The following is a 137,457-nucleotide window of genomic DNA, read 5'->3' on the forward strand; positions in this document are numbered from 1 at the left end:
TCATTCTTCCTTAGAAGGATCTGACATAACTGCTTAAAGAACAAACATAACTACTCCCATTTCCCACTAAGTCACTGCACAGGAGTTGTGGACGGTTGTCTTGACCTCCTATTTTCCATCTAATTTTAAGAAAGGATGAGGGTTGCCTCCACCCCTTGGTATGCATTTAAAAACATCTGGAATGAGTGGTACAGACTAATTCCCCTGTGCCAGGGGAAGCAGTTTAGAGCTCAGGCTTTGAGTGTGAGTCTAGGCTCCACAAGTTACCATTTTGTGTTATGGGGCAACTCATCTAACCCTTGGTGCCTCAGTTTCCTCCTCAGGAATGAAAAACTAGCAATACCACTTACTTCACAGGATTGTTATAAAGATCAAATAAGAGTAACACACAAAACTTGCTTATAGTCTCCACTAGATAATGAACTACTACCTCGAGAATAGAGAAAGGGCTGATTTCATCTTTTTGTACTATTTATCACACAGTGATAAATGAAGATTGGGTATGCAATCAATGCCTGACAAATCACTGAAATAATTCATCTCTGGTAGAAATTGGTAACAGCTCAAATTTCTTTCTCACTATTAAATATTAATGTTGTAAACAGAGTTCACCTAGTTTAAAATAATCTAGTCTCCAGGATCTTTAAGTTCATCTGAATATGTTGGTTCTTACCAATATAGTTAAGTTTCAAGACCTGGCTCAACAAGTGTGGGCCATTTCAGAACCTTCGCAAGTAAGGCTATAGATATTTTTCCTGAGGGCTGTCAAGTGCCTGGCACTATCCAAAATGCTTTGGGCAATTCAAAAGAATCACAGAGCACACAGCTGGAGGAAATATTATAGAAATTTGAGGCTTGGAGAAGTTGACTGATTTGCATATCTAACAGCATAAAAGTAACAGATGTACAGGTAAAGTCAAACTCTGACTCCCGGTCCACAGTGTCCTTTCGACTGTGGAAATTTAGTATTAAAGCATATGAGAATTGAAGAGAAATGTAAGCCCATAGTGGAGAAGGATATGGCAACCCACTCCAGTATTCTTGTGTGGAGAATCCCAGGGATGGCGGAGCCTGGTGGGCTGCCGTCTATGGGGTCGCACAGAGTCGGACACGACTGAAGCGACTTAGCAGCAGCAGTAAGCCCATAGTACCTGACTTGACAGATTTATTTGGTGTACAATACTGTCTTGTTGCTCAGTTGCTCAATCATGTTCAACTCTTTGCGGTCCCATGAACTACAGGGTGCCAGGCTTCCCTGTCTCCCAGAATTTGCTCAAATTCATATCCACTGAGTCGATGATGCCATCCAACCATCTCATTCTCTGTTTTCCCCTTCTCCTCTTGCCCTCAATCTTTCCCTGCATCAGGGACTTTTCCAGTGAGTTGGCTGCTCTCATCATGTGGCCAAAGTATTGGAGCTCCAGCTTCAGTATCAGTGCTTCCAATGAAAATTCAGGGTTGATTTCCTTTAGGATAGACTGATTTGATCTCCTTGCAGTCCAAGGGACTCTCAAGAGTCTTCTCCAGCACCACAGTTCTTAGTAGTGTGGCTTGTTGAAAGATGAAAAGTAAACTCAACCTCACTGTTTGAGGTCTTTTCTGGGAGATTGCAATCTTGATCCAGGTGAGTGGAAATGCAGGGATTTTTTGTCCAGCAGGCTCAACAGGCAGTTGAGAAGTACTCTGCCGAATATGCTGTGAGGAATTCTACCAACGTGCGCTGCTGTTGCTGGCTGTGGGCAGGCTCCTGCAGGATCACAGCTCTGCCCTGCTTCTGAGCAAGTCATCTTCTCTCCTCCTTTCTGAGTGATTCATCCAGGAGCCAGGGTCCAAAGCCTCAAAGTCTGACAATGAATTGTCAGTCGGAGATTATACTTGTAATCTAAATTTAAATTTTAAGGAGAAAAAGAAAAACTATCCTTTGAAAAGTGAAAAGATGTTGTCAAATGTCAAAAGCGAATACAAAAAAAGATGAGCTCAAACTAAATTGATACCCAGGAAGTAGTTATGGCACAGTATCAATTCCAAACACTGAGCAGGTGACTTGATCACCTGGGAGGTGAATTTCCAGTCATTTGGGGGGGAGTACTTTTATCTTTTTAAAATACATTTTTCTGCATCCAATATGTTACATAATAAAAAATTAACACACCTCCCCCCCAAAAAAGAAAGAAAAGGTACAAAAGAGCAAAGAAAGGATATGATCCATGTTCTCAAACTATGTTTTCTAAGAAACAAGAAGTACATTTAACTGCATGAGAAAGAAAATGCAAGTAATAAAATTCTACTTTTTAAAGTTTTAAATTTGCCAATATATGAAATGTAAAACCCTGTGCAGAAGAAGCTGCACTGATATAATTACCAAAGAGGATGCTGTTAGGGGCTCTGATTCAAAACAGAATACACACTCAGTTTCTACCGACATCAAAGACAAACAAAATCCTTACAAACAGACTTTTATATAGGAAAGTTCTTTAATGTCCCTTAGATTGATTTCACCTCCTCTGTGAAGACTCTACCCTTGCTTACATGAGGGTATCCCACAGTCCTTTGAACTATCATAAATTACTGCATTAGATTCTTAGGCAGAACTTCCCAGGTGTCTCTTTTTCCTAACACTGAAGTTACTTGAAATTTGGGACTTTTTTTTCCTTCATCATTCATTGTCACTCGCTGGTACCTGATATCAGGCTTCAGACACCCTGGATTTCCATAAACTTGAATGGTAATTATATATTTTATATTTATAAGGTATAAATATCCTGTATTCAATTCCTGATTTCATTCGTTATCATCTGAGTGATGAGGGGCTAACCCTAATCTCTCCACTCCCTCAGCTGAAACATTGGGACAAGAATCCTGGCCTTGGAGGTTCTTTTACAGGTACTCAGGGAAGTAAGTAGTGGCATATATCTCAGCAGATGGTCTGATTTTATGAATTTTCATGATACTTTCAAAACCCTTCAATATACATTATCTCCTAAAGAGAAATACCCATTGCCACTGGAACAATTCCCTTCTCTGGGTCTCAATATCTCCTCCTGTAAATGAAGGATGTTAGGCTAGATTTCATCCATCCCTTAGTGAGCCTTCTTTTCTGAGAAATTTGTTCTCAGGTGGCACTGAGGAATAGTCCAAAGTGGCATTAATCTTTTCTCTGACCAGCTTGTAGCTAGAGGGCTAGCATAGTCACCTAGCTGCTGCTGCTGCTAAGTTGCTTCAGTCGTGTCCAACTCTATGCGACTCCATAGACAGCAGCCCACCAGGCTCCCCCATCCCTAGGATTCTCCAGGCAAGAACACTGGAGTGGGTTGCCATTTCCTTCTCCAATGCATGAAAGTGAAAAGTGAAAAGTGAAAGTGAAGTTGCTCAGTCGTATTCTACTCTTAGCGACCCCATGGACTGCAGCCTACCAGGCTCCTCCGTCCATGGGATTCTCCAGGCAAGAGTACTGGAGTGGGGTGCCATCGCCTTCCCCGATAGTCACCTAGCATAGGGATCCAAAACTGCAGGTGAGGTACAAAGCCTACCCTCAGGCTCACCCCACAGAATTCCCACACCCTTTTCCTCATGTGGCTCTGTCCCTCTCCTGCCTATTCAAATCCACCTTCAGAAGAACGTTGCTTTGACGATCCAACGGTCAGAGCGTGAGGTTTTGCTTTGAGTGACGGGTCAGGGCGTGCTGGGAGCAGGTTGGGGGCGCAAGGGTTCCTTCCATCCTCGCTGTGAGACAAGCCTTTGTCCACTACGCTGGCTCTGGTTCAGCCTCAGTTTTGTTCCCATTTGTGCTCCGACCCATGTGACACTGGTAGGTCTCTCCTGGCGCTTCTGATTGGCTGCCCGCCTCACTCAGTTCCCCGACCCTCTCACATCCATCCTTGGACCAAGCATCCTTCCTTGTCTTGCTACCCACGCTCTACTTGGTAATACCCTGCTGGTGGAGCCTGGTAGTGACCTCCCCTTCTTTCACCTGCTCACACATCAACTTCTTATTAATAAATATATGTTAACTTGTCTGTGCTCTTTAAGTTTAATTCCTCTATTGGTTTAATTACTACAGATTTATAAGAAACCTTACTATCAAATCAGTCAAGATCAACTTTTTCTTTCTTGTCAAAATTATATGGCTCTTTTCTTGGCTCTTGGCATTTCCCTAGGAAGGGGTTCAGAGAATGCTTTCCCCAAAATACGCCATGCGGGCATAAGGATTATTTTGAGCTGAGGTAATCGAGAAGAAGCAGACAGAAAAATTCTCTCCTCTCCCTCACAAGCAGGAAGGGCAGGAGGATTCTTACTTGCCAGAGACAAACCTAGATTCCTCAGCCCAGAGAAGGCTTAGAGTTCGAACCCACCACCATATAAAGGTTTTGTCACCCTAAAAATTTCTCCATGTCATCCCTTGCAATAACCCTTGAGCCTCTTACAAGATTAAGAAAGAATGTTATCTTTTAAAGAGTCTGTGGTGACCCAAGGATGAAAGGGCAGATAAAACCAAAGAGGGTCTCGGAAGGCAGGAACGGAAAAAACAGACCTTTATCATCCTTCCCTTCCCCATGTTGTAACTATTAACAGATTTCAAGTCCTCCTGAGCAAGTACAACCTGTCTCCCCTCCTACCCTATAGGGAGAAGGTTTTTACCTTACTCCACCTCCACCCAGTATACGTGCCTCATCCAATCAGCAAGTGACCCACAAGACCCATATCCTAGTCCTCGTACCCTGGGTATAAAAGTGGACAAAGACCCCCTGTTCAACGTCAGTTCTCCCTTGAGTTTCCCCAGTGTTCTGACAGCGTCTCCCAGTCTAATAAACTTTATTCTCCTCTCATTCTGCCTCATGTCTGGAAATTCTTTTCCAACCCACGCACAGACCAGCACTGAGTTGTCTTGGTGCTGGGAAAATGTTGCTTTTTATGGTTGAGCAGGCTTGGTGGTGTGTAACACAGGTACACAATGCACAATGGAGGGGAGAGAGGAGGCCAAAAGGTGGAGAAAAATTTTTATGATTAAATTTTTCTTCTCTTGCCATAAAATGTGAATTTTATTTCACATTACTAAGTTTAGATTTTTTTTTTTTTTTTGGATGGCCTAACCCTTCAGACATTTGCAGAGCTTATGGTCAGAGTGCTGTCCCTCCTTTTGTCCTTGTACTATTGTCTCTACAGGCTCAAAATAGTGTCACTCATGCTAAAGTCCATGATACTAAACCTAGACTGTAATTTCTGAATTAACTGCTGCTTCAACCTTCCCTAGGAATCTTATTCAACCAGCTTGGAATTTTCTGGTCAGCACTAATGAGATAATTTAGTCTCTTGGGTCCTCTCTATTCCTCCCCCTCTCTAGAGAAAATCTGCATGATAAAGACCCCTGCTATTCTCTTCCCCTCCCTCCCCCCAAATTGGGTGTGTCCTGGCCCAGGATAACACTTTCTTTTCTTTTGCTAATGACTGTGCCTCTCCTCAATTCTAAAGGAAATCAGTCCTGAATATTCTTTGGAAAGACTAATGATGAAGCTGAAGCTTCAATACTTTGGCCACCTGATGTGAAGAACTGACTCATAGGAAAAGACCCTGATGCTGGGAAAGACTGAAGGCAGAAGGAGAAGGGGACGACAGAGGATGAGATGGTTGGATGGCCTCACCGACTCGATGGACATGAGTTTGAGCAAGCTCCAGGAGATGGTGATGGACAGAGAAGCCTGGTGTGCTGCAGTCCATGGGGTCGCAAAGAGTCAGACATGACTGAGCCACTGAACTGAACTGTGTTTGCTGGAAAACCTCCTATAACTAGCCTCCCTCCCATAACACCTTTCTTTCGTCTTCAGCTGGTGAAGATATTTGAAGTGGGAGCTTTGAGTCATTTCAGAGTTACTCAGTTTTCCTGAGTATTTCCCATATACACAGGAGGTATACATGTTGTCAAAGTACTCTTTGTTTTTCTCCTGTTAATCTGTTCTTTTTATTACAGGGGTGTCTAAGCCAAGAATTTTAAAATGTTGAGGAAATATTACATATCTGAAGTAGGGTCCTGGAGCAACACTCCAGGGTGTGTGGCAGACAGAGGGCAGGACCTGAAAGTATTCTTCATTCTCAGGGGACGAGGGAGATTACCGGTTTACCCAGATTACCATAGGGGGAAATGACGTCAGGTTGGCTCATCTGTTGCCAGAGAAAACAGCTGAGGAGCATCGCCCCCCACCACCCCTTTGAACAACAGGGTAGATGGAGCTAGGACAAGTACACAGGCACTTACTGATTAGGATCTATGATTAAGAGGGAAAGTCAGTTCTGTGGGTAGGGTGTAGGTGAATCAGGCACTCGTGGAGCAGGGGATGTATGTAAAGAGAGGAAAGGAACAGCCATCTTGGGTGGCCTAATCATACAATATGTGGGTACGAATGTAAGGCAGGCATGTATGGCCTTTGGCATGATTTTAAGGAATGTAGGTTGATCTACACCTAGTTATACATTAGCTCCCAGCCACCCTCACCCCTAATCTAAGCTGAACCCCCAGAGTGAGGCCTTTATAAAGGAGAGGCTGCAGCTTCTGAAGAAGGTAGGGGCAGGAATGAATAAATGAGAAGTATGGAGAGGATGGCACTTAATGAAGACCACCTTCCAGGTTAAAAGACACTTGGGAACTATGAGAGAATACACTCACTGAAACCGACCACCCTGCAGGCACCATAGCAATCGTTTGCAGGTGTTATTTTACAACAGGAGGTCAGGACCACCTTACACAGAATTAACAAGCCACCACCAACCAGAGGAATTCAGAAAGGTCAAAGGAGATGCCATGTGTCCTACCACCTCCCAGAATCTTTCTTGCTGGCATCCACCTTGGCTGAGCAATGTGTGAGCCACAAGGAAGTACCCTGAGTCAGAATGATTGTGTTGGGGCCAGTGTGAGGAAAGCAGGAGAGACTCCATCTTGAAGCCTGTCATCCATCTTAAAAATAGGATGTGAACTGGGCCTGAACCCTGCCCAAGAGTGAGGGAACTGTTGCTAGTGAAAACCAGGTCTCCTGGAGACTTCCTTCCCTACAGATGACAACGAAGATTGTAGTTGAGGTCAGGCCGCCCCTGTTAGATTAACCATGGAGACATCCTCCCCTGATGTATAATCATTGTCCCCCCCCTTTAACCTTAATTGTTTGTTCTCCTAGCACCAAAATCATATACAACAAAGAGGTTGCTAACATGTAACCAGTCACGCACGTAATGCGGGGGCATAAAACTAGGCCTCTCAGAAACAGAGTCCTTGTTGGGAACTGATTCCCCTTGGACCCACTGGCATAATAAACTGTACTCCACTGTCTTGAGTGTCCTTCGAGGTGTGTTTTGTGACTCCGGATTCCACAACAATTGGACAGAGACAACCCAGAAACTAATCCCATCACCATAAACCAGAGATTGGCAGAGCAGCTCTTCGGGATTCCCCTACCCTCCTGCTCTCCACCGCAGGACCCCTTCCCAATAGTCTCTCGCTTTGTCAGCACCTGTGCCTCCTCCAATAATTCATTTCAGAGCGTCAGACAAAAGTTCCCTTTCAGACCCTGGAAGGGGTTCTTCCAGGAACAGAACGACAAATCAGGGACTGTCATCCTAAGCCCCAAACTGAAACTGAATGTCAGTGTGTGTATGTGCACAGGCTTTTAAGGAGTTTATACAGATCTTTCATCAGTTCTTACAGGAATGTGTGCACCCACATGGTAAGAATCTCCCACCTTAGACTTTAAGGGGAGATAGTCAGAAACAGCAGACCAGCATCCATGGCTTTGAGCAATGGAGAGCTTCTTAAAGAGTTTAGCTTATGAGTTTAGTCCTTCTGTTTGTGCTGAGTCCACAGAATTTTCCTAAAACAGGAAGGGACTGTCAGGGAAATGTATGCCTCAAAGGGAAATTATAGCACACCCTTTAGTGTCACCTGATTCTGATTCTACGAGAGCTATTTTACAATTCTGTAAATTGTAGATAATTGACAGCAATAAAAAATAATTCCTGTCTTGTTCAGTTGCTTAGTTGTGTCTGACTATGCTGCCCCATGGACTGCTGCACACCAGGCTCTTCTGTCTTCCACTATTTCCTGGAGTTTGCTCAATTTCATGTCCATTGAACCTGTGATGCTATCTATCTCTTCCTCTGCCGCCCCCTTCTCTTTTTGCCTTTACTCTTTGCCAGCGTCAGGGTCTTCTCCAATGAGTTGGTTCTTTGCATCAGGTGCCCAAAGTATTGGAGCATCATCTTTAGCATCGGTCCTTCCAATGAGTATTCAGGGTTGATTTCCTTTAGGATTGACTGGTTTTATCTCCTTGCAGTCCAATGGACTCTCAAGAGTCTTCTCCAGCATCACAATTTGAAAGCATCAATTCTTCCTGGCTCAGCCTTTTTTTTTTTTAGTCCAGTTGCTGTCTATAGACATGCAGATTAATTCTATCTCTTGAGGGGACATTTTCTCCCTCCCCAGTCCACCTTCCTCATCAATCCTCAGCAGTATAAAAGCCAGTTTGGAGTTTATTTAGACTTTACTTTCAATATTAAATATTCTTGATCTATAAATGGCGTCTACTCTTTGAATTCTCCTTTGAACTGGTCGTAACACCTCACCAGTTATCTCATTAAAGAGTTAAAATCTTTTCAGAGGGGTTCATTTTTATACTTGTATGAGAATCACGATTGTATATTTTTGGGGAAAACACACACACACACACAAACACACAGTTTGCCCCACCTCTCAAGGTGGGACGGGGGCCACCCTCCGCTGGGGCACGCCCAGGACTGGGTCACTCACTCCCAGACCAGCCTCCGGTGTCGCAGAGGGACGCTCTTAACTTGCAGTGGAAAGGAGCGTTTCCTAAAAAGAAGGGAAGAGGGAACATCACAAGGTTCTATTCAGTAAGAACAAAAAACTAAACCTAATATATAGTCTCGATGTAGCGAGATAAAAAAATAAAAAAAAAAGTCATTTAGAAAATGAGCCGGAGAAGGCAATGGCACCCCACTCCAGTACTCTTGCCTGGAAAATCCCATGGACGGAGGAGCCTGGTAGGCTGCAGTCCATGGGGTCGCGAAGGGTCAGACACGACTGAGTGACTTCACTTTCACTTTTCCCTTTCATGCACTGGAGGAGGAAATGGCAACCCACTCCAGTGTTCTTGCCTGGAGAATCCCAGGGACTGGGGAGCCTAGTGGGCTGCCGTCTATGGTGTCGCACAGAGTGGGACACGACTGAAGCGACTTAGCAGTAGCAGCAGTAGCAGAAAATAAGCACAGATCGCTAGACAGGCATTGGTGGTTCAGTGGTAGAATTCTCGCCTGCCACGCGGGAGGCCCGGGTTCGATTCCCGGCCAATGCAAAGGTGTTTCTAGTTTTGAAAATGCTGAGCTCGGATATTTTCTATTTTCGAATTTTGACCTACTCATATATTTTGCGGCCGTAAGACCCGCAATCACTTCTGCTAGGTGAAAGGGGCAGACTGGTTGGCGACCGGCTGTTTTCCTAACAGAAACATCCAATTTTCTGCCTTCAAAATATATAAAATCAATCTGTTTTGGATTCATTCTTTTGTTTGTATCATAAGTAAAATCAACGAATGGGCTTCAAAAGTTTTCCCAGTTTCTAAAAACAGAGCCCTTTATGTAAAGTGTAATAAAGGAATTACTTTGAACGGCTGATGTCACGACGAGCAGAGTGGCGCAGCGGAAGCGTGCTGGGCCTATAACCCAGAGGTCGATGGATCGAAACCATCCTCTGCTAGACGTTTTCTTTTTGTATTTTTCGGGGTGGGGGTGTGGGTGTGGGGGTGTGGGGGTGTGGGGGTGTGGGGGTGTGGGGGTGTGGGGGTGTGGGGGTGTGGGGGTGTGGGGGTGGGGGGTGGGGGGGTGGGGGGGTGGGGGGGTGGGGGGGTGGGGGGGTGGGGGGGTGGGGGGTGGGGGTGGGGTGGGGTGGGGTGGGCTGGGCTGGGCTGGGCTGGGGCGGCGCGGGTGGGAGGAAATGAAGGATTGTAGTCTTAACAACCCTGTTGCCCGCCTTTCTATACGTAATGAAAACGTGGGTAATTCAGGAGTAAATTTTTATTCCAAGAAAATTTTGAGACGAAAATAATTCACAAATCAGAAAAGGCTTTAATGTCAGATGCCGTATCTCAGCAGAGAATTAGTGTTAACCCACCTTTACTTACTATCATATTGTAAACAAGAACTTAAATTTAGAGTTAAATAAAACCATATATAGCTAATTTCAGTTTCAGAAATTTGGTTCAAGGGAGTTGGAGTTTATTTAAAATAGCAATTCTCAAAAATCTCTCCCCGCTGCTCTGTTTTCCGTCTTAACACATCACTATGTAGTATAAAAGAATATTTTACTTTATTCATTCAGTATTTTGTCCCCCTGTGATTGCTGTAGTATCTAGACCATGGCCTGTCACATCTTAGGCACTGCTTGTTTGTTAAGTACATGAAAAGCTACAATTTCTAATACACCAAACATCACTATTCATTGTTATTTTTCACCTTTTAAAAAATTACAAGGATACAAAAATGACCACACAAAATCCATCTACTGTTTAACATTATGATATATTCACTACAAATTTCTTTTATATTTAAGGAAAACAACAACACATAAAATTGAAGCACCCTTCAGCTTCATCCCCAACCCTAACATCCTTTTCTTAGGGTAACTCTATCATGAATTTGATATGCATATCTCCCGTTCCCCTAAGCTCCCTTTTTTTCTTTGGATGTATAATTTTTATTTACCGAGAGCCTGAGAACAAGTCATATTTTGAAGTTTTTATTTAAATAACACAATGCTTATTTTCAAAAGCGTTGACAAAGATCTACATGAAAGGCTTTTCTTTATAATACCATTAATTAAGTCTATTTCTATGCAACAATCTATAACCAAACATGAGAATACCTAATATCTACATAAATGTCTGGAATGGAAGGCCAAAGGGTCATATTGGATTTTCACTTGGTTCTAAAGTGAATTCCTTGGTGGTCCAGTGGCTAAGACAACACGCTCACAACACAGAGCGCCAGGCTTCCATCCCTGATCAGGGGGCTAGATCCCACATGCTGCAACAAAGATGGAAGATCCTAGGGGCCTCAGCTAAGATCTGGTACAGCCAAATAAATTAATTAACTAATAATAAAATATAAAGGCAACTTCTTTGTCAACCTGGCAACGGAGGCTTTAGAAATCCTGTCATTAAAGCCCGTTTATCAACTGTATTTTTTTTCCACATTAAAGTCCTATAACTGTACAGAATCACTATATTCAGTTCAGGTGCCAGGTGAAATCTCATTTCATTTTCAATCTGCTTACACTGATGCCCATGGCAAATACAATTTCCATCTGAGGTGGTTCTTAAAATACTACCCTCAATAGCAAGTTTTCTAATCTCACAGATCACCAGAGGCACATGTGATCAATCCAAAGGAAAACATTTGTCAAGGAAGATGAAACAACTCACTGTTTTCTTCTGGGTTCTATTTAAGAATAAATTTTAAGACTGTTCTTGGATATTGTAACCATAAATTGAGCATCTTCTCAAAGTGGAAAATTCATGCTCCCTCCCAGCAAAAATCAGGATATTGTCAGGTGTTTAGATTTACAGAAAATATTCAAATATTTATCGTTTGAGGACCAGAGCTAGTGTGTCCAGGACCCTCTTGTTTTATTTATTTTAGGGTGCAGCATGTTTGATTTTTGACTTATTTTTATTTGGACAGCTCTGACCAGACCACAAAACAATACCTCTCTCCCTCTCTCTCATACCCACAAGTGACTTCTGGGGAAGCTAACTTAAATTCAGTGATTAAATGGAGACAGAAATGATCACTTTACTTATTCCAACTTACTGTCAATAAAAAGTTGAAGCATTTCAATTGGATCTGGAAAACCCAAGGCCTTTGATCTGTCCTTCTGTTTTCTTGCCGCAAGATGGCAGAAGAGGGCAATACTTATATCACCCACAGAAGGTGATTATCCCTCAGATCTCTTAACAGTGGAAGGAAAAAAATCTCAGAACAAATAATAGAAGCGATGAATAGGATGTCGATGGGTTCAGGATGAAATTAGGGGACTGCTCTTGCCAGCTTCCAAGACCTAATGACAGGGGCGCAGGTACTGGAAAAAGAGGAGTGAATGACAAACCCGTATATCTTGCAGGACTCATTGACATGTTGGCATGACTTCCAGGAGGCTTGTTGCCTGTGACAGGGACAAAACTGTTAACCCGAGATAGGTCCATATCCCCAACTTTAAGGGAAGTAACAAAGGGAGACAAGAAATGTTGCAGTCTTAAGTGGGGATATGGGTGTAGGGGCTTATTTTGTTAATGGGGAGGAAAAAAAGAATTACAAAAGCAACCATTTTTTGGTGAAAGGAGATGCCAAGGTAGCTGAAGATGTTAATGATTCCAACTGTAAAGAATTTAGGCCCTACTGAGAGATGCAGAGGAATGGGGAATTGAAGGACTTTCGATCATGCCTTGAAAGATTCCATTCCCTAATAATCCTAACTAGCCCACGCGTTAAATAATACTGAGTTCTCTGACATCTTTCGCGGGATTTTTAATTGTGGACTCAAGATACTACCAGAAAACTGCTACCCCGGCCAAATGAGTCCTGGATGTCTCCCTTCCGTTGCATCCTGATTAAACATTGGAAGAACGCGGCTTTCCCAAGCTGCTGGATTTCTTGTTCAACATTTTCTAAGTACCGTCCCGGACCTTTAATATTCCCATAGCACTATGACATAAATCATTTCAACTCACCCTAAGATCTTCGTAGACAGGGCTAATGTTGCAGTACCTATTCTGTAGAGGATGGGAAATAGAAACAGAGGCAATTTCGCCCAGGATCCGACTGCAGAACATAGAACCGTTAATTTTCAGTTTTATGGCTCTAGGCTCCCGAGCCTTGTGCATGCCCCAAGACAAAGCTGCTGCTGCTGCTGCTAAGTCGCTTCAGTCGTGTCCGACTCTGTGCGACCCCATAGACGGCAGCCCACCAGGCTCCGCCGTCCCTGGGATTCTCCAGGCAAGAACACTGGAGTGGGTTGCCGTTTCCTTCTCCAGTGCATGAAAGGGAAAAGTGAAAGTGAAGTCGCTCAGTCATCCGACTCGTAGCGACCCCATGGATTGCAGCCTACCAGGCTCCTCCGTCCATGGGATTTTCCAGGCAAGAGTACTGGAGTGGGGTGCCATTGCCTTCTCCAAGACAAAGCTAGTCATTTACTTTAGAGAAAATCTCTACAAAACGCGCAAAACTGTTGGCAGAGTATCAGGCCAATTGCAACCCACGGCGGGCTTTTCAAATAGTACTGCTGCCCAATCAGAGACGGGGAGCGTAACTCGCTTTGAAAAAAAAAATTTGGTTGCTGTAGCTGAAGGCAAAACTGAAAATTCTTTTCAATGGGCGCCAAATAACCCATACTAAATTTGCAAGGCAAGTTTTGCGCTCAGTTGCAGAGCTATGATCCGACTGAGGCCCAGTAGCCTGCCAGGCTCCTCTGCCCACGGAATTTTCCAGGCGAAAATACACTGCCTAAATGCTTATCCAAGACTGCTTGCGGAGAGCTTTAAAAAATTTTACTGTTTTCCGCCGTAAAACCAGCCGCGTAATCTGAGTGAAACTAGACTACAAGCAAGTGCAACAGCTATTTCTCTGAAAGTGTGGGTGGCTCTGAAAAGAGCCTTTGGGTTTTGTAGGGCTGCGAGCCGGCTCACTTGGAGCTGGTGTACTTGGTGACGGCCTTGGTGCCCTCAGACACAGCGTGCTTGGCCAGCTCCCCGGGGAGCAGCAGGCGCACCGCCGTCTGGATCTCCCTGGATGTGATGGTCGAGCGCTTGTTGTAATGCGCCAAGCGCGACGCCTCGCCCGCGATGCGCTCGAAGATGTCGTTGACGAAGGAGTTCATGATGCCCATGGCTTTGGACGAGATGCCGGTGTCCGGGTGGACCTGCTTCAGCACTTTGTACACGTAAACGGAGTAGCTCTCCTTGCGGCTGCGCTTGCGCTTCTTGCCGTCCTTCTTCTGCGCCTTGGTCACCGCCTTCTTGGAGCCCTTCTTCGGGGCCGGAGCGGACTTGGCTGGCTCAGGCATACTGACAGGAATTATAAAATCCGAGAAACAAACGGAGGAGAGAGTCCCTTCTATATTCACAACTCCATATGCAAATGAGTCTTAGTAAACTTCTCTGTCTGATTGGTGAATACTAGTGAGGACGTCAATGCCAGCATTGTCCAATAAGAGCACGCATTGTATGAAATTGAGTTTGTCTTGTTTAAAATGGGAAGGCAACTTTGGCCAATGGAACGGCTACTTTTTCGCGCGCACTGTGGCTATAAATTGTGAGTTCCTTTGCTTAAGTCATTTCTGGTGTAGCTTCTGAGTACTGCACTATGTCTGGACGTGGCAAGCAAGGCGGCAAAGCTCGCGCCAAGGCCAAGACCCGCTCCTCGCGGGCCGGGCTCCAGTTTCCTGTAGGCCGAGTGCACCGTCTTCTCCGCAAGGGTAACTACGCGGAGCGGGTCGGTGCCGGGGCCCCGGTGTACCTGGCGGCGGTGCTGGAGTACCTGACGGCCGAGATCCTGGAGCTGGCGGGCAACGCGGCCCGGGACAACAAGAAGACGCGCATCATCCCGCGTCACCTGCAGCTGGCCATCCGCAACGACGAGGAGCTGAACAAGCTGCTAGGCAAAGTCACTATCGCTCAGGGTGGTGTCCTGCCCAACATCCAGGCGGTGCTGCTGCCCAAGAAGACTGAGAGCCATCACAAAGCGAAGGGCAAATAAGGCCTGAATTCATATTCCAACCTGTAAGAACAAAGGCTCTTTTCAGAGCCACCCATAACTTCTGTGGAAGAACTGAGCACTCTCTTGAAACCTGTCATGCCTGGCTAAGATTACAGTACTGTACATGGAATATGTAGCCCCCCCTATTGACTGAACATGCATTAACATCTGTTAAAGACCAACTATTAATTTACTCCATTGTAAAAACCATGACACTGCCAGCCTTTATCCTCTCCTCAGGAACACATTTTTGACGATTATTTGTTCCAGCATTAAACCAATTTTGTTTCTGGGTCTTCATCATTAGAACCCAATGGTCCAATAGTTAAAACCAATAAGTCAAGTTAGATAACCGCTTTCTAGTATTCAAGCACACAGTAACAACCCCCCCTCCCCCTACACCACGCTGGGCAAGTCTTCACAGGACCAGTGAGCCAGTCTATTTTGAAACTTGAGTTTAGGTCTTGATAGAAACATTGAATGCAGATCTTGACTCAGTTATGAAGTGGAACTAATTTTTTTAGAGACTAGGAAATACATTACTTTGCTGTAGTTTCCCCCCATATTATCTGAAAAGGGAAAAAGACCTCAATGAAAATGCATTTCTTTTAGAATAACTTAGTCCCTGACTTCCAAAAATTCTGGACCAAATTCCTTTTTTACTGGTGAAATCAATATTTCAGTCGAAAACCAAAAACTCAGACAAATGATAGTTCAACCATAATTCTCCCCTGTGAAAATACAAAACAAGTTTAAGAGGACAGAAAACAAAACCTTTTCAGGGTTGGTAAGATCCAAATGAAGATCGGTTTTTAACCAATCAGGTTACTCCAGCAAAGTCTGGCCAATCAGGATCGGATCATCTGTATAAAGTCTCGTCCTGGCACCAGACGTTCAGTTGCTTCTTCCGCGACCCAACTCTTGAAGTTATGGCTCGTACAAAGCAGACGGCTCGCAAGTCCACTGGCGGCAAGGCCCCGCGGAAACAGCTCGCCACCAAGGCGGCCCGCAAGAGCGCGCCGGCCACCGGCGGCGTGAAGAAGCCGCACCGCTACCGGCCCGGCACGGTAGCCCTGCGCGAGATCCGCCGTTATCAGAAGTCTACGGAGCTGCTGATCCGCAAGCTGCCGTTCCAGCGGCTGGTGCGCGAGATTGCGCAGGACTTCAAGACCGATCTGCGCTTCCAGAGCTCGGCCGTGATGGCGCTGCAGGAGGCGTGCGAAGCCTACCTGGTGGGGCTCTTCGAGGACACCAACCTGTGTGCTATCCACGCCAAGCGCGTCACCATCATGCCGAAGGACATCCAGCTTGCTCGCCGCATCCGCGGGGAGAGGGCATAAACTGTCCTTAACTGGCTTGGAGGCATTAGCTTTCTCTCAAAGGCTCTTTTAAGAGCCACTTTCGTCTTCACTGAAAACGGCTGTTACACAAGGATAGGTTTTCCTAAAGCAGAGAAAAATTTTATCCTAGGACTTACATAATCTTAGTCACATAACACAGGTATGAAGGGTACTTGCTAAGACCGAACACGCCGTGATAATTTTGTAAGCTATTTTTAAGAATGTTTCCAGCCATAAGACTACTTGGGCCTTGTCTGAATTCTCCAATGTAAAGATCTCGTAAGGAGGAGTTGGTCAACAAAGAATTCTGCCAACCCGAGTTTCAGGTCAAATAGCAAGTCCCTCCCCCAGTTAGAGTAGCCTCAGGATGCAGAGTTCTGGCTGACTGTCCCGTTGTGTATATGCAGTGCTTGGAAAGGCAAGTAGCTTTTAAGTTCTAATCAATTACTGGTTAAAATGTCTAGGGTCCAAGGAGGGGCAGAGCAAATCTAGGTTAAGTCAAGCAATGTGGCCCAGGATCTAGCAATAGTGGGCAGACCTGTAACGTACTGATAATCAATTTGTTTTATACAACTCCAAAAAATAATGAATCCAGTTGAAGCTGGCTACAGGGTGTTCAACAAACCAAGCCCTTTTGAGAACTGCATTTCTCACTGTTTAGAGGTAGCACCTGGTAACCCTGCAGGATCAAGTTCTGAGCTGTTTATTCTTCACCCCCATTCCAAGATTTGATATTGGGAAATTAACAAATTAGTCCTCTGGCTTTTATTTGCCAGCTTTCAGTAACCTCCTAACAGACAAGCACGAGGAGCAATCCACAGGCGTCAGTGTTCAGTCGCTCAGTCTTGTCCAACTCTACGACCCCATGGACTGCAGCACACCAGGCTTCCCTGTCCTTCATCTCCCCGAGCTTGCTCAAACTTAAGTCCATTGAGGCAGGGATGCCATCCAACCATTTCGTCCTCTGTCGTCCCCTTCCCCTCCTGCCGTCAATCTTCCCCAGCATCGGGGTCTTTTCTAATGAGTTGGCAAGAGCATCAGGTGGCCAAAGTTTTGGAGCTTCAGCTTCAACATCAGTGCTTTCAATGAATACTCATGACAGGCGTTATGCATGCCATCAACATCTGGTGGCTTTCTAGAGGTAGAAGCCACAGTGAGCCTGTTTGAGGCAGTAAAGCCCACCACTTGTGGGCTTACCCCATACCTGACATCACACTCACACCTATGAAATTCTAGGACCAGGAGAGTATTCTCCTAACTGTGTGAACCTGTTTTATTTTTATAACTCTTTATTTTATATTGAAGTATAGCTAATTATATAGCCAAATGTTGTGATAGTTTCAGGTAGATAGCAAAGGGACTCAATCATTCATATGCACATATCCATTCTCCCTCAAATTCTCCTCTCATCCAAATTGCCACAAAATATCGAGCAGAATTTCCTGTACTATAAAGTAGGTAGGTAGGTCCTGGTTGGTTATCTATTAATATCTTAAATATAGGTGTATGTACATGTCGATTCCAAACTCCCTTTCTATCCTTTCCCCCTGGTTCGTTCCCTAAGTCTGTGAGTCTGTTTGTTTCGTAAATCAGTTCACTTTTATCATTTCTTTTTTAGATTCTGCATATAAAGGATGTCATACAATATTTCTCCTACTCTATGTGAAACTGTTTTAAATGTAAAATTTTGCCCCTTTGCTCTCACCATATACATATCATAAGGCCAAAAAAACTTTCACGCTATTCACTGCTGGTTCTCCGGAATAGAAAAAGCCTGACACAGGCAGGTGCTCATCAAATTCTATTTGAATGAATATAGTGCTGATTTGCAACACTGTAGACACAAGATAGCCTCAGGTAATTACTGAGTGCTTCCCACCTCCTGGGTTGCGCATTTCATCCAAGGTACTTCTTGTATTCTATGGGGAGTAGATATAATAGTGATGACAAGAATTATATAAAACTTTATAGTTTCCAAAGCATTTTCACATGTGTTTTCATTTGTGAACTTGGTAACAGTTCCCCGGATTTAGAGAATATACATATTAATCCTTCACTAGCTCTGGAAAAGTCTGTCTTTTCTGAAGGTAGCCAAGTGCTGGGAAGACAAAGCCAATAGATCTCAGTCTGGGATTCTTTGAACAAACTCTCAAAGGAAATGAGGAGATCTGTATAAGCCTCCATGTCCGTAGGAAAATAAAGTAAGAGTAATTGTTTAAGGAAAAAAAAAATAGAACTAGGTAGAAAAGCCTGTTTTCCTTTAAATGGAAAGGCAGAAGTTAGGCTGTTTTAACATTTTGAAATTCCTCAGTAAGGACATCTGGGATTTGGATGCCGATTGAGATCTGAAGTTAAGAAGTGTACTCTGGCTCAGTGAGGACAGGATCTATTAGAAGCCTAAGGTTGGTTGTAGAAAAGGTGGTTTTAGGAAATGTCCAAAAATTCTTAAAAAGAAAGAAATTAGAATAACCACTAAAATCAAAGGCACAAACTCTGAGTACTTTTTAAAAACATGACTTGCAGAAAATGAGTGTCTGGACCCGCTCAGGCTGCTGTATCAGAATACTACAGACTAGGTGGCTTATAAATAATAGAAATGTATTTCTCACAGCTCTGGAGGCTGGGAAGTCCAAGATCAAGGCGCTGTCAGATTTAGTGGCTGGTAAGAGACATCTTCCTAACTCATAGATGGCTATTTTCTCCATGAAATGGGGTCCCTTTTATAGAGGCATGAATACCACTGATGAGGGCCCTGTACTTAAAACCTAAGCCCATTTCAAAGACCCAACTGCCAAATACCCTCACATTAGAGATTAGATTTCAGCATATGAATTTTGGGGAAATAGAAGCACTCAATCTATAGAAACCAGTCTGATTTTAAAGATTAAAAGCTTAGGAACTGTGTTCATAGCCTCTGACCCTATTGTAAACCCAAGGGGATGAGAGAGCAGGGACCTGTCCTGCTCCAAGGACCCCAATCTTTATCTTGATTTTTATTTTCTTAATATCCATCCAACCCTGGAGATGCTAGTAAGGTGAAGTGAATGAAAGGGAATCAGAGTTTCTGGAAGTTATGATCTGATATATTTAGGCATGATAAGTGACTAAATTAGGAGATGGAAGGGACTATGAAGACCATCATTAGTCACATTGTATTACAGAATTTTGGAAACAAGGTAAGGCAAAACAAGGAGAGAGTGTTAGACATGAACAGCTGTGTATATTAGAGAATATATTTAGGTCTTGAGAGAGCCTCGAGAGAAAGTATGGGATTTCTTATAGGGTTTTGCAATTCTGGGTTCAAGTCATGAGCAGACAAGAGCAGGGCAGAGTGGGGACTTCAATGGTAGCCCTGTGGTTAGGATTCAGTGCTTTCACTGCTGTGGTTCAGGTTTGATCCCCGCTGAGGCAAATAAGATCCCAAAAGATGCAGGGCAAAAAGTAAATAATAGATGGTGTAATAAGATGAAGGGGCCAGTAGATTCTACCTCCTCACATTTCTTTAACTGAAATAGTACACAGAGGCATAGATGCTTGAGGAACCTTTGAGAATGAAAGCAAGGATGGTAATTGCTCTGGGGTAGGACCAAGGAAGAAGGAAAAATTTTGTGCTTGCCTGTCTCATATTTAAGATTCTGACTTGGTAAAAGGCCAATCTGTGTTGAGAAGTAAGACTCTATGGAATGTAAGAAAAGATTTGAGAAGTTAAGCTCCTAAAGTGGAAAACACTCCAAAGGGCTAGTTGTGTTTGGATTAGTGTATGTCTGCGTGTGTCTTTGTGTGTTTATGTGTATATATATGTGTGTTTGGAGGACAGGAGAAATGAGAATTAGGAAAGGCACTAATTACTAGTAAATAAACTAACTTTGAATGAAGAACAATGCAAGAACAATAATGATAGCTTATGGTGAACAATCTTGGATTTGTGATCTCTGAAAAATTAGCTTCAGGACCAGAGACCAGGCTTGATCACTCAGAGCTTTTGTGTGGCAGAAGTTTTATTATGGTGAAAATGGACAGAGAAAGCTTCTGACACAGACATTAGAAGGCGGACAGAGAGTGCCCCACTTGCTGGTCTTATCAAGGCCTTATATACTTTTACCAGACCCATTCCCACAACATACATCTTAAATCAACAAGATTAGTCAGAAGGTTCTTGTTAAGAAGGAGAAACATGTCCTCGAGCAACATACATTGTTGTTATATAAGCATATGGCATAAGTCCTCTTGGAGGAGGTCACCATTCACCCCACTATAGAGCCAGAGCTTACACAGGACTGGGGAAACAGACTCTTGGAGGGCACAAACAAAATCTTGTGTGCACCAGGACTCAGGAGAAAGGAGCAGTGACCCCACGAGAGATTGACCCAAACTTGCCTGTGAGTGTCCAGGAGTCTGGTGGAGGCATGAGTTGGTGGTGGCCTGCTGCAGGGTCGAGGACACTGAGTGCAGCATTGCATCCATGGGACCTTTTGAAGGAGGTCGCCATTATCTTCATTACCTCCACCATAGTTTGGCCTCAGGTCAAAAAACAGGGAGGGAACACAGCCTTGCCATCAACAGAAAATTGGATTAAAGATTTACTGAGCATGGCCCCGCCCATCAGAACAAAATCCAGTTTCCCCCTCAGTCAGTCTCTTCCATCAGGAAGCTTCCATAAGTCTCTTATCCTTATCTATCAGAGGGCAGACAGAATGAAAAAACCACAATCACAGAAAACTAACCAATCTGATCACATGGACCACAGCCTTGTCTAACTCAGCGAAACTGTGAGCCATGCCATGTAGGGCCACCCAAAATGGACGAATCATGGTGGAGAGTTCTGACAAAATGTGGTCCGCTGGAGAAGGGAATGGCAAACTGCTTCAGTATTCTTGCCTTGAGAACCCCATGAACAGTATGAAAAGTCAAAAAGACAGGACACTGAAAGATGAACTCCCCAGGTCAGTACGTGCCCAATATGCTACTGGAGATCAGTGGAGAAATAATTCCAGAAAGAATGAAGAGACGGAGCCAATGCAAAAACAACACCCGGTTGCGGATGTGACTGGTGATGGAAGTAAAGCCCGATGCTGTAAAGAGCAATATTGCATAGGAATCTGGAATGTTAAGTCCATGAATCAAGGCAAATTGGAAGTGGTCAAACAGGAGATGGCAAGAATGAACGTAGATATTTTAGGAATCAGTGAACTAAAATCGACTGGAATGGGTGAATTTAACTCAGATGACAATTATGTCTACTACTGTGGGCAAGAATCCCTTCGAAGAAATGGAGTAGCCATCATAATCAACAAAAGAATCCAAAATGCAGTATTTGGATGCAGTCTGAAAAATGACAGAATGATCTCTGTTCATTTCCAAGGAAAACCATTCAATATCACAGTAATCCAAGTCTATGCCCCAACCGGCAATGCTGAAGAAGCTGAAGTTGAATGGTTCTATGAAGACCTACAAGACCTTCTAGAACTAACACCCAAAAAAGATGTCTTTTTCATTATAGGGGACTAGAATGTGAAAGTAGGAAGTCAAGAGATACCTGGAGTAATAGGGAAATTTGGCCTTGGAGTACAAAACAAAGCAGGTCAGAGGCTAACAGAATTTTGCCAAGAAAACGCACTGGTCATAGCAAACACCCTCTTCAACAACTGCTAGGTAGTGAGGCAGAAAGCTGCCTGGTTTTTCTATAGTTGCAAGGGAAGAGGATTGTTGAGACTACCCACCCAATAACATCTTCAAGGTTAAGCATTCAGATTTCATTACTAAACAGGAGCAGGAAGAAGAAAGCCAGACAAGTAGCTCAGTAAGAAATGGATTAATTAATAGAAGATGGGCATGCAGCCTTTTGCACATATAGTATTTACAGAGTTTATAAAGTACTTGGAGAATAATATTAGGTATTTATTCAACCACACACATTTGAAATAATCAACCACACACATTTGAAATAAAAAGGGTAAACATTACTGAAGCTCGGAAAAAGAGAAAAAGTAAATGTGTTATTCATCAGAGAAGGCATTTTCCCGGAAAAATGAAATCTGCTACCTGGCAGACAAGCCAGGACCCGAAAGGTCATTTCAAATAGCCAGGAGTTAAGAAACCACTTATCATTCAGCCTTTGAAAGTTTTTTATTTTTTAAATTCCTGGAATAAAATCGCTCCTGGCCTTTACATTCAGCACTTTATTAAAGACACTATTAAAAGCAAAGAACTTTGGGGTGCACTTGATTTCTCAATTCAACAAAGGAGAGAAAGAGGAAGGTGGTGATGGCAGGGTGGGAGGGGCGGGATGAGGGGGTGGGGGAGGGAGGGTGGAGGGGAGTAGGGGCAGGAAAGGAGTCCCTGAGAGGGATTTTTCACTTGCTCAAGGACTCGCCAGAGGAAACGGCGGGTAAAAGCTGAGCTTCCTCAATTTCCTGAAATGTTTCTAAGTGAAACGAAGAAAATTTGAAAAAGCCATTTCTACCAGCAAAAATGTGGCAGCTAGTGAGGGAAGGGAAAGGAAGATAATAGGATGAGTAAAAGATAAGGAAAAGGGGAGACCACCGTTGAGAACGATAAGGAAGCCCACCCTGAAGCTATCTATAATCAGACTCTCAGCCACGAGGTTTCACAAAAACCCCCAAGACTACAATCACGGCTCTTGAGATGGGTCATTCATTCCGGAAGCCACAACTCGCTAGTACGATCAATGCCTAAGAGAGAGCAAAAAAAGAGAAAAGGACAGCAAGGCCTAACCGAAACAAAGGAATGGTTTTCCAATTGTGGGCAAGGGCAACACAATGCATTGTAGAAGCTGAACGGAGGGATTTTTACTAGGCCCTTTTTTTGACTCTGTATTTTAAGCACCCTTCTTTCCGTTTTGCTGAAAACGTGGGCGGGGCTTCGCGTCTGGTAACTCCCAGAGGCGTCACGGCTGGTCTGAGCGGTTCCCAATCAGGTCCGAAACATCGCTATATAAAACACCGCCTAGGCGAGATAGTAGGCTGTAGCGAGGCTGGTTGCAGGTATGTCTGGTCGTGGCAAAGGTGGTAAGGGTCTCGGGAAAGGGGGTGCTAAGCGCCACCGCAAGGTTCTGCGTGACAACATCCAGGGAATCACCAAGCCTGCCATACGTCGTCTGGCTCGTCGTGGTGGCGTAAAGCGTATCTCCGGCCTCATCTATGAGGAGACCCGCGGTGTGCTGAAGGTGTTCCTGGAAAATGTGATCCGGGACGCGGTCACCTACACCGAGCACGCCAAGCGCAAAACGGTCACCGCCATGGATGTGGTCTACGCCCTCAAGCGTCAGGGACGTACCCTTTACGGCTTCGGCGGTTAAAGTTGCATTTAAGTGTCATTTTCTTAAAGGCCCTTCTTAGGGCCACCCACTACGTCCACTAAAAAGCTGTAGGCGCTAAACTCGTTGGCTTGGTTGGGAAGATTAAGTTTTCAAGTATAATTTGTATGGTCACAACCTCCAGTCTTCCGTCAGTATTTGCGTCACCAGCAGTGGCAGATTTTCGTTTGACGTAATGTTTCCTGTTTTCCTGTAAGCCAGGCACAATAACCTTGTGTTGACTGCTCCCACTTCAAGGGTAAAGTAGCTCACGAAGCAGTATGGATAGCAATAAATAAAACAAGTCATTTTAAGGAAAAGGTAACCAACTCTACTTTTACTAAGCTGTGACATTCTTAACCTTTCAGTTAAGGAACAGAATGTAGTGGCTGGATTGATTTCAACTAATTTCACTGCTTCCACTTAAACACTCCTTTCATGTTATTCAAACTTGTCAATCATGACACCTTATATCTAAAATAATGCAAGACACTGACATTCTCTAGACCAGCTGTCCCCAACCTTTTTGGCGGCAGCGACCTATTTTGTGGAAAAGTTTTCCCCGCGCCGGGGTAGGGGGATGGTTTCGGGATGATTTAAGCACGTTGGAAGCTCCAATAGTTTGGCCGCGTGATGCGAAGAGCCCACTCATCGGAAAAGATCCTGATGCTGAGAAAGATTGAGAGCAGGAGAAGGGGGCGACAGAGATGAGATGGTTGGATGGTATCACTGACAACGGACATGAGTTTGAGCAAACTCCAAGGGATAGTGAAGAACAGTGAAGCCTGGCATGCTGTAGTCCATGGGGTCGCAAAGAGTAGGACACGGCTGAGCAACCGGAGAGCGACGAATATTTATTGTGCACTTTATTTCTCTGGAGTAGGAAACGGCAAACCACTTGAGTATTCTTGCCTGGAAAATCCCCTGGACAGAGGAGGCTGGTAGCCTACAGTCCATGGGATCACAGATTCGGACACTCCTGAGAGACTAGCACACTTTATTCTTACTTTTATTTCATCAGTTTCACCTCAGACCACCAGACAATTAGATCCCGGGGGTTGGGGACCCCTGCTCTAGACGACAAGTTTAAGAATTTGGATACATCCTACAGGCTCTTTTTGAAAGCCAACAAGATATTTCCTCCCTCACCACGTAATCCTGAAGTCCGAAGTAGAGGCGGGAAAATGCTTCCTAAACCCAGAAAGAATGGGCGTGGAAGGGCGGGGTAGGCGAGGGAGGCAGCAGTCTGTTGTCCAATCAAGACGCGAGGTTTGCTATATATTTTGGGACGACCGAGTGTTCACATCACTCTTGTTCACATTGGTAGTTGGCACAACTTACCAATGGCTCGTACAAAGCAGACGGCTCGCAAGTCCACCGGCGGCAAGGCCCCGCGCAAACAGCTCGCCACCAAGGCGGCCCGCAAGAGCGCGCCGGCCACCGGCGGCGTGAAGAAGCCACACCGCTACCGGCCCGGCACGGTAGCTCTGCGCGAGATCCGCCGTTATCAGAAGTCCACGGAGCTGCTGATCCGCAAGCTGCCGTTCCAGCGGCTGGTGCGCGAGATCGCGCAGGACTTCAAGACTGACCTGCGTTTCCAGAGCTCAGCCGTGATGGCGCTGCAGGAGGCGTGCGAGGCCTACCTGGTGGGGCTCTTCGAGGACACCAACCTGTGTGCCATCCACGCCAAGCGGGTCACCATCATGCCCAAGGACATCCAGCTTGCTCGCCGCATCCGCGGGGAGAGAGCATAAATTTTATGACTCCTCTAACTAACACATACCTACCCCCAAAGGCTCTTTTAAGAGCCCCTCAACTATCACCAAGGAGGAGCTGTTCATTGTCGAGTATACATATTACTAACAAATGAAAAACGCCGGGAATTTTAAATGAAACGTATTGTGGGTCCAGACATTACTGTGCCACGTCAATACTATGCAGAAGTGGCTGTGTCCTGGGCTCCTAATCAGTCTATTAAACTGTTTATAGAGGAAGCATTTTTTAAAGTGATAGTATTTAATCCTTGGCTAAAGGAAGTGACTGAAGAACTGGACCATTCCTTGTTAACTAGTGCTTTCTGCGGACGGTTCAGTAATGACAAATGAAGCGCCTTCCCCCCACCTTTTGCCAAGTAGTGCCATACAACTTGACTCCAGATAATGTATCTCCTGTCTCCCTGTTGCAGGAAGAAATAGTGGTCGAGGTTCGAGCTTCACAGCAGCCAATTGCCCAATTACTCAGCTTCCCTCTGGGATTCACCTAGAACAGTTGTAAAATGTGGCAAATGAATTAGTTTGCAGATCATACTAAGATTAGTTCCTGGCACTAAATGCTCAATGAATGTTAGCTCTATCATGCCCCTCTCTTGTAAAGCAGACACCCCCCACTCCCAACCTTCCCAATGTTTCTTAAAGTTTTGTGATTGAAACAGTGGGAAATGCTTGGTTGGGGCATTTTCTTAAGATCTCCTTTTCTTTAGATCTGGGTTTGCATAATTCTGAAAAAAGCAGAACTGTAAGAATACCATGAACTATCTGAGGAGGAATTCAAGACTGTGAAAGCCATAAAGTAAATATTTTAGGTTTTGCAGGTAACATATAGTCTCTGTCACATCTTAAAAATATTCTTAAAAATAGAAAAAGTCAGCTTGGCCATACAAAAATAAGCCACTGTCTAGATTTGGCCATAGTAGGCTATAGTTTCAACTCCAGTAACCCCTGAAGACATGAAGCGTGTCAGCCTACAGGTTTTCACAAGAAAGAATTCACTGTTGAATGCATGAGAGACCCTAATCATCATTGCATCCAGGGACAAAATCTTCTCCAAGCTTCCCCTTCCCAATAAACATCACCCTCCATTCCACCTCACAGTCACTGCCTCAGGTCCCTTGGATGTTAATGTTTTCCTGAATTCTCTTAAACATCTATAACCTCCACTCACTCCCTTACTATCCAATCCACACTTATAGTCAGAGGCCAATTATTTCACTGAAAGATACAGGTCTATCTTCATTAAGTATGCAGAAATAGCCACACTGAGGTCCTACAAAAGGTGTTCCTGACCATTCTATTTGGTAAATGTTGGTGGAGATGGAGTTTGAGGGAGAGCAGTGGAAAGTGCTGAAGCTCCAAAGGAGGAAAACAGCTTCTGAAAGACGGAGAGAGACCCATGCCATTTAAACAGCCTTTCCAGTGTTGCTGGAAGCCTTTGAATAATTTTTAGCAGATTTCAGAGTTTTTTCTAAAATACATCTCTGGGTTAAGAATTTTTCTTTCTTCCTATTTTAATGGATTTGCTTACAAATTAAAGGGAGAAAGCATCTCATCAAAAACATGCTAAATTTGTTTGAATTTGAAGACAGGTCATTTGATTCTGAAGCCAAAGCAATTTCTATTCCTCATGGAAGAAATCACTTTGACCACAGAACTAGTCCAAGCCGCGAAATCCCATTCTCTAAAGATATTGGCACCTGGAAACTCCTTGGAAGGCAAAACCGGTTTTTAAAGTAAAATCTATGTGCTTAATTTGTGGCTGTAGGCAACTGGCCGTCCTGCACCTGTGTTACTTGCTGCAGTTCGAAGCAAAGTTTAAGCAAAACCAAGGAACCTAGTGTCTTTCCTCTTGCAAAAATAGAAGGGCGAACTTGCCGACAAAGCCTTTTAAAAAACATTCACTTGATACTTACTAAAACTTTATTGCAATAAGCAACTATGTAGCTCGATGCCTTAGGTCCGGTGGATCTATAGGAAAAGCTGAAGGGATTTTTAAAAATATCTTTCATTAACTGCGCGTGGTTCATAAAAACACAAACAAGTATGTGAACTTGGAGGCTGTTTTCCTCCTTTGAAGCTTCAAAGAGTCAAATTCTGTACCACTGTTTTTAACATTTAATCAAATTTCGGGGACTAACAAACACAGTTTGGGAGTCCAACCATGACAGGCGCTTGCCTCAGGGCGGTGGATCGGGGACGCTCCACCAATCACAGGGCAGCACCGACTTATATAAGCCCGGGCCGGCGCAAGAAGCCATTGCAAAACTTGCCCTTTGGAATTTGAGTTTCTCTGCTTCTAGCAGGTTCTCCCTTCGCCATGTCGGAAACCGCTCCTGCTGAGACGGCCGCCCCGGCGCCCGTGGAGAAGTCTCCTGCCAAGAAGAAGGCAACCAAGAAGGCCGCGAGCGGTGGGGCGGCGAAGCGCAAGGCTACCGGGCCCCCGGTTTCCGAGCTGATTACGAAGGCTGTCGCCGCATCCAAAGAGCGCAATGGCCTTTCTTTGGCCGCGCTCAAGAAGGCGCTGGCAGCCGGTGGCTACGATGTGGAGAAGAACAATAGCCGTATCAAGCTGGGTCTCAAGAGCCTGGTGAGCAAGGGCACCCTGGTGCAGACCAAGGGCACCGGGGCTTCCGGTTCCTTCAAGCTCAACAAGAAGGCGGCCACCGGGGAAGCCAAGCCCAAAGCCAAGAAGCCGGGGGCTGCTAAAGCGAAGAAACCCGCAGGGGCCACCCCTAAGAAGCCCAAGAAGGCTGCGGGTGCGAAGAAAGCCGTTAAGAAGACGCCTAAGAAGGCGAAGAAGCCTGCGGCCTCTGGCGTCAAAAAAGTGGCCAAGAGCCCCAAGAAGGCCAAAACCGCGGCGAAGCCAAAGAAGTCTGCTAAGAGCCCCGCGAAGCCCAAGGCAGTAAAGCCAAAGGCGGCGAAACCCAAAACCTCCAAGCCTAAGGCAGCGAAACCCAAAGCTGCAAAGGCGAAGAAGGCGGCTCCTAAGAAGAAGTAGGAAGTTGGTGCTTGAGAAGCAAACCCCAAAGGCTCTTTTCAGAGCCACCCAGAGATCTCTGGAAACAGCTGTGCACTGTGATCTCTTTGCCGCCCTCCAAGGAAACAAGTGAAATATATGTCACACACCAAGACGTTTAGGTGGCATAGATTCACGCAGTAGACATGCTTATCACACCAAGACGTTTAGGTGGCATAGATTCTCACGCAGTAAACATGTAACTTGGGTGAAAACGACTGTCCCAGCTCCTCAACAGAAAAAGTAGGTGGCTCTGAAAAGAGCCTTTGGTTTGGAAGATGTGGGTTTTGAGGCCTTACTTGCCTTTGGCCTTGTGGTGGCTCTCGGTCTTCTTGGGCAGCAACACCGCCTGGATGTTGGGCAGGACACCACCCTGAGCGATGGTGACTTTGCCCAGCAGCTTGTTGAGCTCCTCGTCGTTGCGGATAGCCAGCTGCAGGTGACGCGGGATGATGCGCGTCTTCTTGTTGTCCCGGGCCGCGTTGCCCGCCAGCTCCAGGATCTCGGCCGTCAGGTACTCCAGCACCGCCGCCAGGTACACCGGGGCCCCGGCACCGACCCGCTCCGCGTAGTTGCCTTTGCGGAGCAGCCGGTGCACTCGGCCCACGGGGAACTGGAGCCCGGCCCGCGAGGAGCGGGTCTTGGCCTTGGCGCGAGCTTTGCCGCCCTGCTTACCACGTCCAGACATAACTATAACCCTTCAAGACTACAGCAGAAGAGGCTAAAGTGAAAGAAGTAAACTGCGCGTTTTATAGCTGCAGTTGGGCGCGAAAAAGAAGCTATTCCATTGGGTAAAGTTGCAGTTCAAGTTGCAGAGTAAAGAGGAGGTCCTTTAAGTGAGCGTTTTCATTGGACAAAATTGAAAGTGATGTCACTACGAGTATTCGCCAATCAGACATAGAACGTTACAAAATCTAATTTGCACCTTGAATTATAAAATGGACGCGCTGGGAGATCCCTCTATTTTTCTCTGCGATCTTGTAATTATTGTCAGTCATGCCTGAGCCAGCCAAGTCCGCTCCGGCCCCGAAGAAGGGCTCCAAGAAGGCGGTGACCAAGGCCCAGAAGAAGGACGGCAAGAAGCGCAAGCGCAGCCGCAAGGAGAGCTACTCCGTGTACGTGTACAAGGTGCTGAAGCAGGTCCACCCGGACACCGGCATCTCGTCCAAGGCCATGGGCATCATGAACTCCTTCGTCAACGACATCTTCGAGCGCATCGCGGGCGAGGCGTCGCGCCTGGCGCATTACAACAAGCGTTCGACCATCACATCCAGAGAGATCCAGACGGCGGTGCGCCTGCTGCTGCCCGGGGAGCTGGCCAAACATGCCGTGTCTGAGGGCACCAAGGCTGTCACCAAGTACACCAGCTCCAAGTGAGCCACTGGCTGCTTGATCAGACTCCAACACTTCCAAAGGCTCTTTTCAGAGCCATCCACGGTTTCCAAAGAGAACTGGCACTTAGTGTATCCTACTTTAGAAGTAGATAAAAGCAGTATTGGGCTTCTCTGGTAGCTCAGCGGCGAAGACTCTACCTGCAATGCAGGAACCGCAGGGAGATGCAGGTTAGATCCCTTGGTCGGAAGGATCCGCTGAAGAAGGGCATGGGACCCCATTCCAGTATTGTTGCCTGGAGAATCCTATGGATAGAGGAGCCTGGCTGCCTACAGTCCATGGGGGTTGCAAAGAGTTGGACATGACTTATTGACTGAGCATGCATACAAGCAGGTTGTCCTACCTTTAGATTTTTCATGTAGTTTGATGCTGCTGCATATTCTTAAGTTTAAATGTCTCACCCCTTTTGGTAATGGCAGTTCTGTTCACTTTTTTACATAGTCAGATTCTATAACGGAAAAATCTACAACATGTCAGTTTCTTTTCTGAGTCAGCTCCACAGTTCATTTCAATCATTTCTTCTTTACCTGTTTTCCCCCTTGTAATAAGGGGGAAATTCTAAATGAAAAGGCAGTTTTTGAGACCTGTAGGAGAGTAGCAGGATGGCATTTTTTCTCCCAGTTCAGTTCAGTCGCTCAGTCGTGTCCGACTCTTTGCGACCCCATGAACCGCAGTACACCAGGCCTCCCTGTCCATCACCAACTCCCAGAGCCTACCCAAATCCATGTTCATTGAGTTGGTGATGCCATCCAACCACATCATCCTCTGTCATCCCCTTCTCCTGCCCTCAATCTTTCCCACCATCAGGAAGGATCTTTTCAAATGAGTCAGCTCTTCACATCAGGTGGCCAAAGTATTGGAGTTTCAGCTTCAACATCAGTCCTTCTAATGACCACCCAGGACTGATCTGCTTTAGGATGGACTGATTGGATATCCTTGAGTCCAAGGGACTCTCAAGAGTCTTCTCCAACACCACAGTTCAAAAGCATCAATTCTTCTGCGCTCAGCTTTCTTTGTAGCCTAACTCTCACATCCATACATGACCACTGGAAAAACCATAGCCTTGACTAGACGGACCTTTGTGGACAATGTCTCTGCTTTTTAATATGCTGTCTAGGTTGGTCATAACTTTCCTTCGAAGGAGTAAGTGTCTTTTGATTTCATGGTTGCGATCACCATCTGCAGTGATTTTGGAGCCCCCCAAAATAAAGTCAGCCACTGTTTCCACTGTTTCTCCCAGAGGGAGATTCAATCTCCCAGTGGTGGTCCTTCAGTTGCCAAGTTGTTTCTCACTCTTTTGTGACCAAACAGACTGTAGGTTGCCAGCATTCTCTGTCCATAGGATTTTCCATGCAAGAACATGAGTGGGTTGCCATTTCCTTCTTAGGGGAATCTTCCTGACCCAGGGATTGGACCAGCATTTCCTGCAATGCAGGCCAATTCCACTTAGTCACCAGGGAAGCCATATATGTTATTCAACTTCAGTTATATGCTATTTACTGCCTACTAGTTTGGCTTCCCAGGTAGTGCACTGGTAAGAATTTAGATTTGAGGTTGGATCCCTGGGTCGGGAAGATCTCCCGGAGGAGGAAATGGCAACTCACTCCATTATTCTTGCCTGGAAAATTTCATGGACAGAGGAGCCTGGCAGCCTACAGTTCATGGGGTTGCAAAGACTCAGCTGTGATTGAACAAGAGCATGCACTTTGAGCCTGAAAATTGTTCTTTGTTATGACATTGAAAGATCAGGGAAGGCAGCAAGCATTAGTATGTGTTAGGCCTTGAAGACCTACCAGCACCAAATTAGCTCTTTCCCAGTTACTTAACCAGAAAGATTTAAAGAGAGTAGAAAACAGAATGGTATTTTTACTCTCTGTTTCAACATTTTAAATACCAAAGTCCACATACTACTTACAATAAATTTCCATGCTCCCAATGGTACTTACTACAGCTGTGAAAAAAATACTGGTTAACTAATGTACTATTTAATTAAGACACTATATGTCTAACTCAGAAAATATAAAACTGTATGACCCAGAGAAGATCGCTCTGTGGTGGAACATTTATTATACTTTTTATTTCTCAAATTAAATAATTACTTATTTTGTTGAAAGAAAAAAAACTCTATGTAATGTCTCTTTCATAGTAACTTTTGTGGACCTCATCCAGCTCCCAAGAACACACTTGGAAGCAGTGTATGTCATCTCACAAGGTCCCAAGAAAACTGGGGCTGCATTATTATCTCCATTTTACAGGAGAATCATGGTGTTAGGCTGTACTCTGTAGCCCTGCAGATCCTGTAACCCCTTAACCTTGAGACCAAAGAAACTGTCTGGAGACAGCAACAGAGACATCAATAGTTTATTGGCCAGGGTATCTTACAGGTCTGAAGCAGAGTTCTAGAGTGACTCCCCACTGTGTACCAACAGCAGACAGGACAAGGCAGCAGTCTTCATGGGGGTAGGGTGGCGAGGTGTACCAATTACAGTGGGAATGGACGTCATGTGGGCTCATCAACTACCAGGGAAACCAACAGATGACCTCCTTCACAGTTCCTCTGGTTAACAACCATCAAGGGTTCTCTTTATTAACCCAGTATGCTAGAGCTATTCTGTTCTAAGAATACAACAATTACTGGTTGCAACAGGGGGCAAGCACTTAAGTTTAATCTCTATGATTAAGAAAAGTCAGTCCTATGAGTGGGATGATGTAAAGCAGGGGCTGTTCAAGCAGGGAAGGTACAGAGAGCAAGAGAACAGCCATCTTGTGTGGCCTGATCATACACATGGGTTCACTAAGTAGAATCCAACATACCCAGCTAGCAAGTATTGGCATAACTTCAGTCTCAAATGGTTTTCCGGGGCCTATGCTACTTCTACCTGTTCAGGATGCTTTCAGGTATACTCTTATTAGTTCAGAATATCAGAATGACCTGCTCTGGTACTCTATTCAGTTTTTCCTTCTTTGGCATTTTTTTCTCATATATTTCACTTGCTCTATCTCCTTATACATCTGGAAGTTTTTATTTCATTTGCTCTAATATTTTGTCATTTAGGGGATTGCTGAATGTCAGAGTTTGTTATGGCTCTTTACTCAAATATCTGCCCTCAAGGAGTAAATTATATGGCATTTACATCTTGCTTTTGGCATATAAGGGGAAAAAGTCACATTAGTTATTGGCTGCCATGTGTTAAGTGTATATTATCTTTAGATACTGTGCATTATTTAATTTTTCTTCTTTATTTTTCTTTTTTAATTTATTTTTTCAATCTAAGGAGGTAAGTGCTAATAGTATCTTTGGTCTACAGGTAAAGAGACAGAGGAATGGGATTGTAGCATTATGTTACTGGCTGCTGTGTTACTGTTACTGGCAGATTTCCTGGTGGCTTAGCTGTTAAAGCCTCTGCCTACAATGTGGGAGACCTGGGTTCAATCCCTGGGTAGGAAGATCTCCTGGAGAAGGAAATGGCAACCCACTCCAGTATTCTTGCCTGGAGAATCCCATGCAAAGAGGAGCCTGGCGGGCTATAGTCCGTATTGGAGTCGGTCGTATTGATCAGGACCCAATCACTCTCCAGTGACCTCATTTTAATTTAAATACCTATTTAAAGACTCTATCCCTAAATATGGTTACATTTTGATGTGGGGAGAGACAAGATTTCTCCCCATTAAAGCTGCCTTCCTTTAAGTAGAACAGCCCATAGAAATCAGGACCTTATGACTCCCTTCCCTGGACTAGGCCTAGTTTTGGTCCTTTGAAATGAGGACAAAAGAAACTAAGAATAAGGATAGGTTAATGTTTAAATAATTACATAGATACACAACATCCATTGCAAATAATTAAACAACATTCAGTTCTCATCCACAGTGAAAGTTTAAGCCTTTCACTTGGGGAAATCTGAATGCCTGACCCTTTAGGAAAATGAATATAAATATAAAGGGTCTTCCCAGCTGGGCTGCTGCTTGAGGGAGGGACCTCTTGTCAATTTCATTACTGCTTTCAAGGCAGAAATGATGGTCAGATAAGAGATATAATTCCATGTCTCACACAGCAGTTTCAGTGGGCAGGTTTCTCTCTGCTCCTTGGTAGCATGATTTAACAGCAAATTGGCACACATTTCCAACAGATGAAATACATACAGTCTGTGTGCAAGCACTATGTGAATTTAAGTTGCAATTTTCAAACACTGTCTTTTGGAAAAGTTACAAACAGGTTTCAGTTTTGTTTTTTTTTTAATTTCAGTATTATAATCAACAGGCAGACTTTGCTATACATACTTGTTTCCCACAGGAAAGACATAAGTTATTAATTGTATGATGATAGGAGTAGGGCTACAGGACCCTCTAAAGAGAGCTGGACCAGTGTTTGCCAAGAAAAAAAATAATAAACTGCCCCTTTTTTTCTTTTCTGTTCTTGGGAACAAGAAGGACAAACTTTTTTTTTTTCCCCAAATAAAGAATGGCAACTTTTTCACTATTAAAATAAATACAAATGGCCCATCTTCATTTGTTTATTCGTTTTGAAAGAATTTAGTTTAAGGATAACAAAAGACCACAAAATACATCATTTTTACAGTGATGGCCACTACCATGAGGCTTAAAAACTGACTCTGTCATTGATCCTCTAGCTACTTAGACAAAATATTCCCCTTCTCTGTGCATTAGTTTGTTCATCTAGAAAATAGATATGGAATGAGAGTGGCCTTAAAGGACTATTACAAGCTTTCACCTTCTTACATAGGATGGACTGAAGTCTGGGACATTAGAGCAGCAGCACATGATACAGATAAATGGCACATATTCTTCTATATTTCTTAACTCCATCAAATTACAACTGAAAAACTTCAAAGTCATGGTTTGTGGCTTGTAGAAGTCTATGTTCCACAGTGTGGCCACTGCCAAAATTTAACACTAGGTTTGAAGGAAGCAACAGCTATAGTCTCATGTAGCCTAAGGAGAAAAGCATTCCACCTTAAGAAGTGAGGATGGTGCTCAGGGATTTTCCTCCACCAAGATTTTGGATCCAATGAAAATGTATCGGAGGACTGTCAGGATGACAGAAGTGAAGAATCCATACTGGACGTTGTTCTGAGTACTCTGATGAGTTTAATTACACTGATGGCTTCAGCAGGATCGCGAAGTGATGGATGTAGTTCTGGAAAACAAGGCATAAGTCAAAGTTTCAGGGAAAAAAATATGATTACAGAGGTGATAGCTTTGATAAAAATGTCCTTGATAGTGAGGTGAAGGTGTTTGAATGTTAAGCTCTTTGGTATGAACTCTGCAAAAATATAGAGCCAGATGAAATGCCTAATGTTTTATTAGAGATTTGACTCAAATACACCATGCACTTTTTTGAGATGTATCCAATTTCCATGACTGAAGTGACTGAGCACGCATGCACAGTGTTGGGGATGGCTATGGTAGAAGCTGATACACGGGATAATTTAAGACTGCCTTGGGAATTAGAGCTTGGATGGATTTCCAAGAATGGAAATCATTAAAATGCAATTTACTCTCCTGAAATGAAATTTTAGTGAACAAAGCATCAGTGAGATTCTCAGGAAGATCTTTTTGAGACTTGATCCTATAGCATCACAGGAGGTTAAGTTTCCCCTAATATAAGTACAACAAAACCTTAAGAATGCAAGGCCAGGCACCTTCTGGGGAAGAAGACACTCATCTCCATGACATAGGGCACAAAGACTTGGGAAAACATAAAGAGTGCGACACCCCATGTAAACTTCTTATTCAGCTCATTATATAGTATTTGTTCCAATTGCTTATTATCATGAATTCATGGCTTTTTATATGCCAAACTATTCCAGTGGGTGACTATAATTGTTCTGTTTAAAATTTCAAGTTAGCACTACTTTCAGGCTTTCTTGCATCTCCCGTCTTAACTCTATTGTTACTCCAGACATGGGAGACCATCCTTGTGCTGAGTCAGCATACATGTTTCACACCCATCAGGATTTCCTTTGTCTCAGAACTTGTAATTAGTTCCTCTTCAAGGACTTTAGATTCTTGAGTAGAGGTGGAAATCTCCAGACCAAGATTTGTTAGACTGCTTTGTGTGATGCCCGGCTGCCTTCGAGAACTTAGAACACTGCAATAACAAACAAAAAATGTATTTTCAAAGGCTAAGGGCCTGTTACTTTTTTCAATGAAAGTTCTTAATCTTTTCCCAAAATTGTTTTTTCAAATCAGACTCTTTTCTTCTTGAGCTGATAACTTCACTCTTCTCTGCCGTGTAACACATCACCTCACATTCTCAAAACACTGTTCCACAAGAACTAGTAAAAGACACTGATCTATTTGACCTATATTTTAGATGCAACTCCAGATTCACATCACATATACATATTCCTAGTATTAAGGTGCAACTTTATAGTGAACATTGTCATTTTATGTATGAACAGGTCATGCCTATACTCTCAATTTTATATTCTGCATTATTTTCACAATTAAAGCAGACAGGATGTAAAGTAATTTTTAAAGAATTAAAACATATTAAAAAAAGATCTTTAATTAATGGATATTTTTCTTCATTCTAAGCACATGAGGAAATCCTCTGGGAAATATTTTGTCTGTTTTAATATAAGCTACATTAAAATTATTCTTTTTAATATGCCTAATATAAAGTCAGAAAGTTGAAATTATAAATTACCTAGAGGGAAAAAACAATAGTTTCCAAAGATGTAGGTTATACCTATTAATTCTGAATGTGAGGTCTTAAGCAAAGATTCAGAGTAGTTTTCCACATAGTAAGACTTTAGTCTTAAGAAACTTCATGGCTACTCATTTATGTCTTGGCCTATTGCAAATTAAATGTTAGGTCACCTAGACATTTTCATATGCCATATGAATAAATGGTAATTTTTGTATCAAGTGGTCACTTGGTAGAATAATATACTTTTGAGGGGAAGCATTGCCACTTTGATTCCGGGTAAAGACCAAAATAGTTTTAAATATGCCATTCCTAAGGGCCTAAAATGAAGAGATGGAATTTTATCTTCTTGAATTGAGGATAGGGGAACAGTCCTTCTCTATTTTAAAAAAATTTATTCCAATTAATTCAGCAAAAGTAAATCCCAGAGACATGCTGGGGAAAAAGAAAGAAACCAGGGTTTGGAGAAAATGGCAGAGTTCTTCCCATAAAGCCGCTTAGCCCAGAACTCTCCGTTAGGATGGGGTCACAAGCGACACCGTTAGCAAATTTCAAACTGCGCGCGCCGCGTCTGGATTGGCTATCGACAAAACGAGCCACCCGCCAGATCTGTGCGTTAAATTAGATTCTCACTTCCGTTTGTTTTGCTTCTACCTTTTTAACTTAATGCTTGGCAAATTTAAACTCAGGGAAAGGGGAAGAAAGCCAGCAGCGCTCCCCAAATAAAACATAAGTGAATAATACGATTTATAACTTTCTTACTGTGTTCCAAGAAACTCATTACTCAGGCACACACACGTTAAAATTAAGGATGCAGGGGAGAAGCCACGGTCAACGAAACCTTTTGCCAACTTCAAACCTAAAGGAGAGCGGATTTTGCTTTGGGACAAACGGTATTGTTTTCTTTACTACATTTGTCTGATAATGAACTTGACTCTTCTCGACATAAACACATAAAAACATCTCCAACGTTGCTGCAGCACCACCTACATTACAGAGGAAGCAATTTCTAACAAGATCAAAGGAAATGTGAACAGGAAGAAGACCTAGTGAAGACAGAAAAGATGGCCACCTGGAAGCCAAAGAGAAGCCTATGAAAAAACACCCGTTAACAGCAGTCTTGGGCTTCTGGCTTCCAGAACTGTGACAAATAAATTTCTCTTGTTTACGGGAAAACAAAAAACCGAAACTTCTTACTTTGCAACATGTAAGAAACATCTACTGTATAAAGCGAGTGCCAGTTCTCTTTAGAAGATTGAGTGGCTCTGAAAAGAGCCTTTGGGATGTAGGCCAAGCCTTACCATCAATCCGTGGCGGGCCGGCTCACTTGGAGCTGGTGTACTTGGTGACCGCCTTGGTGCCCTCAGACACGGCGTGTTTGGCCAGCTCCCCAGGCAGCAGCAGGCGCACGGCCGTCTGGATCTCCCTGGATGTGATGGTCGAGCGCTTGTTGTAATGCGCCAGGCGCGACGCCTCGCCCGCGATGCGCTCGAAAATATCGTTCACGAACGAATTCATGATGCCCATGGCCTTGGACGAGATGCCGGTGTCCGGGTGGACCTGCTTCAGCACCTTGTACACGTACACGGAGTAGCTCTCCTTGCGGCTGCGCTTGCGCTTCTTGCCGTCCTTCTTCTGGGCCTTGGTCACCGCCTTCTTGGAGCCCTTCTTCGGGGCCGGAGCGGACTTAGAGGGTTCAGGCATCGCCGGGAGTGTACTGCCAAACAACCCCAAAACAACAGGAAGAAAAGAGAAGCTGTAAGAATCCGCTTCCTTCACAGCTTCTTAAAGGAGGCAGTGAGTAATGCCAGGCGTCTGATTGGTGGTGAATGCTGAAACGTCACATAATAGTTTTGTCCAATTAAAAGAAGCGTAGTTCAAACTCACGGTTTCATTGGGTTAAGTGAAACTGCAGCTTTAGCCAGTGGTCCACCGTCATTTTCGCGCCCAGTAAAGACTATAAATAAGATAGGTCTGATTGCATATCCTCATGTTTTACATTGGTGAATTCCTACCTTCGTCATGTCTGGTCGTGGCAAGCAAGGAGGCAAGGCTCGTGCAAAGGCCAAGACCCGCTCCTCGCGGGCTGGGCTCCAGTTTCCTGTGGGCCGAGTGCACCGGCTGCTCCGCAAGGGTAACTACTCCGAGAGGGTCGGGGCCGGGGCCCCGGTGTACCTGGCGGCGGTCCTGGAGTATCTGACAGCCGAGATCCTGGAGCTGGCGGGCAACGCGGCCCGGGACAATAAGAAGACCCGCATTATCCCGCGTCACCTGCAGCTGGCCATCCGTAACGACGAGGAGCTGAACAAGCTGCTGGGCAAAGTCACCATCGCCCAGGGAGGTGTCCTGCCCAACATCCAGGCGGTGCTGCTGCCCAAGAAGACCGAGAGCCACCACAAGGCCAAGGGCAAGTAGAAGCTTGACATTGTTTACAACTCAAACCTGTTCAAACCAAAAGGCTCTTTTCAGAGCCACCCAACTTTATCAGCAAAAAAGCTGTACTTTCAAATTCCCATTGTTTCGGATAGCAAGGTGTTTAAACAAGTAATCCTGTAGCAAAGTTTGCTAAGACACTTACATAACTGTAGGTCGTTTTTCCCAAAGTTCTTAAATTGCCTTGTAAAAAGTCAGACGTTTGCTTTCAAGTTTTAGGTTAAACCTATGAGGGGAAAATTAATGTCTTTCTGTGATTCCTTAACAGGGTAAAGTGGCTGAGACAAAACCTTAGGACCATATGACTGGCCTAGCTCCCCTCCTAATTCAGTTGAATTTTAGGGCGCACCACTCACCCTCCTAAATGAGAATAGAATAGTAACCCAGCAAGGTAAATTACTTGTTTCGAGTAGCTTCAGGCAAAGAAGACACCTTATAGTGGGCTGTTGACATCAATGCTGGTGAAGTAAAAGACATGAATTATTCATCCATTAAGAAGAGGATGTGCCTTAACAAATAGACAAGGTAGATACTGTAAATCACATTTATAAGATAAATCAGCAAAACAGGTTCTTACAGCCCTAATGCTGTCAATTTTTGTTCCCCTTCCCCCCGCCCCCCACTATCATCACTCACCCTGCTCTGAGATCAAGTCATACTAACTAAAGAGGGCCTTCAATTCTCTACACCAGCTAATCTAGTTTTCATTATGAATACATTTTAATGAAAGGAATTAGTATCGCATTCCTAGTCCACTGGAATAAGTTTTCTGAGTCTCCTGAAATATTTTTATTTCCTATATTTAAATCTCAACTGCAATCACATGTAAATAATATTCTTTGAAATAACAGTGACCACAACAATCACAATCGAGAGGTTTTCATTTTTCTTTTTAATTTAAATTTATTTGATGTTGGAAGAATCAAATCCTGATTTCAGTGAATCTAATTATTCAGTTTTTTCTTCTTAAAAAGTCATGTGCATTATTTGAGTCTGTAAATTTTAAACAGCTATATCTCAGAACTAGAACTCTCAAGAATAAATGATACAGCTCCAAGGAAGGCCTATGAGATCTTCAAGTTTTAATAAAAAAATATGCTGTGGTTATTGTTATTGATGTTGAGCATGCAAGAAGTAACACTTCCTTCATTGCATCATTTCTATTCCCCACAACAAGGACCATCACACTGTTAAAATACTGCCTTTATTATTAATGGTAATCAATGAACCTCTAATCAATAGTTGATAAATGAATATAAATTGTGTTTTAAATAAAATATTCAAGTGTGATATGTCATTACTTATAAGTCCACATATTAACTGAGCTTTGAAAATTGAGCTTCCTTTGTGGCTCACCCAGAAAAGAATCCACCTGCTATGTTGGAGACCTGGCTTCCATCTCTGTTAGGAAGAGTCTGATCCCTGGGTTGGGAAGATCTCTGGAGAAGGGAACAGCTACCCACTCCAGTATTCTGGTCTGGAGAATTCTGTGGACTGTAATGGACTATTAATCCAATTTCACTGGATGAAGTCTTACTGCTGTTTACTATCTACACAATCAGAAAGAAAATAAAACTTGTATTTAAAAATGGAAATAACACAACTTTCCAAAAATCTTGCCAAAATAATTTAGATAGTTCTTTCAATTAGATCCTGAAGAATTCTGTAATTTATGCTGCAAAGTCTTAATAAGAGGTACACTTCAGTTTGAGTGGCAGAAGATTTATGAAAATATTTTTTAAACTTTATTCTTGAAATTGGTCTTCCCATTAATTTCCCTCTCTTTAGACTGGACTACTATGCAAGCATTGGGCGGTATCTTCCCATATTAGATTTTTTTGTGTAGTATTGGGGAGAAAGAATTTTCCTCTGCCCTTCCAAGGTTCTTTTACATGTCTATTAATCAAATTGACATGATGAGATAGATTAACAGAAGAAAGATCAAATTGAATTTCATTCATATGGAAACCCCACACATGTGGGAAATTCAAAAAAAGAATGTAAAACGAAGTTTATATGTCATTCTGAGCTAAGGAATTAGATAACAGCTTCCAAGTGCAACAGGGTAATTCACAGAACGATAAGAGAAAAAGCAAACACTGAATAATTAGTTTGCCCTACCATGCAACTGGGTCACTCAAAATTTTTCTCTGGTAATAATTATGGGAAAGTAAAAGTATCAGTTGCTCAGTCATGTTCGACTCTTTGCGACCCCATGGACTGCATCCCACAAGGTTCCTCTGTCTGTGGGATTTTCCATCCCATAGAGTTCTTTGAGCAAGAATACTGGAGTGGGTAGCCATTTCCTTTTCCAGGAGACATTCCTGACCCAGGGATGGAAACCAGGTCTCTTGCATTGAAGGCAGATTCGTTACCATCTGAACCACCAGGGAATCCTAGAAACACAACCATTTTGAATTCTAGGTGGTCAAGAGAGGAGCAGAGTTTGTCTTGAGATTACATGGTCTCACTTTACATTTAAAGTCGCTCAGTCATGTCTGAATCTTTGCAACCCCATGGACTATACATGGACATGAAATTAAAAGACGCTTGCTCCTTGGAAGAAAAGTTATGACCAACCTAGACAGCATATTAAGAAGCAGAGATTACTTTGCCGACAAAGGTCCGTCTAGTAAAAGCTATGGTTTTTCCAGTAGTCATGTATGGATATGAGAGTTCGACTATAAAGAAACCTGAGTGCCGAAAAATTGATGCTTTTGAACTGTGGTGTTGGAGAAGATTCTTGAGAGTCCCTTGGACTGCAAAGAGATCCAACCAGTCCATCCTAAAGGAAATCAGTCCTGAATATTCCTTGGAAGGACTGATGCTGAAGCTGAAACTCCAATACTTTGGCCACCTGATGCAAAGAACTGACTCATTGGAAAAGACCCTGATGCTGGGAAAGATTGAAGGTGGGAGGAGAAGAGGAAGACAGAGGATGAGATGGTTGGATGGCATCACCGACTCAATGGGCATGAGTTTGAGTAAACTCCGGGAGTTGGTGATGAACAGGGAGGCCTGGCGTGCTGCAGTCCATGGGGTTGCAAAGAGTAGGAAATGACTGAGCAACTGAATTGACTGACTAAGAGACAGGAGGATACAAACTGCAAGTGTGAAATTTTTGGTTTCCCTGATAGCTCAGTTCGTGAAGAATCCCCCTGCAATGCCAGAGACCCTGGTTCGATTGCTGGGTCAAGAAGATCTCATAGAGAAGGGATAGGCTACCTGCTCCAGTATTCTTGGGCTTCCCTTATGGCTCAGCTGGTAAAGAATCCACCCGCAATGCGGGAGGCCTGGGTTTGTAAGATCCCCTGGAGAAGGGAAAGGCTACCCACTCCAGTATTCTGGCCTGGAGAATTCCATGGACTATATAGTCCAGTTCAGTCAGTCAGTCAGTTCAGTTGCTCAGTTGTGTCTGGCTGTTTGTGACCCCATGGCCTGCAGTACATCAGGCCTCCCTGTCCATTACCAACTCCCAGAACCTGCTTACTCAAACTCATGTCCATTGAGTCAGTGATGCCATCCAACCATCTCATCCTCTGTCATCCCCTTCTCCTCCCACCTTCAATCTTTCCCAGCATCAGGGTCTTTTCCAATGAGTCAGCTCTTTGCATTAGGTGGCCAAAGTATTGGAGTTTCAGCTTCAGCATCAGTCCTTCCAATGAATATTTAGGACTAATTTCCTTTAGGATGGACTGGTTGGATCTCCTTGCAGTCCAAGGGACTCTCAAGAATCTTCTCCAACACCACAGTTCAAAAGCATCAATTTTTCGGCACTCAGGTTTCTTTATAGTCCAACTCTCAAATCCATAGTTGACTACAGAAAAACACATAGTTTTGACCTGTCTCTTAAGAGAGAGATAAAACTTTTCTGACACTTGCAGCCTATTTCCTCCATTTAGAGACCCCTAGCCTTCCTGCCTGTCACCCTCTCATTCTGGCTTTACTTCAAAATAATTAATGTGCAAACACGGCACATTTTGGGGAACTCATTCTGAACCCCTTTGGTATTTTATCCATTACTGTACATATTCCATTAGAGTGGAGACCGTGTTTTATTCATATTTGCATATCCCTACACCCTAGTTCAATGACAAGCCCATAAAATATGGTCAATAAGTTGTGTGAGTTCTGTAATAAAAATCCTTATAAAGTAGGTAAATGATCTAAGTAAAAGCCAAAGAGAAGTTGAAAGTTAAATAAGGATGAGCTCACGTGAAGGAAAATATAGGGATTTTTAGATGAATAACTTCATATTAACTAAACTATAGGAGGAAGCCTAAAGATCAGAGGGGTCTAACAAGCAAAGAACAGCTGTAAAGAATTACAGTGTCTTCAATTCATGATGTTAATTTATCTGGGAAAAAAGTTAATCTGGATGAATTTATTAATTTGGTTTACCTCCTACTTCCTCTCCAGTCTATCAACAGTTTCACATTTAAATAAATGTTACTGATGTTGTTATTCAGTCACGAAATCATGTCTGACTCTGCGATCCTGACCCCATGAACTGCAGAACACCAGGATTGCTTCCCTGTTCTTCACTATCTCCTTGAGTTTGCTCAAACTCATGTCCATTGAGTTGGTGATGCCATCCAACCATCTCATCCTCTGTCGTCGCCCCCTTTTCCTCCTGCCCTCAATCTTTCCCATCATCAGAGTCTTTTTCAATAAGTCACTTCTTCACATCATGTGGCCAAAGTGTTGGAGCTTCAACTTCAGCAGCAGTCCTTCCAATGAATATTCAGGGTTGATGAATATTAATTACATGGTGGAATAATAAAGAGATTGAGAGATTTGGGGTACCAGTAATTTGGTCTTCCCTGGTGGCTCAGTGTTAAAGAATCAGTTTGCCAATGTAGGAGACATAGGTTCGATCCCTGGGTCAGCAAGATCCCCTACAGAAGGAAATGGGAACAAACTCCAGTATTCTTGTCTGGGAAATCTCAGAGACAGAGAAGCCTGGCTGGCTATAGTCCATGGAGTCACAATAATGTTCGGCACAGTTGAGCGACTAAATAGCAACAATTTGGAAGAAGGCAGGGACTCTGGACAGGGGCCAGCATTAAGGACAGAGAATTATGGAGACTTCAATGATACAAATTTCTGAGGTTCTCAAAAAATGTCTTTACCCAAGGTTGTTTTTGTGGTTTTTAAAAACTTCTCCATTCCCAGACCTTTATCTATGCTATTTCAACTGTTTATTTGAATATATTAGTTTCACTCATTCTGTGACTGCGAGCTTCCTGTAATAAGAAACAGATTTACAAGAGAAAAACAAGTTTAATACCATATATGTCTGATGTATACATAGAATACACAGAGGGGAACTGAGTAAAACTCCCAGAAGTGACCTGAACCACTACTTTAAACATCATCTTCAGCTAAAGACAAAATATGTTGGAGATACTGGCATTTATAGGGATTGAGCAGGAAACCCAAAGTAAAGCAGGTGTGGCAGATTTAAGTCCTGTACCTTCTTCAGGTAAGTTTCTTGTGAGTTATTAATATCTTTCTCTTCCTGGCTCAAAGAAGGAGATAACCTTACAAATGGAGATTTCTCATATAAATGTAATTTTCCCTTAGTGTATGTGTTAGCTGCTCAGTTGTGTCCGACTCTTAGTGATCCCATGGACTCTAACCTGCCAGGCTCCTCTGTCCACGGGATTCTCCAGGCTAGAACACTGGAGTGCGTAGCCATTCCCTTTTTCAGGGGATCTTCTTGACCCATGGATCCAACCCGGGTCTCCTGCATTGCAGAAAGATTCTTTACCATCTGAGTGACCAGGGAAGGCCTCAATATTAAATTCTGTTTTTATAGCTTCTCCTGTGTCTGCTTTTTCTCAAAACCATCAGCTCATCATAATTCTTATGCTTAAGAAGGATATTTGGGAGTGACATATTCTGGTACACTTTGTTAGAAATGTCAGTATAGTGTACCCAAGTACAGTGAAGAAGTAAATTTTTACTAAATGGAAAAAATTTTTTTTTCAAAAACACTGGTTACTAGGGAGTTTGTTAAAACTATTAAAGAGAATTCATAAGGTTAAAAACTAGGCGTTAAAAATACTTTTTCTCTTTAGGGGGAATTGATGAAAATGTAATCAGTTCCAAAATGCCATTTATGGCATTGCATACATTTTCTTTGAAAGAATATGTGCTTTTTATCTGTTCACCAAAACACCAAATAGCTACTAGCAATGATCTGTGAATTATTACTTTATCTTTTCTGTATATTTTACACAATATTCGTGTTTTGCGCTCGCATTCAAAAGCAATTGCTAAAGTTTTAAAAGAAGGTAACAAAAGAGTCACCACAGAACAAAGGAACAGAGAAGGCCTCTTTTTTTTTTTTTGGTCCAATTCCCCTCCCCCACTTAAGGCGTTACTTCCCGCCTCCTCCTTTCTTCAGGTTCTCAGTTCGGTCCGCTAACAGACGTATAAAGATGCATCGCGCGTCGTGGAAGTTGGACTTCTTCGAGTCTACGAGCTTTCACCATGTCTGGTCGCGGCAAAGGCGGAAAGGGTCTGGGCAAGGGAGGCGCCAAGCGCCACCGCAAAGTCCTTCGGGATAACATCCAGGGCATCACTAAGCCCGCCATTCGGCGCCTGGCTCGTCGCGGTGGTGTGAAGCGCATCTCTGGGCTCATCTACGAGGAGACCCGCGGGGTGCTGAAGGTGTTCCTGGAGAACGTGATCCGGGACGCGGTCACCTACACCGAGCACGCCAAGCGCAAGACTGTCACCGCCATGGATGTGGTCTACGCGCTCAAGCGCCAGGGCCGCACTCTCTACGGCTTCGGCGGCTGAGTGTCCGCGTTCTTCCGCATCCAACAAAAGGTCCTTTTAAGGGCCCCCACTTTTTCATTTGAGGAGCCGTGATATCTCTTAGCTTTTGAGTTAGCTTCCTCCTGTTCTGTACACGCTTAATTTCCTTACTGCTTCGGAGCATTACTTCTACCCTTTGTTAGTTTCATTTTATGCTTCCAGGCAATGCTTAGAAAGTAGTTTTGTATTTTACTTTGTAACCTACTCAGTGGAATGTTTAGTCTAATAGCCTAGACGTTCGTAAATGGAAGCAAATGTATCACCCAAATACATAGGGCATAAGATTTAACCAGAGTGGCATTTCTCTTAGATGGAACACAAGCGACTGTCTACCAAGGGGGAGAGAAAGGCACTTGCATAGCGAGTTGAGACATGAAGTCTTACAGTTCGATCATAGTGATAGCTCCATGTGCCCTCATGAAATAAACCTATGTTCAATAGACATTACACTAGTGTGGAAGGATGATAAAATACAGGCTCACTGTAATATCCCGAAGAACAGGTGGTGAGGGTGGAATGCAATTAAAAGCATTTCAACAAAAACAGTCATATTACAGAAATATTCTCTACAATGGAAAAATACAAGGCAGGTTTATAAACCAGAACAACGAATTTAAAATTAACTTAAAAAGATCCTTGGTACAGAATTGGAATTAGAAATAAGATTGAGATTGGAATTGGAATAATTACAAAGGAAAAAGATTAGGAAATCCAGACCTAAACTCTGAAGGAGGTCTTAGCATATTCCTAGAGTCTTAGAAGCTATAGAAAGAAACCCAAAGCCAAGGGGGAAACCTTGACTAATGTAAACACACAGACCAAAGAGCGATTGCTTCAGTTCAGTTCAGTTCAGTTCAGGTCAGTCGCTAAGTCATGTCCGACTATTTGCGACCCTATGGACTGCAGTACACCAGGCCTCCTTGTCCATCACCAACTCCCAGAGTTTACTCAAACTCATATCCATTGAGTCAGTGATGCCATCCAACCATCTCATCCTCTGTCATCCCCTTTTTCTCCTGCCTTCAACCTTTCCCAGCATCGAGGTCTTTTCCAATGAGTCAGTTCTTTGCATCAGGTGGCCAAAATATTGGAGTTTCAGCTTCAGCATCAGTCCTTCCAAGGAATATTCAGGACTGATTTCCTTTAGGATGGACTGGTTGGATCTCCTTGCAGTCCAAGGGACTCTCAAGAGTCTTCTCCAACACCACAGTTCAAAAGCATCAATTTTTCGGCACTCAGCTTTCTGTACAGTCCAACTCTTACAACCATACATGACTACTGGAAAAACCATAGCTTTGACTAGATGGACCTTTGTTTGTAAAGTAATGTCCCTGGTTTTTAATATGCTATCTGTATGCTGGCCATAGCTTTTCTTCCAAGGAGCAAGCGTCTTTTAATTTCATGACTGCAAGTCACCATCAGCAGTGATTTTGGAGACCCCAGAAATAAAGTCTGTCAGTGTTTCCATCGTTTCCCCATCTGTTTGCCATGAAGTGATGGGACCAGGTGCCATGATCTTAGTTTTCTGAATGTTGAGCTTTAAGCCAACTTTTTCACTCTCCTGCCTGTTTCACTTTCAGCAAGAGGCTCTTTAGTTCTTTTTTGCTTTCTGCCATAAGGGTGGTGTCATCTGCATATTTGAGGTTATTGATACTTCTTCCGGCAATCTTGATTCCAGCTTGTGCTTTATCCAGTCCAGCATTTCTCATGATGTACTCTGCATATAAGTTAAATAAGCAGGGTGACCATATATAGCATTGACGTACTCCTTTCCCAATTTGGAACCAGTGTGTTGTTCCATATTCAGTTCTAACTATTGCTTCTTGACCTGCATACAGATTTCTCAGAGGGCAGGTCAGACGGTCCAGTATTCCCATCTCTTTAGGACTTTTCCACAGTTTGTTGTGATCCACACAGTCAAAGACTTTGGCATAGTCAATAAAGCAGAAGTAGATGTTTTTCTGGAACTCTCTTGCTTTTTTGATAATCCAGTGAATGTTGGCAATTTGATTTCTGGTTTCTCTGCCTTTTCTAAGACCAGCTTGAACATCTGGAAGTTCATGGTACACATACTGTTGAAGCCTGGCTGGGAGAATTTTTAGCATTACGTTGCTAGTGTGTGAGATGAATGCAACTGTGTAGTAGTTTGAACATTCTTTGGCATTGCCTTTCTTTGGGATTGAAATGAAAACTGACCTTTTCCAGTCCTGTGACCACTGCTGAGTTTTCCACATTTGCTGACATATTGAGTGCAGCACTTTCACGGCATCCTCTTTTAGGATTTGAAATAGCTCAAATGGAATTCCATCACCTCCACTAGCTTTGTTCATAGTGATGCTTCCTCAGGCCCACTTGACTTCGCATTCCAGGATGTCTGGCTCTAGGTGAGTGTGAGTGATCACACCATCGTGATTATCTGGATCATGGAGATCTTTTCTGTGCAGTTCTTCTGTGTATTCTTGCCACCTCTTCTTAATATCTTCTTCTGTTAGATCCATGCCATTTCTGTCCTTTATTGTGCTCATCTTTGCATGAAATGTTCTCTTGGTATCTCTAATTTTCTTGAAGAGATCTCTAGTCTTCCTTATTCTATTGTTTTCCTCTATTTCTTTGCATTGAACACTAAGGAAGGGTAGCAATTGTCTACATGTAAAAAAAAAATTACAAAATGACTCGGTTTACATATTTTTATATCTGAAGCTAAAAATTCCCTTGTCTCATCAACACTTAATCATTGTAAAATCAAATGCTAAATATTCATCTAGCCAGTCTCCCAACTCAGGAATATTTTTTCGACAACCCTAGCCCCATCTCTGAAACACAATAAAAGAAAACAGAATCTCTGTTTCCCAGAAAGAGAAAGGCCTAACTTCCATTATTACAACATTACAAATTGCTATGTCTACTAATTTTTGAGTGGATTGTATCCATTTAGCTGTATAAAAGAGAGCGATTTCTCTCCTTGCTTTGCAATCCCTTTAGCAAAATTGCCTGTGATGTGGTTCACATTCTGGTTTAATGCTTATTCAGTAATAAAGCTTTTCTGTTTTTACTCCCTTTGTGCAGAGGTTTTTCTGAATTGGGAGGTATTACTTTTAGCTACACTCCCACACTTTCTGAAGATCTATTTTTGTGGCTTTCCATTGACGTCTTGAATAATTCTGACAGAAGTCTCTCAATTCTTAAAAACAAACAAACAAAAACCCCTCCAGAAAAAAAATCCTTAAATATTCAGCACACAATTTAATGCTATCTTATATGTAGTGTTTTAGTATTTGTCTTTAGAAATCTATTATCATATTTATAGCCTGATTTCTTTTTGATATTACCTTCTCTAAACCTAGACCCCCAAATTTTGAATAATGAAGCCATTAAGGTATTACCTATTTAACATTTAAGGTGTTTTCTCTCATTTACATTTGTAATTAGTTATATATAATTGTGACAATTATTCTGTTGTATATATTGTGCAACATTTGAAAAAAGAGGACAAATCAAAAACAGAAACTATACATCCCTTAATTAACCAAGTGAAATGTTATCAATGTAAATGTTTAACAGTTATACTTTTTAAGTTGGATGGCCGGTAGTTGCATGCATATAAAGGACACACTGCCAACAGATTTTGTTTCCAAGTATAAATACCTTCTCATTGGGAGGCAACAGTAACAAATACTTTACAGCTATTATACATTGACCAGACTGATGATTGCTGTTTTTGTTTACAGTTATCTCTAAGGCCCCTGCTACAAAATATTGGGTTCCCTTGTGACTCAGCTGGGAAAGAATTCACCTGCAATGTGGGAGACCTGGGTTCGATCACTGGGTTGGAAAGATTCCCTGGAGAAGGGAAAGGCTACCCACTTCAGTATCCTGGCCTGGAGAATTCCATGGACTATAGTCTGTGGGGTTGCAAAGAGTTGGACACAACTGAGTGACTTTCACTTTCACAAAATATAGATCTGAAATTGAGCTTTTCAGAAGAAGCATCAAAAGAACTTTAACTTTACCTGATACTGTCAAGCTCTACTACAGGATTTCTTCAAGATTTTCCAAGCCATATCAGAAGCAGGGTGCTTAATCCAAAAACAACAAAGCAAGAATTAATCACACTGGACTGAATTACCCTGGGCTGAATGAACTGATTTGATTATGGCTAAAGGTCCTTTATTAAAACCTTCTTTAAAATTAAAAAAAATTAAAAAAAACCTTTTAATACTTTTGCTACCTTTTTCTAACTGATTCCTCAAATTTTAGAAAAATATTTAGGTAACTGAACTTTTGATAAACTGTCAGCAATACTAACAATGCTTTTGAAAATATAAAATACATGTTGCTCGGCTGTGTTTACAAAACAATACAGAAGAGTAATTCCATTTTATTAAAACTCCTTTTTCATAGGAATGTGATTATTAACACAGGCTTAAAACTAAGCATGAAAGTGTTAATTGCTCAGTTATGTCTGACTCTTTGGGACCCCATAGACAGTAACCTGCCAGGCTTCTCTGTCCATGGGATTTTCCAGGCAAGAATACTGGAGTGGGTAGCCATTCCCTTCTCCAGGGGATCCTCCTGTCCCAGGAATTCAACCTGAATCTCCTGCATCTCCTCCGTAAACAAGAAGGCCTTCATCCCTTTTCAAAACTGTGTCATATAAACAGACCAACTTGGTCTAGTGGTTAAGAATCCACCCGTGCTCTAAAAAATCCAAGAGCCACAACTACTGAGCCCATGTGCAGCAACTACTGAAGCGTGAGAGCCCCTAGAACCCGTGCTCCACAAGAGAGTAGCCCCAGCTCTCTGCAACTAGAGAAAGTCTGCATGCAGTAACAAAGACTCAGCACAGCCAGTAATAAATAGAAGTAAATATTTTTTAAAAAGCAGACCAAGTTGAACAAAAGATACAAATTTAAGTATTCTATTATATACCTATCTAACAGTCTGGTCATGTTTGATCAAATTCTTGATCTTGGCTTCCTAAACATTTTGAAATATATATTGCTTATACTATTTGCAGAGCTGTAATTCTGCTACAGAGAAATAAGTGAAACTCAAAAGATGCATTAAGTATTTTACATGATTCAGCTGTGGTCCATCTCCTTGAACCCTTATTTTAAGCCTTATTTTAAGCCTTAACTTACCCCATGTCTTTCTCCTTGTCTCAGGCTGTATGTTTAAATTTATTTTTTAAAAATCAGGATCTCTAGCATTTTAATTTGATTTGAGTCTTTTTATGCTCTGGGAGAACTTGCCTCATAGTTTTGTTGGAGGCTACCAGGTCATCAAGATAATCTCCCACAGGTCGGTGGGGAATCAAATATGGAAACAGCGAAAACACTAAGGATATTAAAGCAAGTAACCTAGGAGAGAGAAGATAGTCCTTCCGTCAAGGTAGGAGCACGATGGTACTGAGAATTGATGTTCCCATATGTATTTTGAAGGCAAAATCAGGAAGATTTCTAGAAGAATTGAATGGAGAAGAATGAAATCATTATCAACTAAATCAGGGAGAGATTTAATGAAAGATTAGGAGGAAGGAATACTAAAGACTCTATTTTGGGCATGTTAATTTTAGGATGTCAAACATCCATGTGAAGAAAGCAATTAGGAGATGGGGGAATTTCCTGGCAGTCAGGTAGTTACAATTCAGCACTTTCACTGCTGAGGCCCTGTTCAGGGAACAAAGATACCACAAGTCACTTGGCCAAAAAAAAAAAAAAAAAAATAAGAGAGAAAAGAAAGTACTTGAGGTTATGTCTGTCTGGAGTTTAGGAGAGAAGCCTGAGTTGGCAATATAACGTTGGAAGTCATTGATATACAGATGGTATTGAAAGTCTGAGCTTGCTAAGATTTTCAAGGGGGTGAGTATAGAGCAAGAAGCAGTAAAAACTCACGCCTGTATCCCCCAACATCAAGGGTCTGTGGAGAAGAGATGAACTAACAAAAGATACAGAGCCTCTGATAAAATAGAACCAAGTGAAAGAAGCATATCAAAGAGAAATTATAGGATCAATTATGTCAGTGTTTCCAATAGATTAAGTAAAATGAAGACTAATTATTGGCCATTGGATGTATCAATAGGAAAATGATTTTGATGATTTTATATTAGTTTACTTTCTGTCTTTTCCCTAGTAGAGAAAAAGTGGGGACTTTTCCCCCTCTTAATATCACCAGTGCCAAGTACAATGTCTGAAATCTAGCAGTTATTCAATAATTAACAAATAAATGAATTAGTTAACAAACCTTCCTGCTGCTATCGACGGAGAGCTCTTCTTACTGACTGTCCTACAGCGTACTCACTAGGGTAGAGTCCTGAGCAAGCAATGGAACTGTGTTAAGCAATACATGCTAATCCTCAGGGCATTTAGTCACAATAATTTTTTTCTATTTGTTAAAGTTTTAAAGACTATGGTTTCTTTTTAAGGGTAATTTTCCTAGTATAGCTGGAAAGGAAAGTCAAGTTGTTTACCTAGATTTCTGATGCCTCAATTCTATAACCACGGAACCTAGCAGATGTTTATAGCAAGATCTTTCTATACAACAAATTTTAATTCATTGACCACAAATAAAATAAACTCTTGAATTTGAACTCAATCCTCTCTTGGGAGAAAGGTAAGAACTTGAATTCCTGGACAAGACCTCTCATTGCAACAAAGAAAGACTGATGCCTTGTCTCTTAATTTGGATCTGAACCTTGGGGCTGAGAGTTCCACAGCCTTTGATTGTATTCTCTTAAATTTGAAATTGATGGAAAAAGGATATTAAAAACCAAAATTTGCCTTTAGATTTGAAAAGGCCTGTGGAGCCAGGAGAAATGAGAGGTGCTAATGAGTTGTATTTGAATCAATATTAATTCAAATTATTATTTGAATCCTCACATAGATTCTGATAACTGGTCTAGGGAAACATCAGTTATTAATATTTAAACAAGCAACTTTCTCATAGTAATTCTTATGTGAGGGAGAGATCTCATGCCCACATGATGCCTGGGTTCCTTTTTGGCAGTTAAATTCTATGCCATTCAAAAAAATGAGATGAGGTTGACAGAAAGGGAGAACATGGAGTAAGAGAAAGACAAAAATTACAGCAAACCTATCAGTTATGCTGTGATCATCCTCAGAAAGCTAAGGAAGGCGCCTCCTCCCCTTTATTTACGACCCGGATTGTGAATACAAATGAACAGGATGATATTGTAGGAATAATCAAAGCGATGCTTATCCGTCAATTGTATAAATGGAGAAGCTAAGGCCCAGAAAAATATGTAACTTAGCTCATTATCACAAGGGAATGGTGGTATAGGTTTAATGCCAAGTCATCTGCTCCTAATGATTATGCTTAAACTTTTCACCATCTTGCATCCCTTTAGTTGGTATCAATAGTAAAATCACAGTAAGTCAGAAAGAGAAAAACAAATATTGAATAGTAACTCATACATATGGAATCTAGAAAGATGGGACTGATGGACCTATTTGTAGGACAGCAATAGAGACGCAGACCTAGAGAACAGACTTGTGGACACAGTGAGGGAAGGAGAGGGTGGGGTGAATTGATTAGCGTTGAAACATATACATTACCATATATAAAATAGAAAACCAGTGGGGATTTGCTGTATGATGCAGGGAGCTCAACTGTGACAACCTAGAAAGGTTGGAGTAGGGAGGGAAGTTCAAGAGAGAGGGGAACATATATATACCTACGGCTGATTCATGTTGATGTATGGCAGAAACCAACACAATATTGTAAAGCAATTATTTTCCAATTAAAACCAAATTAATAAAAAAGAATAAAGTCATAAAAGAAGACATTTGCATCTCTGAAAATATTTACTTTTATGTTTTACATCCTGAGTAGTTTTTTATGTCCAAAATATATGTGGATCTGATTAGTGATGCCAAATCAGACTTTTCACAAGATGAAAATAAGTACATTTTTCATGAACATGTTTACATTAGTGACAAAAAAAATTAAGAAAAAAATGTCCAAATAAAACATTTGCACTGCATATGTGCACCAGAAATTTTGTGCTTTTGCTTTATCTGAATCCATTACTATAACTGTCCCTTCTCAATTCTTACCACCAGTGGTATTCATTTCACCAAATACATAAATTAACACCTAATGAGGACCAATTATGAACCTCAACTTAAAAAAAACCACCTAATTTAAAAAAAAAAATTTTTTTTAACTTTTAACTCACTTGATTACGAGTGTACTAATTTCAAGTGTTCTCTCAGACTTCCCTTGTAGTCCAGTGGTTAAGAACCCGCCTGTCAATGCAGGAGGCATGGGTTTGATCCCTGGTCCTGAAAGATTCCCCACGGTACGGGGCAACCAAGCTCATGTGCCACAACTACCAAGCCTGTGCTCTAGACCCCGCGAGCCACAACTATTGAGCCAAGACGCTGCAACTACTGAAGCTGCAACTACCGAGCCGGTGCCAGACTCGATTGTACTTTACTTGTCAGTGTACCGCCTATTAGTCGAAATTTTTAAAGTACCTACCGTTAATAGGACGACTTAACTACAAGAATTTTATTGTTTAGAAAAAAAGTTACTTGGCATCACAAAGTTTTACGTTGACTAGCTAATGGATGGCTACGTCTATTAGCTAGTCATGCAACTTTAGGCCCCAACCAACCTAGCATGAATATGTTAAGAGCTTGACGGGGCACGGGACGCGCTGTTCAAGGGTGGGACTGGGCGAACACGCGCCCTTAAGTAAAAACAAAAAGTCTTTTTAGACCAAAGCACTAAGTGTATCTCTGGCACTTGATGAAACTAGAATTACAGCTCTTTACAAGACAAATTGGGAAGCCCTGAAAAGGGCCTTTTGTTAGGTGAGTGGAAACAAAATGAACAGTCAGCCGCCGAAGCCGTAGAGGGTGCGGCCCTGGCGCTTGAGCGCGTAGACCACATCCATGGCAGTGACAGTCTTGCGCTTGGCGTGCTCGGTGTAGGTGACCGCGTCCCGGATCACGTTCTCCAGGAACACCTTCAGCACCCCGCGGGTCTCCTCGTAGATGAGCCCAGAGATGCGCTTCACACCACCGCGACGAGCCAGGCGCCGAATGGCGGGCTTAGTGATGCCCTGGATGTTATCCCGAAGGACTTTGCGGTGGCGCTTGGCGCCTCCCTTGCCCAGACCCTTTCCGCCTTTGCCGCGACCAGACATGATAAAAGCCCGTAGACTCGAAAAAGTCCAACTTCCACGACGCGCGATGCAGCTTTATATGTCTGTTAGCGGACCGAACTGAGAACCTGAAGAAAGGAGGAGGCGGGAAGTCATGCCTTAAGAGGGGGAGGGGAATTGGACCAAAAGGGAAAAAAAAAAAGAGGCCTTCTCTGTTGCTTGGTAACTCTTTTGTTACCTTGTTTTAAGACTTAGAATTGCTTTTGAATGCGAAAGAAAACACAAATGTGGAAAATACAGAAAAGGGGAAGTAATAAATAATAATAACTTGTTATCGCACCACATAGATCTCCGCTAGTAGCTAATTTGGTATTTTGGTAAACAGATAAAAGCGCCGACTCCAAGAAAATGTATGTTATTCTGTATATGGCCTTCTAAAACCTCTTTATACTGGTATATTTAAATCAATTCCCCTTGAGTTTTTAATAACAAGTTATTAATGTCTGCTTATTATTGCTTATGAATTTTCCATAGCACAGTTTTAAACAGTTCTCTACCAATTCCTTAATCAGCAAGATTTTTTAATATAATTTTTTGCTGCTCTTGAAATACCACTTTTAACATCTACTTAGAACTACTACTAAAATTCTGTTCTATGTATTACAGTTTCCAAATAATCTATTTGTTATTCAGAATTAATTTGGGGATAGATTATATTTTGTCTTTGATCATCTGTCCACCCAGCAAGATTTACAGATTTATTTCCCAGTAAGAGTACCATCTTTAATGTAATTTCTGTAATATACTGGGAAAATTTGTCCTTCCTAGTGTGTTTCCATTAGAATGTTTTCAACATTGCAAATTGTTTCAAGAAAAAAGAAAAGGCCTTTGGGCTTTTCAGAGGCACCAGGCTTTCCTGCCAACATAGAGAACGTGCATTGTTTCAAAGAGAACTGAAGAGGTGAAGGAGATTTAAAGTTTTCCAATTCTTCACTCTTAAATTGGCACAAGAGAAAGGACTCAGGATTATTTTTTAAACTGCTCTTCATCCATCTACTACCTTTAACAATGCTTCTCATTTTACAGTTTTTTATGGAAGGTGGAGCAGGGTGGGTAAATTGGAAGGAGAGGGATCTAGAAGAGAACCTAGAAAACTGTCAAAAACTATGCTGTTACATGACAAGTCATCAAGTCCTGTTAGTACTCTATCTTAAAATTACTGTACATCCCAACTATAAAGGTTGAGATTTTAATAATGCATGAGGTTCTGGGCCAGTTGCAGCTTGGAGAGCAAGCACTCAGACACGCTGGTGGTGAAGTTGGCCTCCTTGTCATCAAATATCTAAAACTACCAGATCCGCCTCTTCAATTTCAAACGCAGGAAGTATCTAAGTAGTGAAAAGTTGCAACCAGGAGAGCCCTGAGCTACACCGGGATTCATGACCTCCGGAGAAGAGGATTTCGATCAGGGGTCAGAGATGAGGCTTGATCACTTGAAGCTTATGTGTAATAAAATTTTATTACGTATACAGGGATAAAGGAAGCTTCTGACATCAGAAGGGGCCATTAGAAAGGGACATAAAGAGTGACCCCCTTGCTAGCTTTTAGCAAGCAGTTATATATCTGTTAAAGAATCACCTCAAAACTGAGAGTTGCATCAGGCCCCTCTCCCACAACAGGCATTTTGAGATAGCACGGGCATAAAGTGAGTCATCCGCCACCATAAAACAATTGACATGAAATTTAAAGAAAAGCAGCTTTCCAAGCAAATACATAGTTTCATTACCATAGCTTAAGAGAAAATTTCCTTGAGTAAGAAAACAATGGTTGGTTGGGCCATTATCTGTTCAAGGTTTGAGTCTTAAGAAAAAGATTTCCGTAAGAAAAACGCATTGGTTAGCTCAAGGTTTGAGAAAAGTTTAAGTTCAGGTTCAGGCAGAACCAGGTGTCATCATGAGAACACAAAATTTGTAAGAAAGCTTTTAATTTTGTATAGAGGTGGGAAAAAGAAAAATCTGCCACTTGGAGTCTATTTCCTCTGCTTGGGGACCCATAGCCTTCCTGTTACCCTCTGTGTAGTTTATGGGTTATGCTGCAAAAAACCAGTTCTATGTTAGAACTGTCTCTTTGACTTGCTTCTCTTTGTTATTATAATCATATATAATGAGCTGCCTCAGAGGACCCTGGCCCTTGGCCTGTTAAATTGCTTTTGTTCAGGTCACAGAAAATCTAAACCGCCCACCTGTGAATGGCTACAAGAAATAAGGTATTAATACATGCCTTCCCTGATGCTGGCCATTCCCGGAGATGGCCCTTTTTACCTTATTGCCTCTCCCTCCTCTGCTTTTTGACCGTTGGTTCTAAAGAACTTGACATCCAGATCCCGACAAGATGGTTAAGGCGTTAGTCTGCCATCATCTCGGTTTGGCGGCTTTATGTGTAGTATACCTTGCCTAAACATTTTGTTTCTGAGGTTCAATGGCCTAGAGTGCAGGGAGCAGCGAGTTGGTGGAGTCGGCAGTGAACAAGACAGACACCAGACAGCCTAACTGGAAGACCTTAACTGTACGATCACAGAAAAACCCAGAAATGATTGCAATGCTACCGGGAGCCAGCCCACGAGATCCCACCCATGACAGAGTCATGAAGAAAAGGACTGATTGAGCAGAGCTTCTCAGGCCTCAGGGATTTTTGGAAGGCTGCCTCAGCGCTCACCTTAAAGATGATATCTGTCTTTCTGTTGTTTGCTATAATAAACCTCTTCTTATTTTCTGTGACTTAGGCAAAAGGCTTTTCCTGATTCTCTTCTAAAATAGATCATTCTGAAACCTCAATCAACAAGGCCCCTGAACGATAGAACCCTAATAAAATTATCTAGGATATAGAGTATGCTAATCTAAATTCCTCTTGCTAGCATATTGGTTTGCTTAATAAATGTACCTGTGCCTTTGGAGCTAATCTGCATGGCTGCTCCTTAACAACAAAGCAGCATTGAGAGCTTCCACACAAAAAGCCCCGATGGGCACAGAGCCCTTTATAGGAAAGAAAGGCTTATTAGGAAATATGAGATATTGCTTTATGAAGCTGTTACTTAATCTATATTTACTATGTTTTTGCTCTTAACGTATTTAGCCTATACAATGATAACATAATAGTTAGAGATTTATATAAATAGAAGTTTAGCTTTAATACATATAATAAGACGATTGTTAATTCAGCTGGTGATTTTGCTAAGCACTGACCTTGGCGCTACATTGTTTCAGCTTGCTGTGCCATGACTTTATGGGATCACATTTTTCTCTGTTAGGCTCAAGACATAAGAGTACAGAAAGTGGGTTTTACCTTGAAACTCTTGAGTTTATGAATTCTTTCTTTGTCATAACCTGCTGTGCCTGTATTTTCTAAAAAAATGTAACTCTGGTACTTTCTGTGCCTGACACAAAAGTACTCTGGCTGATCAACTCTTTATCAATAAAGGAGTCATTGGATGTTAGCAGGCCTTCAGGCCAGATGATGTAAATAACTTTAAACCTTTTGTAACTAAGAACACAGTGTCCTGGTTCCGATAAGGGTCAAAAACTGCTGACCCATTGGTCTGGTTTGCCATGACTCTACACTTTACATGTTTCTATGTGCTACTAAAAATATAAAAGCTGTCTTGAAAGCAATCAAGTCAGAAGACACTTGGAAACACCGAGACTCGCTGTGTCTTCTCATTCTTATTGCCAACGCCGTCCATCCTGAGGGAATCTGGACCAGCTGGAGCAGGACTCCGGCACAATGCCCTGGCTACTTCCACTGCAACTAGTTATCTTCAAACACTTTTGCAAACAATTCGAGCACGTGAAACTTATGCCTTTCATTAAGAAACTATTGTAAAAACAAAAAAAACTCAAGAAGCTTATCTGAAACCACACTTACACTTCAAAAACAGTTACCAGTGGACAGGCCCTTTTATTGAAAACGTAGGTGGCTCTGAAAAGAGCCTTTAGGTGTTAAGAAATCCAATTACTCTGCAGCCAGTTCCTCACTTGGAGCTGGTGTACTTGGTGACAGCCTTGGTGCCCTCAGACACGGCGTGCTTAGCCAGCTCCCCGGGCAACAGAAGGCGCACAGCCGTCTGGATCTCCCTGGATGTGATGGTCGAGCGCTTGTTGTAATGCGCCAAGCGCGACGCCTCGCCCGCGATACGCTCGAAGATGTCGTTGACGAAGGAGTTCATGATGCCCATGGCCTTCGACGAGATGCCGGTGTCCGGGTGGACCTGCTTCAGCACCTTGTACACGTACACGGAGTAGCTCTCCTTGCGGCTGCGCTTGCGCTTCTTGCCGTCCTTCTTCTGCGCCTTGGTCACCGCCTTCTTGGAGCCCTTCTTCGGGGCCGGAGCGGACTTGGCTGGCTCAGGCATGGTGAAGTACTGCAGTCACAGATACCACTAAACCAGGGAAAGCCGAAAGGCACCTTTTTAAGGACAAGGCTTTATGCAAATGAAGCGCAGTAGAGGTTTCTGGTGATTGGTGTGTCTTCTGTGTGACATCACAGCTCAGCTTCGCCCAATCAAGGTAGGCATCCTGCATAGTCGCATTTCCATTGGTCTAAACAAAAGTAAAACGGTAGCCAATCGTACAGCTTTCTTTTCGCGCCCAGCGAGGGTTATAAACTTTCCGTTTCTGTATCCGCCTGTCACTCTCGACGGTGACCGGTGATCCTGAGTCATGTCTGGACGCGGCAAACAAGGCGGCAAAGCTCGCGCCAAGGCCAAGACCCGCTCCTCGCGGGCCGGGCTCCAGTTCCCCGTGGGCCGAGTGCACCGGCTGCTCCGCAAAGGCAACTACGCGGAGCGGGTCGGTGCCGGGGCCCCGGTGTACCTGGCGGCGGTGCTGGAGTACCTGACGGCCGAGATCCTGGAGCTGGCGGGCAACGCGGCCCGGGACAACAAGAAGACGCGCATCATCCCGCGTCACCTGCAGCTGGCCATCCGCAACGACGAGGAGCTGAACAAGCTGCTGGGCAAAGTCACCATCGCTCAGGGTGGTGTCCTGCCCAACATCCAGGCGGTGCTGCTGCCGAAGAAGACTGAGAGCCACCACAAGGCCAAGTAAAGAAGCAAGATTGGAAACAACCAAATAAAAGGCTCTTTTCAGAGCCACTTCCATCATCATAAAAAAGAGTAACACAATTGACTGCACCTGAAAATAAGTACTGTTCATTACAGTATTGAGACTTGCAGCTTAGTGCTGCGGTCGTGTAGGGTATGTTCTGGTCTATGTTTCAGAGCTGGTATTTAGGGGCAGTTGTGAACAAGAGGACATTTTTGTATTAGGCCAAGTTTCAAACTTTTTGAGACTTAAATGTTAAAATTTTGGATACCTATAACCAGAGTCCCTGTCAGGAAATTAAGTATGGTGTGAATTTTCATTCCTTAAGTCGCATGTTGGAAAGGGCCTTTAAGTGGCTTTCAGTGAAACATACACAGGAACCATTGAGGTGTCAGTAGGAAGAAAACCTTGCAAAAGTATTCATATCGTTACCAGGACTGGAGAAATTTACACACCGGAAATAAGCTGGGTTGTAACAACGATGGTGATGCATTCTATTGGTTCCAAGAACACTAATGATGAAAACTTAATTCAAGAAAATGAACTTCTGAAAAAGCCAAAGTTCGTCTCCAGAATAATGAAGTACAAGATTCTGGTAGTCAGGCCTGGCAAGGTCTTCTAATTCTAGAATATAAGACATGTTTGGAACATTTATGCCATTTAGCATTTTGGCCTTTTCAAGGATTTCAGACACAAAGACTTTTTTGTTTTAAACAAATACCACACACTTAGGTACCATAAGTTGATACAACATTAATGAGACACTGCCTTTCTAAAGAAACTCTAATTTAGAGAAACAAAAAGGAAATAAAGTACAATGTAGCAAGAGGAGTAAGCGCAGAATACAAAAGGAGCATAGAGAAGACTGAGAAATAACACTTGGTCTGAGGATTAAAGGAAATTGATAAATAGCGGAAAGCATAGGGATTTCAGCAGAAAACTAGTGTCACCAGACTCGTGGCTTGTATGTGCAGGCAAATGACAAAAAGTTTGCTATTGGAAAATAAAGCAGAGAGGTCACAAGAGAGAAGAGCCAGAGGGATGTATCTCTAGGTCGTTCCTTTGGTTCTAAATCCTCTATATATCCTGTATATTAGTCACTCAGTCGTGTCCGACTCTGCCACTCCATGAACTGTAGGCCGACTTCCAAATCTTTATGTCCACCCCAGACTTAATTCAAGTTCAGATATGCATATTCATCTACTTTCTGATATTCTTTACTTTCTTATACTCTTAAAGATCTCTGGGAAATATGTGTATCTCAGACTTATCATCATCATCCTTACTCCCCCATTGATTCTTACAAGCATCACCATCTACCCATTAGCATGAGCGAAAATGGTCTGGTGTCTGAGGATTCGTTTTTGTCAGCCATTACGGGCTACAGTCCATGGGGTCGCAGAGTCGGCAACGACTGAGTACGCACGCACGCACACACTATGGGATGATGAAACTTGAAATTCCGGAAAAGCTTAGGTGGAAGGAAATGGTTTCGAGACCTGGAATATTTGTGTCCACGTAACTAGAAATACCTACATAACTAGGGCTACTAACTTCCCTGAAAAGAATCTTCAAATAATGAGGACTGAAAAATTACCTAAGTATAATAACTGCATACACTCAAGTGAGGGTGCCCTACCCAGCCAGCAGACAAGAGCATCTGTCCTGAGCCCCTCTTGACTTGGTATCTGGTTCCCAAACCAGAAGGCCTGGCTTTATACACTCAACTAAAAATTACTGATGAAAGTTGGCCTTATACGGGGCTGGGGCTGGGGCTGGGGGAAGGAAGGGGCGGGAGTACTTCGAGCCATACGTCTCCTTTCCAGAAAGGCTGATCGCCGGGAGACTCTCAGTACTTAAAATGCAGAATGTTGGCATCACCCCAATTCCACGTGGTTATCACAGGTCCTACGTTTCACAACGCCACTCACAGAAACACGACTAGCCTAACATCGGTGAACAAGATCAGAATGCAAGAAAAGTCTAAAAACACTTCCTGCTACCTGAAAACCCAGGAGTAAATAGCAAGGTAACAGCCCTTTTTCATTGTGTACGTGGGCGGCTCTGAAAAGAGCCTTTGGGGTTGAGGAGAAAGATCCGGGCTCATGCCCTCTCCCCGCGGATGCGGCGAGCAAGCTGGATGTCCTTGGGCATGATGGTGACGCGCTTGGCGTGAATGGCACACAGGTTGGTGTCCTCGAAGAGCCCCACCAGGTAGGCCTCGCACGCCTCCTGCAGCGCCATCACCGCCGAGCTCTGGAAGCGCAGGTCGGTCTTGAAGTCCTGCGCGATTTCGCGCACCAGCCGCTGGAACGGCAGCTTGCGGATCAGCAGCTCCGTAGACTTCTGATAGCGGCGGATCTCGCGCAGAGCCACCGTGCCGGGCCGGTAGCGGTGCGGCTTCTTCACGCCACCGGTGGCCGGCGCACTCTTGCGAGCCGCCTTGGTAGCGAGCTGCTTGCGTGGCGCCTTGCCGCCAGTAGACTTCCGAGCCGTCTGCTTAGTACGAGCCATAGTATCAGCAAGTTTAAGCAACGCAACATAGCCACATATTTATAGAGCGAGTCAGAAGCTGATTGGACAATAGGCGACCAGGACTGTCCAATCGGTAATCGGATTGACTCAGTCAGTTCAGCTCCTTCACTCAGTCGTGTCCGACTCTTTGCGATCCCATGGACTGCAGCATGCCAGGCTTCCCTATCCATCACCAGCTCCCGGAACTTGCTCAGACCCGTGTCCATCGAGTCGGTGATGCCGACTCGAACTTTTCAATTGTTGCCCAAAGCCCCTGACCTCAATTTTTTTTTCAAATTTTCCTGTAAAATTGTTTGCTCTATAATAGCACTTTCTAGAAGAAATAAATACACACTATATGAGAAATATAGACTTGCTAGCAACTATATTAGAATAAAATTAAAAAGCAGGAGAAATTCTTTTAGATAGTACTTCAACCCAGTATATCTAAAATTTTCAGCATATAATCAATATAATTGTTAGATACTTCACATTCTTTTTAAATTTTGCACTAACAGTTCAAAATACAGTGTACACATACAACACATGTCCACCACTTCCTTTTTCAGGCTAGCCACATGTCCATTGCCCAGGGCCACTGGTTTTTACCATATTAAGACAATGAATGCAGCTCTATACCATCACCCCTCAACTTTCCTCTAAACACAAATTTTAAGAACTTTTAAATTTTTTTCAGTAAAAACAATTTGATTTGTATGTGAGGAGTTCATGTTATTACTTCATAAAGAAACACATCCTTGCATGAACTTCTTTTCAAACAATTCCTTTGCAACATAATTGATTTTTCTATTTTAGGAATGTAATTCCCTTGTTTTTAAAGAATCTAAATCCCCACCAATAATGTATATTTACCACCCATCCCATGAGTTTGCATCTATAATATTTCCTTGTATGCATGTGTGATGCTCAGTCACTAAGTTGTGTCTAACTCTGTGACCCCATGCACTGTAGTCTGCCAGGCACCTCTGTCCATGGAATTCTCCAGGCATACTGGAGCAGATTGCCATTCCCTTCTCCAGGGGATCTTCCCCAGCCAGGGATCGAAACCGCTGTCTCCTGCATTAGCAGGCGGATTCTTTCCCACTGAGCCACCTGGAAAGCCACTGGCAGAAACTTAAGTTCCTTGCCTGACATCTGATTTTTCTGATCATCTCCCTCCCCTTAGAGCCTAGAAGTAACCTGGCAAGTTTTTCTTCCTTCTTGAAAGTAAGTGGAAAATGATCTAAATCCATCAGTACATCAAGGTCTTTAACACAATAAATAGACCAAGAAGATGGCATTTTAACAGTAGAATTTAGCATTTTTAACCTGAAACCTATGACCATTACCTCATATTTACACCTCAGTTTGTCTGGATGGGTCCAAGGGAGCTAGGAAAATACTTGAGAACACAATAATAAACCAATGGGTATAATTACCAGGTACCTCAGCTAACTTTTCCAATAAAAGACCTTAAGATTTAAAATTTCCTTATTCAACGATGTAAAACATAATATACACTGACGTGAAATTAGCGATGCCAAAACTCATCTCCTCTGTACATCACTACAGAACTGAATCTCGGAGACAGTTTTGGGTGAAGTAGAAAAGCTTTATTCCTTTGCCAGGCAAAAGGAGACACAGCGGGCTCTTGTCTCAAAGTGAAGTGAAGTGAAGTTGCTCAGTCGTGTCCGACTCTTTGCGACCCCATAGACTGCAGCCTACCAGGCTCCTCCGTCCATGGGATTTTCCAGGGAAGAAAACTGAAGTGGGTTGCCATTTCCTTCTCCAGGAGATCTTCCTGATCCAGGGATTGAATCTGGGTCTCCCTCATTGTAGGCAGATACTTTACCGTCTGAGCCACTAAGTAAACTTGTCTCAAAAAAACCGTCCCAACCTGGGAAGATTTGATAAGGAGTTTTATAATACTTCTCAAGGGTGTGGTTGCTGACAAGGTTAGGGTGTACGCAGGATATCAGGTGGTCGGGTCTCCCAATCTTGATGAACTTCTCTGATCCCTTCAATCTTGCCTCAGGTGGTTTCTAGTCTGCTCCTCCCTAGACTAGCAACTGTTCAAATCTGCTAATTTGGGACTCAGGGAAGGTCAAGGATGGAGTCTTGCCTATAAGACACGGGAGAAAGGGCCCCAATGTTTGAGAATCCCACAAGGCCCCACTGTTTCAGTAGGTCTTTTTCAGAAAACGAACACCTCCAATCGGAGAAGGCAATGGCACCTCACTCCAGTACTCTTGCCTGGAAAATCCCATGGACAGAAGGGCCTGGTAGGCTGCAGTCCATGGGGTCGCAGAGTGGGACACGACTGAAGCGACTTAGTAGTAGCAGCAACACCTCTAATAGCTTTTGGCCTAAGATACAGGTTTGATTTGATCCCTGGACACACGGAATCTTTAATTACTAAAACCCAAATAAGTTTAGACATTCAAGGTTGGCATAATGCGTGTTTATGTTAAAACATCAAAGATGTAAGCTTTAAAACTTAGTGCTAAGTTCTTCCCAGAAAACTTTAAGTGGCTCTGAAAAGAGCCTTTGGTTTGCTTGAGACCTTTGAACGGCTGTGAGGTAATCCAGACTTCTATTTGCCCTTGGCTTTGTGGTGGCTCTCAGTCTTCTTTGGCAGCAGCACCGCCTGGATGTTGGGCAGGACACCACCCTGAGCGATGGTGACTTTGCCCAGCAGCTTGTTCAGCTCCTCGTCGTTGCGGATGGCCAGCTGCAGGTGACGCGGGATGATGCGCGTCTTCTTGTTGTCCCGGGCCGCGTTGCCCGCCAGCTCCAGGATCTCGGCCGTCAGGTACTCCAGCACCGCTGCCAGGTACACCGGGGCCCCGGCACCGACCCGCTCCGCGTAGTTGCCTTTGCGGAGCAGCCGGTGCACTCGGCCCACGGGGAACTGGAGCCCGGCCCGCGAGGAGCGGGTCTTGGCCTTGGCGCGAGCTTTGCCGCCTTGTTTGCCGCGTCCAGACATGACTCAGGATCACCGGTCACCGTCGAGAGTGACAGGCGGATACAGAAACGGAAAGTTTATAACCCTCGCTGGGCGCGAAAAGAAAGCTGTACGATTGGCTACCGTTTTACTTTTGTTTAGACCAATGGAAATGCGACTATGCAGGATGCCTACCTTGATTGGGCGAAGCTGAGCTGTGATGTCACACAGAAGACACACCAATCACCAGAAACCTCTACTGCGCTTCATTTGCATAAAGCCTTGTCCTTAAAAAGGTGCCTTTCGGCTTTCCCTGGTTTAGTGGTATCTGTGACTGCAGTACTTCACCATGCCTGAGCCAGCCAAGTCCGCTCCGGCCCCGAAGAAGGGCTCCAAGAAGGCGGTGACCAAGGCGCAAAAGAAGGACGGCAAGAAGCGCAAGCGCAGCCGCAAGGAGAGCTACTCCGTGTACGTGTACAAGGTGCTGAAGCAGGTCCACCCGGACACCGGCATCTCGTCGAAGGCCATGGGCATCATGAACTCCTTCGTCAACGACATCTTCGAGCGTATCGCGGGCGAGGCGTCGCGCTTGGCGCATTACAACAAGCGCTCGACCATCACATCCAGGGAGATCCAGACGGCTGTGCGCCTTCTGTTGCCCGGGGAGCTGGCTAAGCACGCCGTGTCTGAGGGCACCAAGGCTGTCACCAAGTACACCAGCTCCAAGTAAACGTTTTTATAGGCCGTGTCAAGTCCAAAGGCTCTTTTCAGAGCCACTTAACATTTTCTGGAAAAGAGCCGGTGCGCCTTATCAGTTCAGTTCAGTTCAGTTCAGTTCAGTTCAGTTCAGTGGGAGGGGGGGATGCTACCCCTTGAGTGCTATTTTTAAAAACGTAGTTTAACGAAATTTTAAAATGCCTGGGTGTTAAGACTAGAAAGCTGCAGTTTTGCGAGGATTTCTGTTATGGAAGCCAGGTGCATCTTATCTCTCCCATTATGTTTATACTGGATAGCCACAATACCTAAAAACCTCGAGGGCAGCAGTTAGAACGCTGGAGAACTCCAGGAAATCACGAAACTTATTTCCTAACATTTTTTTCCCCCAGTAATAGCTTCTCAGGAAGCCCCAGATTCAAATACTTGCAGTTTTCGTATGTTCTATTAATGTGTCTGGGAGCCTGCAAGCACTGAACGGAGGCCATTTTTGCATACACGGGAACTCCAAATCTATTCGTTGTATATGCCTTCTCTTTGTATCATACTGCAGATCAGAATGCAGGATCTAAGGAACAAGTCTTCCAGCTACACAACGTGATCTGAATTGCTTTCTAACTCCTTAAAAGATAGACACCCCTGAGACGAACTTTTACAAGTGAGAATGGCAATACAAGTTGCAATGCAATCAGCCGCTGAAGCCAGAGGGTGCTTCCCTGACCCTTGAGAGGACAGCGTCCACAGCGGTGACCGTCTTGCCCTTAGCATGTTGGGTAAACGTTTTGGGGTCATGTTCACTTTTTCTAATAAGATTTTCAGCACCCCGCGGGTCTCTCTGTAGCCGAGATCAAAGATGCCTTGACCACCCCTGCGGGCCAGGCGCCGGATGGAGGGCATGGTGATGCCGTGAATGTTGGCACACAGGAACTTACTGTGGCTTACCGTAATTTATAGTTCCTCCTCGCCTTGCCACTGCCTTGACAGGTTGAGAGTACACATAAATCGAAGTTCTAAAGACAAAGGTGGGGTGAGGTGGGGTGAGGTGGGGTGAGGTGGGGTGAGGTGGGGTGGGGGTGGGGTGGGGGTGGGGTGGGGGTGAGGTGGGGTGGGGTGGGGGTGGGGTGGGGGTGGGGTGGGGGTGGGGTGGGGGTGAGGTGGGGTGGGGTGGGGGTGGGGTGGGGGTGGGGTGGGGGTGGCGGAGATGTACTTTCAAGGGGGGGGGAAGCCAAGCGTTTAGCTGCATTTTTCGGACCAAATTGAAAACTAGAGAAATTCGGCGGGACAAATTCGCAGTTCTCGTTTTTCCCGCTTCCTTGTTTCAAACAAAGGCGGAGAAGGAGATACTAGCCGAGGCTGCTCCGAAAGTAGCAGAGTTCTCTTGGATAAGGTGAGGCTGACGTTATGGTACCCGTGGAAGGAAGAAAGGATCCTGTGGATTCAGAGATGTATTGGGCACGAAAAGGAGATTGACCGGTGAACGTGGATCTCCAGTTGCTACTTGCCTAACTGCAGATGTAGGCACAAGATGTAGTGAAGCTCGGAGCCTGAATTGGATTAGAAATGGAAGGACCAACTTCTGGCCCCAGCTCCACCACTTGCTATGTGGCCATGGAAAAATTTAACCACTCTGAGTATTCTACTCTGTGAAAGGCACTGTTCGCAAACACACCATGTACAATGTGACATATTACAGTGTGCTAACGATGGTTTTTCCAGTGGTCATGTATGGATGTGAGAGTTGGACGGTGAAGAAAGCTGAGCGCCGAAGAATTGATGCTTTTGAACTGTGGTGTCGGAGAAGACTCTTGAGAGTCCCTCGGACTGCAAGGAGATCCAACCAGTCCATCCTAAAGGAGATCAGTCCTGGGTGTTCATTGGAAGGACTGATGTTGAAGCTGAAACTCCAATACTTTGGCCACCTCATGCGAAGAGCTGACTCATTGGAAAAGACCCTAATGCTGGGACGGGTTGGGGGCAGGAGGAGAAGGGGACGACAGAGGATGAGATGGTTGGATGACATCACTGACTCGATGGACATGGGTTTGGGTAAACTCCGGGAGTTGGTGATGGACAGGGAGGCCTGGCGTGCTGCGATTCATGGGGTCGCAAAGAGTCGGACACGACTGATCGACTGAACTGACCTGAACAACGTATGCTAGATTGTGAGGACAGTTCTACGAAGTAGGTAGTATCATCTCCATCATCTCAAGGCAAAACACAAGTAATTTACCAAAGGTCACACAAAATTTTAGGGTGAATGGGATTTAGGCAGCCAAGTTTAAAGTCCATGCTCTTAGCAGTAGGATCCACTGCCTGTCTTAGGTCATAATCACCACCTCTGAAAACAAAGTGACAGTAAAGCTCTGAAACAGGACTTTGTTTTTATTAGCCACTCCTACAGCATGAGTGTTCATGTATTCAAAGTTATTGGGCATTAACCATGTTTTGAGTGCTGTACTATATTCTTAGCCCAACTAGGCCACTTCTTGACTGTGTCTTGCCACAGGCTATGTAAGGTATGAATCACCAAACCTTTCCTCTTTAAAATGGAAGTAACTCGAAAATTGAGATGATAAATTTAGAGAGAGTTTAGTAGCTCTTGGTCACTCAATGTTCTGTTCTCCTTTTCTCTCCTGTATCTTTGCATATGTATCAGAATCACATGAGATAATAAATATGAAGACTTTAATTAATAAAGCCTTTTTTTCTACTGGAAAGCCAGTAAATCAGCGGGATTCTAGACAATTTTCTATTATTAACCCCCCCCCCCCACACACACACACACACCCTGTTGCTTCAAGCTCCTCCGTCCATGGGATTTTCCAGGCAAAAACTCTGGAGTGGGTTGCTATTGCCTTCTCCTTACAGTATTAACAAACTTTCAATAATGCTTTTTTGTTTTTCTTTTTCCAGGTTCTAAAAGAAATCTCTGTAATAGTAAAACTGCTCAAAATGATCAGTAAAAATTAACTATTTCTATTTTGTCTTCTAATAATCTTCAATGAATAACAGCAAACAAGATTCTAAATGTTTAAATGAGATTTAATGCCAAAGGGATTTTAAATGTTCTTGCTGCCACCCAAACCCAACTGTATTTCCTAAACCATCCTTTAATCCAGTTAACTAGTAGATATTATTCAGCATCTACTATTCACTACAGGCTAGTCACTGTATGCTGGGATAGGAATGGAAAATTCCGAATAAGGCTGTTCTTGAGCTCAATTCTCCGTCACTGCTGGTAGCCTTGAAAGCTGGGAGAACTTTCATACAGGAAATGTGGGCGGTATCCAGCTATTTAAAAACACACATATCTCTATCCCAGCAACCTCATCTCTAGGAATTTACCATTTTTGAAAGTGTGAAAATGATATGTTACAGAGTTTACCAAGCAGCCCAGTTTGTAGTACCAAAGACTAGAAGTAATCTGAATGGTGAACAATAAAGTAAAACATTACAGTATATCATTCTACCTGCAGGTAAAAACAAATCTGAAGGCTCTTTTGCATAATACTAGTAGCAATATTTATTGCTTAGTGTGTGCCAGATAATGTCCTAAAATTTCCCTTGTGTGCTTTGCCGTGACTGACTCTGCGACCGTTTGAACTGTAGCCCACCAGATTCATCTCTGTCCATGAGACTTTTCAGGCAAGAATACTGGGATAGGTTGCCGTTTCCTTCTTCAAGGGATCTTCCCCACGCAGGGATCAAACCCATGGTCTCCTGTGTCTCCTGCATTGCAGGCGGATTCTTTACCTGCTGAGCCATCGAGGAAATCCCAAAATGTCCTTGTATACATTAAATCACTTATTCTTTATGACAATATTTTGAGCTAAATTACTATTTATGCTTGTTTTACGGATTATAAAATACAGGTCCAGAGAGGATGAGAAACCTACCTGTAAATGTACAGCTAGTAACAGTCGTGCCCCCACTCTTAGCGACCCCATAGACTGTGCTCCACCAGGCTCCCTGTCCATGAAAATTTCCAGGCAAGAATATTGGAGTGAGTTGCCATTTCCTTCTCCAGGAGATCTTCCACACTCAGGGCTCGAGCCTCGGGTCTCCCGAGAAGCCTTAAAAAGTACTGCCCCCTCTGAGGTTCGAACTCAGGACCTTCAGATTATGAGACTGACGCGCTGCCTACTGCGCTAAGGAGGCAGATACAGAAGCATGTGGTTATTCAAAAGTAGTCTAGCTTCAGAATCCATATTTGTAACCACTATGTGGCTTCCTCAAGTATTGATAGGTGATGATCTCCATGATTTACTGTCAAGTGCCAAAAGCAAGATACAGGATAATGTGCAGTAGATTTTTGTATATATGTGTTTGTATGAATGTAGAATATTTCTAGAAGACTACTACACAAATTGCTAATATTGGTTATTTTTGTGGAAAGGATGCTGGATAGCCTAGGAGAAGGGATGGATAGAAAATCTTTTTTGATTGTGATGTTTTTACGCACTTTGCATTTTTAGTCATATGTGCACATTGTCCATAAACAAATGAAATAAGATAATAAATGCTTCAGTAGAGATGTACATGGAAAACCCAAGGAGCAAAGAATAAATAATAGTTACCAGCAGAGGGGAGTGGTGCACAAAACAGCATTCTGGGCAGATGAAGTAAGAAGGTAGGTGTCACATTCAAGGCACTGGGAATGTTGGTGGGACTAACATCTACAGGAGTGGGCAAAAGGGTTGAGCAAACAGTCTGATGTTACACCAAGGGCTTCATTCTGTATCATGAGTACGCTTCGCAAAACAATGATAGGACTTCAGTATAAAACCTCTAGGTATGAACCATGAAGAGTTTATTAAATAAGATTCTGAAATAGTTATGATTCTAGATGCCTGTTTAACATTGTATGGTCATTTAAATGAAGCAGACTCTCACATTATTTGTTAACTTATCTAGCAATCATAGATGTTCCTTTGTTTTTCTGAGCATGATGGAGACAGAGAAAGTACCACTGATCCATTGGGGAACTAGTAGTCCTTTTCTTAACCAGTTAAAAAGAGATGTCAAATACAACATTCTTACCTTTGCAACCAGGGAATCAGAATTGCAAACTGCATTGATCTTTATTTAAGGACTCTGCAACAATGTCTAATTTTTGGACTTCATGGACCTGTCTCTTACAAATCAAGTGACACTCCCACATTTTTATTAGCTGAAAACAGATAGTAGTTTCAAATACTGGCACAGAATTTCATATTGGACAGGGAGAAAGGGAATCTGACAACACATTAGGTCACTTTTGACAGCCAGATAATAAATAAATTAATAAAGTTCTTAATATATCAGCTCCTTAATAGGTGATGTGGATAAAAATAAAGAAAGGAAAGAGTTAGGACGTTGGGAAAGGTAATTTTAAGGAAGGTATGTGGACAAGGCCTCACAGAGGAGTCATTGGCATAAAGTGGTGAGTCACTTACCTGGCGGAATCTGTTCTGGGCAAAAGGAACAAGTACCCAAACCAGGTCCCTGCTTAGTGTGTTTTGGGAACTGCCAAAGGCTGTTGTGGCTGGAGCAGAGGGAGCCATGGGATAAGAAGTTTTGAGCTTCTCATCTTTTTCTCTTTGTTCAACTTATTTCTGCATACAACCTCAACAACCTGCAAGTTTTCTAAATAGCTGCTGAGAAAAATGTCCTGCAAAGCAAGAGAAGATCACTCCATCTCTGTTAAGATCTACATCCAGAAAAACAAACAATAAAATTGTTATAAAACCATTCCTGAAGAGGTGGGTTCTACCAAAGGAGTCTTGTTCTCAGCCATACCCCAGCACCAAGCCCAGAGGCAAGAATGTACACTGAGTCAATGACATGCCAACCAATGTCTTTTTACAGCTTAATATAATGAAAGGACATAGCACTTGGATGGTTATCTAAAGAGGGGAGTTTTCTTACTTTTAATCATCCCACTCTCACAAGACCCCACACAAGCCTGCCAATTTTGTGAACAAACATTAGTTTTGAAAATATATGACAAACAAATTGGCCCATAGGAAGCCACTGATGTTCACATTACTTATGGTGGCAAAATACTGGGGACACTCTCACTGGGCAAAACTGAAAGATTAGGTCAAGAAAATTCCTGTTTCTAGACCTGGTCAGGTTACTGTTCCTGCATGCCAAACAGCCCAAACTTGATGGCACAAAGCATTTTATTAATCTTTATGAATTCTGTGGTCAGGAATTAGGTCAGAGCACAGCTGCAATGGCTATCAGCTCTAAGACGTCTGGGGCTTTAGGTAGCAGATCATTGACTTGTGATTTACGGGACAACTGCTGAGGGCTAGAACTATCTAAAAGCATCTTCACCCACTTGTCTGGCAATTGACACTGGCTGTGGGCTAGGACTAACATTCAGAGCACTTTTTTTTTTGGCCACTCGACTTGTGGGATCTTTTTCCCTGACCAGGGATCCAATCTGATTGCACATCAGTGGAAGTGCAGAGTCCCACTGGATGACCAGGGAATTTCCAGCCTGAGCACTTTTATGTAATCTGGCTCCCTAACTGTGTGGTGGCTTCAGAATGGTCAGATGTCTCATACACTCCAAAGAGGAGTGCCCCAGGACACCTAACCAGAAGTTGTGACATCCTATCTCAGAATAAAAGTCATAATCCTAACAAGGTCCCACACAGCACTTCCAGTTGTATATAAGGAGATAATTGAGAGGGTGCAAAGGTGGAAGCAGGGACTTCACCCTTAGAAAAGGTCCTTGAAAATTCAGATGAAAATGTTTTACAAAAGTCATGCTGTCCTAAGGATAATTCTTGGTATAGGAATGTCCTGAGCATCACTGGGCTTCCAGCATCTCGCCCTGACCTTAAAACCAGTTGTGCCCCTAAGCCATTGAGACAACCAAAACACCCACACATTTTCAAAATTACCCCTCCAGGAGAAGGTACAATTTGGTTGGGGGATTGGGGGAGGGGGGGAATCATGTTGTTTAAATTTTGGTAATTGGCATCTAGTGCCTCAAAGATGAATATTTTCCACAAGAGATACCTTTTCAACTTGTTTCCTCGTGGGCCCCATGGTGTAATGGTTAGCACTCTGGACTTTGAATCCAGCGATCCGAGTTCAAATCTCGGTGGGACCTTCCTGGTTGTTTCCGCATTGACTTTTACTTCTACAATCTCGTCCCTTAACTCAGTCTTTTCCCTTGTAATCCAGCACACCACTCGTCAGTCTTAAAGAGCAACAGTAACAGTCTGATGGGAAGTCGGAGCCCGCCGGCTGCTGAGCGAAGCTGTCTTCAGAATCCAGCACCACCAGGAGAAGCCGCCCCTTCTATAACCAGTGCCCAGTTCTGCCCAGGTCCGAATGCGGAGGCGCCGTCTCTCCGCTCTCTCCCTTTGCTTTATTTCTAGAAAGAAATCTGTGTGAGCAGACAAAAGAACTTTGTTTTTAAAAGAATGGCCACTTTACCCTAAAACTGGAAAAGGGAGTCTAAACTGAGACGTGATAAATTTGTGATTAGAAGGCGATAAACACGGAGCCGTTCTGTTCTCTCTCGGGGCTGGGCTTTTTCACAGAGGGCGGTCAGAGGAGGCATCTGACCCCACAGGAGCAGCGCACGATAGATGGACTATCCCGGCCCTTAACACTTTCAGGCCACCTCGTCCCGTCATAGCTGCAAATCCCTTCAATTTTTACTTAGACTTATGCTAGGAATACCTCTGCACAAAGCTGATCTTGTAGAACTGTTCTTCAAACTGCGGGTAGCAACCCATGAGTGAGCATCCCTTGCTATCACCTTTGAGAATTCCAGTACTGGACAAGTTTTTTCCACTTTGCTGGGGGCAGTTCCCCACATTTTCATGACTGTCGCCCTAACCTGCCCACACCTCCAACCTCGTTGTCACCGTTCCTGTCACACTCATCCCTCCAAAATATCTTCTAGTCACAAGCCATGATACAATTATCTCTACCATCTTCTTTTCCTTTCCGTATTTACTACCAGCAAAACGTTTTTGCCCTCCATTTTGCCCCCGGTTCTGATTCTCTATTCATTCCTCAAATATCAACTTAGACCTTTCAGCCCTTCTTACCCAGGCCTTCATTGGCTCCCTTTATCTAGGCTCTCCTGCCCCCTCTGTGTTTCCTCAGCACCCAAATGTCCCCTTCTCCTACCACCTCACGTTTTAATTGCTTGTTGAATAAATCCTCCCTCCTGCTCTAGACAGAAGATCTCCTAGGGTAGAGACCACTACTGTGGCCTTGTTCACCCTTCACTTCTCAGTCCCACAATCCCTGGCTCCTGTTAGGAGTTCAAAAATATTGAGTGTAGAGTTCCCTGGCGGCCTAGTGGTTAAAATTCCAAGCTATCCCTGGTTGGGGAACTGAGATCCGGTAAGATATGCAGCCAAAAGAAACAAACAAAAAAATAAATAAAGAGAAAAGAAAAACTTGCTGAGTGCATCAAGTTTCACCTAATCTGATTTGATCATCCCAGAACCCAGGGTAGCTTGTGTCCATGTTTGGTTCCAAAACATTCTGCTCTGCTTTTTCCCAAATTTCTTCTCACTCTTTTCCTTCAATGATCCCAAGTCTACAGTAAATTCTAAGAACCAGACTTTGCCCAGGACTGGAGCAGAAACTTCCCTGAAGATGAATGTCAACCATCACTTTGTCTTATGAGGCCACCGCAGTAGCTCAATTTGGAGTTGAGGAAGGATATGTAATAGGAGCATGGAATTTTGTACTTTTGAATGAGAATTTGGAAAGAAAGTCTCTTTTGACTACATGCTTGTCCTGTCATCCTAAAGTCTGGTTGTGCCTACTTTGGGTTATCTATTGGCTGGGGGAGGCCAGTGACTGCCATGGGCCTAGCCTCTGAAAAGCGCTAATTACACATTTGTCCTCCACTTGAAGATTTTTGAATGTTGCACAGAAAGCGAGGATTTAATCTGAAGGTGTTCTTTTTCCCTTTCTGGGGATGCGGGAAGGAGACCTTAGCCTCTGAACGCTGCACTTTATTCATTCCTTACTCGGAAGGGCTTGTTTGCTGTCCTCATCACCATTCGCCTGAGGGCGTGAGTCTGGGGAAGCTGTAGGATGTGACACTGGGGAAGTACAAGCCTTTTCTCTGCTACACGGGGCACCGCTGCTGCACAGGTCAAGGCCTCTTTCTGCACGTGGTGCACTTTTGTTAACAAATCAGGCACCGCGCAGTCAAGGCAATTGGGACTGTTCTCTGGGGCGCTGGAAAATGTCATCGAGCTGGTGTATCCGTTGCTGACTAAATTATGCCGAGGGAAGATGAATCTACTCGGGTTCTCCTCGCTCAGGTTTTAAAGCATCTCCTTCGTAAGGACATTTTTCTTGTACCCGCCAGGTTTTGACAGTTTAGAATCTCCAACTGAGGATCTTTACCGTCTCTCCTGAGGGTCTTCTACTCACTCTGTGCAAACAACGAACAGTCCTTGGCCATTCTTCACCTGTTCTAGAGGAAAACGCCCAACCCAGCATTCCAGAAAATAACTAATTTAAAGATTTTGTCCAGTAAAAGCCACTCTGAAAAAAATCCTTCTGTAAAGGAATCCTGCAAGAAACCTGGCCTTTTGTTTTCGGTGATTTTTCTCCTCCGGTAGTGGGAGTTGCGCTTCACCGTCTAAATCCACTAGAGGCGCACTGACCCCGAAACCCGCCTCCAGTTTAAAATCTGAAATCCTGGAACGCAATCCCAATCTGCAAATCATGAAAGTATTTCAGCTAGGTCAGTGTCTTCCGACTGGCGTCGAATTCCAGGAAACTACTTGGAGCAAAGCTAGACTCCCCAGTACCGCTAAAGAAATCGCTAGGTACTCACTGCTAAACTTGTGCTGGGTATCGTTGCTCTCTGAGCCCGCGAAAAGCCAGCCCGAGAAGTTTGTGAAGATACTGGATTAGGATGAGACTCAGAATATTCACCAAGACCCATCACAGAAACTGATTGTCTTGCAGGTTTTCACCAAGTGTGGATGGCGATGTGTGTGCGGGAAACAAATGTGGCAGCAGGGGAATCTTCTCTGTGTCCATTTGGGAGTCTGCATATTTTCTGTTGGTGAAAGTAGGACCGTGGGGCTGGACTCGGTCCTAGGAAGACTCCCGAGGGCCTTTCCTTCCCTTTTCCCTTCACCTCCCCCGCTCCGCCTTGTGCTCCAAGGGCTGCAGGGATCTTACTCCAATCGCATCTTCCAAGCATGTTTAATTCAATTTTCCTTAAACGTCAGTGTCTCGTCTGAGACTCTAGTAAATCTTTCCGTAATGCGTCCGCAAAAGAGGTAGATTAGTTCAGTTCCCTTGCTCAGTCGTGTCCGACTCTTTGCCACCCCATGGACTGCAGCACGCCAGCCTTCCCTGTCCACTCCTGGAGCTTGCTCAAACTCATGCGCATCGAGTCCGTGATGCCATCCAACCATCTGATCCTCTGTCGTCCCCTTCTCCTTCTGTCTTCAATCTTTCCAGGATCAGGGTCTTTTCCAATGAGTCAGTTCTTCGCATCAGGTGGCCAAAGTATTGGAGCTTCAGCTTACCACCCTAGAAAAAGACGATTTTCCGTGAAGTAACAGAATCTGAGAGAGAAGGGTGAAAGACAACAGGTCTCTGCCTCAGGTTATTCATCTGTAAAATAGGGATAATGATCCCCATCTCGTAAGACAACTGTGAGCCTTCGGTGAAGTAACAGTACAAAACTGTTGTCATAAAACCGAGCACTCCGTGGGAATCGGTGGGTGGAGAGGAGGATTCCTAACTTTAGGCAGGCAATGTTTTCCAGTAGAGTCTGGCTTAGAAGATAGATACAGTCATGTAACAAGTAAGGGTTCATGACTTAATCCTAGAGGAGGAAATGCAAAATGTATTTCTACCCTTTAGAAAACCACATCAAGGTTCTTAGGGAGGAAGAATTATATCATCAAAGAATTTAGGAGTCAGGCGGTCAGGGCGGGCCCCATGGTGTAATGGTTAGCACTCTGGACTCTGAATCCAGCGATCCGAGTTCAAATCTCGGTGGGACCTGAAAATCTGTTTTTATATGATTTCACATAGCCTCTCTGTAAATTTCTGATAACACTTATCTCTGTAAATTTCTGATAACAGTTATTTCTATGAAAGTCTTCTCATTGCAACCCCTGGAAGCTTTCACCCGCAGACACCAGGGCTAGGAAAAAAGTGCTATCCCTCTTACTAAGTTCAAACACAAATTTTCTTTTCGTATACTAAATGCTTCTCAAAAATTACATCTTTACTTTTTATAGGCCACTTGCTACTATTAAACTTGAAAACAACTTAAACTGGGGGAGGGAAGAGACTCTTGAAATACAAAACAGACACCAGAAATAGTTAAAATTATATTCATCATTCATTAATATATTTTTCTGTTTCAGAGTAATATAATAATCAGTCACAGCATTTAAGCATAGAAAACTGCAATATGGAGGGATAAAATTTCATGGTAGCTATAAAATAGAAATACCTTTGAAAGAGAAAAAGAATTCATGAACACTGTTTGACTGTTAAATAAAAGTATACCAAGTATACTTTTAAAGGATGCTAGCATATATCAACGGAGAAGGCAATGGCACCCCACTCCAGTACTCTTGCCTGGAAAATCCCATGGACGGAGGAGCCTGGTAGGCTGCAGTCCATAGGGTCGCTAAGAGTCGGACACGACTGAGTGAGTTCACTTTCACTTTTCACTTTCATGCATTGAAGAAGGAAATGGCAACCCACTCCAGTGTTCTTGCCTGGAGAATCCCAGGGACAGCGGAGCCTGCTGGGCTGCCATCTATGGGGTCGCACAGAGTCGGACATGACTGAGGTGACTTAGCAGCAGCAGCAGCAGCGTATATCAAATTGCTCTTGGGTACCAATGGATAAAATTCAGTGATGGCCTGGACTATTTTAATGTTCAAATTTTACCAACTACATTATGAAAATGTTGGCAATTATATTCTGTAGGATGATTTAAACTTATGAAGAAACAATTTAGAAGACCACCAGAAAACAATGTGAGAGCATCAGAATATTATGACAATTCATAAAGACTCTAAGAAATGAAGATAGCTTAAGGATACTGTCCTAGGTTAAAACAAGGAAGTAATAACCAAAGCAGCCCCCTCATCATCATCTCATTCTAAGACCCATTTATTTCTAATTTTCAGGTGGATTTCTTTCTTATGTGAATTTGCCATTTAAGATCGCTTACTTTTTTGTAGGTTTTCACCAAAGCATATTTTTACTAAGCCTTAGTTCCTCAAACATTTCTTATGCTACAGTTTCCAAGTAAATGTTTTTTTTTCTTCTGAGTTCTCTTATTAATTGCACCTACATGCTTTATTATTTTATATTTTGTATTTAAATCACTAATCAATCTGAAATGTGATTTGTTACTTGTTGAAGGTAAATGTTCATCTCTGTTTTCTGCCATAGGCAAAGTTAGTTATGTCATCACAGTTTATTTTAAAATTATCTTTGCCTACCTACTGAAATGAAATATCAACTTTGTCACATTAATTTCTATATTATTTTTATCTATTTTATAAATTTATTTCCCTTTATGTATACTTATGACAGTGCTAGGATCTTTTGATTAGATTTTAATACATTTTACTGCCCATAAACCATTCTTCTCCTAGGGCATTTGACATTTTCAGGTGAAGGGGAATAAGAAGATAAAGAAGGGGAGGTTGGAGGTTCAAATAATGCTGCATTTTGTAATTTCAAGCTTCTGGTAAAAGTTGAGAACACATGGAATAAGCATACATAAAAACAAGATAGCCTGGAGTACAGAAATCTCAGGAGTTAGGTTTCAGTCCTTTGGATCTCTATTTAGTTATCTTACTTACAGTAAAGGTGTTGGTGCCATTAAACACTGTCTTTTCCTTGGTGAACCCTGAAGGCTTTGAAGAGATCCAGAAAATAAAAATTATAGGTCATAAAGGTTTCAACATTTGTTTGAGATCTTTAAGATGTGATAAAGCATAGTTTCTCTCTTTCAGTGAAACTATGAGCTATGCTGTGTAGGGCCACCCAAGATGGATGGGTCATGGTGGAGAGTTCTGACAAAACGTGGCCCACTGGAGAAGGGCATGGCAAACCACTTCAGTACTCTTGCCTTGAGAACCACATGAACAGTATGAAAAGGCAAAAAGATAGGACACTGAAAGATGAATTCCCCAGGTCAGTAGGTGCCCAGTATGCTACTGGAGATCAGTGGAGAAATAACTCCAGAAAGAATGATGGGATGGAGCCAAAGCAAAAACAATACCCAGCTGTGGATGTGCCTGGTGATGGAAGTAAAGTCTGATGCTGCAAAGAGCAATATTGCATAGGAACCTGGAATGTTAGGTCCATGAATCAAGACAAATTGGAAGTGGTCAAACAGGAGAAGGCAAGAGTGAACGTCAACATTTTAGGAATCAGAAAACTAAAATGGATTGGAATGGGTGAATTTAAATCAGATGACCATTATACCTACTACTGTGGGCAAGAATCCCTCAGAAGAAATGGAGTAGCCATCATAGCCAATGAAAGAGTCCAAAATGCAGTACTTGGATGCAATCTCAAAAATGACGGATTGATCTCTGTTCGTTTCCAAGGCAAACCATTCAATATCACAGTAATCCAAGTCTATGCCCCGACCAGTAATGCTGAAGAAGCTGAAGTTGAACAGTTGTATGAAGACCTACAAGAACTTCTAGAACTAACACCCAGAAAAAGATGTCCTTTTCATCATAGTGGACTGGAATGCAAAAGTAGGAAGTCAAGAGATACCTGGAGTAACAGGAAAATTTGGCCTTGGAGTACAAAATGAAGCAGGGCAAAGGCTAACAGAGTTTTGCCAAGAGAATGCACTGGTCATAGCAAACACCATTTTCCAACAACACAAGAGATGACTCTACACATGGACATCACCAGATGGTCAATACTGAAATCAGATTGATTATATTCTTTGCAGCCAAAGATGGAGACGCTCTATACAGTCAGCAAAAACAAAACCGGGAGCAGACTGTGGCTCAGATCATGAACTCCTTATTGCCAAATTCAGATCTAAATTGGAAAAAGTAGGGATAACCACTAGACCATTCAGGTATGACCTAAATCAAATCCCTTACGATTACACAGTGGAAGTGACAAATAAATTCAAGGGATTAGATCTGATGGTTAGTCCATTAGTTCCTGAAGAACTATGGACGGAGGTTCGTGACATTGTACAGGAGGCAGTGATTGAGACCATCCCTAGAAAAATAAATGCAAAAAGGCAAAATGGTTGTCTGAGGAGGCCTTACAAACAGCTATGAAAAGAAGAGAAGTGAAAGGCAAAGGAGAAATGGAAAGATATACCCATTTGAATGCAGAGCCCCAAAGAATAGCAAGGAGAGATAAGAATGCCTTCCTCAGTGATCAACGCAAAGAATTAGAGGAAAACAATAGAATGGGAAAGACTAGAGATCTCTTCAAGAAAATTAGAGATACCAAGGGAACATTTCATGCAAAGAGGAGCACAATAAAGGACAGAAATGGTAAGGACCTAACAGAAGCAGGAGATATTAAAAAGAGGTGGCAAGACTACACAGAAGAACTATACAAAAAAGATCTTCACGACCCAGATAAACACGACGGTCTGATCACTCACCTAGAGGCAGACATCCTGGAATGTGAAGTCAAGTGGGCCTTAGGAAGCATCATTACAAACACAGCTAATGGAGGTGATGGAATTCCAGTTGAGTTGTTTCAAATCCTAAAAGATGATGCTATGAAAGTGCTGCACTCAATATGCCAGCAAATTTGGAAAACTCAGCGGTGGCCACAGGTCTGGAAAAGGTCAGTCTTCACTCCAGTCCCAAAGAAAGGTAATGTCAAAGAATGCTCAAACTACCGCACAATTGCACTCATCTCACACATTAGTAAAGTAATGCTCAAAATTCTCCAAGCCAGGCTTCAACAGTATGTGAACCATGAACTTCCAGATGTTCAAGCTGGATTTAAAAAAGGCAGAGGAACCAGAGATCAAATTGCCAACATCTGTTGGATCATTGAAAAAGCAAGAGAGTTCCAGAAAAACATCTACTTCTGCTTTACTGACTATGCCAAAGCCTTTGAATGTGTGGATCACAATAAACTGTGGAAAATTCAAGAGATGGTACTACCAGATCACCTTACCTGCACTCTGAGAAATCTGTAGAAACAGTTAGAACTGGACATGTAACAACAGACTGGTTCCAAATAGGGAAAGGAGTATGTCAATGCTGTATATTGTCACCCTACTTATTTAACTTATATGCAGAGTACATCATGAGAAATGCTGGACTGGATGAAGAACACGCTGAAATCAAGATTGCCGGGAGAAATATCAATATCCTCATATATACAGATGACACCACCCTTATGGCAGAAAGCAAAAAAGAACTAAAGAGCCTCTTGATGAAAGTGAAACAGGAGAGTGAAAAAGTTGACTTAAAACAACATTCAGGAAACTAAGATCATGGCATCCGGTCCCATCACTTCACGGCAAATAGATAAGGAAACAGTGGAAACACTGACAAACTTTATTTTTTTGGGCTCCAAAATCACTGCAGATGGTGACTGCAGCCATGAAATTAAAAGATGCTTACTCCTTGGAAGAAAAGCTATGACCAACCTAGACAGCATATTAAAAAGCAGACACATTACTTTGCCGACAAAGGCCCATCTAGTCAAGGCTATCATTTTTCCAGTAGTCATGTATGGATGCGAAAGTTGGACTATAAAGAAAGCTGAGCACCAAAGAATTGATGCTTTTGAACTGTGGTGTTGGAGAAAACTCTTGAGCATCCCTTGGACAGCAAGGACATCCAACCCGTCCATCCTAAAGGAAATTGGGCTTGAATATTCATTGGAAGGACTGATGCTGAAGGTGAAACTCCAATACACTGGCCACCTGATGGGAAGAACTGACTCACTGGAAAAGACCCTCATGCTGGAAAGACTGAAGGCAGGAGAAGAAGGGGACAACAGAGAATGAGATGGTTGGATGGCATCACCTACTCAATGGACTTTAGTTTGAGTGAACTCCAGGAGTTGGTGATGGACAGGGAGGCCTGGAGTGCTGCAGTGCATGGGATCGCAAATAGTCAGACACGACTGAGTGACTGAACTGAAAGCATAGTTTGCACAAATAAAGCCAAGGGTTCAATCTCTGAGGAACATCTTTTGATTTCTATGGTCCACACTTCAAGGACAGTCTGTGACTCGCCTATTTTTTTTCTCTCTTTCACTATTTCCTGTTCCTTTTCTATTTCTCCCACCAGCCCTGATTTGGGTTGGCCAAAAACTTCGTTCTGGTTTTTCCATAACGTCTTAATGAAGTTTTTGGACAACCCAATACTTCATGTACCCCAGAACTATTACTACACTTTTATATAGCCAGTTTCACTGGTTTATCTTTGCTGTTTTCTGTTCAAAAGGGAAAATACATATTTTTTCCTGACTCCCCTTCCATCTATAAAAAGATAGCATATTAAATCTTCATCTGTACGTCCTCTCACATAAGTAACAATATCGCCTGTAAATCACTCCATATCTTTTTTGCAGCTGCATGGTACTTCTCCTCTGAGTCTATATGTCTCAGTTTACTCAACAAATCTCCTGTGCCTGTACATTTTCAGTAAAAAATGCTTTCAGGGGAATATTCAAGCAAAATAAATTGAAAATGGTTGGTTTTGCCAAATAAGTACATATTCACCAGTGAAGTAAAGGAATGAAACAGCTGCACCTCATGCAAATTTTTATTAATATTTTTCTTTTGATATTTTTCTGTGAAATCTCATTGATTAGAAGAATTTATATTTTCTTGTCATATATAGTTACTCTTTTTAAAGTATTTTAATTGGACATTTTCTCTCAATTTCTTTTGCAAATATATCAGTAAAACTATTTTTCTTCTAGTTTCTCCATGGAATTCCTATGCACAAAAAAATTTTAAATGTAGTCTACTGTTTTCTATCATTTCACATGCAAGGTGTTTGCTTCTTTTTCTCATAACATTTGCATGAATCCAGTTTATGTAAGTATAAACAGGGATAGTGTATAAAAGGTGTCTTCTCAATTGTTTTAACATTAATTGCTACAGAGAAGAGTTCACAGTATGTTTCTATTAACTTGAATGTTATAAATCATGCCTAAGAATGAACAAAAGAGTGAAAGGAACCTGAAACCCCCCACTCAAGTAAAAAGGCAATATAGATTTTTAGCAACCAATGAACTCAGGCAAAATAACAATGTTTTTTCTTTGAGTGTAAGAAAGTGTGCAAGAAAATAAAAAAGTATATCTTACCTCAGTGCATAGTGTCTGGAACACAAAAGGTTAATTTGTTGGAACTAAACATGAAATTTGTCAACTCTTCCTCTACTCTAAAGATAAGACTTGCCTCTTGTCTTTTGAACGAGAAGAAAATTGTGCAGTTATTTGAGGCGAAAGAAGGAAAACGCTAAACCCTAAGTGAACTTTAGGAAATGAAATACACTTTCTCAGAGGCCTTGTACTGGAGACTTTGCAAAACACTTAGCAGAGGATGGTTTCGATCCATCGACCTCTGGGTTATGGGCCCAGCACGCTTCCGCTGCGCCACTCTGCTCTGGCTTAATTGCAGTTTGTCCTCTTTCTTGCCATCTTAAAGATCAGCTACTCTGTCAGAATACATATTTTTTCTCCCTCTTTCCTTGGCCTGAGATCAATTTCCCCGAGAATTAAATGACCTCAGTACTCCCCTCCATGTTGCGCTTTCCCAATCTGCCAAAAATCCGACATCTTTCTTTCAGGAGCTGCTCTGAGCTCAGAGGAGGAACTTCGAAACAAGATGAGCAAAGCCCTCGAAGTCCTTCCTTACGGATAACCGAGGAAGGCACGAATTCAGACTTGAGGAGAAAGGATATTAACTAGCTCGCTCTGTTTCCCGTCCTCAAGAAAGTTTCCCTGAGGAAACTAGAAGCAGCATTTCCATATATTTACTAACTAACTGCCATTTTCCTCTTCACGGGCACCTGGTTTACCCTCTCAGGCCTCTGCCCTTAGCTTCATGAAAAGGGGTTTCTATCCCTTTGAGGCCATGTCTACAGTTTTCTCTCGTCCTCAGCGAATGCTGGATCTCCCAGACCAAAGGCCTGGATAGAAACCTCTGACGCCTTTCATCTTGTGCTCTGTCTGCCAAATAACTTCCGCAACTTTCCTCTTGCTCTTTTCACCATCTTCCTCCTGTCCCTTCAGGAGTTTCTGTATCTTCATTAAATACTTGTTTTCCCAGTCCCAGAACAGGTAGGGTATTGGTTAAGGAACAACTTCTCTGTAAACCTCAAGAGAGAATCTGAATGAAAACACTCCGCTGGCGGTTCTCAGTTGTCAGTGCGAATTTCACTGTGGCTTGGTACTTTGTTCTTGTTCGCGCTACTGAAGAAGGATCCTGTGTTTAAAGATAAACAAAGTTACCGTGTGGTCAATTGGAAACCTCAAGTAAAAGACGATGTTTCCGCCTGGTTTCGAACCGGGGACCTTTCGCGTGTTAGGCGAACGTGATAACCACTACACTACGGAAACAAGACTGCGCGAAGCAATTTTTTTGGTCAGGATGGATGAAAGCATGTCCATAATCCAGAGCTATTTACCAGAATATCCAGCGATCGATAGTCGAGAGAATAGAAACTTTCCAAGTGCTCATCTGCAATTGCCTAGGTCTGTTAGCGTGAGAAACTATAACGCAACAAGAACGAATAGTCCATAACGTATAGGAATGAACTTCACAGACCTGCTGACCAAAAGAAACCACGCGCAAAAGAGAATGTATTCTATGACGCCAATTGTTTACATTACAATGTAGGCAAGACGCTTTTGCATTGTTAGAAGTCAGAATAGTGGTTCCCTGGGAGTAGGTAGAGTGGGTAGTTACTAGAAAGTTTTGGGAATATTGTTGATACGCCTGCTGGTTACTCAGAGGTGGTCAATTTGTGTAGAATCATCAAGAAAACATTTTTATATTGGGAGGTGGGGTTATTTATTGAAGAAACTGGGGAGTGCCAGTTGTGGGGACTGGATAAGCAAGTTGTAAATCCACAGGGCAGGCACTCAGGTAAGACGGGCAATCAGAAAGCGCAGGCAGGAAACAATAGAAAAAATATCAATGAAACCAAAATTTGGCTCTTTGAAAAGTTCAGCAAAATTGACAAATGTTTAGCTAGATTTATAAAGAAAAACATAAAGAGGATATTCAAATTACTAAAATTAGAAATGCAAGTGGGAATATTACTACAGATTTTGCACAAATAAAAATATTACAAGCCAACACTATGAAAAATTGTATGACTGTATATTGGATAACCTAAATGAAATGGACAAATTCCCAGAAACACACAATTTACCAAAACTGAAACATGAAGAAACAGATATTTTGACAGACCAATGACTGTTAAGTATATTGAAGCACTAATCAAAAAAATTACAACAAAGAAAAGCCCAACCTAGACATTTTCACTGGTAGATTCTACCAAACATTTAAAGAAGATTTAACACAATCCCTCTCAAACTCTTCCAAAAAAATTGAAAAGAAGGGAACATAACTCATTCTGTGAGGACTGCATTCCCTTAATATCAAAGCCATTAAAAGAAAAGAAAACTGCAGATCAATATCCCTGATGAACATAGATGCAAAAATCCTCAACAAAATGTTAGCAAACTGAATATGGCAACATGTTATATCAGTTCAGTTCAGTCGCTCAGTCGTGTCCAACCCTTTGCAACCCCATGAATTGCAGCACGCCAGGCCTCTCTGTCCATCACCAACTGCCGGAGTCTACCCAAACCCGTGTCCATCGAGTCAGTGATGCCATCCAATCATCTCATCCTCTGTCGTCCCCTTCTCCTCCTGCCCCCAATCCTACCTAGCATCAGGGTCTTTTCCAATGAGTCAACTCTTAGCATGAGGTGGCCAAAGTATTGGAGTTTCAGCTTCAACATCAGACCTTCCAATGAACAACCAGGATTGATCTCTTTTAGGATGGATTGATTGGATCTCCTTGCAGTCCAAGGGACTCTCAAGAGTCTTCTCCAACACCACAGTTCAAAAGCATCAATTCTTCAGCGCTCAGCTTTCTTCACCGTCCAACTCTCACATCCATACATGACCACTGGAAAAACCATAGCCTTGACTAGACGGACTTTTGTTGGCAAAGTAATGTCTCTGCTTTTAAATATGCTATCTAGGTTGGCCATAACCTTCCTTCCACGGAGTAAGCGTCTTTTAATTTCATGGCTGCAATCACCATCAGCAGTGATTTTGGAGCCCAAAAAAATAAAGTCTGACACTGTTTCCACTGTTTCCCCATCTATTTCCCATGAAGTGATAGGACCAGATGCCATGATCTTAGTTTTCTGAACATTGAGCTTTAAGCCAACTTTTTCACTCTCCTCTTTCACTTTCATCAAGAGGCTCTTTAGTTCTTCTTCACTTTCTGCCATAAGGGTGGTGTCATCCGCATATCTGAGGTTATTGATCTTTCTCCTGGCAATCTTGATTCCAGCTTGTGTTTGTTATATACCATGGCCAAATAAGATACATTCCTGGAATGTAAGGGAGGTTTAACATATTAACAGAATGAAGGAAAAAAGAGCACGATCATCTCAACAGATGCAGAAAAAGCATTTGACAACATTCTTTCATGATAAAAAAAATCAATAAACTAAGGATAGCAGGAAACTATTTTATCTTCATGATAAAAGTCATTTATAAAAAAATCAGTTAGCATCTTGAATGGTGAAAAAGTGTAAGCTTTTTCTCTAATACCTGGAACAAGACATAGGTGTTCACTTTTACTACATCTGTTCAGCATACTATTATCAATTCTAGCCAGGGCAAGTAGGCAAGAGAAAGATATAATGTCATACATAGAAAGTGCTGAGGATTACACACACACACACACACATTAGAGCTAATAAAAGAATTCAGCAAAATTGAAAGATACAAAATTCAACATACAAAAATCAGTTGCATGCTTATTCACTTACAATGAACAATCCAAAACAAATTAAGAAACAGTTCCTTTTACAATTTCATCAACAAGAATGAAACGTTTAGGAATGAATTTAATCAAGGTGGAGGAAGAGGTTTTACACTGAAAACTAGAAAACTTTAGAAAGAGGAAAAAAAAAGATATTAAAGAAGATATCAGTGAATGGAAAGATATCTGTATTCATGAATTGTAAGACTAATATGGTTATGATATCAATAAAGCCCAAAGTGACCTGCAGTTTTAATGCAATCCCTATCAAAATCCCAATATTTTTTTAGAGATTAAAAAAAATCCATCCTAAAATTAACGTTGACTCTTGTGGAACCACAAATAGCCAAAAAGATCTTGAAAAAGAAGAATAAATTTGGAGCCCTCTCACTTCCTAATCTCACAACTTACTTTAAAGCTACAGTAACCAAATCCATGTGGTCCTGACATCTAGCCAGATATATAGACCAATGAAATAGAATAGAGACCCCACAAGTAAATTCTTGCATATATGATCAGTTGGCTTTTGACAAGAGTGCCAAGACCATTCAATGGAGAAATTACAGTCTTTTCAACTAATGGTGCTAGGAAAACTGTTTATCTACTGAAAGAGTTAAAGGTGAACTTCATTAAAATTTAAAAACTTGCTCTGTGAAAGACATTTTAACAAAAATGAAAAGACAAGACAGAGAAAAAATATTTGCAAATGACACATCTGCTAAACGATTGTTACTCAAAATGTTAACTCAACCGGAAAACAATCCAATAATTCTAAGTCCTGCTTCTTTGCTTGTCTTCAAAATACCTTCTCCAGCAGCCTTTGAAGATTGAACATGGAGTTTGCTTTCAAGGATTTTACCTTATGAAGCCAAGAAGAGAAAGGCCTCGCTGGGATTCGAACCCAGGATCTCCTGTTTACTAGACAGGCGCTTTAACCAACTAAGCCACGAAGCCCCCATAGTAAATAAAGCCACAACGTGTTGTTTTTCATTTCAGCGGTTTCGTCGAGCTTTAACTACGAAGTACACTTGAACAGGAATGTCTTCTGGGAATGGAAATTTGATCTGACCAGAGATTCAAAATCAGAATTGAACAGCCAAAGGACTTGAGGGGGCCATTTCTTTTCCATGAATTTATCAAAAAGAAAGATCTGGTTGTGGACCGAGGCAGTTCAAACAGTTAAAGTAAAGATTGAAAAGGAAGTGAAAGTCTCTCAGCCTTTGCGACCTCAGTGACTGGAATTCTTCAGGCCAAAATCCTGGAGGGGATAGCCGTTCCTTCTCTAGGGGATCTTTCCAACCCAGATATCCAACCGATGTCTCCCACATTGCAGACGGATTCTTTACCAGCTGAGCCACAAGTAAAAATTGAACTGCCCCAGAAACTTGAACAGTTGTCCTTGGACCCTCTTTGCTTATCTGGTACAACTGACATGACCCTTTCATTGTGGGGTTTCTCTTGGTTACCTGAGAGACTTTCACACATTAGGTGTTCAATATTAATTCATTCTATTCCAACTTGTGCTTCAGGATTTCATTTCAGCTCTGTCTCCTCCAGATACATAAATCCTATTTGGAAGCTTCTTTCATGGATCCTTAAATTCCCCATGACAACTTTCAGCACTCCTACATGACTGTTGCCATTTAAGACAGTTGATGTCAGGATTACCTTGGAGTCCTTGGTAAAATGAAGATTCTTGAAATCTACCCTATTTATTAAAGGATCATTGCAAGAGGGGTTCTGGAATCTGCATTTGAAGTAAGTCTTCTGGGGGATACTTTTGAGTGCAAAGATTGGATTCCACATTGTCACAAGTGCTGTCTTTTCTGGAAGCATTTGAAGTTCTAGACTTCCTGTCTGTAGCCAGCAGTACCTGAACTTAGAACTTCCAGACGTACCAGCTGGGTTTCAAACAGGCAGAGAAACCAGAGATCAAATTGCCAATATTTATTGGATCATAGCATTCCAAAAACACATCTACTTCTGCTTCATTGACTATGCAAAAGCCTTTGACTGTGTGGATCACAAAAAAAACTGAGGAAAATTCCTAAAGAGATGGGAGTACCAAGCCAGCTGGAGAGGAGAGTAAAAACCTGGCTTGATATTCAACATTAAAAAAACTAAGATCATGGCATCTGGTCCCATCACTTCAGGATAAATATAAGGGAAATAGTGGAAGCAGTGACAGATTTTGTTTTCTTGAGCTGCAAAATCACTGTGGACAGTGACTGCAGCCACGAAATTAAAAGATGCTTGCTCCTCGGAAGGAAAGTTATGACAAACATAGAGTATTAAAGAGCAGAGACACTACTTTGCCGACAAAGGTCCATACAATCAAAGCTTTGGTTTTTCCAGTAGTCGTGTATGGATGTGAGAGTTGTACGGTAAAGAAAGCTGAGCGCCGAAGAATTAATGTTTTTGAACTGCGGTGCTGGAGAAGACCCTTGAGAGCCCCTTGGACAGCAAGAAGATCAAACCAGTCAATCCCAAAGGAAATCTACCCTGAATATTTATTGGAAGGACTGATGCTGAAGCTGAAGCTCCAATACCTTGGCCTCCTGATGAGAAAAGCTGACTCATTGGAAAAAACCCTGATGCTGCCAAAGATTAAGGGCAGAAGAGTAAGGGGACAGCAGAAGATGAGTTGGTTAGGTAGCATCAGTGGACATGAATTTGAGCAGACTCCGCGGAAGATAGAGAAGGACAAGGAAGCCTGGCGGGCTGCAGTCCATGGAGTGGCAAAGAGTCGGACACGACTCAGTGACTGAACAGCAATCACAGCCTATACCTAGCCCACTGTGTTTCTTTTATGGACATATTGGGTCAGTGAAAGCATTCTGCCGTTAAAATCAAAGTCACGAATTTGAACTGCCTCTGGGTCCACTAGTGATTTCCAAATGTAATCCCAAAGTGAGCTAGTTTTAATATAGTGTCTTTTGGGCCCCAGTCTGTCGTCGTGCGGTGAGGGGTTGAATTCAGCAGGCAAACCGTTAATCTCTTAAGGAAAAATTGGGACAGTGCCTTCGGGAGAGGTACCTGAGAAGCCTTGTGCTTGGCGTTAGGGCGGTAATTTCTACTACTCTCGAGCCTCCTCCTTCCCCTTGTTTATTCCTTTTCGAGCTGTGTAGTGACAACGGGGGTGTAGCTCAGTGGTAGAGCGCGTGCTTAGCATGCACGAGGCCCCGGGTTCAATCCCCGGCACCTCCACGTGGGGGTTTTCGATCCCCACCAGTAGAGTTTACTACCGGCTCCTGATAAATAGCAAATCATTAGTGAGTTGACGAGTGTTGCGATTCTCTCCTACTCCGTTGTTCTTTTCTTGGGCTTCCCTGGTGGCTCAGTTGTAATGAATTCACCTCCAATTCAGGAGAGTCTGGTTCGATCCCTGGGACGGGAAGATCCCCTGGCCAAGAAAATAGCAACCTACTCCTGTATTCGCCTGGAAATCCCATGGGCAGGAAAGCCTGGAGGGATACAGTACATGGGGTCGCAAAAGAGTCGGACACGACTTAGTAACTAACAACAACATTGAGAAAAGACAAGCATTTCTCTGGATTTGAGGTGATCTAGTGAGAGGCGGCAGGAAAAAGTGAGCGGTTTCAGAAAGCACAGAGAGCTTGCTGTGTTTTCTCAGTCATGCTGCTGCTGCTGCTGCCAAGTCGCTTCAGTCGTGTCCGACTCTGTGCGATCCCATAGACGGCAGCCCACCAGGCTCCCCCGTCCCTGGGATTCTCCAGGCAAGAATACTAGAGTGGGTTGCCATTTCCTTCTCCAATGCATAAAAGTGAAAAGGGAAAGTGAAGTCGCTCAGCCGTGTCTGACTCTTCTCGACCCCATGGACTGCAGCCTACCAGGCTCCTCCGTCCATGGGATTTTCCAGGCAAGAGTACTGGAGTGGGGTGCCATTGCCCTCTCCGTTTCTCAGTCATAATCCCCCTCATATTTTGATGCAATTCAACAAAACCAGAAATAATTCAGTGTTTTCTTAAATGCACAGCCCAACACATTGGTTCTAATTTAAAAAAATAATTGCAGGACGGTGGTACTCAGCAACCGGGATGGCCGAGTGGTTAAGGCGTTGGACTTAAGATCCAATGGGCTAGTGCCCGCGTGGGTTCGAACCCCACTCTCGGTAGGTGAAATTTTGCTCTCCTAAATCTTTCCTGAGAATACTGGCCTTTGGAAATAAACTTGATACATTATGTATCTGTTTTTCTGTCATTTTGTGAAAACACTGCTTGTCTTCAAACCTAAAGAAATTGCTTCAGTAGGCAGTATTAAGTGTGTGAATTATTTCCCTGCACAGTTCTATTAGATTGCCAACACAGGAAAACCGACCAAATCAACAGTCTGCCTAAAGAGGTTTAAATACGTCAGCTCTGAGTTCCAAGAGAAATGGAAACTTGGACTCCATTTGCTTTTCAGGCGACAGTAAAAAAAAGTTCTCTGTAGCCCCCAAGGAAGTGAGGAGAGAGATTCTCATTGTTTCCAAAGCGTCCTACTCAGAAAGCTCAACTCTGCCTGGGCTGTCCCTCCAATTCACTCTGGAAAGCATGGTTGATTCCTCACAAACAGAATACAAGTGTTTTGTTCTATTTTGTTTTTCCAGTTTGAAATGTAAAATATGGTCTCCTAGTGGAGTTTTTGTTTACACTTCTCTTGTGGTGATGTTATTGAACATCTTTTATGTTTAAGAGCCATGTGTACTTCCTTTTCTGTGAACGGTTTTTTAATATCCTGTACTCATTTTTCTTCATGATTGCTGGGTCTTTCTCTTTTGATTTGTAGAAAGTTCTTTAAATGAGTCGATTAAGTCATGTTTTGATATGTAACAAGCAGTTCATTTGCACTTTGTGGCAATTTTGGACATTGCAGATTGTGGACTATGAGGGTGAAATTATCAGTCTTTTCTTTTGGTTTTGTGTCTAACTTGGATATGCCTTTGCCCTGTACAAGATCAACAAGAGTAACAAAACAACTCATTTCTTCTAGAATGTCCATTACTTCTTTTTAAGCTTAGATCTGTGATATATTTTATTTTTTTTCTGTCCTAACATGGGAGGTATCGGTCCAACTCTACTTCATTTCCAGAGGATTACCTGTGACCCCAGCACCATTACTGAATACCCATCTTATCGTCAACGATTGAAATTCCAGCATATTAAATTCTGTTCTCTTTAAAATTCAGAGGACCAGAAGTCTGGCATCTTCAAGGTGATTTGAAAGAGCATGGACTTTAAAACTCAAAAAATCATATACTCTAATTCTGACTTTCCCACCAACTCTCTGAGCCTCAATTTCTTCATGTGTTAAATGGGGATAATAATCTCTACTTCATGGAAGATAGTTGAGGAATGAAAACATAATATATTAAGAAGGGCTCTTTGCCATTCTGAATACCCATATTATCTTTGCCACTCTGCAGGTTAGTTTCCTTCCTCCTTAGAAGAAACTCACACTCTTCCTTTATAGCAGTCTTTAAAAGAAAACCAGAAATCAGACAAAAATTGTCCTGATAGTTAAATTGCTTTTGTTTTGAGATCAAACACCTAGATTCCGCATTTCATAGTTCTCTAACCCCAGTGGAGTTAGACAGCTCAGTGGGTCATTTTCATGAGCTTCCTTGGGTTTCAAGTCAGAGTCATCAGCATTGTGTTTGCTCCTGGTCATCCTGGGAAGAGGAAGGAAGCTCCTCCTGAGAATTCATCTGAATAAGCTGATTTGAGAAACACCAAGTTTCCATGGAGAGGCAGGACTCGTCCTTAACAAAAGCGGATATTCTTGTTTCTTTCCCTCGGATAGGGTAGAGAAAGAGTGAGTGAAGGGTTTGTTTTTTCTGAAATGAGATTCCAGAGAACAAAGATTTTACTCATATTGAACCTTTCTAAAGAGAAAACACAGCAATCTCCTAGTGGTTGGTTTGCAAAGTAGTTTAGGTTATAATGCTGATGACACCAATGTCCAAGTTCCATCCCTACAGAAGTTAAATTATATACTTTCCTTCATGAGAGACTCAAATGAAATCTGAAATCACCATGCCATTCCCATCTGAACCTGTTGTATCTGAGTTGATTAAATTCCTCCAGTCAGTGGGGGCTGCTGGCAATTTCTACTCAAATCCAATCTCTGTTGTTTCTTGAGGTAGGCAGAATTCAGTGGTAACACAGATGCCCTCCCTCTGATGTACAAGTCCTGCACAATCTCTCATACTGTGAATATGATTAGGGTATGCTACATAGCACCATTGACTTTAAAAAAGGAAGATTATCAGGAGTGAGCCTGACCTACTTAAGTAAGCCCTCAAAAGGGACTGGGCTCTTTCTGAAGTCAGAGATTGTAAGTGTGAGAGGAATTGAGGGATTAGAAGTGAGAGAGAGTCTCTGTTGCTGACTTTGAAGATGGAGGGGGCCAACAGAATGCAGGTAGCCAGTGGGAGCTGAGAACACCCAGCTAACAGCAAGGACGCAGGGATTCTACCATAACCATGAGGCTTGGAATGCAGCCCCATGTATGATTTTAGCCTCATTAAATCCTAGGTAGCAGAGAACTCAGCTACCTAGTGCTCACACTTCTTACCTACAGAAATCTGAGTAGATACTTGGACATTGTTATAATCTGCTAAACTATGATAACTTGTTATGCGGCAACAGAAAACTAATAGATTTCTATTTGTTTTTTAGAAGCACATAATGTAAAATGTGAAGCTGGAAATGTTATAACAGAAAATTGAATTGTGTCAGGTAGAGTGTCAAGTGCCTCTGGGGGCCACTCTCCATCTTTGTTCTTTCTGTCCCTTTCTTGGGGTCCTGCTACTGACTCTCTGAGTGACCCTCACATTTCATCTCTATGGATACCTGGAAACTGATATTAGTATTTTAGATTAATATAAGCATATGTTCCCTGTTATATATATATTATGTATTATAGGTATTAATTTCACATCTAACACATAAAGTAAAACTAGCTACCAACTGATTCCTTAAACTACTTGTCTTGTAGTATGCATTCTGACATTAAGTATGCAGCATTGGTGGTGGAGGTGTGGGGCTAAGTTCCCACCCTCCCAGGCTTCTGGATAGAGGAAGAGACCTGCCAATAGTAATTTTAAGATGTATTGCTTAGTATCCTTTAGTTTTGAAACTAGAATATGTATATCCCTGGGAATAAATGGACACAAGGGATCATTTTCCTGATCTTGGACATGTATATGGATTCATTTAGGACTGACGTGCCTGAAAACTCTCTGTTTTCCCACCTTCTTTTGTCACAACTCTTCTCCCACTAAGAAAAAGGAGGTAACTTTCAACCATCCGATAGCATACCCGTCATATTTCCCCAATACACAAAGCCTCCTCAAAGCATCTGACAAAACGTCTCTAAATAATGCTATCAGTAAGAAAGTGAATGTCTTTAAAGACCGATTAACAAAATTCTTTTGCAGACTCAGATGGTTTCTTGAGGTGAAGGAATTCCAGCTGAGCTATTTCAAATTCTAAAAGATGATGCTGTGAAAGTGCTGCACTCAATATGCCAGCAAATGTGGAAAACTCAACCGTGGCCACAGGACTGAAAAAGGTCAGTTTTCACTCCAGTCCCAAAGAAAGGCAATGCCAAAGAATTTTCAAACTACCACACAATTGCACTCATCTCACACGCTAGCAAAGTAATGCTCAAGCTAGGCATTAACAGTACCTGAACTGAGAACTTTCAGATGTTCAAGCTGGATTTAGAAAACGCAAAGGAACTAGAGATCAAATAGCCAACATCCACTGGATCATAGAAAAAGTAAGAGAATTCCAGAAAAACATCGACTTCTGCTTCATTGACCACGCCAAAGTCTTTGGCTGTGTGGATCACAACAAACTGTGGAAAATTCTTAAAGAGATGGGAATATCAGACCACCTTACCTGCCTCCTGAGAAATCTGTATGCAGGTCAAGAAGCAACAGTTAGAACTGGACATGGAACAACAGACTGGTTCCAAACTGGGAAAGGAGTAAGTCAACGCTGTATATTGTCACCCTGCTTATTTAACTTATATGCAGAATTCATCATGTGAAATTCTGGGCTGGATAAAGCACAAGCTGGAATCAAGATTGCCAGGAGAAATATCAATAATCTCAGATGTGCAGATGATACCACCCTTATGGCAGAAAGTGAAGAGGAATTAAAGAGCCTCTTGATGAAAGTGAAAGAGGAGAGTGAAAAAGTTGGCTTAAAACTCAACATTCAAAAAACAAACATCATGGCATCCTGTCCCACCACTTCAATGCAAATAGATGGGGAAACAATGGAAACAGTGAGACTTTTCTTGGGCTCCAAAATCACTGCAGATGGTGACTGCAGCCATGAAATTAAAAGATGCTTGCTCTTTTGAAGAAAGGCTATGACCAACCTAGAAAACATATTAAAAAGCAGAGACATTACTTTGCCAACAGAGGTCCATCTAGTCAAAGCTATGGTTTTCCCAATATTCATGTATGGATGTGAGAGCTGAACCATAAAGACAGCTGAGCACCGAAGAATTGATGCTTTTGAACTGTGGTGTTGCAGAAGACTCTTGAGAGTCCCTTGGACTGCAAGGAGATCCAACCAGTCAATCCTAAAGGAAATCAGTCCTTAATATTCATTGGAAAGACTGATGCTGAAGCTCAGACTCCAATACTTTGGCCACCTGATGCAAAGAACTGACTCATTGGAAAAGACCCTGATGTTAGGAAAGATTGAAGGCAGGAGAGAAGGGGATGACAGAGGATGAGATAGTTGGATGGCATCACCAACTCGATGGACATGAGTTTGAGTAAGCTCTGGGAGCTGGCGATGGACAGGAAAGCTGGTGTACTGCAGTCCATGAGGTTGCAAAGAGTTGGACATGACTGAGCAGCTGAACTGAACTGAATTGTGCTTTCAAACATGAAAGAGGGTCCAACCCAGTTGTCAACAATAGACTAACAGAAAATTTTAATGATAATGTGGTTTTAGCATGTGATATAGGGGTTAGAAAAATTAGAATTGCATTGATATTTCAAAACTCCTTTAATTCCTAACTACTTAATTATCTCATATCTCTAATAATTAAATAGACATAAAACTGATGTTGAACCTTGCAACATCAGTCTTGCAACAGGACTACTCATCCATGGATACACAAATTAATTAGAAAATATCAGTCCCATCCATGTCATTAAGAGATGAGTTTGCAATTCAATTTTATTTTATGTTTGTAACTTATCAAGATATTAATACACTCACAGTGATTTGCTGTAACAAAAACTGCAATAACAATGCAGGAAACAAATTGTTAACTCAAAGCTATACAGTCATACAGAGAAGTACAACAGAGTAGATATAAAAACAACCATGTTACAATACAATGTATTTTTGTGGAGTAGGGGAATGAAAATACAAGTTCAAATACAACAGAGAGGATATAAAATGTCAAATGTTAAAGAAAATTTTTTTTTTTAATAGATGATAGTCCATTAACCAAATATTCACTACGGTATTTAGATTCATTTAGAAGAGTGATGGAACACATTTTTTAAATGCCACAAATTACAATGTACTGGAAATCACATTCTTTACAACTGCTTGAACTTATGATTTGAAATTTTTGGATGCTGATTAAAAAATGTACAAGGGGTACATAATTTTTCAAAGGGGTATGCTTTCAAATTTTGAAGGCTACTACTCTAGGGCAGGAATTATTAACGTGTGATGTCACATAGTGGCTATAAACACAGACTTAGGAGTTAGTCTTACTAGTTGTGTGACATTGTGCAAGTGACTTAAATTCAGCTCAGTCTACCTACCTGTAAAACGGGGACAGTAAAAATACCGTATCTATAAAGTTGTCAAACTTCAGTAGACGCTAGAATCACCTGGAGGGTTTGTTAAAACACAACTGTGGGCTCTGTTCCCAGAGATTCCGCCTGAGGAGGTCTTGGGTCAGGCCCCCAAACCTGCATTTCTAACAAATTTCCAGGTGACACTAATGCTGCTTTCTCCTTTCATCTATCTCATAAAGTCATTCACTGTGTGGATTAAAATATTAGTACATAAAGCAATTATCCTTCAATTAAAAAATAAATTTAAAAAATATATATGTGCTTAAAAAAAAAAAATACATAAAAATTCTTAGAAGTCCACTGGCCCAAAGCAGGTACTAACATTAGCCAATATCATCAGTTAGAATTTGATTCACTGCAAAAGAAAATTCAACTGCCGTGGATTAAACAGAAAGGAGTTAGCAAATGTCATTTAACAAGAGGTCCTGAGGTCAATCATCCAGGGCTGGCACCACTGGTCAGAATGCCATGAAGTTCCCAAGCTCCTTCTGTCTTTTTTGCTCGATTGTCTTTGCCCAGTGGCTTTCATCACCACAGAGTGAGAATAGCTGCTGTTCCTCCAGGAGTCTTGTCTGAATTCCAGATAGGAAGAGAGAGGAGAAGAGGAGCAGAGGGTAGAGTTGATGGAGCATGCCAGCCAAGTCATAGACCCTCCCTTTCATAATTTATTTTTTAGAGAAGTCACTTGCTTTTAAAAAATGTTTCCAGAAGTTCCCCACAGGTGGTGAATGGAGCTAATAAAATTAATCAATATTCAGTAAAATAGACTCAACAGTACTAGCCACATTTCAAGTGTTCAACAGCCACAGGTAGCCAGTGACTACCATGGTGGACAACACAGATGTAGGACATTTCCACCATTATGTAAAGTTCTATTGGATGACATTAGACTACAAGATGCACCTCTAAGTCTCCTACAAGATCTATAAATCTCTTTCTCTCCAGACTTACCTGCTGTTGCTATACACTTTAGCAAAGGTCACCAGGCTATTTCTCAGACCTGCATTTGTTTACAATTCTGCTACCTGGGATTGTACTCTCTCTCCACCTCATCCATCTGGAAAACAAGAATCCTTCTTTATACACACATATTCAAAAAGCCAGAAGAACTGAACATGATGCAAGACGTATGTCTGAGCATACCTTCTCTTTTATCTACCATTACTACAAAAAATAGCAGATCCAAGAGATTATTCAATTTTTTAAAAAATCACACAAAAAACAACTTGATTGAAAAATGAGAAAAGAACTTGAACAAACATTTCTCCAAAAAGATATATTAATGGCCAATAAGCACAGGAAAAGATGCGTGATGACACTAATTATTAAGCATATGCAAATCAAACCCACAGCGGTACCACCTCACACCCATATTGGCTACTATCAAAAAGCTCAGGAAATAATAAGTGTTGGCAAGGAGAAGGAGAAATTGGAATTCTTGCATATTGTTGGTGGAACTGTAAAATGGGGCAATTGCTATGGAAAACAGTATGGAAGTTTCTCAAAAAATTTAAAGTACAATTATATGATCCAGCCATTACACTTCTGGGTATACACTCCCAAAGAACTTATTAAAGCAGGGTGTTGTGGAAATATTTGTCCACCCATATGCAATACCAGCATTATTCACAATCGCCAAAAGGTGAATGCAATCCAAGTGCCCATCAACGAATAAATGGATATACAAAACGTGGCATAGGCATGCAATGGAATAATATTCAGCCTTGAAAAGAAATTCTGACACGTGCCACAACCTGGCTGAAACTTGCGGGCTAATGTATCTTCAATCATACCTTCAAACATCTCTGATTTTTAAACTACAAAATGATCTTGCTTTTTTTCTTTATTGAAGAAAAATCTGCTTAAACATAGAAAAAAATACTGCTGAGTGCCTCAGATTACGTAGGACAAAATGAGAACTCGCTCTACTCATCCCTTGTATTATCCAAGTGTTGGACTCAGTACCCCGCTGATAAATTTCCTTCAGAAAACCTCTATACACAAATTAAGTGCCAGTTAGGCCTCACGGCTTCGACTAGACAGCGTTAGAGGAATGGTTTCTGCCCAGAAGAACAAAGAGTCAGATGCGCTTCTTGGATCGGACAGTAGCCCAGTGGTTATTTCCACCCGCTGCACACTGGCATTACCTGGGAAATTTAAAAGCCCTCCAAGTGGTTCTAAGGTGAGAGCAGGCTGGCTGTGGAGATGTACTGTTATTTTCCGATGACTAAACACCCCCACCCCTAACCACTACATATCTCGTATTTATTTGATGCCCAGAATCATCAAACAGTGCGCCTGACACAGTCGCAACATTTCCGCCTTCCGGGTAACGGTTGTCCACTAGGTATCATTATCTAGAGCACGTGACCTCTCCGGCACCTGTCGCTCAAGCGCCTGACTCTCTCCCTGTATGTGTCTGCCCCTCACAACCACACCCAGAAACCACGACTCGCTACCTATTACCGTCCACAAGGCGAGGCCGCTTCCGGATGGACTTTGCTGATGGGGAGCGTCCAGGCCTATGCCATCTGCTCTTGCGCCAGATACGTCTCTGCAGAATCTCCGATTAGGTTCAGCTCCCAAACCCGCGGGGGTTGTGTTGGGGTCCGGGAACAAAGCGCCGAAACTTATTTGCCTTCATCCTTGCCCGCTGACACCTCCTGATTATTTGCAAACTGCTGCTTCTGGGCAAGAATACGCGCCGCGGCGGCCCCCTCTAGTCCAGACTTCGGTGTCTGGACATTTACCAAAGTGCTGCCTTTGTCAGGTCAGAGGCTGCGAAGCCTGGTCCTTCTCTGTCTGCCTGGAAGGTCCAGGCACTCTTGCTTGGGCACGAGATTCAGGGCGTTTGTTCCGGAGATCGCGGAGGCTGGCTGCCAGGAAAACAAGACCGCGAACACGTACGCCTCCGGGGTCGAATAGAGAGACAGGATGGTTTACTTTCACTGGCCTTATTTCCAGGTCCCCTCTAGGAACCTGGGAGGTTTCTGCGTCTCTGTGGTTATTTCTAGCTGCTAGAACTTCTTGTGCCTTTACTCTATTCTAGGCCCTGCCTTCTAAATGGGTTGGGAAGGTTTGACAGAGAAATCGTTTGGGGAAACTTCAAAAGTATATATGCAAAAATAGACCAGTACGATGAATTCGATGTACTTGTTTCACATCTTCTATCAACTCATGGCAATGTTATTAACCTATAACCCACCCCTCATTCCTTCCCACACGTTGCTTGAATCTCTGACACGTGTGTAATTGATAAATTTAACACAGCCCCGACTAAGATGAATTAGACACTTGCCTGGGGCACAAAATTTAGGAGACTTCCGAAAAGCTTTGCAATAGAGACAGTAACATTTTAAAGTATTTTTAAAGTAAAAATTAATGCAAAAAACTATAAAGAATACAATATCAATATTTTAAATAGAGAATCAATATTACTGATTTTTTCCTTCTGCCCAGCTCCTGTATGACTGACACAAGGCTGAAACTTAAGTATCTCTAAGAATGAGGATGCTTTTGAAAAACATAATCACAATATCATTATCACATATAAAAATAATACCAAAAATAAGATCAAGTATCCAACCATTGTTCAAACTTTACCAGTTTTATATATTTTATAAATATATTATATAACATATATTATAAAATCATATGTGAGTAACAAGGAGGGGTGGAGTGAGAATTCTGAGGCACCTTTTGTCTAAGGCACATAAGTTATCAAGACTTTGGACATAGATCACTTGAAGCATTATATCATCATCAAAGGTTTGGCAACAAACTTCCAACAGGCCTGGTCCAGGAAAGTTGTCTTGGGAAACCTGATATCTGGGTATGAAGCTTATGTGAATGAAAGAGTAGAAAAGTAAGAAAGAGGTAGAAAGGTGAAGGTCTCTCAGAGAGTGGTAATGGTTGGTAAGGGTACTAGGATGGAGTTCTGAGGAAGAAAGAAAATCAAGAAATGTGGACAGGAATAGAGGTATGAAAGGAGAAACAAGGATCATAATCAGTGGAATGGGTAAAGAGAAAAGATTATTATGGCTGTGGGATAGCACAGGAAAGAAAAAAGAGAAATATGATATTTATCAATCAGAGAGATGAGTAAAACGATCACAGTTCATGAAGGAGTAGAAACTGTAGACTGATCTATGATGGGTAAGTCTCACCATGTGAAAGATAACTAAAAAGTCAGAAGTCATTTACAGTGTTCCCAATGTTAAGGGCTTCTCTTATATCCCATCAATTGCCTAAACTCCTTTAAATTTTACTTTACTTCAAATACAGATCATAGTCCTTTTTAACTGAATTATTTTGGCTTTTATTTCCCACTGTATAGATTTACCATAACTGCAGCAGACAATGTTGTTAACTAATCAGGGATCTTAGTTGCAGAAAATAGAATCTACACATATAAGGTTAAATTAAAAGGGATTTCTCATGCATTCACAGAGTTTCTTGGAGACCAGAATCAGTATAGATTACACTACACTGCCAGAAGCACTCAGCCATGAAAATGTTTTCGTAGAAATCTTACTGCTCCCACTTCTGGTTCCACAAAATCCTAGACAGTAGCTGCACATAAACCAAAATACCCCCAACAACCTTGCATGTGTGAAAGGATTTCAAGCTAAAATCAAACCAGAAGATATGAAATGAAATGTCACATATGCACCCTCTGAAGAATGGGAGGTACGAGCTAAGAGACTTATTTCCCCTAAAATGCCTAATTTACAGAAGACAGAGACTTATCTCCTAATCAATGAATAGCCCCTAATCTGACTGGACTTGCCCCTCTTTGCATTCTTGATCATAAATACAGCCACCTCAAAACCTCAATAGACCTACCTTGCTATATATCATGAGTTTCCTGAATTGTAATTACTTTGCTATTCCTGAATAAACTCTATTTTTGGTAATTTGAACTTGTCTCAGTTTACCTCTTTATTTAGGTTGACATATGTCAGAAGAGCTATTCAGCCTTTATCTCACAATATTCATTTCTCCCAGTCTTACGCTGTGAAGTCAAGTGGGCCTTAGGAAGCATCATTATGAACAAAACTAGTGGAGGTTATGGAATTCCAGTTAAGCTATTTCAAATTCTAAAAAATGATGCTGTGAAAATGCTGCACTCAATATACCAGCAAATTTGGAAAACTCAACAGTGGCTACAGGACTGGAAAAGGTGAGTTTTCATTCCTATCCCAAAGAAAGGCAATGCCAAAGAATGCACAAACTGCAGCAAAATTGCACTCATCTCACACGCTAGCAACGTAATGCTCAAAATTCTCCAAGCCAGGCTTCAACAGTATGTGAACCATGAACTTCCAGATGTTCAAGTTGGATTTAGAAAAAGCAGAGGAACCAGGGATCAAATTGCCAACATCCGCTGGATCATCGAAAAAGCAAGAGAGTTCCAGAAAAATATCGACTTCTGCTTCATTGACTATGCCGAAGCCTTTGGCTGTATAGGTCACAGCAAACTGTGGAAAATTCTTCAAGAGATGGGAATACCAGACCACCTGACCTGCCTCCTGAGAAACTGTATGTATGCAGGTCAAGAAGCAACAGAACTGGACATGGAACAACAGACTGGTTCCATATCAGGAAAGGGGTACGTCAAGGCTGTATATGATCACCCACCCTGCTTATCTAAGTTCTATGCAGAGTACATCATGAAAAATGCTGGACTGGATGAAGCACAATCTGGAATCAAGATTGCCAGAAGAAATATCAATAGCCTTAGATATGCAGATAACACTACCCTTATGGCAGAAAACAAAGAGGAACTAAAGAGCCTCTTGATGAAAGTGAAAGAGGAGAGTGAAAAAGTTGACTTAAAAGTCAACATTCAGAAAACTAAGATCACGGCATCTGATCCCATCACTTCATGGCAAATAAATGGGGAAACAATGGAAACAGTGAGAGACTTTATTTTGGGGGGCTCCAAAATCACTACAGCCATGAAAGACGCTTGTTCCCTGGAAGAAAAGTTATGACCAACCTAGACAGCATATTAAAAAGCAGAGACATTACTTTGCCAACAAAGGCCCATCTAGTCAAAGCTTTGGTTTTTCCAGTAGTCATGTATGGATGTAAGAGTTGGACTATAAGAAAGCTGAGCAGCAAAGAATTGATGCTTTTGAACTGTGGTGTTGGAGAAGACTCTTGAGCATCCCTTGGACAGCAAGGAAATCCAACCAGTCCATCCTAAAGGAAATCAGTCTTGAATATTCATTGGTAGGACTGATGCTGAAGCTGAAACTCCATTATTTTGGCCACCTGATGTGAAGAATTAACTCATTAGAAAAGACCCTGAGGCTGGGAAAGATTGAAGGCAGGAGGAGAAGGGGACGACAGGGTGAGATGGTTGTATGGCATCACCGACTCGATGGTCAGAGTAAGCTCTGGGAGTTGGTGATGGACAGGGAAGCCTGGCATGCTGCAGTCTATGGGGTCGCAAAGAGTCAGGACACAACTGAACTGAACTGAACTGTCTTACACAAGCACATCTGCTCAGCAAAAGCTATGTGACACAGGAAATCAGTGACAAGGAGGTCTGAGAACTGGAGATTTTACTGCTGCAGGTTCAGTGTACAGAAGGCACATTGCAACAGGGTTGCAGAGGTGTAGAGTGAGCAATCTTTACTACTGGTCACAGCTGCTACCTGGGATCAATTTCACCCTTTTTCCTTCTTAAAAAACTGATTTTGTTCCAATATCCATTTTTTCATACGCATAAATTGAATAACTCAGGAGATTCTACCCTCATTTTAAGTTCCAGGGCAATTTATGAGTAGTCTAAGATGAATATGTAAATGCTATGCCTTTATAGATGATTGATTTACAAATTTAGGTTTAAACCAATAAGCAAAAGCATTCCCCTGCTGGCTGTTATAAGTTCAGAGGTAGACAGGGTATCTAAATTGTCATAATCACACTTTAATGATTGAGAGGAGAGGTTATGCTTTTCCTTTGTGTCAAGAGCAAAGAACATTTTGTCTAAGGTGCTTCAGGCTGCAATATTAAAGAATGCTGTAAGATTAGACTGCCTAAGTGTAACGCTGACAAACTGGTCGAACTTGGTTCTATTCTTGCTTCACATTGTTAGTAATCCCAGTTAGACTTAAAAGTGGCCCGTATGGGGATCAAACCCACGACCTTGGTGTTATTAGCACCACGCTCTAACCAACTGAGCTAACCGGCCCTCACACAAACTACTCCTCTTCCTTAATATTTTAATTTATTGACCTTCTAGAATTTCTTTATTACAAATGGGAATATCAGTCCTATTTATACTGGGTCCGCTTCTGTTAAAGGAAAAGAAAAAAGTCTATCAAGGTCAAGAATGAACCTTGCCTTTCAGGATATATCTTCTTGGAACCAGGGCAAATGCATTTTGTAATGCAAACTCTTTTGTAACAAGTACAAAACTCATTTTTAATGAAAATGGCAAATTGGAACATTTGATAGTAAGGACTTTGATATATTTGCATCTTGGAGACCACAGTAAAAGATGGTAAGAGAAGGGAAAAGAGTCTTCCTACTTTGGACTGCAAGGAGATCCAATCAATCCATCCTAAAGGAGATCAATCCTGGGTGTTCATTGGAAGGACTGATGTTGAAGCTGAAACTCCAATACTTTGGCCACCTCATGCAAAGAGTTGACTCATTGGAAAAGACCCTAATGCTGGGCAGGATTGGGGGCAGGAGGAGAAGGGGACGACAGAGGATGAGATGGTTTGATGGCATCACCGACTCGATGGACATGGGTTTGGGTGGACTCCGGGAGTTGGTGATGGACAGAGAGACCTGGCGTGCTGCAATTCATGGGGTCGCAAAGAGTCGGACACGACTGAGTGACTGAACTGAACTGAACCTGCAGACTCTTTGGGAATGAGAGTAAGTGCTTGGAAGAAATACGAGCAGTATTTTTAAAGAACAATTGAATTAAAATAATCCATCCAACCAAACACCCACTCATCCATCCCTGAGCAAAAATTAAAAGCTTCCTTCCAAGAGCAAATAATAGAAATGTAATGCTAGTGATAAATGAAAGGCATATAACTTTAATAATGAGCTAGAAAAAAACCTCAATGTGAACAAGCTCTAAATGAACCCAGGGAATAGTAATGAATAAAGTTTTCCATGAACAAATGAGGAACTAGGTCTGAGGTGAAAAAAAATGAGCTGATGCTTAGGACAGGTAGAAAAAAATATATGTTGAATTTGGGAATGAATGTGGTGTTGTGAGAATAAAATGGACCTGCTTTTTAAGATTGCTATGCAATACTTCAGTTCTAGTTTTTCAGTACTTTCTATTTAGACATCACAGGTGTAAATAAAATCTTGTTTAGCTATTATTGTGGACCAAAGATTATTTATGTGTTTTAAATGAATTAATATATTTAAACACAACAACTAATTTATGAGGTGAATGTTACAATCATGCTCGTTTTACAAATAACTGAGGACAGAGTTTAGAGTCAACATTCTGATCATTTAACTCTAGAGAACTTCCTTTTCATCGTCATTAAACTGCTCCTTAAAATCGGTGTTTATCATTCTTTTAGTGGATGGTCATATCCTGAGGACCCTCCTATTCAAAAAACCAAATTTATAGCATCTTTATAGCATACCCCAGGATATTAATTGCTTCAATTTTCAATTAATATTAATCTCACCACTAATATTGAATATGTAACATGGATCTGAAAACTCCTATCCCAGGGAAGGAAAATCTGAGCATCAGCCACGTACACTGTATTATTATGGCAGGGCAATTCTTTCTAGCAATTTTACTCTATTATTTAGTGATTCACTTCCTTTTCTTGGTTCTCCAATAAGGAAAGGAGATATATTGAGAGCAAACACCCTAGAGACATTGATTTTCTCTCTCTCTCTGTCTTTTTCCTCTGATTTTTTTTTTTCCTCCAAGAAACAGTTTCCTTATGGAAAAGAAAACAAAATGAAGTAAAGAAAGGCCCTCTGTTGTACCTTTCAGCTGCCAGGTCTCTGCTATCGTTCTGCTTTGTTAATTGGAGTGGAATCTGTTCACTCTGTCTAATCAGGTTCTAGAACCCGCTAGCAAGGAAGTTTGCAGACTCTCCTCTGCAAAGAAGTGCCAATGCCAAATACAGAACTCTTAACAGGCTAGCACAAAGGCTCGCACAGGTTTCCATCTTAAAGGACAAAAATCAGAGAGAAGCTTGGCCCGTACGGGGATCGAACCCGCGACCTTGGCGTTATTAGCACCACGCTCTAACCAACTGAGCTAACCGGCCAGGATAACGTTATTGACCTTCAAATTATAAACGACACTTGAACAGCATTGTTTTGCAGTTTACGGTGGGAAGAACGAGTTGCTTCCATTCTTTTTTTCGTCTTTCCTCACTGGCCGAGAAAATGGATGAAAAAGCTTCTCATTCTGCCTCTAGAAAATGTCTTTCTTCCGGAAAAACTTTAAGCTTTCTCAAACTTCGGATTCTGACCTAAGAAGATTCAGGCCAAGGTCGCCAGGAAGGGCTTCCTGAGACCGCGACGGGTGCATCACGGAACTGACCACAAAGCCTCCAGAGGCCTAGAAGGACTCGGCTCCGGCGCGCAAGATCCAGATTCCTCTCTACTCCTGGAGATCCTTAAGCTTCCCTCGGAAGCCTCGGGTCCCATGAACCTGAACCCTGTCGCCGCCTGGCGATTCCGGGTGGTGTTGCCGGCCCCGCCACCCGGAATCCGCAGCTGTGAGCCCCAGGTCTCCGGCTCCGCGCGCGGGAATGTCTGAGTCTTGGTGTTGCAGTGTTGATCATCAAACACGCGGTGGCGCCCGACAGAGCGGCTGGGGTCAGCGGGAGCGAAAGAAGCTTGGGGATGACTTCTCAAGAGCCTCTAACTCGGCCACCCGGAAACCAAGTGGTGTCGGGAGTCAGGTCAGTTATCTGGACCGGAGAGGAACGTTGGGATCTGACAGGAGAGGAGGGGCGGAGGGAAAGAGGCGGGAAACCCCCTTCGAGAGGCGTAAGTGCGAGGTGAACCCTGCGGGTGGGGGTCAACCCAGGGAAGGGCCTGCAGAGGAGCTAATTCCCTATTCGCCCTCTTCTCTTTTCTAGATTCTACTTCTTCCCTCCTTCCCAACACGACTGTTCCTGTTAAGTTAGGGATAGTAGTGTTTTCAGACGTTAACTGACCTCTGTTCATGGGGTTCTCAAGGCAAGAATACTGAAGTGGTTTGCCATTCCCTTCTCCAGTGGACTGAAATCAGATTGATTATATTCTTTGCAGCCGAAGATGGAGACGCTCTATACAGTCAGCAAAAACAAGACCGGCAGCTGACTGGCTCAGATCATGAACTCTTTATTGCAAAATTCAGACTTAAATTGAGGAAAGTAGGGAAAATCACTAGACCATTCAGGTATGACCTAAATCAAATCCCTTAGGATTATACAGTGAAAGTGACATATAGATTCAAGAAATTAGATCTGATAGAGTGCCTGAAGAACTATGGACGGAGGTTCACGACATTGGACAGGAGGCAGTGATCAAGACCATCCCCAAGAAAAAGAATGCAAAAAGGCAAAATGGTTGTCTGAGGAGGTCTTACAAATAGCTGAGAACAGAAGAGAAGCTAAAGGCAAAGGAGAAAAGGAAAGATATACCCATTTGAATGCAGAGTTCCAAAAAATAGCAAGGAGAGATTAGAAAGCCTTCCTCAGTGATCAATGCAAAGAAATAAAGGAAAACAATAGAATGGGAAAACTAGAGATCTCTTCAAGAAAATTAGAGATACCAAGGGAATATTTCATGCAAAGATGAGCATAATAAAGGACAGAAATTGTATGGACCTAACAGAAGCTGAGGATATTAAGAAGAGGTGGCGAGAATACATGGAAGAACTATACAAAAAAGATCTTCATGACCGAGATGACCTCAATGATGTGATCACTCACCTAGAGCCAGACATCCTGGAATGCAAGGTCAAATGGGCCTTAGGAAGCATCACTATGAACAAAGCTAATGAACATGATAGAATTCCAGTTGAGCTGTTTCAAATCCTGAAAGATGATGCTGTGAAAGTGCTTCACTCAATATGCCAGCAAATTTGGAAAATCAGCAGTGGCCACAGTCTGGAAAAGATCAGTTTTCATTCCAATCCCAAAGAAAGGCAATACCAAAGAATGTTCAAACCATTGCACAGTTGCATTCATCTCACATGCTAGCAAAGTAATGCTCAAAATTCTCTAAGCCAGCTTCAACAATACATGAATCCTAAACTTCCCGATATTCAAGCTGGATTTAGAAAAGGCAGAGGAACCAGAGATCAGACTGCCAACATCTGCTGAATCATCAAAAAAGCTAGAGAATTACAGAAAAACATCTACTTCTGCTTCATTGACTATGCCAAAGCCTTTGACTGTGTGGATCACAACAAACTGTGGAAAATTCTTCAAGAGGTGGGAATACCAAACCACCTTACCTGCCTCCTGAGAAATCTGTATGCAGGTCAAGAAGCAACAGTTAGAACCAGACATGAAACAATAGACTGGTTCCAAATAGAGAAAAGAGTATGTCAATGCTGTATATTGTCACTCTACTTATTTAACTTATATGCAGTGTACATCATGTGAAATGCTGGGCTGGATGAAGCACAAGCTGGAATCAAGATTGCAGGGAGAAATATCAATAACCTCATATATGCGATGACACCGCCCTTATGGCAGAAAATGAAGAGGAACTAAAGAGCCTCTTGATGAAAGTGAAAGAGGAGAGTAAAAAGTTGGCTTAAAATTCAACATTCAAAAAAATAAGATTATGGCATCCTGTCCCATCACGTCATGGCAAATAGATGGGGAAACAATGGAAACAGTGAGAGACTTTATTTTGGGGGGCTCCAAACTCACTGCAGATGGTGACTGCAGCCATGAAATCAAAAGACGCTTGCTCCTTGGAAGAAAAGCTATGACCAACCTAGACAACATATAAAAAGCAGAGACATTACTTGGCCCACAAAGGTCTGTCTAGTCAAAGCTATGGTTTTTCCAGTAGTCATGTGTGGATATGAGAGTTGGACTATAAAGAACGCTGAGCACTGGAGAACTGATGCTTTTGAACTGTGGTGTTGGAGAAGACTCTTGAGCATCCCTTGGACAGCAAGGAGGTCAAACCAGTCAATCCTAAAAGAAATCAGTCCTGAATATTCATTGGAAGGACTGATGCTGAAGCTGAAACTCCAATATTCTGGCCACATGATGCAAAGTACTGACTCACTGTAAAAATCTTTCTCTGATGCTGGGAAAGATTGAAGGCAGGAGGAGAAGGGGACGACAGAGGATGAGATGGCTGGATGGCATCACCGACTCAATGGACATGAGTTTGGGCAAGCTCCAGGAGTTGGTGATGGACAGGGAAGTTTGGGGTGGTGTACTCTGTGGGGTCGCAAAGAGTCAGACTGGACTGAGGGACTGAACTGAATTGACCTGTTTGCATATGTATCTATGTATATTACATAGTTTCTTTTGGATATGCACTGCTAGTAAATAAAGTTTTTAATATAATACTTGGAACTCACTTTTTTTTTTTTTCCCCTGGAAATGGGATTCATACTCTTTGGTTGGCTGAATCTGCCATTTTTTTCTTGCTTTCCATTTCACTAAAATTTTGCTTTTAATATCATACATATAAATGATTCTTCTGGCCCTTCAGCATCTTTCACTAACTTTGTACATCTTTTAATCAACTGGTAGATGTCTTCATTTGTTTTGCTCTTTGGTGAAAATTCTGAAAGTTTGTATAGCAGAATATTAGTAGTAGTACCTGACATTCTGGTTCTACTCAGGTATTTGGTATGTTTAAGTGGTTTTTGAGAACCTGGGTCCTATTCAGACTTAGATGGTAGACTGCAGTCGCTTGCTTTGTGTTAAAGGTCAGTTCCCTGGGGAAAAAACATTGAGATGGAGACAGAGATGCCAAAGCAGTGACCCAGGGGAGGCCGGCTCCAGGACCAGAGCTTGCCTCCTCCTCCACCCCCACCCCTCACCCCCCCCCCCCACCCCACCGCCTCTGCTGATTCATCGCAGCTCCAGCTGGCAGCAGCCTTTTCTGGGGATGGCTGCTGCTGAAATTCCTCAGAGATAACCAATTGCTTCTCCTTGAGCCTGGTGTAAGATGGTGTTAGAGTCTTATTGATATCACTCTTAGAATCGACCGCAATGAGAGGGTGAAGGAAACAGGATTAGGAAGAGGCAGAAGTTGAACTTGATGTTGTAAAAGAAGCCTCAGTTCAGCTTACCAGGATATCTGAACCTGAAATGGCCCTTTAGTAATATTCTGAATTGAGGCTGGATTTGAGCTACACTCAAGGGTTGGTGTCCTCTTGAGCAAGGTTTTTACTCTTTTTCTCTTGAGGATAGTGCCCAGAGACCAACCCAGCTGTAAGCCATTAGTCTACATTCCTGAAGTGGAGAAAGAAGTGCCACCATTCTGGAGGGTGATTGACAGGTGCATCACACCACTGTTCTTTCAGAAATCCTGTGTCAGATATATGCTTTTGACTAGTATCTTTGACCAGTAACCCCTCCTTCAACACACTAATATAGAAAAGAGCAGGTGTAGTTAAAATAATATGATGGTTAATAGAAGATCATTTCATTTTTTCTTTTGGGCTTCAACAAAGGTCTCTGACACACACTCTCCCACCCTTAACACCTCACACAACTCCACTCCCCCCACCCCCTCCCTCCCCCAACCCGTTGCCAGAGTTTTAGTCTAGTTGAATCCAGTGGTGTCCACTCTGAAACAATTTCTCAAGAGGAAATAGTCATCTTAATCCAGTACCTGTATTTTTTCTTCCAAAAGAACATTTTTCATTGGTTTTGACTGACACAGGATTGCTTTTTCTTTTTTTCCTTTTATCACCTGGCAAACCAGTTTCTAAATTCATTATAGCAGAGAGACAGATGAAATTATGTTCAAATAAAGTGTAACTAAAATCTTTGCCAAGACAGGCTCCGTGGCTTAGCTGGTTAAAGCGCCTGTCTAGTAAACAGGAGATCCTGGGTTCGAATCCCAGCGGGGCCTGTGGGAGTTCTATTTTGTCTCTGGTTTTTGCGATTTTAACCTCACAGAAAATGTTTTTCTCTGAGTAGAAACTAACTTGAATTGACACTGGATGAATATCCTAATACTCAGGACTTAAGCTTTGCTTGGGAAAAAGAGGTAAAAGGGTAAATAATATCCCAAGAAGCATTCCCAGCACATAGACCAGAAGTAATTTAAGGTAGGACTACGATTATTTGTCTGAATCATGATATTAGCCTAGCCTAGCAGAGGTTTGCCCCTTTGTCTAACTATTGGAATCAAGTGAAGGAGATTCAACAGCTTTAAATACATGCCCTTTCAGATATCCTTTGGATTTGCCTGATTACTGGAGAACTTTAATTATTTTTTGCAACCTCAGATACACTTGTAGTAGGGTTGGCATTCAAGTTCTGTTTTTGTTTTTTTTAAATAGACCATTAAATAGCTAATGGCTTTTCTAATTTCAAGGTAATATGTAGAAGTATTAGTACCAAGCATCTTTAAGGAACAGTGGATAGGGTACGAAGACAGAGACCCATGATCAGAAGTGATTAGTTTAAATCCTCTGTCTTTGAACTTTTTCTTGCTACTCACCACTTCCAGGAAACCTTCAGTTTCCCTTTGAATTTCTGCTCTTAGCCTCATCCTAAAGAAGGTAAGGGGGAAAAGAGAGAAAAGGCTAAAAAAACAAAACAAAACAAAAAACATCTAATGTAAACGTTGAATTGAGTACTGTAATAGCTGTCTCTACTTTTCAAGTGATTCTGGACTCTAGGTCAAAACTGAAGTTTTGAAAAGAGAAGAATATGGTTAGTGACAAAGAAGAGTGGTTAGTGACAAAGCATATAAAGCATCTAGAAAGAGTTTAGAGCCAAATGAAATCTTACACTTTTTTCTAGGCATATTTTTACATAAAAGTTCTGATAAAGACATTAAGTCCTAAATACAAAGATGTTTCTGTTTATCTGTTTCTCTTGACATTCTAAGATATATCTTAAAATAATTAGGCTCTACAAATGTCCACTTCCCCATACTGAGTAATGTGTACAGAATTCTACAAGCAATGATTGCACCCTAAGTATCTTCTTGCTTCTCATTGTCTTGGCCCAACAGATTAATTACTCCTTTGTTGAGCATCTGAGAACGCAAATGTGTCAAAAGATTGACATTTTAAAGAATCTCTTAAAATGGAGTTGAATCTAATCAGTGAAATCCTGTACCTCTAGAAGTGTTGAGTACTTAATAGGTCTAAATGATAAAAGGTTGTTATTCTATAAAACAGTTTTAAACAAGTCATGGACATTCTCAATTGTGTCTTTGTTAAAGGGACTTCTCCCTAGTTGAACTACCTTTTCTTTCTTGACCTACCTTTTTCTTCAAACTTCCTTCCCCATTAAATGTTCTCTGGCTTGGGATCCTCAGATGGACAGTTCCTCTTCTGTGCTCTGACGGTACAACTGACATTGTCTTAAGCCAGCTGTGTGGTTCTTTCTTCTTCGTGTCCAGGTATGCACTTCCCATGTTGGACACTGGATAAAGTTTGGTGAAGAAATTCAAATGGAATGTCCCTTGAAAAGGTGGAAAAGTAAGGCATGGTGATGAGGGAAGATGTTAGGGAAAGAGGAGTCTCTGGAGCTGACCCTTCCTTGGCTGCCTGCCTGGAGCTGATCTTTCAAAATATCCATGTCTGAAAGAGGTCTCTGCCTAATTTCAAACTCACATTTCCATTGCCACCAGGATTTCACACGAGTACCACTTGCACCATCACCATGAGCTCAACTGATCATTATTTCCACTGGAAATCTATTATTAAACTTGACTCTTCCTGCTGCCTTACCCCACCAATCAAATTATCACAGTCTTCCTGATTTACATTCAACATATGTGAGATGTTTTTCTCTCTGTTCATCTACTTGGTTCTTATTTGGACCTTCTTCACTACAATTTCTAACAGCTTCTTCCTGTTCTCCCTGTCTTCAAGACTGGCCATCCGAAGTCATTCTCAAACCAGAAGACATATATCTCTGGCTTGAAATACAAAACATCATTTCCTCCCTAAAATTTCCCAGTCTTAAACCTTTCTTCTTTTTCTAATATATGCATTTAAATTTATATACTTTCCTCTAAGCACTACTTTAGTTGCATGTTGTATTTTCATTCTTTCAATTCAAAGTATTTTCTAGTTTCCATTGTACTTATATTTTACTTAGAAGTGTACTGCTCAAGTTTCCCAGTATTAGAATTTTTTCAGTTATCATTTTGTTATTGACCTCAAGTTTAATTCTGTTATTGTCATAAAACATTTTTTAAAATTGTTTGAATCCTTTTAAATTTATTAAGACTTGTTTGGGGTCCCTTTTTGTTTTGGTGTATGTTTAATGTGCACTTGAAAATAGAATTCTGCGTAGTTGGACGTACTGTGTGATAAATGTCAATTAGGTCAAGTTGAGTAGTTACCAGCTATGGCTCATCTTCTCTATTCCTATTTATTTCCCCTTTTCTGTAAGTTTCTCATCAGCTACTAAAAGTGATCTTTAAAATCACCAACCATAGTTGTGCTTATTGTAGTTCTTGTTTTAGTTTTCTCAGTTTTGCTTCATATAAGAATTGACATGTCTTCTTGCTGCATTGATCACTTCATCATTATTAAATGATCTTTATCTTTGGTCTTACTTTTTACTTTACTTTTTACCTGGTTTTACCAGGTTTCTAATGGTTGGTGTTTGCATAGTTCCCCAACACTTTATTTTCAACCTGTTGTCTTATTTTTCAAGTATATTTCTTGTAAGCAGGACACAAAAGGCTTTTGTTTTTCTTTGTTTTACTTCCTATTTAGCCAGCCCATTTATGCCTTCTAATTGTTTATTCCATTTACATTAAAAGCAATTATATATATTTGGGTTCAAGTTGACATCATTATTTGTTTTCCATTTACCCTACTTGTTCTCTGTTCTTCCTTTTCTACCTTCCTTGAATTAATATTTCTTATTCCATTTAATCTTTATTTAACCTAAGATGTAGTATCATTTCCCTCCAGCTACTTTTAAGATGTTTTTAATCTTTGTTTTTCAAGAATTTCAACATAATTTGGCTAGTTATAGTTTTCTTTATGTTTATTCAGGTTGTTATTTGCTGGGCTTATTTTTCCCCCACTGAGCTGTAAGTACCCTTAAGTTTAGAGCATTTTCATGTATGTAAATCACACTTTTTTAAAAAAATAAATAAATAAACCTTCAGTGTTGATATAGATGACATCTACACTCCAAAAATTAAAGGTTAGTCTCCACTCCCTCTCTCATCAGATTCAAATTGAAATATATCTTCCCCTCTTTGGGAGGCACATCCATCTTGCCTTTGATCTGGCCCATATATCACCATTTAGTCTTATTTCTTTCCATGCCTTGCTTCAAATGCTTGGATTCCCACCCCCTCCACCCCAAAGATTATTCCTATTTCGTTCAGTTCCCAGCAAAAAAATTCCCTTACTAACCTCTAACCATCATACTTCTTTTCATCTATTAAGTCTTAGATTTGGTGTCATTTTCTCTTGGAAGCCTTCAAGGGCATTCCAATTTTTTGGCTGTTCAAGCAGGCTTTTCTGAACATTGTGGTAGATATGTTTGGTAAATGCATTTCTACTTGTATTTATTATTGATTTAAAAAATTAAAAAAAAACGAAGAAAGAAAAATGGAAACATTTCGAAGACCTAGGGCACGAAAGAATATTTACCTCTACCTGTTTATGCCTCACGGCCGGTTTCCGTAGTGTAGTGGTTATCACATTCGCCTAACACGAGAAAGGTCTCCGGTTCGAAACCGGGCGGAAACAGGCTTCACCTCTGGGTCGTTTCCCATTTCCACAAGAGATCTCTGTACATCGTTTTTGCGGCACCAGACTTCAAAACATATACCACATTTGCCCTTCTTTTGAGGCCCAGGGGTCTAAAACGGAAAGCTCTCCGGGCGCCATCTGCTCTGAAGCCCGGGTTTCCCCTTTCCCACCCGCTCTTTCCCCTCCTGCACTCGGCGTCCTCCTGCCGGAAGGACCGAGGGGCCAGCCAAGGGTCAACAGGAGGAGACCCCTGCTGCATCCGGCCTACGCCGCGCGGGCGACACAGTCTCTCTTGGACGAACGGGTTTTCTGCAAGGTGACTTTCTCCTGACCTTCAGAGGGAGAAAAGTGTTTCACTTCGAAACCAGACAGCGATCGCACAACTGTTCAATTGTTACTCCTATTAGTACCATCCAGTAGTTCCAAAGCTCATCAGGCGTAGATGGGGAAAGAAGAGTTGTGGGGAGCAGTTGGGGTCGGGGGATGGATAAGAGGAGATTCCCGTCCTCAAAAACTCCCCGGGTATCTGTACTGGAGAAAGAAGGCTCTTACCTGCATTTTTGGGAGCGCCCTTCCCCTCCGTTCCCACCACCGCAGAAAGATCCTCTGGGACTGTTTCTCCGTGGGGCTAGATTTTAGGCTATTCAACCGCAGACCCGCCTCCTTCCCCCCGCGCACCCCCCACCTCTCACCCCCAGCCCTCCCAGGCCCAGGGCTTACTCCCAGGCCCTGTTGCGGGGAGCCTCCTCTTCAACGGAATCAAACTCGACGTTCTCCTAAAACTCAGCATCTGGCATCCAGCTCCGTCCTAAGCGGGAGGCCAGCAGGCGGAAACGGTCTCGGATGAAAGGAAGGATCTTGGGCATTCTTGAAATCAGTTACATGCCAGCAGTTTGAGGGATTTCCCGGAAATAAGAAAGGGTTGAAAAGTTTGGTGGCTTGTTTGTGTGTTATTTCATGATATATTTTGCTAAAAGTCACGTTAGAGGGATGGTTTCTCTTTCGGCATGGGCATAACACAAGAAATAGCATGGTTCCCCTTGACCCACATTGAGGGACATGACACTGTCTGCAGGTGTTCAGCTCAGTTAACAACCGCGCCTGCGTTCAGTGACCACATGGGGGCGACAGAGACTGGGCTCACTGGATGGGAAGCTGGGGCCCAGAATTTGCCCCCAATAGTCCCACCAGTAGACTAAGAGGATTCTCACTATCTTTTCTGTGAATTCTTTCAGATTTATTGGGGGAATTTAACTGATATTTTCCTTAGAGGTTAAGTCACACCAGATCGCATATTCTGGATATTTTGACTAGATAAAGGCAAAAGGAGGCAGAAACGAGATGAAGCTTTCTTGGAGCAGGGCTGTAGCAGTTGGAGGGGTGAGAAGTTTTTCACATCTAAATATATTTTGAAGGTAGAACAAGACAATTTCCTCACATCCACGGAATGAAAGAAAATTTGAAGTAAAGAGTATTGCCAAGATTTTTTTTTCTGCCTAAATACCTGAAAAGTTGAAATTGTCACTAAGTGAAATATGCAAGCTTGGGGTTAGAGAAGGTCTTCTTGGGGACAGAAACTGGTACCCCTCTCTTCTTCCAACCTTGCAGGGAAACGATGAATACTTGTTTTTAGTCTAATGAAGGAAACTTGTCTCACCAAGCTGTGATGGCCGAGTGGTTAAGGCGTTGGACTCGAAATCCAATGGGGTTTCCCCGCGCAGGTTCAAATCCTGCTCACAGCGTTCTCGTTTTCGGTGTATACTCGACTCTTGAAACTTCCAAATAATTTACTGCCGTCCCATGCAGCATGCATGCAGAAAAATCCCTTGAAAGGCAGTTCTGCTATTTTTAAAGAGAGTGGGCGCCAGCCAGATTCGAGTTCCAGAGTTCCCTTTCATAGTCTGAGCCTCTGCGAGCATCCAGAGCCCAGCCTACCCACTGTCTACAAGAGGCTTGGATCACGCTCAAAAATACTGGCTTCGTTGAGATGGTTTGTTAAGTCTGTAAAAGTGATCACAGTAGCAAAGTGAATAGAGGAGACGTTGGGAAATAGTTTCTCTTTGTGATTATAGAGAACTGCAGCTACTTTAAATCATTCCCAGGCAACCGTCTTCAGGGTTTGTCCTGATACCAGCAGCTGCAGGTGAGAGCCATAAAAATGGAAGATAATACTCCAGAGTATTTGCCACGCTCTCTTTAAGAGAAAGCCTTTTATACAAACGAGGAAATTGAGGCACAGAGAGAATATATTTTAAATTCTCACTTTGTTTTGAATTTCAAAACCATACAAAGTCTCGTCTCCTTCTCAACGTACTAAACCTCTCTTTTAAAGCACTTTTGCATTTTCAGCTGTTCTGCCTACTTTGAACAGCTAAGTACATTTTTAAGCCAATTTTATTCTGTTTTCTGAGTTTGTTAAATGAGATTCTTAGAATGTATAGTTCTATTGAATCCTTGTCTCCTTAAAGGATTTTGAGGGCAGATGAACATTCTGCAGGAAAAAATGGTGTGTGTGTGTTGGGGGGCAGGGGTTGGGTGGCGGGTGGGAAATGAAGACCTCAAAACTAGCACTAATATACGCTGGGTAAGACAGGATTTGAAGTGGAATAAGGAATAGATAACTGAGTCCACAGAGATTTCATACTAAGCAGAAACAAGTAAACAAATTTTCAATGCATAGTCAGCAAGTAAGTGAAGACTCCCCATTGTTTTCAAAGAAAGCATTTTCTGTAAATCTATGTTATGGAACCAAATCAGAAAAGAAATCATGCTTTCCCGAAGTCAATTTAGTCTCTGGTTTTAACCCCTTTCTGCTGCTGCTGCTAAGTCGCTTCAGTCGTGTCCGACTCTGTGCGACCCCGTAGACGGCAGCCCACCAGGCGCCGCCGTCCCTGGGATTCTCCAGGCGAGAACACAGGAGTGGGTTGCCATTTCCTTCTCCAATGCATGAAGGTGAAAAGTGAAAGTGAAGTCGCTCAGTCGTGTCCAACTCTTAGCGATCCCATGGACTGTAACCTACCAGGCTCCTCCGTCCATGGGATTTTCCAGGCAAGAGTACTGGAGTGGGGTGCCATCGCCTTCTCCAAACCCCTTACTAGATTTTTAAAAATCAATAATTTCTTTGGTTGGCATGAACTGCGGATAATGATGAAAATACGAACATGAGAGCCGGTTGAGCAGCCAGGGCCAGTGGCGCAATGGATAACGCGTCTGACTACGGATCAGAAGATTCTAGGTTCGACTCCTGGCTGGCTCGTTAGGTTGATCTTTTTGTTTCAGTATCTTTTCTAAAGGATACTGAAACAATTTTTTAAAGTCTTTCCAATGTATTTTCGTGGAACTGATCCTTCATTTTCCGTCCGTTGAGTCTGAAAGAGACTTCAGAATCATCAAAGGACCCATCCAGAAAGCTTTTCTTCCTACTTTTCATCGCTTCTTGAACTTGAGAAAAGTGACTGACTGCAAAAGATCACTGGAAGGGAGGTTTTTACATCAACGAAACTTAAAAGAAAAACGAAAAAAAAAAGTTTCCCCTACCAGTATCTTCTCCATCAGTATTTTTTTTCCCACTGGGAAGAGTCCTCACTCTGAAGACCATCCTGCAAAGCTCTTTCCTCGCATGGCTACTGACAAAAAGAAAAGAGACATCTCCTATGCAAATGCAGAGTGAAGAAGTGTGGTAGAGACGCTGTGCGTGGGCTTCTTTACCTCAGGATGGGTATGGCTTTTGCGAGCCCGGATAGCTCAGTCGGTAGAGCATCAGACTTTTAATCTGAGGGTCCAGGGTTCAAGTCCCTGTTCGGGCGTTTCCGTTTTGCTTCCTAAGTGGCGCTAGTGGTAAAGAACCTAACTGCCAACAGAGGAGACATTGGAGACTCCAGTACCATCCCTGGGTCGGGAAGACTTCCTGGAGGAGGGCACGGCAACCCACCCCAGTATTCTTGCTTGGACAATACCAAGGACAGAGGAGCCGGCGGGCTAGAATCCATAGGGTCGCAGAATCGGACACGACTGAAGTGGCTTAGTACACACACACCCCTGAAGCCCAGCCGGTGCTCCTCATCCCCGGTATCTAACCCACCCTCCGGAAACGTCTATCTTACGGACACATGCAGGAGCTGGGAAACCGGACCTCAAGTGGACAGAAGAACCCAGAGGAATGCCCTCCCCACTATTTTTTAAAAGAAGATGAGCGTGTAAGGAAGACGTGGAAAGGTAGCGTTGGAGCGGCATCTCCAAAGAGAACAGACTTGCCTCTTTCTCTGCGTTGAGGCAGAACAGAGGCTGGGGGAGATCACTGGCAAGTGAGGGGGAATTCCTCAAACTAAACCAAAAGAGGATATTCATAGGTGGCTAGATTCCCAAATGTGTAACTTGTATCCTCGCTCTGTACCGTAGGTGTGGAGTTCACCACCACGAGGGAAACGTTTAAGCTTCTGGACCTCGGATAATATTAACCGTGTGTGGTAAAGGTCCACCCAGCCGGTATCATAAGTCCAAAATCAAATTAGGAATGGCCTGTACGGGGATCGAACCCGCGACCTTGGCGTTATTAGCACCACGCTCTAACCAACTGAGCTAACCGGCCACCACGGGAATGTTTACCTTTTATGCAAATAAATTGGTCCACATTTTTGTTTTAGTCTAAAAAATTTAAAAAAAAAATTCTTCTTATCCCTCTCCCTCAAACCACAGTCACAGATTTTAATGAGGAATCTATACTACTTCAATTCTTCGTATTTGGACTAGAAGATCCACGGAGAAATTTTTGTGCAGAAGTTGAGCCTTGTTTATTTGTAGAAAAAGCACTGTAATAGGATCTTCAATCGTGGGTGAAGGGAACCTTCCGTTTTTAAAAGCATGTCCCTACTGGATCACAAATTGCAAATAATTTGTAACTTAGAGACCTAATGTTTTCAAGTTGGTATTAAAATTTTCACCCAGTGATACAGTGCATTCTCTGTATCACTCATCTTCCATTTTGCGAATGGAAGGATCCAAGCACGAGGTTGGAGAAGACAGAGTGAGATGAGCTCATTGGCCCTCGGGAAGGCTGTAGTTTTTATCACCTGAAGTTGAAGGAATCTCCTGCAGCCTCGGGAAATGTCCCTTTACATTTCCTGGGGTTGCATTGTTTTGTTTTGTTTTGTTTTTTTCTATTTTTTGAACTTTCCTGCTGACCGATTCGTAGTTAAATTTTCACGTCATATATTCATTTAAAGCTAAATGAATCAACAAGTAATGATTTTTGTTGATTTTTAAGCCGACGCTGGTGCAAGGGGGAAGTGTGAGTTGCTAGTGTAAGTATTCAACAGTGAAAGGCTCAAGTCCTGCCAGTCTTCTAGGTTTTACTTCTCTAGTCTTCAAGAGCTCTCTTCCTGGTAAGGCTTACAGGTGCTCAAAAGTCACCGAAAAGGTATCTATTAACTCTTGGGCGGAGAAGGAAATGGCACCCCACTCCAGTACTCTTGCCTGGGAAACCCCATGGACGGAGGAGCCTGGTAGGCTGCAGCCCATGGGGTCGCGAAGAGTCGGACACGACTGAGCGACTTCACTTTCACTTTTCACTTTCATGGACTGGAGAAGGAAATGGCAACCCACTCCAGTGTTCTTGCCTGGAGAATCCCAGGGACGGAGGAGCCTGGTGGGCTGCCGTCTATGGGGTCGCACAGAGTCGGACACGACTGACGCGACTTAGCAGCAGCAATTCTTGGGCAGCCCCACGTCCTCTGTACTTTTCAAAATCAACTACCTTCTGGCTTTTGAGGATTCTTCTACATTCCAAAATGTGTGTATAGACCCCTGATGTTCACTTAGAAAGCCATCGCTAAAGAATGAGCGTGTTTTAGCAATTTAAACTCCGAAAGAATTACTATAAATAAAGAACAGTTGAAATTGCTCGTGCCCTGCTTCTTCTAGATGCATTTAATAACATCTAAATACATACTAAATAAAGCACTAAGTGTTTTGCTTTGGGGTTTTTTCCCCTCTTTACCTTAAGGAATTACTGGTAGTTTTGGTCGAATTAATGTATATAGGCACAGAATTACGTTTTGCCATAGAAATTAAGTGTAAATGTATGCAACTCTTCAGTATATAAAAGGCACTATAGACTTATTATATTGTATACTTGAAGACGATGGGCATGTAGTTTGGCGTCAGTTATCTCATAGTTAGCGTTACAAAAGGGCGAGAAGCAGTTGCCGAAACCCGGGATTGAACCAGGGACCTTTAGATCTTCAGTCTAACGCTCTCCCAACTGAGCTATTTCGGCCACTGGCTCGTCCCCACCTTCTCAATTACTCCCTTTGAATAGTCTTTTCTTAACTACTTCCTCCATTTCAGAAAAATATAAGAAAACCTTTTGTCTTGTTTTCTGAAAACATAATACACTTCCCCTTTCAAAAATAATTGTACCAACAAAAAAATAAGACAATGTGGAAACATCCCCAAATTTCCTGAATATGATAGGAGGAACAAAAGAACAGAGTGGTAAAAGAAAATCTGTGTGTGTTTCTTAAGGATACGAATTGGAGAGCCAAAGGGGCGTGGTGATTCATAGCTTTCTGTCGGAGTGGTAAGCTTCCTAGAACTCAGGACAACACCGTTTGGGATCATTTCTAGCTTGACGCTTAAATATCTAATATTCTTTCAGTCATTTTTATTCCTTTCTATCCTATTAAAGTATAAGTTATATACAGTAAAGCACCCAAATTTTAAGTGTACAGCATGATGATCTTTACAAGTTTACACCCCTTAGTCACCATGCATGCTCCCTCATGTTCCCTCTCGTTTGTTTTTAAACTTTATACATATTGAATCAAGTAGACTCTGCATTCTTATGTCTGGCTTCTTTCACTCAATATTGTCTTTGAGGTTTATCTGTTTTTTCTTAAAGCAGTTAAAAGCAGTTTGTTCCTATTTATAAACTTCCATTTTATGGTTGTACCACAATCTACTTATCCACTCTAATGTTGATAGGCATTTGGCTTTCAATTTGTGGTTATTATAAAAAGTACTGAACTTTCTTGTGCATAGTTTCAGATGAACACAATCATTGATTTATTAGGTAGATATAGAGACGTAAAGGTGGGATTGCTGGTCTACAGGATATATGTGTGTTTAACTTTATTACATGCTGTGAAACTGTTTTCCAAATGTATGTAACAGTTCACACTGCTGAAAGCAACATATGAGGCTTCTGGTTGCTTCACAGTCTAGCCAATACTGGGTATTGTCATTTTAATTTTAGCTACTCAGGCCAGGATGTCGTGATAGTTCTTTGTGAGTTTGACTTGTATTTTTGATGATTATGATAATTTACATCTTCCCATATGTTCTTCCCTATTTAAGAAATTGGGTTGATTGCCAGTTTTTTTAAAAATTGATTTGTAGTTCAGTCACTGAGTCATGTCCAACTCTGCAACCGCATGGAATGCAGCACTCCAGGCTTCCCTGTCCTTCACCATCTCTCAGAGCTTGCTCAAACTCATGTGCATTGAGTTGGTGATGCCATCCAATCATCTTGCCCTCTGTCATTTCCTTCTCCTCCTGCCTTCAATCTTTCCCAGCATCAGGGTCTTTTCCAATGAGTTGGCTTTTATGTATTGTGAATACAAGTCCTTTGTCAGATATGTGTTGCAAATATGTTCTCCCAATTTGTAGTACATCTTTAGTTCTCCTAATTTTGTATTTTGAACTTTTTAATTTTAATGAAGTCCAACTTATCAGCCTTTACAGTCAGTGCTTTTTTCATCCTAGTTCAGAAATATTTGCCTACACTAAAGTCATGAAGCTGTTCTCCTATGTTTCTGTCTAGAAGTTTAAGTATTTCAGTTTTAACATTTAAGTTTATATTCAATTTTGAACTTATGTATAGTGTGAGATAAGTATTAAATTCATTTTCTTTAATATATGATTTCAATTAACCCAGCATTATTTATTGAAAAGTCAATTTTTCCCCTACTGAATTGCACTGTCTCCTTGTCATCAAACAGGGAACTGTATATGTGTCTGTTTTTCCCTAGACTTGCTATTCTGCCTCATAGGTCTACGTTTGTCTTTACACTAAAATTACACTATCATAATTTCTTTCACTTGAAATTAAGTAATAATATCTTGCAGCATTATTTACAATAGCCAGGACATGGAAACAACCTAGATAACCACCAACAAATGAACAGATAAAGAAATAGTGGTACATATATACAATGGAGTATTACTCAGCCATAAAAAGGAAAGAATTTGAGCCAGTTCTAGTGAGGTGGATGAACCTAGAGCCTATTATACAGAGTGAAGGAAGTCAGAAAGAGAAAAACAAATTCATATATTAACAAATATATATGGAATCTAGAAAAATGATACTGATGAACCTATTTTTAGGGCAGCAATAGAGACACATAGAGAACAAACTTGTGGACACAGTGGGGGAAGGAGAGGGTGGGACGAATTGAGAGAGTAGCATTAAAGCGTATACATTACCACATGTAAAATAGATAGCCAGTGGGAATTTGCTATACGATACAAGGAGGTCAACCTGGCGCTCTGTGATAGCCTAGAGGGGCCATATGGGGCAGGAGGTGGGAAGGACATTCAAGATGGAGGGGACATATGTATACTTATGGCTGGTTCATGTTGTTGTATGGCAGAACTGGCACAACATTGTAAAACAAATATCCTCCAATTAACTAAATAAATTATTTTAAAAATTAAGTAATATTATCAACAATACAGGGCCTCAGTTTTGTTTTTCTCATTTTGGATTGCCATAGCTATTCTGGATTTTTAAATTTTTTATAATTTATTATTTAAAAATTATTATTTCAATATAAATGACTGGCTCAGATCATGAACTCCTTCATCAGATATGTATTTTGTAAATATTTTCCCCAGTCTGTCATTCTCTTTTCATGGGCTTTCACAGAGCAGAAGATTTTAATTTTAATGGAGTCCAATTTATCAATTTTTTTTCTTTCACAGATCATATTCTTGGTATACTATCTAAAAAATCATCTCCAGGGATTTCCCTGGTAGTTAAGTGGCTCAGACTCCCTTCTCCCAATCCACAGAACCTGGGTTCAGTCCCTGGTGGGGGAATTGGATGCCACATGCCAAAAATAAGACAAATACATAATTAAATATTTTTTAAAAAGTCATCACCAGGAGTTCCCTGATGGTCTAGTGATTAGGATTCAGTGCTTTCACTACCCTGGCTCAGGTTCAACCTCTGAGCACAGAATTGAGATTCTGTAAGCTGTGTAGTGTGGTGAATAGTTATCACCAAACCTGAGGTCAGCTAGGTTTTCTCCTATGTTATCTAGAAAAGTTTTACATTTTACATTTAGGTCTGACCTGTCACCTACTTTTGAAATGGCAACCCACTCCAGTATTCTTACCTGGAAAATCTCATGAACAGAGGAGTCTGGTGGGCTATAGTCTGTAAGGTTGCAAAGAGTTAGACACAAATGAGAGACTGAGTGTGCACACATATCATCTACTTGAATTAATATTTGTGACATAGGATCTGTGTCTAGATTCATTTTTATTTTGCATGTAGTTTTTTCTGAATTGTTTGTTGAAAAGACAACTCTTTATTAAGTTGTCTTTGCTCCTTCATCAAAGATCAGTTGGCTGGATTGGTTTAGGTCTATATCTAGGCTCTTTATTCTGCTACATTGATCTACTTATTTATTCTTTCACCAATACTATAGTGTCTTGATCACTGTAGTTTTATAACAAATCTTGAAGCTAGATAATGTCAGACCTCCAACCTTGTTCTTCAGAGGTGGTGGTGGAGGTTTAGCTGCTAAGTCATGCCCAACTCTTGCAACCCCATGGACTGTAACCCACCAGGCTCCTCTGTTCATGGAATTTTCCAGGAAAAGATGCTGGAGTAGGTGGCCATTTCCTTCTCCAAGCTGTTCTTCAGTATCCTGTTGGTTATTTTGAATCTTTCAATATACTTTAAAATCAGTTTATCAATATACATAATATAACTTGCTGGGATTTTTACTATATCCTCCAAAGAATGGGCTCATTTAATCTAAGTAATCAAATTTATGGGCTTAGTCAAATTTCCTGACTATAGAGCCTGAAGACCAAAACTACTGAGACTGAGTGCTGCAACTGCTGAAACTCATGTGCCTAGAGCTGGATCAAGAGAAGCAACAAGAGAAGCCACCAAAAAAAGGAAGCCCACACACAAAAATGGAGAGGAACCCCAGCTCACCACAACTAGAGAAGCCTCCAGGTAGGAACAAAGACTGAGGGCAACCAAAAATAAGCAAATGAATAAACTGTTTTCTAAAAAAAGTGGAAGAGAGAGGCATAAGAAGATGAGAATCAGAGAAGATGTGACAAGGGAAGCAAAGCTTAGAGTAATGCAATTGCTGGCTTTGAAGATGAATGGGGTCCAGAGTTAAGGAATGTGGGCCACCTCTAGAAGCTAGAAAAAGCAAGAAAAAGAATTGTCTAAGAGAATTTCCAGAAGGAACAGACTTGCCAACAGCTTGGTTTTAGTCCAGTGAGAGCCTTTTTAGACTTCTGATCTACAAAACTGCAGGACAAGAATTTTGTGCTAAGCCACTTAGTTTCTGACATGAGGGCAATTGTACAGTAGTTTGAACATTCTTTGGCATTGCCTTTCTTTGGGATAGGAAGGAAGACTGACCTTTTCCAGTCCTGTGGCCGCTGCTGAGTTTTCCAAATTTGCTGACATATTGAGTGCAACACTTTAACAACATCATCTCTTAGGATTTTAAATAGCTCAGCTGGAATTCCATCACCTCCATTAGCTTTGTTCATAGTAATGCTTCCTAAGGCCCACTTGACTTCACATTCCAGGATGTCTGGCTCTAGGTGAGTGAATGACCACATCATCCTGGTTTTCTGGGTCATTAAGACCTTTTTTGTATAGTTCTTCTTGTGTATTCTTGCCACCTCTTTTTAATATCTTCTGCTTCTGTTAGGTCCTTGCTGTTTCTGTCCTTTATTGTGCCTATCTTTGCATGAAATGTCGGTATTTACAATTTTGTTAAAGAGATTTCTAGTCTTTCCCAGTCTGTTGTTTACCTCTATTTCTTTGCATTGTTCACTTAAGAAAGCTTTATCATCTCTCCTTGCTATTGTCTGGAAGTCTGCATTCAGTTGAGTATATCTTTCCCTTTCTCCTTTGCCTTTCGCTACTCTTCTTTTCTTAGCTATTTGTATGGCCTCCTCAGACAACCCCTTTGCTTTCTTGCATTTCTTTTTCTTTGGGATGGTTTTACTCACCACCTCCTGTACAATGTCACAAACCTCCATTCATAGTTCTTCAGGCACTCTGTTCATCATATCTGATCCCTTGAATCTAATTGTCACCTCCACTATATAATCATAAGGGATTTGATTTAGGTCAAATGGCCTAGTAGTTTCCCCTACTTTCTTCAATGTAAGCCTGAATTTTGCAGTAAGGAGTTCATGATCTGAGCCATAGTCAGCTCCAGATCTTGTCATTGCTAACTGTATAGAGCTTTGCCATCTTCACCTGCAAAGAATATAATCAGTCTGATTTTGGTATTGACTGGTGATGTCCATGTGTAGAATCTTCTCTTGTGTTGTTGAAAGAGGGTGTTTTCTATGACCAAGGCATTCTCTTGCCAAAACTCTGTTAACCTTTGCCCTGCTTCATTTTGTACTCCAAGGCCAAACTTGCCTGTTACTCCAGGTATTTCTTGACTTCCTACTTTTGCATTCCGGTCTCTTACGATGAAAAGGGCATCTTTTTTTGGTGTTAGTTCTAGAAGGTCTTGTAGATCTTCATAGAACCATTCAGATTCAGCTTCTTTGGCATTAGTGATTAGTAATTGGGGCATAGACTTGGATTACTGTGATGTTGAATGATTTGCCTTGAAAACAAACTGAGATCATTCTGTCATTTTTGAGATTGCACTCAGGCACTGCATTTTGGACTCTTGTTGACTATGAGGGCTACTTCATTTCTTCTAAGGGATTCTTGCCCACAGTGGTAGATATAATGGTCATCTGTATTAAATTTACCCATTCCTGTCCATTTTAGTTCACTGCTACCAAGGTAATGCTCAAAATCCTTCAAGCTAGGCTTCAGCAGCATGTGAACCAAGAACTTGCAGATGTACATGCTGAATTTAGAAAAGGCAGAGGAACCAAAGATCTTATTTTCTTGGGCTACAAAATTACTATGAACAGTGACTGCAGGAAATTAAAAGACCCTTGCTCCTTTGAAGAAAAGCTATGACAAACCTATACAGCATATTAAAAAGCAGAAACATTGCTTTTTGAAAAAAAGCCCGTATAGTCAAAGTCATGGTTTTTCACTTCCTAAGTATCTCACCATGCTGGGCACGATCCGAGATGCTGGGAGGACAAAAAAGATCAAGTCCCTATTCTCATGAAGCTTATCTTCTAGCGGATGGAGACAGATACAAGGCAAATAAATAAAAAAAAATATGGAAAACAAACAAAACAAAACAAAAAGTCATGGTTTTTCCAGTAGTAACGTATGGGTATGAGAGTTAGACCATAAAGAAGACTGAGCACCAAAGAATTGATGATTTTGAATTGTGGTGCTGGAAAAGACTCTTGAGAGTCCCTTGGACTTCAAGGAGATCAAGCGAGTCAATCCTAAAGGAAATCAATATTTATCAGAAGGACTGAAGCTGAAGCTCCAATACCTTGGCCACGTGATGCAAAGAGTCCTCTCATTGGGAAAGACCCTGGTGCTGGGAAAGATTGAGGACAGGAAGAAAAGGGGGCGACAGAGGATGAGATGGCTGGATGGCATTCCTGACTCAATGGACATGAGTTTGGGCAAACTCTGGGAGATAGTGAAGGCCAGGGAAGCCTGGTGTGCTGCAGTCCATGGGTTACAAAGAGTCAGGAACAATTTAGCAACTGAACAACAACCACAATTAAGTTTGTCCTAATTTGTTGCAGAAGCAATAGGAAATTAATACAATTATCAAAATTCATCAAACTCTACACTTAAAATGCATGAATCTTATTGTATATAAATGTCTTACCAGAAAAGAGACCTAAGGGACTTCCCAGGTGGTCCACGGGTAAGACTCTGCACTTCCAATGCAGGGGGCCTCAACTTGATCCTTGCACATGCCACAAGCCACAACTAAGAGATGGAATGCTGCAACTAAAACTCCTCATGCCTAGTGCATCCTAAATAAATGAATACATTTTGCTTTAAAGGAAACGTTAGAGAACTGTATTGTTGCTTTCTGTTTTGAACAGCACAGAGTTGGTGTAATCAATCATCACAGAGTTCCCAAATCAAGCCATGGGAATCAGAGACAACCCACGCCTTGATTGGCCAGAGATCACTACAGGAAACAGGAATAACCCCTGGTAATTCTTTGTGATTCTGGCAATTTTATTTTCACATTGTTTCCTCAAACATCATTTGGTCACTGTATTAACTAGTGTTATGTGATATCATGTCAGGCACTAGGTTTCAAAAAGTATTAAAGAGGCTCTTCTGTTGAAAAATTCAGTAAGTCCCCTACATACAAATAACTTCCATTACAGGAGTGCATCCATAAGTCCAGTTTGTTCACAAAGTTAACCTAGATACCCAACTAACACAATCAACTATATAGTACTGTACTGTAATAGGTTTATAATACTCTTCACACAAATAATACATAACAAACAAAAAATAAAATAGACATTTTAATCTTACAGTAGAGTAGTACAATACAACAGCTGGCATTCAGGGGCTGGCATGGAGTGAACAGGCAAGAAGAGCTACTGACTGGAGGAGGGAGAGGAGGTGGGAGATGGTAGAGCTGAAGGATTGTCAGCAATAGGAGATGGAGGGCAAGGTGCAGTGTCACTCATGCCTGACATTGAAGATATAAGTTCTGATTTCTTGCTGAATTCAATTCTATCTACCCTCTTTTAAAAGATGATCCAGTGATGTCTGGGTAGTAGCTCTTTTTTTCTAACCATAAATGACACAGTAGCACTGTATTGCTTTCTGAACAGCTGCTACATCCTTTGTGTACCGTTACAGATTCAGGTTCTGTGCTCAAAAGCTAAGAGTGCCTCTTCAAATAAAGAAAATTCCCTTGCCGTTTCCTGCGTGGTGAATCACTTCAGTTCTTCAGTTACTTCTTCTTCCTCTTATCTCTCTTCTTCCTTTTTCTGGGCCTCCAATTCCTGGTGCTTCTTAGCAGTACCAAATACATCACTGATGCTTTTACACTTGCTTCTGGACATCCTGGACTTGGAAGAAAGATACTGTACTCTATACAGTACCGTACAATAAAGTACACAAAAGCACAACCACTTGTAGCGGAGGCATGTGACAATGTAAGGCAGACAGGTGAACTAACTCACGTGACTGGACAAGCGAATGCATGTGGGCATTTTTGAAAGTTCTGCAACTTGAAGATTCATATGTAGAGGACTTACTATGTGCTAGGGCAACCTCTTTCCCTTTTTCTTCTCTAACTATGCTCATGGGGCCATTCCCATAGCTAGACTTTTGCCTTTGTTCTTACCTCTGCCTGTACCTGTCTTTCACCATATACATCCAAGACTTTCTCCCTTATTTCCTTCAGGTTTCTGCTTAAATGTCACTGCTTAGACAGGCCTTCTCTAACAACCTTATATCACATAGCACTCCCAGCATATTCCCAGGTATTCTTGACCCCTCTTATCCTATTTTTGTTTTTCGCTATAAACTTATCACTACTTTGTCTAACTATATATAAATATATTTATGTTCAGTTGTTCGTTGCTTATTTCTCCCTACTAGAACTTAGGTTCTAGAGAATAGAGATTTGATTTTTTTTGCACTACAGTAATCTCAACATCTAGAGTGGACCTGGCAAAAAGCAGGCATTAAGTATTTGCTGAATGGCTGCCTTTGAGATAAAGTGCACAGGAGAGGGAGTGGATTTGAGTTTAATGATTTCCCCATGTGTTGCTGTTACAGACTTGCGGGAACGTCTAGACAGAAATATCCAGCAGGCAGCAGGATGCATAGGACTCGATTCAAAGGAAGGGACCGGATGGGAAAGAAATCTTAAAATCATCAGTATTTGGAAAGATGCTGTAATTAAGGGAATGAATAGAATACAAAGAATGTGTATATCAGTAGATGAAAAAAAAAATTGAGATGAAACTGCGGGCTATAACCATATGTAAGAGACACAAGAGAAGGAGGGTCCTGTGAAACAATGAAATCCAGGAGAGACTGGATAAAAGTAGAGCAACATACGATCATTTATTTCAGGCACAGCCTCCAGATGAATGTCGTTTTTCCGAACAAGGTCGTTTATTTTCTGATGAAATTAGGAAGAAATACATACACAGCCACCTATGTTTCATTGCAGGGGGAGATAAATTTCTGTTCCCCAGTCTGGTTTATGTAAAGTAGGCGGTGGAGCTCGACTCAAGCACATTTATATTTCACAGATGAAGTTCAGCAACCTCACTGCAGATCTTCTGGAACTCAGCGTGAAGATGCCTGAGCGCAGCTTCTGGTCATTCGTGAGCCCCTGTGACAGCGGCACGAAATGGCAGAGCGTAAGACCCAGGTTGTCCTCTTCCGTGCTCAGTTCCCAAAGCTTTGAAGAATGGTTTTATACTAGGAGCGAGGAAAGGATAAGGGAGACTCATTCGAAGCTGTACAACCTGACTTTAAGATCTCCTGACAGAGGAGAATCGATTATGCTTGAATGAGCTTAATTTGCCACCTTTCGGCTTGTGATTTCTTTGTGTTTGAAAATGACCAAATATTCTCCTTAATCATGGGAATATCTGCGCTCTCACCTTGGAAAATGTAAGAGCCTCTTTTTAGCTTTTATCTTTAAAGAGGAGGGAAGGAAAGCCTTAGAGTGAAAAGAGACTGAAACCATAAAGGGAAGAAAACATGCTCCAGGTGAGGCTCGAACTCACAACCTCGGCATCACCCGCACATATACTGCTGTATAAGTACCGCGCGCTAACCGATTGCGCCACTGGAGCATGCTTTCCCTCTGCTCTCGGTGCGCACTCTACAGAGCCACGAGCGACCGGCGCGCCGAATCCCCGAGACAAGCAGAGCGGGAACGCGCCGCACTGCTGGGGACACTCTTCTTCCCACCCTCCTCGGCCGCGGCTGGCCTGGCAGAGACACTTTGATCGAGACACTTCCATCTCTCCCGCAAGCGTGTTTGTGATCCTTCCTCTGGGCCAGCGAGGATCAGCATTTCCCGGGGGTTCAGGGATGCTCCTTTCAGAAGCCCCGAGAGAAGGCTGAGGAGAGAGGACGGGCAGACTCTGGTTCCCCCTCGCCTTGACTCCAAGAGGGGAACGATTTCCGTGGAAGACAAGGGCTATTTGACTGAGACATGGCATCACCGAAGGCCTGGCTGGTCCGTGATGCTTCCTACCAGATCAGGACCCAGAGAAGCAGAGCCAACTCAGTCCTCGCTCCGCGGGATTCCCAGCACCCGCTGCGTTTCTGGTGGAACTAACCACCTTGCTGTCCAGCATCTCCAGGTTGTGCCTCCAGGTTCCCCTAAATCCTTCCCGAGCCTGCTTGCAAACCTCATTCGAAGTCATACAGCCAGCTGGTCCGGCATCTCCGGCGGGAAAACAACCAGAGCGGAAATGGCTTCTTTGTGCCGCGTGTTACAGAGATCAAGGTGGTGTCCCCCACCCCCACTCCCACCCTGCTCCTCCACCAGCTTTGACCTTCTTTCGAAGTTCATTGCAGGTAGTTTGCCTCTGCAACCCAGTAGAGTAGAGGCAAACCCAATTTGCCCACCCAGTATCTTCATTTTCTGCCTGGGGCATCTCATTATAAAGGCCAATTTTGTTTGTTAGTTTGCTTGTTTGTTTTTGGCGTAGGGTAATCGCAGCTGGCCCATACATACCATATATGAGGCTTTTAGGCTTTTATAGAATAATTCCTGTCAGTGAGAAGGAGAATTGTGTAAATAATGGAATAGCTTCACTACTCCTGTCCATATGGGACTTAACAAACAGGACTGAGAGTACTAGACCAGTGACCAAATATCCCCATTCAGATGCAGGAAGGAGTGCGAGGGGAGAGAACTTTCCATATCGAGGGGTCTGTTGCATTGCTGTACTGGATCATTACGTGTGTTTAAAGCACACCCTAAAGTAAGGAGCAGTGAGAAGCTACATACCCCTTTAGTAATGATCATCTCACCACACGATCTCCTCCTACATTCCCACCACACAGTCCTCGAGCTCTGCCTGAACCTCTAGAGGTCATTTATCTAAACAATAGCAGCCACAAGTTGGATGGAGCTTATCATGGGCTAGACATTATTCTAAGTGATTTATATAAACCTCCTCTTAGCACTCATGTGCTGTATTCCAAGTCTGGATCTAGACAAGAAGAACCAGCATCTTTGGAACTATTCTTAAGAGATGAAAACTTACAAGACTCACAATGTGTCACTGGATATTAAACTGACTTTCATTAATACAACATAGACATTATAAGCATAAAATCATGTGTATGAAGAAAAATGTAGATAGAAAGCCAAGTGCTTGGGATTGTTAACGTTAAAAAAAAATTTCCTGATTTCTGCCTACTCTTTTTTTCTATGGAAGTCTGGCTTACACTGACCACAGTTTGGGTTCCCCTGCCCTGCAACTTCATCTTGAGTTTCAATTGAGGGAGCAAACAGAATGAGAGAAGACAGAAAATTTGGAGTATATATCTCTCTGGATTCCTTTCTCTGGGTCAACTTGATTTCATTCATCAAAGTGGATGTTTCCTTCAAGTTCCAGATAAATACCCAAAAGTGAATTTGCTGGATCATATGGTAGTTCTATTTTTAATTTTTTTAGAAGTCTGCATGCTGTTTTCCATAGTGAGTGCATAAATTTACATTTCCACTTAGAGTACAGAAGGGTTTCCTTTTCTCCGCACCCTCACTAACACTTGTTATTTCTTGTCTTCTTGATAATAACCCCCTTATATAATTGAAGTACTTAGACCATTTATATTCAGAGTAGTTATTGATGTGGTTGGATTAATATTTACTAAGTCATTATTGGCTTCTGTTTACTACCCTTGTTCTTTCTTCCTACCTTTGTCATCTACACTTTTGAGGTTTTAATTGAGCATTTATATGATTCTATTTTCTCTCCTATCTTAGCATACAGTTACACTTCTTTTACTTTTTTCACTAGTTTGCAATATGTGTTTATAGCTAATCCAAGTCTACTTTCAGATAACACTAATAGCACTATATCATGTCCTGAATAGCATGAGTACCTTATAACAAAATAATCCCAATTCCTCTCTCCTGCACCTTGTATCATTCCTGTCATTCATGTCACATACATACAGACATACACAAGCAAATATATATAGAGAGGTGTGTGGTATATAAATAAGCATACATAATCAAATACTTAGTTAATATTATTTTGAACAAACTGTTATATAGTAAATCAATTAAGAATAAGAAAAATACAAGTTTTTATTTTACCTTCACTTATTTCTTCTTCGGTGATCTTCCTTTGTCTATATAGTCCTGAGTTTCTGATCTTTATTTTTTTTTCCATCCCTCTTAAGAAGTTCTTTTAGCATGTTTTTTGTTTGTTTGATTGTTTTTGCAAGGCAGGTCTTCTAGCAACAAATTCCCTAAAGTGTTGTTGGTCTTAGAAAGAATTTTTCTTGTTTCTGAAGGATAATTTTGCAGGGTACAAAATTCTGTTGTTGTTGGGTTTTTTTTCTGACAAAATGTTAAATATTTAACTTCACTGTTTTCTTGCTTGCATGGTTTCTGAGGAGCAGTCTGATATAATTCTTATCTCTGGTTCTGTATGGGTAAGATGTTTTTCCCTCTAACTTCTTTCAGGACTTTATCTTTTATTTACTGTAGTTTAAAAATTAAGTAGCTAGTTGTAGTCTTGTTATGTATTCTTGGTGTTCTCTGAGCTTCCTCAACCTGTGGTTAGGTGTCCGACATTAATTTTAGGAAAATTCCCAATCATTATTCTCTCAAATATTTCTTCTCTTACTTTCTCTCTTCTCCTTCTCGAATTCCCCTTACTTACATGTTACATCTTTTCTAGTTGTACTACAGTCCTTGCTGGGTTTTTTCAGTCTTTATTCTCTTTGCTTTTTCAGTCTTTGAGTTTTCTATTGTTGTATCTAGCTCTGAGATACAATATGAAGCAAGATATGACTCCTGCCTTCCAGGAAGCTTAGACTCCATTAAGTAAGTATGATAAAATCAATAATTACAATATCTCTTTAGGCTTATAGCACCTAAGTTAGTCAGGACTCCAGGTTACAACAAATTGAATCACAATAGAAATTGGTTTATTAAAAGGCTTGTTGTTGTTCAGTCATTAAGTCGTGTCCAACTCTTTGCGACCCCATGGACTGCAGCACGCCAGGCTTCTCTGTCCTACACTGTCTCCCGGAGTTTGCCCAGACTCAGGTCTGTTGAGTCACTGATGCTATCTAACCATTTCATCGTCTGCCGCCCCTTCTTTTGCCTTCAGTCTTTCCCAGCATCAGGGTCTTTTCCAATGAGTCGGCTCTTCACATCAAAAAGCTTATATTGATATTAATTGTATTGGTGGCATTTCAAACGAGGCTTCCACCCCTGAATTTCAGATATCAAGAATTCATATATCACAACAACTTTATTTGTGTCATGTGTTTTCCCTAAAAGCAGTGCTCCAAGGCCCCAGTGAGATTCGAACTCACGACCCCTGGTTTACGAGACCAGTGCTCTAACCCCTGAGCTACGGAGCCCCAGTAGTTAATCTTCTAACTCCTTGTCTTAAAGCAGATTATATACTGAAATCATTAGGATTTCGTTGCTTTATTTTGATTGGTTTCTGGAAAATTTGACACCCTACTGTCAACCCCTTTTCGATTTTGTATGTATCAAACAAATTACCTCACTCTCTGATAGTCAAACAAATTCCCTCACTCTCTGATAGTTTTAACATCATGTTCGATTGGCTTTTGTCAAAGGAAATACAGGACCCCTAATCCACCTCTGAGAGTTTTGCCTGAAAATCCAGAGCAGTCGAGGGTAAGAGGTTGCACGTTGACAAGAGTGGGGAATGAACAGCTTGCCCATCTGCTAAGATGCGAGGTTTCCGGGTGAGGGCTACGGGGCCACTTGATTTTTGTTACAGTCACGCCCTCCGCTCTGCAGTATGTTACGCACTGATTTTCCAGGCTTCATTTCTTAGAGCCTTGGGGAAAAGCACGCGAGATCTGTCTCAAATTCCTCGATATCAGTTATCAGAAGGGAGACTGAAAGTTGAGGATAAGGACGAAGTCAGCAGGAAGAAGGAAATGGAGCGACCTCCCTGAAACTGAAGCCGAAGAGAGGCTTCAGTTTGTAGCCTTGTCTTTGAGGCTGAAATACCTTTTAAAGCCTCGATCCAGAGCGTAAAGAAAGTGGTATGTTTCTCTTTCCCCACTGGGTATGGCTGAAATCCAAATAGAAAAACTCTGTCTAAAGGAGCTGTGGCAAAGATATCAGAAAATTTCCACCCAGGTAAAGGAACTGCGTGGAGAAGGAAACGTGCGCAACCCACTCCACTCTTCTTGCCTGGGAAATCCCATGGACAGAGGAGCCTGGCAGGCTATAGTCAATGGGATCGCAAAGAGTCAGACAGGAGCACGCTAAGCACTGAGTCAGACACTGAGCACGCAAAGGGGCTGCGAGGGTCACACACACACATACATACAAAATCTGTTTAGGGACTCAGCTCAGACCAGCAACAGCAACAATGTTAAGAAACACAAATCCTAGGTCTCCAGTCCCAGATCAGAGACCCTGTGCTCCTGATACAAAGCAAGGATTGTTTTCCTGTCTACTTTCAGGATTTGATAGCTGGCTCATTAAAAAACGACTCTTAATTAAAAACAAAAAGCAAAACCAAAAGCAACACGACTACCGGCAAATTCAAGTAACTCATTAAAAACAACTCAGCAAAATAAAGGTTCATTGGTGAAGCGGGGAATCCGGTTTCTATGCTTTGGTCTCAACCTAGAATACAGCTCTCCCATCATTCAGAGGAGAGGCTGCAGAATCTATGAAGAGCCAGCCAGCCCATTCTCTTAAAGGTCTCACTGGGTAAAAAAAAAAAAAACAAAAAAACACACTCTACCTCCCTCTCTCCAAAGTCATATATGGGCAAAATAATGTTCTTCTGACCTCAGTTCAGTCACTCAGTCTTGTCCGACTCTTTGCAACCCCATGGACTGCAGCACGCCAGGCTTCCTTGTCCATCACCAGCTCCTGGAGCTTGCTCAAATTCATGTCCATTGAGTCAGTGAGGCCATCCAAACATCTCATCCTCTGTTGTCCCCTTCTCCTCCCGCCTTTAATCTCTCCCAGCATCAGGGTCTTTTCCAAGGAGTCAGTTCTTCACATCAGGTGGCCAAAGTATTGTAACTTCAGCTTCAGCATCAGTCCTTCCAATGAATATTCAGGACTGATTTCCTTAGGATTGACAGGTTTTAATTCCTTGCAGTCCAAGGGACTCTCAAGAGTCTTCTCCAATACCACAATTCAAAAGCATCAATTCTTTGACGCTCAGCTTTCTTTATGGTACAACTCTCACATCAATCACCATCTACAGTGATTCTGGAGCCCAAGAAAATAAAGTCTCTCACTGTTTCCATTGTTTTCACATCTATTTGCCATGAAATGATGAGACCAGATGCCATTATTTTAGTTTTTTGAATGTTTAGTTTTAAGCCAGCTTTTTCAATCTCTTCTTTCACTTTCATCAAGGGGCTCTTTAGATCCTCTTTGCTTTCTGCCATAAGGGTGGTGTCATCTGCATATCTGAGGTTATTGATATTTCTCTTGGCAAACTTGATTACAGTTTGTGCTTTACCAGACCAGCATTTCACCCACTCCAGTGTTCTTGCCTGGAGAATCCCAGGGACGGCAGAGCCTGGTGGGCTGCTGTCTGTGGGGTCGCGCAGAGTCGGACACGACTGAAGCGACTTAGCAGCAGCAGCAGCAGACCAGCATTTCACCTGATGTATTCTGCATTTAAGTTTTAAAAAAGCAGGGTGAAAATATACAGCCTTGATGTGCTCCTTTGGAACCAATCTGTTGTCCCATGTCTGGTTCTAAACTGTTGCTTCTTGACTTGCATACAGATTTCTCAGGAGGCAGGTCAGGTGGTCTGATATTCCCATCTCTTTAAGAGTTTTCCACAGTTTGTTGTGATCCATACAGTCAAAGGCTTTAGTGTAGTCAATGAAGCAGAAGTAGATGTTTTTCTGGAATTCTTTTGCTTTTCCTATGATCCAACAGATGTTGGCAATTTGATCTCTTATAACCTAGAGTGTCATAAACAAAAATGTAGAGAAACACAACAAAACAAGAAATGGGCATATTAATGAACTTGAGAGTGAGGGGAGTGAAAGAAATGTGAGGTCAATTTTATCATTATTATTCATCAGCAACTTCCTAAACTTCTTGGATGAAAAGTCTGCCTCTTGCCTTCTGGAGGAGCCAGTTTGTTCAGATTCTTCATAATCCTAACCTTGCCTATCCAGTAGGGCCTCTCTGCTGAAGCTCCTCTTCATCACCTGAGTATCAGAGAAGAAAGGGATGTGGTCTCAAGAAAGATCAGAAACTCCCAGAAAGTCTGTGATTTGCAGTTTTCACAGATTTCATCCTATATTTAGGTATAGGATTCACCTCTGATTTTCTTGCACCTAA

At 42.2% G+C, this 137,457-nt stretch overlaps 17 protein-coding genes, 3 long non-coding RNA genes and 21 other non-coding genes across 43 annotated transcripts; 22 read left to right on the plus strand and 19 right to left on the minus strand.

Moving 5' to 3' along the window:
• Nucleotides 1–9,282: 9,282 nt before the first annotated feature.
• Nucleotides 9,283–9,353, plus strand: TRNAG-GCC (transfer RNA glycine (anticodon GCC)). Its single transcript has one exon. It is a non-coding gene; the product is annotated as a tRNA-Gly (tRNA).
• A 329-nt stretch (nucleotides 9,354–9,682) lies between these two features.
• TRNAI-UAU (transfer RNA isoleucine (anticodon UAU)) lies at nucleotides 9,683–9,754 on the plus strand. Its single transcript has one exon. It is a non-coding gene; the product is annotated as a tRNA-Ile (tRNA).
• Nucleotides 9,755–10,106: 352 nt separating this feature from the next.
• Nucleotides 10,107–14,113, minus strand: LOC145518500 (histone H2B type 1-C/E/F/G/I). Its single transcript, XM_081523156.1, has one exon. The coding sequence runs from the start codon at nucleotides 14,111–14,113 to the stop codon at nucleotides 13,733–13,735; it is 381 nt and encodes a 126-aa protein (XP_081379282.1). The 3' UTR covers nucleotides 10,107–13,732.
• A 299-nt stretch (nucleotides 14,114–14,412) lies between these two features.
• On the plus strand, nucleotides 14,413–15,125 carry LOC145518494 (histone H2A type 1). Its single transcript, XM_081523149.1, has one exon. It carries the CDS (start codon nucleotides 14,413–14,415, stop codon nucleotides 14,803–14,805), a length of 393 nt encoding a protein of 130 aa, XP_081379275.1. The 3' UTR covers nucleotides 14,806–15,125.
• A 609-nt stretch (nucleotides 15,126–15,734) lies between these two features.
• LOC145518490 (histone H3.1) lies at nucleotides 15,735–16,242 on the plus strand. The gene has a single exon (XM_081523145.1). It carries the CDS (start codon nucleotides 15,735–15,737, stop codon nucleotides 16,143–16,145), a length of 411 nt encoding a protein of 136 aa, XP_081379271.1. The 3' UTR covers nucleotides 16,146–16,242.
• A 6,909-nt stretch (nucleotides 16,243–23,151) lies between these two features.
• On the plus strand, nucleotides 23,152–23,557 carry LOC145518508 (histone H4). The gene has a single exon (XM_081523164.1). It carries the CDS (start codon nucleotides 23,152–23,154, stop codon nucleotides 23,461–23,463), a length of 312 nt encoding a protein of 103 aa, XP_081379290.1. The 3' UTR covers nucleotides 23,464–23,557.
• Nucleotides 23,558–24,295: 738 nt separating this feature from the next.
• LOC145518488 (histone H3.1) lies at nucleotides 24,296–28,708 on the plus strand. Its single transcript, XM_081523142.1, has 2 exons — nucleotides 24,296–25,719; nucleotides 28,552–28,708. The coding sequence occupies exon 1, from the start codon at nucleotides 24,804–24,806 to the stop codon at nucleotides 25,212–25,214; it is 411 nt and encodes a 136-aa protein (XP_081379268.1). The 5' UTR covers nucleotides 24,296–24,803; the 3' UTR covers nucleotides 25,215–25,719; nucleotides 28,552–28,708.
• On the minus strand, nucleotides 24,296–29,746 carry LOC145518489 (histone H2A type 1). Of its 2 annotated transcripts, none has more exons than XM_081523143.1 (2): nucleotides 28,552–29,746; nucleotides 24,296–25,719 (listed from the first exon to the last, which is right to left on the minus strand). In XM_081523143.1, the coding sequence occupies exons 1-2, from the start codon at nucleotides 28,934–28,936 to the stop codon at nucleotides 25,694–25,696; spliced, it is 411 nt and encodes a 136-aa protein (XP_081379269.1). In that variant the 5' UTR covers nucleotides 28,937–29,746; the 3' UTR covers nucleotides 24,296–25,693. The 2 variants fall into 2 exon arrangements, with proteins under 2 accessions (XP_081379269.1, XP_081379270.1); XM_081523144.1 differs by having other exon boundaries at nucleotides 24,453–25,719; nucleotides 28,548–28,968.
• Nucleotides 27,495–31,762, plus strand: H1-5 (H1.5 linker histone, cluster member). The gene has a single exon (XM_081523116.1). The coding sequence runs from the start codon at nucleotides 27,550–27,552 to the stop codon at nucleotides 28,228–28,230; it is 681 nt and encodes a 226-aa protein (XP_081379242.1). The 5' UTR covers nucleotides 27,495–27,549; the 3' UTR covers nucleotides 28,231–31,762.
• On the plus strand, nucleotides 28,893–31,762 carry LOC145518504 (histone H2B type 1-C/E/F/G/I). Its single transcript, XM_081523161.1, has one exon. The coding sequence runs from the start codon at nucleotides 29,245–29,247 to the stop codon at nucleotides 29,623–29,625; it is 381 nt and encodes a 126-aa protein (XP_081379287.1). The 5' UTR covers nucleotides 28,893–29,244; the 3' UTR covers nucleotides 29,626–31,762.
• A 2,363-nt stretch (nucleotides 31,763–34,125) lies between these two features.
• On the minus strand, nucleotides 34,126–38,070 carry LOC145518499 (histone H2B type 1-N). The gene is made up of 2 exons (XM_081523155.1): nucleotides 37,612–38,070; nucleotides 34,126–34,795 (listed from the first exon to the last, which is right to left on the minus strand). Exon 1 carries the CDS (start codon nucleotides 38,012–38,014, stop codon nucleotides 37,634–37,636), a length of 381 nt encoding a protein of 126 aa, XP_081379281.1. The 5' UTR covers nucleotides 38,015–38,070; the 3' UTR covers nucleotides 34,126–34,795; nucleotides 37,612–37,633.
• Nucleotides 38,071–38,332: 262 nt separating this feature from the next.
• Nucleotides 38,333–38,725, plus strand: LOC145518496 (histone H2A type 1-D). Its single transcript, XM_081523151.1, has one exon. The coding sequence runs from the start codon at nucleotides 38,333–38,335 to the stop codon at nucleotides 38,723–38,725; it is 393 nt and encodes a 130-aa protein (XP_081379277.1).
• Nucleotides 38,726–45,218: 6,493 nt separating this feature from the next.
• On the plus strand, nucleotides 45,219–46,013 carry LOC145518509 (histone H4). The gene has a single exon (XM_081523165.1). It carries the CDS (start codon nucleotides 45,242–45,244, stop codon nucleotides 45,551–45,553), a length of 312 nt encoding a protein of 103 aa, XP_081379291.1. The 5' UTR covers nucleotides 45,219–45,241; the 3' UTR covers nucleotides 45,554–46,013.
• A 7,362-nt stretch (nucleotides 46,014–53,375) lies between these two features.
• On the minus strand, nucleotides 53,376–58,717 carry H4C11 (H4 clustered histone 11). Its single transcript, XM_081523163.1, has 2 exons — nucleotides 58,044–58,717; nucleotides 53,376–54,829 (listed from the first exon to the last, which is right to left on the minus strand). The coding sequence occupies exon 2, from the start codon at nucleotides 54,741–54,743 to the stop codon at nucleotides 54,432–54,434; it is 312 nt and encodes a 103-aa protein (XP_081379289.1). The 5' UTR covers nucleotides 54,744–54,829; nucleotides 58,044–58,717; the 3' UTR covers nucleotides 53,376–54,431.
• Nucleotides 58,631–59,109, minus strand: LOC145518501 (histone H2B type 1-C/E/F/G/I). The gene has a single exon (XM_081523157.1). The coding sequence runs from the start codon at nucleotides 59,107–59,109 to the stop codon at nucleotides 58,729–58,731; it is 381 nt and encodes a 126-aa protein (XP_081379283.1). The 3' UTR covers nucleotides 58,631–58,728.
• A 307-nt stretch (nucleotides 59,110–59,416) lies between these two features.
• On the plus strand, nucleotides 59,417–60,364 carry LOC145518498 (histone H2A type 1-H). The gene has a single exon (XM_081523154.1). The coding sequence runs from the start codon at nucleotides 59,417–59,419 to the stop codon at nucleotides 59,801–59,803; it is 387 nt and encodes a 128-aa protein (XP_081379280.1). The 3' UTR covers nucleotides 59,804–60,364.
• A 1,539-nt stretch (nucleotides 60,365–61,903) lies between these two features.
• Nucleotides 61,904–62,314, minus strand: H3C10 (H3 clustered histone 10). The gene has a single exon (XM_081523147.1). It carries the CDS (start codon nucleotides 62,312–62,314, stop codon nucleotides 61,904–61,906), a length of 411 nt encoding a protein of 136 aa, XP_081379273.1.
• A 2,383-nt stretch (nucleotides 62,315–64,697) lies between these two features.
• Nucleotides 64,698–65,531, minus strand: LOC145518493 (histone H2A type 1). The gene has a single exon (XM_081523148.1). The coding sequence runs from the start codon at nucleotides 65,298–65,300 to the stop codon at nucleotides 64,908–64,910; it is 393 nt and encodes a 130-aa protein (XP_081379274.1). The 5' UTR covers nucleotides 65,301–65,531; the 3' UTR covers nucleotides 64,698–64,907.
• A 76-nt stretch (nucleotides 65,532–65,607) lies between these two features.
• Nucleotides 65,608–66,010, plus strand: LOC145518503 (histone H2B type 1-C/E/F/G/I). Its single transcript, XM_081523159.1, has one exon. The coding sequence runs from the start codon at nucleotides 65,608–65,610 to the stop codon at nucleotides 65,986–65,988; it is 381 nt and encodes a 126-aa protein (XP_081379285.1). The 3' UTR covers nucleotides 65,989–66,010.
• Nucleotides 66,011–70,057: 4,047 nt separating this feature from the next.
• TRNAM-CAU (transfer RNA methionine (anticodon CAU)) lies at nucleotides 70,058–70,130 on the minus strand. The gene has a single exon. It is a non-coding gene; the product is annotated as a tRNA-Met (tRNA).
• A 2,878-nt stretch (nucleotides 70,131–73,008) lies between these two features.
• TRNAQ-UUG (transfer RNA glutamine (anticodon UUG)) lies at nucleotides 73,009–73,080 on the plus strand. The gene has a single exon. It is a non-coding gene; the product is annotated as a tRNA-Gln (tRNA).
• Nucleotides 73,081–74,394: 1,314 nt separating this feature from the next.
• LOC145518516 (uncharacterized) lies at nucleotides 74,395–84,726 on the minus strand. The gene is made up of 2 exons (XR_014062948.1): nucleotides 83,281–84,726; nucleotides 74,395–76,502 (listed from the first exon to the last, which is right to left on the minus strand). It is a non-coding gene; the product is annotated as an uncharacterized LOC145518516 (long non-coding RNA).
• TRNAQ-CUG (transfer RNA glutamine (anticodon CUG)) lies at nucleotides 76,911–76,982 on the plus strand. The gene has a single exon. It is a non-coding gene; the product is annotated as a tRNA-Gln (tRNA).
• TRNAM-CAU (transfer RNA methionine (anticodon CAU)) lies at nucleotides 83,510–83,581 on the minus strand. Its single transcript has one exon. It is a non-coding gene; the product is annotated as a tRNA-Met (tRNA).
• On the minus strand, nucleotides 84,465–84,537 carry TRNAV-AAC (transfer RNA valine (anticodon AAC)). Its single transcript has one exon. It is a non-coding gene; the product is annotated as a tRNA-Val (tRNA).
• Nucleotides 84,727–87,870: 3,144 nt separating the features above from the next.
• Nucleotides 87,871–87,944, minus strand: TRNAT-AGU (transfer RNA threonine (anticodon AGU)). Its single transcript has one exon. It is a non-coding gene; the product is annotated as a tRNA-Thr (tRNA).
• A 2,181-nt stretch (nucleotides 87,945–90,125) lies between these two features.
• TRNAA-AGC (transfer RNA alanine (anticodon AGC)) lies at nucleotides 90,126–90,197 on the plus strand. Its single transcript has one exon. It is a non-coding gene; the product is annotated as a tRNA-Ala (tRNA).
• An 845-nt stretch (nucleotides 90,198–91,042) lies between these two features.
• Nucleotides 91,043–91,125, plus strand: TRNAL-UAA (transfer RNA leucine (anticodon UAA)). Its single transcript has one exon. It is a non-coding gene; the product is annotated as a tRNA-Leu (tRNA).
• A 5,056-nt stretch (nucleotides 91,126–96,181) lies between these two features.
• LOC145518514 (uncharacterized) lies at nucleotides 96,182–99,760 on the minus strand. Of its 2 annotated transcripts, none has more exons than XR_014062945.1 (3): nucleotides 99,304–99,760; nucleotides 97,789–97,894; nucleotides 96,182–97,409 (listed from the first exon to the last, which is right to left on the minus strand). It is a non-coding gene; the product is annotated as an uncharacterized LOC145518514 (long non-coding RNA). The 2 variants fall into 2 exon arrangements; XR_014062946.1 differs by having other exon boundaries at nucleotides 98,985–99,760.
• Nucleotides 99,761–103,967: 4,207 nt separating this feature from the next.
• Nucleotides 103,968–104,041, minus strand: TRNAI-AAU (transfer RNA isoleucine (anticodon AAU)). Its single transcript has one exon. It is a non-coding gene; the product is annotated as a tRNA-Ile (tRNA).
• A 2,003-nt stretch (nucleotides 104,042–106,044) lies between these two features.
• On the minus strand, nucleotides 106,045–106,118 carry TRNAI-AAU (transfer RNA isoleucine (anticodon AAU)). Its single transcript has one exon. It is a non-coding gene; the product is annotated as a tRNA-Ile (tRNA).
• Nucleotides 106,119–106,652: 534 nt separating this feature from the next.
• On the plus strand, nucleotides 106,653–109,483 carry LOC145518520 (uncharacterized). The gene is made up of 2 exons (XR_014062952.1): nucleotides 106,653–106,760; nucleotides 106,941–109,483. It is a non-coding gene; the product is annotated as an uncharacterized LOC145518520 (long non-coding RNA).
• Nucleotides 109,484–110,830: 1,347 nt separating this feature from the next.
• Nucleotides 110,831–110,904, plus strand: TRNAT-AGU (transfer RNA threonine (anticodon AGU)). Its single transcript has one exon. It is a non-coding gene; the product is annotated as a tRNA-Thr (tRNA).
• A 3,756-nt stretch (nucleotides 110,905–114,660) lies between these two features.
• TRNAV-AAC (transfer RNA valine (anticodon AAC)) lies at nucleotides 114,661–114,733 on the plus strand. The gene has a single exon. It is a non-coding gene; the product is annotated as a tRNA-Val (tRNA).
• Nucleotides 114,734–116,396: 1,663 nt separating this feature from the next.
• TRNAS-CGA (transfer RNA serine (anticodon CGA)) lies at nucleotides 116,397–116,478 on the plus strand. Its single transcript has one exon. It is a non-coding gene; the product is annotated as a tRNA-Ser (tRNA).
• Nucleotides 116,479–117,919: 1,441 nt separating this feature from the next.
• Nucleotides 117,920–117,992, plus strand: TRNAR-ACG (transfer RNA arginine (anticodon ACG)). Its single transcript has one exon. It is a non-coding gene; the product is annotated as a tRNA-Arg (tRNA).
• Nucleotides 117,993–118,469: 477 nt separating this feature from the next.
• On the plus strand, nucleotides 118,470–118,542 carry TRNAK-UUU (transfer RNA lysine (anticodon UUU)). Its single transcript has one exon. It is a non-coding gene; the product is annotated as a tRNA-Lys (tRNA).
• A 708-nt stretch (nucleotides 118,543–119,250) lies between these two features.
• TRNAI-AAU (transfer RNA isoleucine (anticodon AAU)) lies at nucleotides 119,251–119,324 on the minus strand. The gene has a single exon. It is a non-coding gene; the product is annotated as a tRNA-Ile (tRNA).
• A 1,613-nt stretch (nucleotides 119,325–120,937) lies between these two features.
• TRNAF-GAA (transfer RNA phenylalanine (anticodon GAA)) lies at nucleotides 120,938–121,010 on the minus strand. Its single transcript has one exon. It is a non-coding gene; the product is annotated as a tRNA-Phe (tRNA).
• A 9,634-nt stretch (nucleotides 121,011–130,644) lies between these two features.
• Nucleotides 130,645–130,738, minus strand: TRNAI-UAU (transfer RNA isoleucine (anticodon UAU)). The gene is made up of 2 exons: nucleotides 130,701–130,738; nucleotides 130,645–130,680 (listed from the first exon to the last, which is right to left on the minus strand). It is a non-coding gene; the product is annotated as a tRNA-Ile (tRNA).
• Nucleotides 130,739–134,434: 3,696 nt separating this feature from the next.
• Nucleotides 134,435–134,507, minus strand: TRNAT-CGU (transfer RNA threonine (anticodon CGU)). The gene has a single exon. It is a non-coding gene; the product is annotated as a tRNA-Thr (tRNA).
• Nucleotides 134,508–137,457: the final 2,950 nt, after the last annotated feature.

Source organism: Giraffa tippelskirchi, chromosome 8 (assembly GCF_054371585.1).
Source record: "Giraffa tippelskirchi isolate mGirTip1 chromosome 8, T2T-mGirTip1v1.2.pri, whole genome shotgun sequence".
Classification (NCBI taxonomy): domain Eukaryota; kingdom Metazoa; phylum Chordata; class Mammalia; order Artiodactyla; family Giraffidae; genus Giraffa; species Giraffa tippelskirchi.

Coding starts and splice junctions, on each gene's coding strand:
- LOC145518489 (XM_081523143.1), bottom strand. CDS start 28,936: ATGTCTGGACGTGGTAAGCAGGGCGGCAAAGCTCGCGCCAAGGCCAAG. Junction 25,720..28,551: donor GAGCCACCACAAGGCCAAAG/GCAAGTAAGGCC, acceptor CAACTGTTCTAG/GTGAATCCCAGAGGGAAGCT.
- LOC145518494 (XM_081523149.1), top strand. CDS start 14,413: ATGTCTGGACGTGGCAAGCAAGGCGGCAAAGCTCGCGCCAAGGCCAAG.
- H3C10 (XM_081523147.1), bottom strand. CDS start 62,314: ATGGCTCGTACTAAGCAGACGGCTCGGAAGTCTACTGGCGGCAAGGCG.
- LOC145518499 (XM_081523155.1), bottom strand. CDS start 38,014: ATGCCTGAACCCTCTAAGTCCGCTCCGGCCCCGAAGAAGGGCTCCAAG.
- LOC145518501 (XM_081523157.1), bottom strand. CDS start 59,109: ATGCCTGAGCCAGCCAAGTCCGCTCCGGCCCCGAAGAAGGGCTCCAAG.
- LOC145518490 (XM_081523145.1), top strand. CDS start 15,735: ATGGCTCGTACAAAGCAGACGGCTCGCAAGTCCACTGGCGGCAAGGCC.
- LOC145518496 (XM_081523151.1), top strand. CDS start 38,333: ATGTCTGGTCGTGGCAAGCAAGGAGGCAAGGCTCGTGCAAAGGCCAAG.
- H1-5 (XM_081523116.1), top strand. CDS start 27,550: ATGTCGGAAACCGCTCCTGCTGAGACGGCCGCCCCGGCGCCCGTGGAG.
- LOC145518509 (XM_081523165.1), top strand. CDS start 45,242: ATGTCTGGTCGCGGCAAAGGCGGAAAGGGTCTGGGCAAGGGAGGCGCC.
- LOC145518503 (XM_081523159.1), top strand. CDS start 65,608: ATGCCTGAGCCAGCCAAGTCCGCTCCGGCCCCGAAGAAGGGCTCCAAG.
- LOC145518488 (XM_081523142.1), top strand. CDS start 24,804: ATGGCTCGTACAAAGCAGACGGCTCGCAAGTCCACCGGCGGCAAGGCC.
- LOC145518498 (XM_081523154.1), top strand. CDS start 59,417: ATGTCTGGACGCGGCAAACAAGGCGGCAAAGCTCGCGCCAAGGCCAAG.
- LOC145518504 (XM_081523161.1), top strand. CDS start 29,245: ATGCCTGAGCCAGCCAAGTCCGCTCCGGCCCCGAAGAAGGGCTCCAAG.
- H4C11 (XM_081523163.1), bottom strand. CDS start 54,743: ATGTCTGGTCGCGGCAAAGGCGGAAAGGGTCTGGGCAAGGGAGGCGCC.
- LOC145518493 (XM_081523148.1), bottom strand. CDS start 65,300: ATGTCTGGACGCGGCAAACAAGGCGGCAAAGCTCGCGCCAAGGCCAAG.
- LOC145518500 (XM_081523156.1), bottom strand. CDS start 14,113: ATGCCTGAGCCAGCCAAGTCCGCTCCGGCCCCGAAGAAGGGCTCCAAG.
- LOC145518508 (XM_081523164.1), top strand. CDS start 23,152: ATGTCTGGTCGTGGCAAAGGTGGTAAGGGTCTCGGGAAAGGGGGTGCT.